The sequence below is a fragment of the Apodemus sylvaticus genome, chromosome 22 (assembly GCF_947179515.1).
Source record: "Apodemus sylvaticus chromosome 22, mApoSyl1.1, whole genome shotgun sequence".
Classification (NCBI taxonomy): domain Eukaryota; kingdom Metazoa; phylum Chordata; class Mammalia; order Rodentia; family Muridae; genus Apodemus; species Apodemus sylvaticus.
Genome location: NC_067493.1, coordinates 5,671,248 through 5,815,426, shown reverse-complemented (window position 1 = coordinate 5,815,426; position 144,179 = coordinate 5,671,248). Strand labels below are relative to the sequence as shown.

Below are 144,179 nucleotides of genomic sequence, written 5' to 3'. Positions count from 1 at the left end.
ATCTCTACCTGGACTGATGTGTTGTGTTCCTTTGGGAAAGGACATGATTTTCCTTGCCTAGACGTGATGCCCCAAGGCTTTGTTGTAGCTAAGGGGGTCTTTCCTGCGAGGTTAAGGGGAGGATGTATGGAGTGGAGTGATTTGGGAAGTTGGGACTGGGAGAAAAGGGGTCGGGGTCAGAGCACCCTGGATGTAAAGTGAAAAAAATATATAAATGAAAGAAATAATAAAAAGTAACATTGGCTATGTTCAGCCATCAAAATGTAACATGGACATATTGTGCTTCTTGGTGTTGTTGGCTTACATAGAATAATTATTTGTGTCCTGCTTTGCCCAGCCTATATGAGAAAGCTGGAAGAAGAACTGACATTACATGCTATTGCTTTCCTTGCTTCTTTTGTAAATGATCTTTAATAGGTTATTTATATTTTCACTGAAGAAAGAATTTAGTTATGATCAATGTTGAATTTTATGTATCAAGGTGATATGTACAGAGCTATTATATTACAGGTGCATATTTGGTGTAGATTTCAGACAAAAATATTAAAAGTACAAAGGTCAAAGATTCTTCTGTGATTGATCTTAGCATGAAAGAGTAATCCGCTATATTTTTGGAAATAATATAGCACATCATATACCTTGAAATTCACAGGATATACTTTATTATTCGTAAAGGTAATCATGAGGAAATACTGGACCTAAAGAAGACCAAAGCCAGCAGAACAATCTCCAAAGTATGCATCTCCATGTCTGATGTCAAAGTGTTCTTAAGGTCTCCAACTCCTTTCTGCTTTGTTCACTGAAGCACAATTCGTTCTCTTTGACTGGTTTTATCCAATTCCTGAGCAGGTATCATATAGTTCTAACATCTCAAAAACTTGGGGTCTCTAAGATAACTTCAATTTCAAAGGTTCTTGTTTCAGTGTCCTGGATCCACACATGATCATCTCTGCTCCTCCAAAGAGATTGGGTCACTTTTCCAGCTCTGCCCTCTGTATCACTTTAAGCTCTGGTTGACTGCATTCTACTGCTCCTGTTGTTCTTGCTGTTCATCCCATGGTACTTCCATCTTCAAGATGCTGGGTTCTTCTGCTAGAACAAGTCTTGACCCATGGCCTCCCTTATGCTTGCTCAACGGTGCCAAGCCTCAGCTGTTCTGCATGACAACTTCATGAATGTCATTGGTGGTACGAAGTCAGTACCACCTGGGTTATTCTTACACATGACCAAGCCCAGCTGCACCATGAGGTCCAACCTTGGTGAGCTCTAGAACACACCTTTTTTGTCACTCAGAAAATACCAGTCAGTTTTCACCACAGTGATGCTGATTTCTTCTTCATCACCTTTAATTACTAGCTAGCCAGCATCAATTGTCTCTGTATTATTACCATTTAAGACTGAGCTGCTGAGTTCTGCTGCTTATTGGGGCTGGAAAACGGCTCCTTCCATTCCATTATCAGCAGCTTTCAATATTTCAAATATATCACTGCCTAATCTTGGCTTTCCTGGAACTTGCTTAGAGATCTACCTTGATCTCAAAGATCTGCGTGACTCTGTCTCGTGAATGGTGGGTTAAAAAGCATGTAACACCATGACATGAACTAAGATTTTCTGTTTATGCTTTAAAATCAGAACCCATAATCCAAATCTATCCCTTGGCAATTTGACACATACTTGTATGTTCATATGTCTACATCAAAACAATAACCATGTAATAATAATTCCTAACATGATACAGTTCACTTTCACACAACTGCAAATACATATGTTTAGCTGAATGTAATCTTGTCCTAATGTAGCCATTCTTTAATTCCATTGAATATACTTGATAACAAGATTAACCTTCATTCAACTTCCTGATGATGCCTTGCATTTTGAAACGTTCTTTTTTTTTCTTTCTTTCTTAGTTTCTATGCTTGTTTAAACCTTTCAGGCCAAATTCTATGCAGTGATTTTACTGTCTTACTTTGTCAATACAACTAATGTAAACAGTTTTACCTTTACCTCAAGGAAACTCTTCAGACAAGGGCAGCAAACTTCTTTGCGAAAACATCAAAAAAAAAAAAACCAAACAAACAAACAAAAAAAAAAACCAAAACAAAAACATCTCCAGAGTGGAAATAATCCCAAGCACCCATGTCTATCATATCCTACTATGATACCCTCCTAACTCCCACTTAATTCATGATCATTTTCATTATGTTTCTCTCCAGCACACAGAATTTGGAGACTTATCACTAGTGAAAACACTTTACCACATTGATTACATTAATAAGTTTTCTGTCCAGTGTGTGTTCTTTTATGATACTGGAGATGACTGGGTCTTGCAAAGGCTTTACCACATTGATTACATTCATAAGGTTTCTCTCCAGTATGTGTTCTTTTATGATGTTGGAGATTACTGGGTTCTGCAAAGGCTTTACCACATTGATTACAGTCATAAGGTTTCTCTCCAGTATGTGTTCTTTTATGTATTTGGAGATACCTGTTCTGTGCAAAGGCTTTACCACATTGAATACATTCATAAGGTTTCTCTCCAGTATGTGTCAATTTATGTCTTCGGAGAGTACTGTGATGTGTAAAGGCTTTACCACATTGACTGCACTCATAAGGTTTCTCTCCAGTATGTGTTTTTTTATGTATTTGGAAATCACTGGGTCTTGCAAAGGCTTTACCGCATTGAATACATTCATAAGGTTTCTCTCCAGTATGTGTTCTTTTATGAATTTGGAGATTACTGTGCCGTGCAAAGGCTTTACCACATTGATTACATTCATAAGGTTTCTCTCCAGTATGTGTTCTTTTATGTCTTTGGAGAACACTGTGATATGCAAAGGCTTTACCACATTGATTACATTCATAAGGCTTATCTCCAGTATGTGTTCTTTTATGAATTTGGAGATGACTGCACCGTGCAAAGTATTTACCACATTGATTACACTCATAAGGTTTCTCTCCCGTGTGTGCTCTTTTATGTCTTTGGAGATAATTGTTATATGCAAAGGCTTTCCCAAATTGACTGCATACATAAGGATTCTCTCCAGTATGTGTTCTTTTATGATATTGAAAATTACTGCACTGTGCAAAGGCTTTACCACATTGATCGCATTCATGAGGTTTCTCTCCTGTATGTGTCATTTTATGTGTTTGGAGATTACTGGATCTTTTAAAGGCTTTACCACATTGATTACATTCATGAGGTTTCTCTCCAGTATGTGTTCTTTTATGATATTGAAAATTACTGCGCTGTGCAAAGGCTTTGCCACATTGATCGCATTCATAAGGTTTCTCTCCAGTATGTGTCATTTTATGTCTTTGGAGAGCACTGGGTCTTGCAAAGGCTTTACCACATTGATTACATTCATGAGGTTTCTCTCCAGTATGTGTTGTTTTATGATATTGGAGATTACTGCATCTTGTAAAGGCTTTACCACATATATTACACTCATAGAGTTTCACTCCAGTATATCTTCTTACATGCCTGCAATGATAGTTAGCACATGTGAAATCTTTACCACATTCATTACTCTGATCAATCATGTAATTAATATGAATTATGTTTACAATTTGTCTAATGGTAAAGAAGCATCAGACCTTAAGGTTTTAGCACTTTATATATTCATGTTGTTCTCCCTCATCATGAGTTGTTCAAGACACCTGTGATGGTTATTACACGGCTCATATTTATAATACCCTCTTTTTATATGATATATTTTAGCTATCTGAATAAAGTTAGAAAAACTCTGATCTGTATAACACTGATTATATTCATATTTTTCCTCTAGTGTGAATTACACCACATGTGACTGGGAACCAGGACACACAGAAGAATTACCAAATTCCTAGTTCCCATAAAGATTTTTTTACACTATGAGATTTGGGATATTCCCTGTAAAGCTAAAAACCCAACTAATTACAAATGTCTTTCATATTCCTAATTTCTTCCAAAGGCAGAATACTACATATCTTCTTGTTTTAGAACAAAAATTTTATGTTTCTTCTTTCCATATCCCTATGCTCACATGATTATTATCCATTGTGACACATGATATACCTAATAAAAAGAATGATAAATGAAAGGTTTAAGCATTGCATTCACACTGTTTGAATTTTTGTTTCTCATAACATGTGCAATATGGACTAATGTATCTCCACAACAATATTCTTGATTCTCATAAAATGCCCTCTCACCAAACTGAACCATATTACTACAAGAATATTAGTATCACCAAATTTTCTATGGACTATTTGCTTATAGAATGTTTTGGATATAAATTTATCACTATTCAATGTGCAATTTCTAAATACTACGAGACTATACAGATTGGCAGATCCACAACACAGGTTTAACGGAGCTACTTATCTAATGGATACACAAATCACATATCGGATCTTGAGGTCCATGGTTTTTTAAAGAATATTTTAATCATATCTACACTTAAAGGACTGTTACTTTACACTCTAGCTTTTTGCTGGAGATTCCATAAGATATTAAAATTTCCTCAGAGACAATTTTGTATCAGCTTGCACAGAAAAATTACCTTTCATGACTTTTATTATTTTGACAATGTTCTTCAAGATGATGCTCTTTGCAATTATAGCCTAAAACACAGTAATAGAACATGAATGATATAGTATTGGAAAATAGGCAAAATTAAAGGTACTGTGAATTTTAACTGCACCATGATAGTTACAGTGAAAATTCAGAGAAACTGAATTATTCAGCTCAATTTTCATACAATTAAAATAATAGAAGTTCATCAATAACCAAGAAACATTTGTTTCCTTCAGAAAAAAATAACAGTCTTACCTATAGCTTTGAGGTTCAGGTAGGTTTCAAACATCACATTTTTGTAGAGACTCTTCTGGGAAGGATCCAGCAAATTCCACTCCTCCTCAGTGAATTTCACATGCACATCATCAAAAGTCACTGCATCCTAAATATCCCATACAAATGTACAACACAAAGCATGATACTAACATCACCGGAAAACAAATATATGCTTTCTCAAATATATATTCACATAATTCTCGTGCTTGCTCTGCTTATTTTCTGACTCATAATTTATAATTACTGTGTCCTTTTAGAAGGAGCTTTAATTATAAGATACACCTCTGTCACTTTTGAACACTTTGAATAGGATATAGCCTTGCCAAAGAAATGCGAATTGAGAGGGAGATGCAGAGGAAACAGATCCACAATACCGAGCACACATCTGAAAAATTGTATGAACAATTACTAACTACAAACATGATGGGCAAGATGGGTGTATTTTCTCATGTCTTTAATCACAGAGGCACAGGCAGGTGTATGTCATTTACCTAGACACTGGCATGGCCTTTGTAATGTGTTCTAGGAGACTAAAATGTATATTTTAAGACCCTCAATCCCTACAAAAAACAACCATGGGAAAAAATGATACTGAACTCAAAGTTCTTTATGAAAGTTCCTACTAAGAAGTATAAATTCACAGAACATCTGTATTCACCTGGCAGATATATGAAGTTTAATCTATAACATTTGGTCAAATTTCAATACTGAAGACATGGATGAAAAAACACACAAAAATATGCTTATATTACAAATATAAGATGTGTGTTTTTTGTGGTTTCTCTACTACTTTAAGGACAGACAAAGCTACACAGCAAAATTTGGTTTGGAAAAGAAAAGCAAAAAATAGAATAAATATAAAAATATAAAACAACTAGACTTGTAAAATAGATTATCACTGAATAGCAAATGTATATATTGTATTTTATATGATTTAAGGGAAGAGATTATAGTGCATATATGGGAGCATGAGAAGAAAGCTGAAGGGTCAGTTTCAACCACAACACAGAACACACCAAGGATACAATGTTTCCCCTCTACAAGAAATGCTGGGTAAAATCTGGAGCAGAGACTGAGAGCATGGCCAATGAAAATTTGCCCCACTTGAGATTGCCATTCTATGGACAGGCACCAATCCATGACATTATTAATGACACTCTGTTATGCTCCCATACTGAATCCTTGAGCAATAGTCCATTGAGAGGATCCACCAAGCAGCTGACTGAAAAAGCTGCAGAGATCCAGAATCAAACATTGCATGGACCTTGGGGACTATTATGGAAGATTTGTTGAAAAGATTGTAATCCCTGAGGAGGATAGGAACTCCATAGAAAGACCAAGAGACTCAAGTAACAAGCACCCTTGGGGACACTCAGAGACTAAGCCACCAACCAAATAGCATACACAGGATGGACTAAGTCCCCTGGCACATATATAGCAGATGTGCAGTGCAGACACTCAGAAGGTCATCCAACAACTGTAGCAAGAGCTTTCCCTATAGCTGTGGGGGGGATATCTTTTGAAACTGTTTCCTTAACTGGGCTGCCATGTCTGGCCTCAGTGAGAGAGGATACACTTAACTCACAAGAGAATTGATGCACCAATTTTCGGGCTACCTGGGGGCCCCACATCCTCTCAAATAAAAACAGAGGAGACTGGGGAGGGACTCTGCCATAGCAAGGGACATATAATTGGGATAGTGATAAGGGTGACAATGAATATATAAATTATTGGAATAGCAAAAAAAGAGAGAAAAAATAAAATTTTCATTCGATAAACACTATCCTGGAAGGTATCTGGAATGGCTCCTACCAGAAACTCTTCCACAAGCTTCGCAAAGAAAGCCAGACAGGTCAGACAAGCAGCCAAAGACATCATCCTATCTAGAAGCTTTTTGTTTAAATCAACTACATACCCTGATCACTATAGGCAAATGTTCATCATGTGATATAAATTCATTCAGTCTTTCTTCAGTGATCCTAGCAGTCTGCAGGAGCTCCTACACTGATCAAATATCTAAAGTCTCCTTGGACACTCAAGGTAAAATCTTGAAAGTCACATCTTTTAACATTTTGGCAGCTTCCTTTCCCTGTATACATCTTTCTATGGCAGATTTAACAATACCTTAGTTATCTCAACAAGTTGTGGTCGCAAAATGCAACTCAAGCATCATCCTCATAATTTCACTGCAATGAACTTCCCTGGGGTGCTGACTGTACAATAGAATGGTGTAATAGTGCCAAACTGAAGCCATACAGGAATAATCCATAATCTTGAAATTTATCTTCTATCAGTTTTCAGAAGACATACCATAGGAATGATCCTCTCAAGTTTGACTTCAAAGTTGATGGACTTTGCATCACTTAAACCACATTTGCAGCAGGTTTTATTCAAAGTTCCTTCTTGCAACTAGGAAACACATTGCCTACTCCTTTTATGAATTTAAGACTTAGCTGGAGGAAGTGTTACACTTAGGATATGTTCTTAGCCGTCTATCCACAAGGGTATGTGCTCCACTAAGTTCATATCTGTTTCATTTATAGCAGATTGAAACTAAGAAAAAAATTAAGATGTACCTCAACCAAAATATGGATACAGAATATATGGATCATTTACAAAATGAATTATATTTAGCCTGTAAAAACAATGACAACATGAATTTTGCAGGCACATTGATACGTCTAGATACCATCATTCTAAGTGAGGTATGCCAGACCCCAAAGGACATACATATATGTAGTCACATACAAATGAATAATAGCCATAATGTAATGGATATCCCTGCTGCCTTTTTTGGCCCTGAAGAAACTAAACAAGAAGGAAGGCTAAGGGGCTGGATAGATGACTCAGCATCTAAGAGCACTGACTGCTCTTTAGAAAGACTTTAGGTCAAATACCAGCAAGCACATGATGGCTAACAACCACAAGTAATGACATCTGAGACCCTCTTCTGGTGTGTCTGAAGACAGCTAAGAGTGTTCATATATATATATATAATAAATCTTTAAAAGGAAGGAAGTCTAAAATGAGCATGGTTGAATCTCACTCAGAAATAGAAATAAAATAGTCATAGGAGACAGATGAAAGAGAAAGAACTGGAAAGGCATGTAGTTAAGAAAGGGGAAGGGGAGGTAACAAAAAGTTGTGGTGAGGAGAAAGGTAGGGCCATAGGGTGAGGAAAATTATTTGAAGTCTGCAGCTGTGAGGGGTCTAAGAGTTTAGGCATCTTTAGAATGTGCCACAGACCACGAAAGTGAGGGCAACAGGGAGTCTACGGGGTTGATTGTAGCTGAGATGCATAGCAGTGTGTTATGGACACTGAAGAGGGCCAGATTCTGCAGCCAGGCTGTGCCGCCAATGCAGTTAATTATACCAACCAAACCAAAAACCTTTCCACCCAAAACTTGTCCTGTCTACAAGAAATGCAGGCACAAAGATGGAGCACAGAATGAAGGAATGTCCTAACAATAGCCTGCCCAAATTGAGACCTATCCCATGGTTAAGCAACAATCCCTGACATTACTGAGGAAATACTTTCTTATACTTAAAGAGAGTAGTTTAGCATACTTCTCCTCTGAGAGTGTCCATCCAGCACCTGACAGAATCAGATGTAAACACCCACAGCCTAACATTTGACAGAGTCCAGGGTTCTTTTGGGGGAAAGGACTGAGGGTCTCCAAAGGAATAGGAAGTCCATAGGAAGAACCTCAATGTCAACTAACCCAGACACTAGGAGGCACTCAGAGACTGAGCCACCAACCAAGAAACATATACAGAATGGACTAAGGTCCCCACAATATATGTAGTTCATGAGCTACTCAGTCTTCATGTGTTTCCACCAACAAATGGAGCAGGAGATTATATCTAATAGCTTCTCGGCCTTTTGACTAAAATCAAGTGTAGGGGATGTCCCTTATGCTCTTGAATGTCTGTGCAAACTGTTCACCTAACTTGGATCCCTTGTCTGACCTCAGTAAGAGAGATAATCCTAACCATCCAGAAATGTGAAATGCCAAGGTGGGTAGATACTCCCGTGGTCCCCGAGCTCCTTAGAGAGATAAAAAGAGTTAGGAATGAAGGACTCTGTAAAGTGGAGTGAAGAGATGGTAGCAGTTCGAATTTAAATAAAATAAATAAATAATAAATAAATAAGTGGGAAATGAACAAACACACACATTAGAATGAAAATATAGAAACCAGCACATCCATTTCAAATTTTACCCCACTAAATATTTCAGGGTGTAAGCCAAGGAGAAAAGATTCTTGTCCAAAATATCACATGAATGACCTCTCTCTTAAAATTTCAGAGTCTATTTTCCACTCAAATGTTATGATCTCGATTTCCTCTGGTTGCATATTGTCAAAACTCCAAACTCACAATCCTATAACAACAACTGATTAAACTTCATGAACAGCTTTCTATGACTTTTGCCATCTAAATTTCTAATAATTTCCATATCCCTCAAAACAGAACCTAGACTCTGTCCAGCAACAAAATCATCTATTGATACCATTTGTTGTTGTTGGTGGTGGTGGTGTTCTAACTTGCAACTATCTTGGTGTGGTAGAATCCTGAAGCAAAAAACATCTCATAAAAACAATAATAAACCTCATAATAAATCGTTGCTGTTAATGTTTCTGGGAGATATCAGTTCACCACTTTGGGAGCTTAGAATAGAACAGAAGCTACAAACAGTAGGCAAAAGCATGGACAAACATCATCTCTTGGCTTGTTCTTCAGATCGGTCTATTTGGCATGCTCAGGAAGTCATCTCATCCATCCTAGGCCCTCTTGATTCTGAATATTGTCACACTCATGATCATCAACACTATCACTCACAGACATAGCAATTGCCATTTTGATGAGGACACATCCACAACTGAGGCTCCTTCAGATGACTGTAGCTCTGAAATGTAGAAATGATGGCAACATCACCTCTCTCCTGACTATGGATCCTTGTGGATTGCTAAGCGTATCTCTTACTGCCCACCTCCTCTCGAAGCTTTTAACATTAGTCAGCATTTCCTCTTCAACATACCAACCAAACAGGTCAGAAAAAGGGGCAACAGTCACCTAACATTTTCTAAAAATCAAGACAGCACACCATAAGCCAGGAGTAAACTCCCACCCAAAAAAGACACCCTGAGAAACCAGTACCTAGAGCCATAATCACCACAAAAGCAGCTGCCCAAACACCAGCATAGGATAATAATGAATACTGTCCAGTAAAATAAATCACCAACCTCAGGTTCTCACTCTCTTCCCTGCCTCTTTTGCAGCAGATCTCTTCCATGTTTTATTTAGTTTGTTTTCTCAGGACATATCAGAGAAGGAAAAGGAGAAGGAGGAGGAGCAGATGAAAAGAAGAAGGAGAAGGTGAATAACAAGAAAGAAGAAGAAGAAGGAGGAGGAGGAGGAGGAGGAGGAGGAGGAGGAGGAGGAGAAGAAGAAGAAGAAGAAGAAGAAGAAGAAGAAGAAGAAGAAGAAGAAGAAGAAGAAGAAGAAGAAGAAGAAGAAGAAGAAGAAGAATCAATCAACATAAAGGTCTAGAAAATATTTAATATTTCAAATGAAATCATGAATGAAAACTCTCTTAAACTAAAGAAGATGCCTGTTAATGAATTGGAAGCATCAAAAATAGAAAAAAAATGGGAAAGAGGTCCTTCATTTGCCACATAACCATCAAAACACTAAACATACATGTTAAAGAAATATAAAAAAAACTACAACAGAAAAAAGTAAGAAACTAAACAAAATAAAAAGTAGTAATGTATGAAATCACAACTATTAGTTTCATATCCATCTTATTTTTATGGAATTAATTCATTACACACACAATGTTCTCCCCGCATGTATTCCTGCAGGCCAGAAGAGGGCACCAGATCCCATTACATTTGGTTGTGAGCCACCATGTGGTTGCTAAGAATTGAACTCATGAACTGTGTAGGAACAGCCACAGCTCTTAACCTCTGAGCCATCTCTCCAGGTCTATTCCTGCTTTCTTCTTGTATTTTATAAAAGACAAAAAGATGCTGCATAGTCTCAGAAGCCACCCATGCTTCTACAAGAAAGCAACTGGTCCAGATGTTTTGGACAGAATTACAATCAACAATGATACTGAAATTATTCATAGGTCATGGCCTGAACTATCAAGTTAGAAGCAACAGTAGAAACCTTACAGGAAGTCACATCTGGATGATCATTCCAATCCAACCCCATAGAGGACACACTGCTCAACCACATGTTCCTCCCCATTGTGGACAGATGTCCTGTACTCACCATGTCTTGATTTCAGAGCTTCCCTGAGGTCCGCTCACAGCACACAACAGCAGAGCTCAGAGCAGGACACAGAGAAGCATTCAAGCTGCACAGCCACAAGGAAAATGCTCAATCAGCATAAATGTCTAGAAAACATTTCCAAATAAAAACATAAATGAAAACTTTCTTAAACTAATGGAGGTGCCTGTTAATGTAAAAGAAGCATCCAAAATATCAAACAGATTGTAGAAAAGAGTCTTTGCTGCACAATAATCAAAACAGCAAACATCAAAGGAAAACAATATAAATAACTACTACATAAATAATTAACAAAACTAAAGAAAAAAAATAGCTTGGGACCTAGCCCCGTCCATCCCACAGCCTTTGACACCAGCCAGCTCCAACCTGATTATTCATGTTCCTTGGGATAGCGCAAGCCCAGACCTCTGTAAACTCTACCAGGTCTTTGTCATTTCACAGCCCAGCCTGTGTCTTTAACAATCAGGATGCAGTTTATTGGCCTGTGAATTCCCTTCCTGTCTCACCAGCTCACAGGCAGAATCCAGGGCCAGGCACACAGCCCAGAGATCCAGGGCGGCCAGGCTCGGCCTTCCATTCCCACAGGAGGGTTGTGCTAGGAGGCCACTGTGCCTTCCTGGAGGAGCACAGAGCGGGTTTGCACTCTGCCCCATTGCAAACTTTCCAGAGCGGGAAGCCTGCGCCTTGCCTGGTCACAGTCCCAGCCTGGAGCACAGAGAGAGTTTGCACTCTGCACCGCTGCAAACTTTCCAGAGCAGAGCGGGAAGCCCGGGCCTTGCCTGGCCATTGTCCCTGCCCAGAGGAGCATAGAGAGAGTTTGCACTCTGCACCGCTGCAAACTTTCCAGAGCAGAGCGGGAAGCCCGCACCTTGCCCATCCACTGTCCCTGCCCAGAGGAGCACAGACAGGGTTTACACTCCGCCCCACTGCAAACTTTCCAGAGCGGGAAGCCTGTGCCTTGCCGAGCCATTGTCCCTGTCTGGAGCACAGAGAGGGTTTGCACTCTGCCTCGCTGCAAACTTTCCAGAGCAGAGCCTGAAGCCCGCGCCTTGCCCGGCCATTGTCCCTGCCCAGAGGATCAGAGAGAGGGTTTGCACTCCGCCCCACTGCAAACTTTCCAGAGCGGGAAGCCCGCGCCTTGCCCGTCCACTGTCCATGCCCAGAGCACAGAGAGGGTTTGCACTCAGCCCCACTGTAAACTTTACACAGCAGGAAGCCCGCGTCTGGCCAGGCCTCTCCAAACTTACAGACTGCTTCTGTGGAGACGACAGGAGGATAGCGCGGGGTGACTTGAGAGCTCACAGACACCCGCAGCATGGAGCACTATCTTCATCCAGATGCACATGTGAATGCGGTCCCGTTCCACAATTCCAGGCCCAGCTGCTCAGAGCAAGGGAAGCTCAGCAATCCCAGCAGTCCCTAAATGCGCGCGCTCACCTCCTTCCCGCCTCTGCCAGACCTCTGACCAATGCGCACATTCAAACTCCCAGCCCACTCTCATTCATAAAATAGAAGACAGGAAATGACATCATTCCAGGAGGCTGGATGCAGGGCGGGCACTGTGGTGAAGTCAGGGGTGGTGCCAGCGGTTCCTGGGTGATGGACAGGGACGCCAACATGGCGCCCACCAGGGGCTGAGATGCATGGTCACGGGGAGGGGGCAGGACGCGGGTGATGTCAGGGGGCGCGGCCAGCGGTTGCTGGGTGACAGTCAGGGAATCCAACATGGCTCCCACCGGGGGCTGAGATAGATGGGCGAGGGGCGGGGTTGGCGTGATGTCAGGCGCAGGGCCAGCCATCGCTGAGTGACTGACAGTGATGCCAATGTGACATTTTCACTGAATTTGAAGAAATATATAAATATATGTGTTAAAATTGAAGAATTTGATGTAAAATAATACACATGAAAGTGTACACATAGATAATACATCAAAACTGATTGACAAACCATGTAAAAAAAATCTAATCAAATTGATGGCTTTCATGGAAAATACTTCTTATACAATTGAAGAAATATACAGAAAATATATTTAAAATTAAGATTTGGCATTGAAAATAAATACACATAAAAAGTTGACAAAGAAAACTAACTGTGTATGCAAGCTCAATTTTAGGAAAAAATTGAAAAATAAAGTGTTAAAATTGAAGAATCTGTTGGAAAATAATAATGGTAAAAGATAAATCATCTTTACTATTTCAAGCACTTACAAACATTTTCTTATTAAATTAATGATTTTCATGGAAAATATTTCTGATAAAATTGAAGCAGTGTATAGAAAAGCAGTGTTAAAATTTTTCATGGGAAATTATTCAGATAGTATTGTGTACATAAAAACATCTCTAAATAATTGAAAAATTAAATAGAAATGTTTTCTGATAAAATTAAAGTTTCTCTTAACTAATATTCAAGTAATATTGAAGAAATATATATAGATATGTGTTAAAATTGAAGAATTAGTTAGAAAATAATAATAGTAAAATAACCTAAACCAAACCTTTATGTTTATGGGATAAAAATATCCATCAAAGCATTTTCAGTGCTTTGCTTTGTTATTAAGCTACATTAACTTAGATAAAGCTTGATGTCAGGAGATTTTCTGTAAAGTTAGTTTTGGTAGGGATGAAAAAATTTTAATAAAAAGTTTTCTAATACTAAAATATAAGTCTTTTTTCGTGAATTACTAGAATAGAAAATATCTTACGGGAATTAAGTTAAAAGTTCTTTAATGTTTTTAGGGTTTGGCATTAAAGTTGGGGGTGGGAGGTTGGAAAATAAATCCATTGATATTAAAAATTTTAATTATAGAAATTAAGTGAAATAAAGTAATATGTCTAAAAAGCATTAAGATATTAACCTTCGATTATTTGGTTATGTGGACTAATGATCCTTCACTTAATGTCCAGCTACATGATAAATTGCCCTTCATGCCTTGACGGCTATGCTGAGTCACAGCATCCTAAAAATAAAAAAATACCAACTGCCCGAGACAGTTATGGAAGTCTTGGCTGATTAGACCCGTACCATCGAGATGTCTTATTTAAGGGGAACATATGGGCGATAACGCAATCAATGGCCCTGAAGTAAGAAGCAGATGTCTGATAAAGTTTCAGTTTAGCTACCCTCAAGTGTTATGGGCCCGGAGCGAGAAGAGGGGCATGGGTGGGTGGGTTGATGATTTCACGGAGGATGGTAGATTAATAGACCAAATGGGGAAGGGGATAGTGATATGGAAGAGAAGAGTTTATGACAGAATGGTGTATGTATGATAATGCAGATATGTCTATTGAGCATTAATTATAAATGTAATTAAATAATATTCATCATATGAAGGGTCTTATGTACGATTAAGATGATTTATGTGCTATTACATTAACTTACTTTACTTGCTTATATGCTAGGGGAATGTAATTTAATGTACTATATACATAAACGTAATAATGTACTAGATAAATTTATGTACTCAAGAAGTAGTTTAACAAGAATATCAGCTTTGGGTGTTGATGGTGGGGAGGCAGTCCTTCTTCTTGATGCCCTAAAAAGATAGTTCTTCATTTTTTGGTTTACAAGACCAAGGTAATTTTTATACTATCAGGACATAGGTTTCATTTTAATATTTTATCTCCAATGATTCCTGAGATAGGTATAAGGATGAGGATAATAGAGAAGTAGCTGATTGAGGCTAGTTGGCCGATGATAATGAATGGATGTTCTACTGGTTGACGTCCAATTCAGGTTAGAACAAGGTTGGCAACTAGGATTCAGTACAGGGTTTGGGTAATTGGGTGAAATATTAGGCTACGTTGTTTGGAGGTGTGAAGAAATGGTAATAGGGCTAGGATTAGAATAGATAAGATTAGAGCTAGAAACCCAACTAGTTTATTAGGGATGGATCCTAGGATTGCGTAGGTGAATAGGAAGTATCATTCTGGTTTGATGTGTGGCGGAGTATTTGGTGGGTTGGCAGGCATGTAGTTGTCTAGATCACCTAGTAGATCTGGAAAAGAAAGGACTAAGGTTATTAGGAATGAGACTATTATGAGCACACCTAGGATGTCTTTAATTGTATACTATGGGTGAAATGGGATTTTATCGGCATCTGAATTAAGGCCTGTTGGAGTATTTGACCCAGTTTCGTGAAGAAATAAAAGGTGGACAACTACTAGGGCGGTAATGATGAATGGAAGAATAAAGTGAAAAGCTAAAAAACGTGTTAGTGTAGCTTTGTCTACTGAGAACCCTCCTCAGATTCATTCTACTAGGGTAGTTCCGATGTATGGGATTGCTGATAGTAAGTTTGTAATTACTGTTGCTCCTCAGAAGGACATTTGTCCTCATGGAAGAACATATCCTATGAATGCTGTGGATATTACTGCAAATAAAAGGATTACAGTGATGTTTCATGCTTCTATGAAAGTATAGGATCCGTAGTATATTCCTCGTCCTACATGTAGAAATAGGCAAATGAAGAATATTGAAGCTCCGTTTGCATGTATATATCGGATCAATCATCCGTAATTTACGTCTCGGCAAATATGAGTTACTGAAGAAAATGTTGTTATTATGTCTGATGTGTAGTGTATTGCTAGAAATAGGCCTGTGAGGATTTGGATTATAAGGCAAATTCCTAGTAGAGAACCAAAGTTTCATCATGATGAGATGTTAGATGGGGCTGGGAGGTTGATGAAAGAGTGGTTAATAATTTTTAGTAGTGGGTGTGTTTTTCGAATGTTTGTCATTAGGTTTCTATAGTTGAATTACAACGATGATTTTTCATGTCATTAGTTGCAGTTAAGTGCTGTGTGGAAATAATGATAGATTATATTTCTGTTTTAAGTTTATTATTTTTGACTGGATGTCTTGGGTTGGCTTTAAAACCTTCTCCTATTTATGGTGGACTTGGATTAATTGTTAGTGGGTTTGTAGGATGCTTAATGGTTTTAGGGTTTGGTGGTTCATTTTTAGGGTTAATAGTGTTTTTAATTTATTTGGGTGGTATAATGGTAGTGTTTGGGTATACCACTGCTATAGCTACTGAGGAATTTCCTGAGACTTGAGGGTCAAATTGAATGGCTTTTAGTATTCTGGTTGTTGGAGTACCAATGGAGTTGTTAATTATGTATATGTTAAGTTATTATAGTGAAGTGGAGTTGGTAAATTTTGATAGTTTAAATGATTGATTAATATACGAGATTGATGATGTAGGTATGATGTTAGAGGGAGGAATTGGTGTTGTGGCTATATATAGTTCTGCTACTTGAATAATAGTAGTTGCTGGGTGGTCTTTATTTGCTGGAATTTTTATCATTATTGAAATTACTCGAGAATAGTAATGTAAATTAAGATTACTAGAAGTAGGGAAATTAAAAATGATAAAAAATATAACTTTGCTAATCATTTTTGATTGGTTAGCAGTTTTGAAATATGGGAGTGGATTGTTGAAGTGGATTTTGGGATAGATTTTTCTAGTCATGATAAATGTAGAAGGTTAAGAGATACTTTAAAACTTGATATTAGAGTACTAGTGGGGATAATTCAGTGAATAATTAGTGGGAAGTATCCTAATGATGTAGAGAATGATGAGTATGGGATTTTTTGTTAATAGAGAGGTTTAGTGTGAGGTTATTAAGATTATTTAGGTTATTTAGGGCTATTAAGAATCCTAAAATGGAGATTGCTAGAGCTGTAGTTTTTAGATATCATGGTATTATGAGAATTGGGATGTTAGTTGGTGGGATGTTATAAGAGATAAAAAATCCGGCTAGACGTTTAATTGGGTTTATGAGGTCTGGATTGTTTTCGTTAATTGAGATTATTGGTGGGAATCGTGGTTTTGATATGACTACAAAGTAAATGATTCGTATGCTGTATATGGCTGTTATTGATGTAGCGATTAGTGTAATTAATAGGGCTCAGGCATTGGTATTACAGGTGTTGATAGCTTCAATAATTAGGTCTTTTGAGTAGAAGCCTGTGAGGAATGGTATTCCTGTTAAGGCTAGGCTGCCGATTGTAAGGCAAGATGATGTGAATGGTATAGTTTTTATTATATTCCCTATTTTTCGGATATCTTGTTCGTCGTTTAGGCTATGAATGATTGATCCTGAGCATATAAAGAGTATAGCTTTAAAGAATGTGTGAGTGCAAATGTGAAGGAAGGCTAAATAGGGTTGGTTAATTCCTAAGGTTGCTATTATTAGTCTTAGTTGATTGGATGTGGAAAATGCTACAAATTTTTTTAATGTCGTTTTGGGTGAGGGCACAGATGTCAGTGAATAGAGGGGTTAGGGCTCCAAGACATAGTGTTATTGTTAGAATGGAAGGGTTGTTTTATGTCAGTGTGTGAAATTGAACTAGTAAGAAGATGCCTGCTACTACTATAGTGCTAGAGTGAAGGAGGGCTGATACTGGTGTTGGTCCTTCTAGGCCGGATGGGAGTCATGGGTGGAGGCCAATTTGGGCTGATTTCCCTGTTGCTGCGATTAGTAGACCTAGAAGGGGGATTATATTATTATCATCTGTAAGCATAATTTGTTGTAGTTCTCAGGAGTTTATATTTAGCCAGAATCATGTTATGGCTAAAATGAATCCGATATCTCCAATTCGATTATATAAAATTGTTTGTAGGGCTGCTGTATTTGCATCTGCTCATCCGAATCATCATCCAATAAGTAGGAATGACATGATTCCAACTCCTTCTCATCTAATGAATAGTTGAAATACGTTGTTAGCTGAGGTTAAAATTAGTATGGTAATAAGGAAGAGTAATAAGTACTTGATAAACCGGTTGATGTTAGGGTCTGAGTGTATATATCATGATGAAAATTGAATAATAGATCATGTAATGAATAATGCTACGGATATAAATATAATTGAGAAATAATCTATTTTGAAGCTCATTGATAGTTCGATAGAATTTATTGTTGTTCAATGTCATGAACTAATTATATATTCTGTATTATAGTAGAATAGTATTATTAGTGGAAGTAAGCTTAGAAAGAATGAGAATTTAATTGATAGCATTGCATGAATGGAAAAGTTAATATATTTAGATATGCTAGTTATAGATATTATGATTGGTATAAGTAGTGTCATAAAATAGATAAAATAGAAGATGTTATGGTGTTTATTACTTTCATTTAGATTTACACTAAGATTTTTGGTTCCTAAGAGCAATGGATTACTTTTGTCCTATAAAAGTAAGAAAGCCATGAATTTAAGCATGGTAGCATGAATTAGCAGTTCTTGCATACGTTCTTGGTAAATAAAGAGGGTTAGTTCTTATTTTTAGATTCACAGTCTAATGTTTTTTTTAAACTATATTTACATATTGTTAGTCCTGTAATAAGTTTTGGGCTGACAGTTAATAGAGTTAGGGGGATAATGTGGAGACTTATGAGTGTAAGTTCTCGTGTATGTGATGGTTAAAGGTTATTTATATGGTTGGTTAGTTTTCCTCGTTGGGTTGTAATAATTATATATATTGAGTATATGCCCGTAATAATAATATTAATTCCTATGAGGATAATAGAGAAATTTGATCAGGAGAAAAGTGATATTGTGATAAATAACTCTCCAATTAGGTTAATTGATGGAGGAAGAGCAAGGTTAGCTAGGCTTGCAATTAGTCATGAGGTTGCTATAAGTGGGAAGATTATTTGCAGGCCTCGGGCTATAATTATGGTTCGGCTGTGGATACGTTCGTAGTTTGAATTTGCTAGACAGAATAATAATGATGTTAATCCGTGTGCGATTATTAATATAGTGGCTCCTATAAAGCTTCATGGGGTTTGAATTATAACAGATGCAATAACTAGGGCTATATGACTGACTGAGGAATATGCAATTAGTGATTTTAGGTGTGTTTGACGTAGGCAGATTGAACTTGTTATAATTATACCTGATAAAGATAGGAGAATAAATGGATAAGCTATATATTTGGTTAGAGGGTCTAGGATAATGGAAATTCGTATTATTCCATAGCTTCCTAATTTAAGTAGGACAGCTGCTAGAATTATAGATCCTGCGAATGGAGCTTCAACGTGAGCTTTTGGGAGTCATAGGTGAACTCCACATAATGGTATTTTAATGAGAAATGCTATCATGCATGGTAGTCATATAATAATATTTGATCATGAGGGGTTAAGGGAGTTAGTAGTTAATGATAAAATTATAATGTTGAGTGTTCCTGTGAAATTTTGAATATGAATTAGAGCAATTAGGAGGGGAATTGAGCCAATTAATGTATAAAATAAGAACTAAAGTCCTGCATTTAAGCGTTCTGTTTGGTTTCCTCGTCGTGTAATAATGATTAATGTGGGAATGAGAGTGGCTTCAAATAGAATATAGAATATGATTAGTTCGGTTGCTGAAAAAGTTATGACTAATAAAATTTGTAGGCTAGTAAGTAAAGAAATGTAGAGTTTTTGATATAATATTTTTTTTATTTTTTTAGGTGATTTTGGCTGCCTGTAAGTATTAGTGGTAATAATGGAGTGGATAATGGATCTGAGGAAAATACAAGTGAGAAATTTAAATAATTTTCATCTGTTTGTCATAAAATTGATAGGCTAATTAGACTAACTAAAAAGCTGTAGGAGGTTACATATGTTCATACTTTTTTGGATTAGAGAGTTAGGTTAATGGAAGAAGTATTAATGATGGAATGATAATTTTTAGCATTGTAGTAAGTTGAGGTTTTGTATGTAATCAGTTCAATATGTGATTGATACTTTTACTAGAAGAGCTAATCCTACTGCTTCTTCGCATGCGGCAAATACTAGAATTGTAATTGGGATTGACATTGATGCTATTGAGTTGGAATTTAAGGTAGCTATAGAGGTTATGATAAATAGGGATACTATTAGGCCTTCTAAGCATAGAAGTGTAGATATAAGGTGAGAGCGGAACATGAGGGTGCCTAAGAGTGATAAAGTAAAGGCTAGTGTGAGGTTAAGGAAGGCAGATGTCATTTTGGTAATTATGAGTATATTCATAATCTAATGAGTCGAAATCATTAATTTTGTTTAAACTAATTACCAGTTACTCAGTTCATTCTAGTCCTTTTTGAGTTTATTCGTAAGCTAATCCTAATGTTAGAATGGTTAGTAAAATTAAAGCTGAGATTATTATTGTTAATGTTTTTGTTGTTTGAATTGCTCATGGAAGGGGAAGGAGTAAGGTTATTTCAAGGTCGAAAAGTAGAAACATAATAGCTACAAGGAAAATTTTTATTGAAAATGGTAGGTGGGCAGAGCTAGTTGGGTCAAATCCGCATTCATATGGGTTTGCTTTTTCTGCATATAAGTTCATTTGAGGAAGTCCAAATGCAATTATAATAAGAATAAAAGATAGAATAGTGTTAATAGAAATAATAATTAATAAATTGATTATTCTTTTCGGAGGGTTTTCAGAATTTACTAATTGGAAGTCAGTTGTATTATTTATACTAAAAGAGTAAGATCCTCATCAATAAATAGACACGTAAAGGAATAATCAGACTACGTCTACAAAGTGTCAGTATCATGCTGCTGCTTCAAACCCGAAATGGTGTTTAGATGTAAAGTGAAATTTTAGTTGTCGAAGAAGGCAGACGATTAGGAATGTAGATCCAATAATTACATGTAGTCCATTAAATCCTGTTGCTATGAAGAATGTAGATCTGTAAATTCCATCTGAGATGGAGAATGAGGTTTCGAAATATTCAGAAGCTTGAAGAATAGTGAAGTAAAGTCCTAGTATAATAGTAATTAGAAGAGCTTGATTTATGTGATTGCGTTTTCCTTCTATCAAGCTGTGATGGGCTCATGTAATTGAAACTCATGATGCTAGAAGAACTGATGTGTTTAGTAGTGGTACTTCTAGTGGATTAAGAGGGGTAATTCCTGTTGGTGGTCAGCATCCTCCAAGGTCGTGTGTAGGTACTAAGCTTGAGTGGTAAAATGCTCAGAAGAAACCGGCGAAGAAAAATACTTCAGATACAATAAATAAGACTATTCCATATCATAATCCTTTTTGGACAATGGGGGTATGACGTCCTTGGTATGTTCCTTCATGAAAGATATCTCATCATCATTGATATATTGTGAGAGTATTAGCTTCGGTGACTGAGATCTTCTGGATTCTTGGACTTTCCATCCTATCCAGTTCTTGTGGAATAAGACAGACTGCATCCTGGAGGTCAATCTAACATATCCCCCTATCAGGAAAGAGAGAGTGAGTGAGAGATCATTTTATGTGATCTTTTGCTCTCGAAAACAGGCACCCCAAATAGACTCGCTGGCCCATGAGCACTTTCCCCATTGCCAGTCTAATCAGTTGCCTATAATGTTTAACTCTAGACAACTGTGTGATGTTGAAATATATTTCCTATCCATTCACATTGAAGTGGTGAGGGGCTAGTGATTAGAAGGGAGTGAGGAGGAGGAGCTAGGGAGTGAGACACAGGGAGATGCATGCAGGAGCCATGAGTGTGAAAGGGTAGAGATACAGCATGCCAAGATGCAATCAGAGGTAAATATATCTAAAAGTTAGACTATTGGGATAGAACTTTTACTATCATAGATGGCTTTGTTATTACCTTATTGACATCTTGAACTTTTTAAAAATATATTTAAATCTAATTGGCAAATTAATTAATTAAGTGTTGAGAGTCTGCTCTTCTGGGCAATTTGAGCCACCTTGGTTGGGGAACCAACAGAACTGGTGTCCCACAGGTAGTGTGACATGTGTGAAACATGGGTCCCCTGCATATGGCAGAGAGAGAACTCAGCTGAGATGCTGAGAAAGCTAGTTGGAAGAGATTGCCTCAGAGGCAAAAGTGAGATCACCTCTGAAGGTGGAGCAGCTGTGGAGACCTGGTAAGTGTCAGGTGAGGCAAGAAGTGGCCTGGACTGCTCTAGAATGTCTGAGGCAGTGACCAGATTCTTGATAGCCTGGCTTGACCCTAACAAAGGGTTAGATTGCTACCCCTTCCAAGGACTTCACTGAGTTTGCTGGTTGTCTCTCCTGTAGTTATGGTGGGTGAGGAATGTATTGGCTCATTTTTTAATTAAATATCATTACAACATCCAGAGAGATATCATCTTATATTGATCAGCTTCACTCCTTTGTTTTTTGTTTTTTGTTTTGTTTTATTCTTTGAGCATAGGCATTCCTGTATAGCCCTGGCTGTCATGAAAGTAGGTCTGACTACCAGGCTGGCCTTGAGATCAGAGATCCACATGCCTCTGATTCTGTTGTTCCAGATGTGCTTCTTTCCCTTAGGTTCTGGGATGACAGGATTTTGCCCTCAGACTGAGCAGAATCTTGCCTTCTTAGGAAATGCAAAAAGATTCGAGGATTGTGGGTTTAATCCCCAGATTCAGACCGTGTAATGGTTGGGAGAAGCCATGGAGTATAGAGTAAAATCCACTAACTAGAGTCTTCTCTGAATCAGAAGGTCAAGGACTTGGCTACTGAGTTCCATAGATAAAGCCAAGGAGATGATGCAGTCCTCTCCCAATTTTGACAAAGATACATTAGATTTTGAAGAACATGCACTGACAAGTGCACCTGTCTTGCCAGCCCTGAGCAAAAGGTGTTCCATGTCTGATCCATGTTGTTTCTGTGGAGAGTCAAGCCACTGCTCTAAGGATGGCTGGTTTGCAGACTAGGATCTCTACTCCTTTTGTGTATTTGCGACCTTGGACTACTTGAGATACGACCAAAGATAGAATTGTGCCATGAAGAAGAGCACAGAGGTCTCCCCTATTAAGAGTCAGAGGGAGACACGTGTGGCTTCAGGAGATGTAAACAACAACAACCAAGACAAAGATATAGAGGAGGTAGACCAACCCTCACCAAGCTTGCTGACGGACAAAGGGCTAGAACTTGAGACCTGTGATGGTGGAGACTGCCCTGACCAGCATCCTGCTTCTGACAGTCCCAGGAACCTAGGATGCTGGGCATGGCTTCAAAAGGCTTTTGGCCAAAAGGAGACAAAGAAGTGAACAAGCCACCCAGAAATCTGTTTGGAGTCCAGGAGCCCTGATGCCTGCTAAGACCTGAAATTAGGGGATCTTTTGTCAGCTCTTCTATTAAAGCAAAGGCACACACAAGGCAATTGTGTCTTTGCAGCCATCTGGTATTTGTTTATCTCATTCATAATAAAAGAGTTAAAAGCTTGAGATTTGTGTTCTTTATAAATGGCCCAAGGGAAAAATGAAGGATGGAGTAGAGACAGATGAGGATATTCTACTTTTTCCTATATTTGGTTACAGGAGTAACCGGTGGTTTGTCTTAAAGGAACTCCTTAGGAGACTTGGACATCCTGGTTTTCATTTGTGCTGGAACACAAAAGAACCAGCACACAGGGAGTAAACCTGAGCACTTTGGGAAACCTCTCTGCTTAATCAACATGGTTGAGGAGTTATCTATCCTGATGCTTCCTTTACAAATTAATCTAGGGGCCACCTGAAACTTCCAATTTACTCCTTCTTCCTTCTGTGTAGACTGGACTAGCCCTGAACTCAGATTTACTTTGCTTTATCTCTCTAGTATGGGGATTAGAGGCCTGTGCCACGACTTCTGCACAGGGGATTCTTTCTATTTTCAGCAATTTCCTTTGGAAATTTCTGCTTCACAAGGGAACTCACCTGCAGAAACTGGACAGGCTAAGTTGGAAGCTCAGGACAGTGCTGGCCCTGACACAGAAAACCCAGCTCCCTGGCCTCGAGAGTGTGTCTTTTAAGTGTTTCCAGTCATGGAAGAGCTTCTCCTCTTACAAGCCTTACTTCTATTGTTGGTCTCCCTAGCAGTTGAATACCTCGGTAGGCTAAGCCGTGTACCAGGCTAAAGAATGATTTCTTACATTTGACTCTCTGAACTTCATTTCTCAGGAAGTGTATGTAGGAAAAAAAAATAGACACTGCACAGAAATGCTGACCAGCATGTTTTCCTCTGAATATTCAATATTTTCTGTAATTCACATCACCTAGAACTTTCAAAAGAGGTGGGAAGACTCAGGTAATACATCTTGGATTCACTGAGAGAATGACTCATCCCTGAGCACCAGAGTGTTCTGTCAGCATTTAGAGGTGCAAGTCAAGTCCTATTGCAGCTTGCTGGGCATAATCTGATTTGGTGTTGAAAATGAAAGCACCAAGAATCAAAATCACAGACACAGTTCGAAATGATTTCAGCTCACACAAGCTAACAGCCAAGAAAAACTTGGCTGTGTGGGAACTTCACAGTTAGTAGAGCCCTGAGCTTCCAAAGATGTGCACTGACCATTAGCATTCCTCTCTGGAGGAAAAGCATCCCCACAGCGACCCCTGCTGTGAAGAAGTAGCAGCACCTGGAGCTCAGAGGCTGAGCTGTGGATCCAGGGAGCTTAGGATCTTCTGGCTCCTTCCTTGGTCCCTGCTCCAGCTGTGGCCTCTATAAGTGTGGACAAGCCAACAGGGCGACTAACTATGGTCCTGCCCTGCCAGGATTGCAAGACTGACACAAAACTCAGGGTTTTTCAGTGAGTCAATCATGGCTGTCCTGTGTTTTCCCTGTCAAGTGGACTCTTGGACCATGGCCCCAAGGCAACAGGGAAACTACAGCTTGATGGAAAGTCCAGCTGAGAAGGAATACCAGTTGAGCACTTGTCTGAGCCATCTGGAAATTCTTATAAGAACAGAAAGGAAAGTAATTGTAAGGAGATTTATGTTTGCACTGAGTTTGTTGCATTGCAAGGGGTGGGGGCTGTGTCGCAAGTCTTAGCACACTTGTAGGGCCAAATGGGTCTTTACCTAAGGTAGACAGTATGAAGTCTGCTTTTCGAAATGTCAGGAGGTTGAGCAGGGCAGAAAACAATCTGAACCCGTGGCATCTGCAATGCATCACCATTCTTGATCAAACGTGCCAGGGGTTTTTGTTAGCCTTTCGGAGCACACCTTCCAGAACCAGAGCTCCTGCAGAATTGCACCTCTGTTCTCCTGGCAGAGCATAATCCTTTCAGCACAGTGAATGTTCGGAGGAACAAAAACACACATGTGGTTTCAAATCACCATCGGAAAACAACTCGGGCCTGCTGACAGCCTAAGGAAGATGGCTTGAGGGACAAGTCATAGCTATTAGAGAAGCAGGTTCACAGGAGTAGCACTGAGGTCCCCATCACCTGGAACTCCAGTGCCGCAGCACCCCCCTGTGGTGAAGAACTTTCTGGACTGCAGCTCTGTAGGACGACTGAGGATCTGCACATGGAGACTTTAGCCTTCTTGCCAGGCCTCATTCCTTGACTCTGGTTCCTGCATTGCCCTCAACCGCCACAACCATCCTGCATGAGAGTGGTTCCTTGGAAGGGACCAAGATAACTCGAATAAAATAAAATAAAATAAAATAGAATAATATAAAATAAAATAAAATAAAATAAAATAAAATAAAATAAAATAAAATAAAATAAAATAAAATAAAATAAAATAAAAACCATAATATAAGTTACACCAGTTCGGCTCCTGTCTGTTATTTTGTAGATCACTAACATTTCCCTAGCACCACAAATCTCTTCTCACCTCGATGGAACTTACTTTTTAGAACAGGCTACTCACAAGTAGCTGTTTCATCCTGTGTGGCCCTGACCCCACACCTTTCTATACAGTCTCACGGGGTCAGGAGAACCCTCCTCAACAAATCTTCTCACGGCATCTGCTTTCTGTACACACCCCGATGGAAACACAAGGTGAGCTCTTGATGAATATTTGTCAGCAGATAGGCCTCAAGAATCACACATCTCATGACTATGAAGTCCCACAGAAAGACTCTGTAGTCAGAATGCTTTGAGTGAAAGCCATTCTGGATACACAATGAACACACAATGGGACTTACTCGTTACACTGTGACCAGGTTCCACTCCTGCAGAAGAAAGGTCCCTGCGGCCACACAGGCTTGACCATTGGCTGACCTTAAAGCACAGTTCAGTCAGCAACACTGCCTGGTCTGTTCCAAGGTGGGAATAGAATGCATTCTAGAACTCATGGCTCCGGCATGATCACTCGGACGTCTCTCAGTCAAGTGCTGCTTTGCTGAGGCTGTGTTCCAAGGTCGTCGCCAACACCTCCAACACCACACACACACACACACACACACACACACACACACACACACACACGTGTTGAGAAGTCCTAGCAGGGCAGAGAGGGGAGGAGATCAGTCCAAGCTGCCGTCATGGTGACAGCCATGTCTGAAACTCCACCAGTTCTGATTGAACGATTGGATGGGATGTCAATCCCTTAAGAAGGCCAACAGTATCAAGTACCCCAGACCCCTGGGAGCTCAGAGACTAAGCCATCAACCTAAAAGCATGGGCTGGCCATGACATATGTAGCAGAGGAAGACATTATCTGTACTCAATGGGACACTATTTGTCTAATCTTGAATAGACAGGTTGTCCCAGGGAAGGAAAATGGGGGAGGTGAGCTGGTGGTGGATGGGAGGATGAGAGGAGTGGAGGTGGGGGTGATGGAGCACACTCTCAAAGGCAAAAGGGAGGGGCAGTATAGTAAAGAACCCTGGGAGGGGGTACTGGGTACTGAGGCTACATATGGAACATAAGTAAATAAAACAATTAAAGAGACAGAGAGACAGACATAGAGCAGAGAGAGAATGTGAGTGAGAGAGAGAGAGAGAGAGAGAGAGAGAGATCTATGAAGGGCTAGCTTCATCCAGCAAGTCTTTCCATGAGACCCTCATAGATGGAGAATGACATAGCTCCTCTTCAAACCCAGGAACATATTTGGCAGAGACAATAACAGCCTGGGGCCTCGCCCTTGGGAGATTTGCTCTGGCTAGGATTTTGAGCACTATATTGAACAGATAGAGAGAGAGCGGACAGCCTTGTCTGGTCCCTGATTTCACTGGGATTGTTTCAAGTTTCTCACCATTTACATTCGATGTAAGTTTTCTATTTTATGAGAAAATATTTCTATTAGAAAATATTTTTAAATATTTCTTAACTTTTGAAATAGTTTTAGAAATGTTTTCTGTGTCTACCATTTTTATGTATTACTTTCCATGAAAATCTTTGCTTTTAATACATTTTCTATAATTCTTCAAATTTATCAGAAATATTTACCATCAAATTCTTCAATATATTAGAAATGTTTTCCTAGGTGTTTGGTCCATTAGTGAAGATATATTTGAAAAAATGGAAAAAAGAGTTAAACTTGCAGAATTTATTGGAAAATTCTAATGGTAAAATAATAAACATTATATATATATATATATATATATATATATACATATACATACACACAACACACACACACACACACACACACACACACACACACACATATATATATATATCATTAGTATCCCTATTAAACAAAGAAATGTCAGGGTTGGGTAAGTCTCAGGATTAGGTTAAAGAATTTGTGTGTTGCTTTTTGTTAACTCAGCTTCTATCTTTTCTCTCATATGCCTTCCCAATGCTCATTTTCATAATATCGAAATCTTCTTTCTTACCTCCAATGAAATAGGTCAGTGAGTTATCCATGAACCTAGAATTCCCAGATGGGAAATATCTTTACATTATTATGGGACCCAGTTCACATACAACAGAAGAATAAATATGACTCACAACATCATTGCTTTTCTGGTGTGTTGGGGTATCCAGGGCTTGCTGTGGTGGGAGAACTAGATTTTGATGATACCAATTTGCCTTGGCTTCTGTTGCTTTTGTTTTTGACCTTTGTGTCTCACTCTCTGGTTGTCTCTGGTGTCAGCTGATCTTTCTGTGACTGAGGTTTCTCTCTCCTGCAAGCCTGTGTGTCAGTACTCCTGAGAACAGTTCTCTCCAGGAGGAATATTGATATGGGGATAATTTGCACATAGTCAGCCAGCTCCTAGGTGGAGCTCCAGAAGGATCCTGTCCCCAGCTGTGACTTGGTTTCTGTGTCCTGATGGCTCTGGGTAGATCCCTCTTGGGCCTGGAATTTTAAGAAGAAGTGGAGTCTTACCTATGTTTGCAAGTGTGGTGTTACTCCTGGGAGATCAGCTCCCTCCCCACAGTATTTGGATATGGAGCACTGTGGCACAGGATCAGCTCTGGGTGCAGGAGGATAGTGGAAGTGTCATGTCCCAGGCTGCTCCTCAGTTTTTGACCTGAGTTCTCTGCGGGGGTCCTTTTGTGCAGATGTGGTAGTCTTAACTCACAGGATTGCCGTCACTCTTGGAAGTCACTCTTGGAAGACCCTCTCTTGGGGATGGAGAACTGTGGTACAGAATTGGCTCTCACATTTAGAGTTTTGATTATATGTGACAAGAGAATTTTATTTTTGTTCTAAATTATTTGGGGTGCTATAGGCTTCTTGGATATTTATGGCCATACTCTTATTTAGGTTTGAGAAGGTTTTTATTTAAATGATTTTATTGAAGATTTTTTTTCTAGTAGTTTGAACTGGGTGTTGAGGGATTGAAACATGCTATTAGAGAGAGAGGGATAGAAGAATAGGATGGGCATTTTTGGGATTGTGTACCAGGAGAGAGGTAAGAACTAGACAAAAATATGAAAGTAATAAAAGAGTTAAAGGTAAAAAAAAAAGACTGAAAGATCTCCCATGTTCAAGGATATAAAGATTTAACAATTTTTGCTGACATTTCAAGGACAAATAATACAGATAACATGAACGAAATTGTTCTAACAGCAGTGTGGATGCAGATCTCAGATTAACAGCTGTGTTGTGCTATTATATCCTTAAAAATGGCTGGTATTGAGTCCAAGGAGGCTGATTCCAAGAATGTCCACAGCTGCGCCTAAATCCGCACCAGAAGGAAGCCATTTTAACTCGCCCTGACTGTGTGCTGTCTCAGGGCTAAGTCAGCACTATAGTCAATTCCTTTATAGTTTCATTTTTATGTCCATGGTTGTGTTGCTTGGGTACATCTCTGTGCAAAACCTGCAAGGCCAAGGAACATCAGATCCCTTGGGACTGTATTTACAGGACTTGATTACTTACCAAGTTGTTTATGGCACTGAACCTTATCTTCCTTCAGTTCACAATCTTCTTCACTAGCATGCTGCCTGTCTACCTGTGATTTTATTGAAACATGATTTGACATTTTAATTAAAGTTTATCTCGTTATACATTGTTCTCTCTCAATGCCATCCCCCCTTCTTCCCTTCAAAGTTATTCATTTTCAGTATGTTTTAGAAAGTATGTACAAATATGAGGATACAATGTGATTAGTGATTTTCTGTTGGCTGTGTGTATGTGATTCAGGGATGAACACTTAGATGAACACATGCATTGGATAAGCAATTTGAAAAGTCTCTCTGCCTCAGGCTAATTCTCCCACTTGAGAGACACTTGCTGTGTTTCCACTTTCATGGTCAACCCATATCCCTCTGGAATAATAAAACAAATTAAACTTTTTTTTACACGTGGCCTTAGACATTATATTTTATCATTACTACGTAAAAGGCACTAGTGCACAGCCATAGTTTTTTACACCTGCAAAAGTTCCTTCATGTAACTTAAGGGAATTGTGACATACAAAAAGGTTTCCTTATTCTTGCCTTCATGTGTCTTTTCTCAATACATGTTTACACGTGCAAATAAAATTAAGGGACTTCATAAAGTCTAAATTGAATCTTGACGCTTGTCAAAGTTTTTTTTTTTTTTTAACAAAAATAAATAATCTTGAGTGAAACAATGTTAAGTGTGTTGCTTCAGATTTTGCCAATTTCTTTGTAGTCACAGATTACATTTGGTATTCTTGATTGTTTTCAAAGACTATTGTTATATGTAAGGGTTTTCGTAGATTGATTGCATACCAAAGAGTTTCCTCTTGTACAAGGACACAAGAAAGTGCAAAGTATTAACCAATCATCTATGTTTATGGGGTTTATGTGAATTATGACTTTTTCTTATGACTTTTTCATAGTCTTTTTTTTAGACTACTGTTACAAGCAGAGGCTTTAACACATTGCTTATGCACAGTGTTTCTCTCCAGGATGTGTTCGTTTATATATTTATAGATAAATGTGCTGTGAAAATGTCTTATCACACTTATTGCATTTGTAAGATGTGTTCTGTTGTGCATTTGATATGATGACTTACATATATATGTATGTGTATATATGACTTACGTATATATGTATGACTATAATATATAAATGTTGGGAAAAAGCAAAAAGAAATTTGTCCTAAGGACTGCCTTTTTCTTATCAACATTCATTTAAAGTAAGTTCAAACTAAATTTAAGTGCCTGGTTATAGTTGACTTTAGTACTTAACAATATCTAGGTAGCTTTCATTATTCATGTTCTGTTCCCCAAAGCCTAACAACAATTCATAACTGTAATTTTCATTACTCCTGTTTTATTCCTCAAAATATAATGCCTGTCCCTATCCACAAAAGAACATATGGCTATGATAGGCAAGAACATAACATCTATATTCTGTATTAGTTGAAATATATTAAGAATAGAAAAATGTAGTGATTGAGGGGAAAATGTAGGTATAACTTGTCACTGGTATTAGTGGATTTCAAGAATTGAAGCTACATAACTTTCAGACTCGGTGTGGATAGGAGGAGAATATTTCAGATAAGCATGGGAGTGTATTTTTCTCGCCCAGATTTATCAGTACTGACTTGGTTACAATAATTTAATATCATTTCCACTCTTCTGATCGTTGAGTTGTGATGGATTTCAATTGACACACAACCTAAATGCTTTACCACATTGCTGTATTTTATTTAATTTCTCTCCAGCATGCATAATTTCATAATGGTAAAGACTACAGATTTTTGCAAAGCCTTCACCATACCAAATATATTCACAAGGATTATCTTCAGTACTAATTCTTACATGATGAAGAAGATTGCAGAATTGTGCAGAAGCTTCACCAATCTAAATTCACTCACTTTATTCTAAATTAAATTTCAATTACTAAGAATAGATGAAATGATCAATGCAACATTTATAAAAGCAGACATTTAATTGGGGTCATCTTTCAGTTTCAGACGTTTAGAACATTTTCTTCATAGGAGGAAACATGGTTCACATACAGGCAAACATAATTCTGGAAAAGGATATGAGAGTTCTGCATCTTGATCCAAAGAAAGTTAGGAAGAGACATCTTCCAGGGTGCTAAAAGGAGGGTTTCTTCAGCATTGGGAGGAACCCCAAACCCACCCCAACACTGTTAAACTTTCTGCAAAAAAGCACACCTGCTATTAGTGCCTCTCCCTCTAGCACATAAATCATAACTACCACATTCCACTGTCTGGCCCCATATGATTGTTCAAACACAAGAGTGTATGAGGTCAGTATCACATTTCTCATATAATCGCACATAGGCACCAGGGATTTTGTCCAGTATTTCCTCCACTCTTTCTGGACTCTAGGTTTTTGCAAAAGATCCTAGTACAGCCTGGAAAAGTCTGGTTCCTTTGGAAAAAACTAAAGCAACTAGAAACAAAATCAACTATGCTGTTTGCAATCAAAGTGTGATTTAGGATCAGACTGCTGACAGCACAGCATCATATCTCCTGCATACTCACATTCTAATGCCAAGCATTTGGTTGGTGTCTAGGCACATGGGGTTTAGATCTTGGGTTCACACACAATCCCACTGTAGCCTGCCCGGCAGTGTCTGATCCCGTCGGTAAAATAAAAGCACAAAATTATGGATGAGGTCTGAAATCACTATCATATTTCAGCGCAGAGGTTGTTGACAGCCTAGTGGAAATTGCATAAGCAGAAATTCTCAAGCACTCAGGGATAGGGCTGACCAGGGGGAACTGTCACAGTGCATTGTTAGCTCCTGAGTGCCCTCCACTGGAAGCAATCACAGGCTTGTGGGAGCCAAGAAACATTCATACTTCTGGCCAGACTTATTCATTGCCCAGTCTCCTTTTCTAGCTACTGCAGGTGTGGCCTTGAGATGCCAAATCTTTTAAGTTCAGCTCCGTTTTAGAGAACCTGACCTATGTTTGAACACATGTAAAGTAACCGGCTGGTACCTAACATTAGTTTCCACATTGCCCCACAGCAAAACTCTGTCTAGAGGCTAATCCCCAACAAGACCGGCATTTCTGGGTTACACCTTCGAAAAGACCTCCATCTCCAGGTCATTCCCCCAACAAGCACACACCCCCAGGTTACAAGCCAACCCCTTGTCTAACCTTCACCAATTCAGAGGAGAACAGAAATTAAGTTTATAACTCCCAGCACCAGGCAACTTATTAAAGGCCACAGAAACTTTCCAGTTAGATACTTACACCTGGACTCGCTGCTTACAGCTTTCTATAAAACTTTGCCATGAGAAACATACATGGTTTCCCTTCCAACACACACACACACACACACACACACACACACACACGCACACACACACACTGTCCTGAGTGAAGGTGCTGCGAGGCAGGGATGACTGCAAGCTAGTTGGAATAAATACCCTGCTGTGAGTTGCATCAATCAGTTCCTGTCTGTGTTTTGGAGATCACTAACATCACCCTGACACTACAGACAAAGGAGTAGGTACATTAATTATGGATTTCACCAGGATCACAAAGCTGGCCCCAAACCCTGCATGTGTGAGTGAGAAGCCATCAGTTAGCATCTTCTGGCATGTTACACACTGGACAAGTGTTCACCAGGACCATAGCCATGGAGTGACTGCAGAAACGAAGCCAAGCTCGAGAAAGTCAGCTCAGAGAGCAGAGCTTTGGTGTCCTGTACAGTGCTGTCCTGGAAAAGCCTCTTCACAAGGAAAGAAATGCAGCTCCAGTTGAGATTCTGGCAGAGAGCAGTTTTGTAGATCTCCAGAGGTGGGCAGCGAGGCCGTGAGGCAGCTGATTCTGTACAAGTGCAGGGCCTAAAGGGCGCCTTTGTCAAAGACAGCTTTACCATGAATTCAACAATGGAAAGAAAGTGGACGAATTTTCAGCATTTGGAAACAACAGGGTGCAAAGATTGTTGTAACTCAACAGACCCCCCAGAGATTGAGCTCAGGTGCACAACCCCTCAGCACACAGCTTGATGAAAGATTGATGCAAGAGCATGAGGTTTATTTTTCCATGTACTTGGGGTCACTCATTCTCGCAGGGAGAGTTCCCCCTGAACACAGAACGCACACATCCACATACCCACTGTAGTTCAGGGAAGCCTGGAGCCCAGCTATCCCAGGAGATCCCTGCCTGCCTTCTGTGCAGACAGAGACTACAGGATGCAAAAGTTATGTTTATTCATCTCAAAGGCAGGACATAAAATGTGAGACAGACAGAGAGGCTGGGTAGTGGGGTGTGGAGAGAAGAGTCTGTGTCCTGAAGCTTCATCTCTACACTTAGCTGTACCTCCTAACCATCTCTCTGCTGGGAATACAGGATTAGCAATTGCTCATGATGCCAGCAAAAGAAAGTAGTCTTAATAGGATTTCCAAGCACATCATGCTGACAGGTTCCTTTAATCTCAGAACCAGGGAGGCAGAGGCAGGAAGATCTTTGATTGGTGGTCACTTTGGTCTACATAGCAATTTTCAGAACAGCCATGGTTACACAGAGAAATACACTCTGTGATCTCTATTCTGTGTTGTCAACTTGATTACATCTTGAATTATGCAAAATCCAAAACTTAAGGACCCAGCTTCAAGGGATTTGCTGTTTAATTTGTAGAAGGTAATCAGGGTCTTTGAAGTAGGAACACTCTAATTCAATGCAGATCTCTTTGAGCTTGAAAGGCACAGGGCTTTAATCTGGATATGGAGCAAGATAGCCACATAACTATGTCATTGTGATTGTTATTGTTTCTATGAGACAGGGTTTGTCTGCAATACCACTGGCTGTATAGGAATTAACTTTATAGACCAGGCTGCTCACAGAGATCCAGCTTCATGATTCACTTCCCATAGTGATTGGATTAAAGGTCTGAGTCACCACACCCGGCAGAAGACACTCACCTTTAATCCAGAGATTGAATCCGGAACACACACCTTTAATTTGGGCCACACCTTCATCTCTAGGCCTATATAAGAACACAGAGGAAGCAAGTTTTCACATTGCCTGCTTGCTCTCTCCTAGCTACCAAGTCATATTGCTTAGCTGGCATTAGACCTTGCTTCTCTGTGATTCCATCTTCTACTGTGGACCAGCTGAGACATCCAGATTCGGGGACTGAGATCGTCTGGATTCTTGGACTTTGCATCCTATCCAGTTCTTGTGGAATAAGACAGACTGCATCCTGTAGTTCAATCTAATATATCACCCTATCAGGAAAGAGAGAGTGAGTGAGAGATCATTTTATGTGATCTTTTGCTCTCGAAAACAGGCACCTCAAATAGACTCCCTGGCCCATGAGCACTTTCCCCATTGCGTGTCTAATCAGTTGCCTATAATGTTTAACTCTAGACAATTGTGTGATGTTGAAAGATTTTTTCTATCCATTCACATTGAGGTGGTGAGAGGCCAGTGATTAGAAGGGAGTGAGGAGGAGGAGCTAGGGAGAGAGATACAGGGAGATACATGCAGGAGCCATGAGTGGGAGAGGGTAGAGATACAGCATGCCAAGATGCAATCAGAGGTAAACATATCTAAAAGTTAGACTATTGGGATTAGAACTTTTACTATAATAGATGGCTTTGTTATTTCGTTATTGTCATCTTTAACTTTTTAAAAATATATTTAAATATAATTGGCAAATTAATTAATTAAGTGTTGAGAGTCTGTTCTTCTGGGTAATTTGAGGCTCCTTGATTGGGGAACAGCAGAACTGGTGTCCCACAGGTAGTGTGACATGTGTGAAATGTGGGTCCCCTGCATATGGCAGAGAGAGAACTCAGCTGAGATGTTGAGAAAGCTAGTTGGAAGAGATTGCCTAAGAGGCAAAAGTGAGAGCACCTCTGAAGGTGGAGCAGCTTTGGAGACCTGGTAATTGTCGGGTGAGGCAAGAAGTGGCCCAGACTGCTCTAGAATATCTGAGGTAGTGACCAGATTCTTGATAGCCTGGCTTGACCCTAACAAAGGGTTAGATTGCTACCCCTTCCAAGGACTTCACTGAGTGGACTGATTGTCTCTCCTGTAGTTATGGTGGGTGAGGAATGTATTGGCTCATTTTTTTTAAATATCATTACAACATCCAGAGAGATATCATCTTATATTGATCAGCTTCACTCCTTTGTTTTTTGTTTTTATGTTTTGTTTTATTCTTTGAGCATAGGCATTCCTGTATAGCCCTGGCTGTCATGAAAGCAGGTCTGACTACCAGGCTGGCCTTGAGATCAGAGATCCACATGCCTCTGATTCTGTGGTTCCAGATGTGCTTCTTTCCCTTAGGTTCTGGGATGACAGGATTTTGCACTCAGACTGAGCAGAATCTTGCCTACTTAGGGAATGCAAACAGATGCTAGCATTGTGGGTTTAATCCCCAGTTTCAGACCGTGTCATGGTTGGGAGAGGCCATGGAGTATAGAGTAAAATCCACTAACCAGAGTCTTCTCTGAATCAGAAGGTCAAGGACTTGGCCACTGAGTTCCATAAATAAAGCCAAGGTGATGGTGCAGTCCTCTCCCAGTTTTGACAGAGATACATCAGATTCTGAAGAACATTCCCTGCCAAGTGCACCTGTCTTGCCTGAGTAAAAGCTGTTCCATGTCTGATCCATGTTGTTTCTGTGGAGAGTCAAGCCACTGCTCTGAGGATGGCTGGTTTGCAGATTGGGATCTATACTCCTTTTGTGTATTTGTGAGTTTGGACTACCTGAGATACGACCAAAGACAGAATTGTGCCATGAAGAAGAGCACAGAGGTCTCCCATATTGAGAGTCAGAGAGAGCCACATGTGGCTTCAGTAGTTGTAAACAATAACAACTAAGGCAAAGGAGGTAGACCAACCCTCACCAAGCTTGCTGAGGGAGAAAGGGCTGGAACTTGAGACCTATGATGGTGGAGACTGCCCTGACCAGCACCCTGCTTCTGACAGTCCCAGTAACCTAGGATGCTGGGCATAGCTTCAAAGGGCTTTTGGACAAAAGAAGAAAAAGAAGTGAATAACTCACGCAGAACTCTGTTTGGAGTCCAGGAGCCCTGATGCCTGCTAAGACCTGAAATTAGAGGATTCTCTGTCAGCTCCTGTTTTAAAGCAAAGGCACACACAAGGTAGTTGTGTCTTTGCAGCCATGTGCTGTTTGTTTGCTTGTTTCTTTAAATCTTTCTTAATAAAGGTGTTAAACAGCTGGAAATCTGTGTTCTTATTGTAATTGCCCAAGGGAAAATATGGGGGCTAGAATAGATCCAGATGAGGATATTTTATTCTTTCCTACCTTTGGTTACAGGAGTAACTGGTGGTTTGTTTGAAAAAAGTCCTTAGGAGACTTTGACATCCTGGTTTTCATGTTTGCAGGGACACAAAAGAACCAGCACACAGGGAGTAACGTTGAGCACTTTGGGAAACCACTCTGCTTAATCAACATGGTTGAGGAGTGATCTACCCAGTGCTTCCTTTACAAATTAATCTAGGGTCACCTGCAACTTCCATTTTACCCCTTCTTCCTTCTGTGTAGACTAGACGAGCCCTGAACTCAGATTTACTTTGCGTTGTCTCTCTAGTACGGGGATTAGAGGCCTGGGCCACCACTTCTGCATTGAAGATTATTTCTATTTTCAGCATTTTCCTTTGGAAATTTCTGTTTCACAAGGGAACTCACCTGCAGAAACAGGACTGGCTAAGTTGGAAGTTCAGGGCAGTGCTAACCCTGACACAGAAAAGACAGCTCTCTGGCCTTGAGAGTGTGTCTTTTATGTGCTTCCTCTCTTGGAAGAGCTTCTTGTTTTACAAGCCTTACTTCTATTGTTGGTCTTCCTTACAGTTTAATCCCTCAGTAGGCTAAGCCGTGTACCAGGCTAAAGAATGATTGCACAGCTCTCAGTGTCAAGAGGACAATTAACTATCATTTCTTACAGTTGACTCTCTGAACATCATTTCTCAGGAATTTTATGTAGTAAGTAAAATAAACACGGCACAGAAATACGACCAGCATGTTATCCTTTGAATATTCAATATTTTCTGTAATTCACATTACCTAGAACTTTCAACAGAAGTGGGAAGACTCAGGTAATACATCTTGGATTCATTGAGAGAATGAGTCATCCCTGGGACCAGGCTGTTCTGTCAGCATTTAGGAGAGCACCTTGGGTTCAAATCAAGTCCCATTGCAGCTTGCTGGGCATAATCTGACTTGGTTGACAAAATAAAAGCACCAAAAGACTAAATCACGGATGCTGTTGGAAATGATTTCAGCTCACGTAAGCCAACAGCCAAGAAGAACTTGTTTGTGTAGGAAATTCACAGTTAATAGAGCCCTGAGCTTCCAAAGATGTGCACAGACCATTGCCATTCCTCTCTGGAGGAAGAGCAGCCCCACAGCGACCCCTGCTGTGAAGAAGTGGAAGTACCTGGAGCTCAGAGATAGAGCTGTGGATCTAAGGATCATTGTAGCTACTGGCTTCTTGGTTCCTACTCCAGCAGTGGCCTCTACAAGTGTAGACAAGCCAGCAGGGGGACTAACTATGGACCTGCCCTGCCAGGATTCCAAGACTCTCCTTAAAACTCGGGGTGTATGAGTGAGTCCACTGGGGTCGTCCTGTGTTTTCCCTGTCTGTCAAGTGTACTCTTTGACCATGGCCCCAAGGCAACAGGGAAACTACAGCTAGATGAAATGACCAGCTGAGACAGAACACCAGTTGAGCACTTGTCTGTGCCATTTGGAAAATCTTAGGCAAACAGAAAGGAAAGCAGCTGCAAGGAGATTTGTGTTTGCATGGAGTTTATTACATTGCATGAGAAGGGGACAGTGTCAGAAGTATTGACACACTTGTAGGGCCGAATGGGTCATTTACCTATGGTAGACAGAATAAAGTCTGCTTTTTGAAATGTCAGGAGGCTGAGCTTTCAGGAAAAAAAAAATCTCTGCACCTGCAATGAATCTCCATCCCCGAACCTGGGCACCATGCGTTTTGGCCAGCCTTTAGGAGCACAAGTTCCAGAACCAGAGCTCTCTGCGTAATTCCACCTCTGCCTGCCTGTCACAATCCAATCCTGTCAGCACAGTGAATGCTCAGAGGAACAAAAACACATATGAGGTATAAAATCACCTTCGAAAAACAACTCAGCTTGGTCTCTTCTAGATAGCAAGACTTAGGACTTCCCTGGCATTATTGCTTACTTGTCTGTGATTCCATCTTCTACTGAAGACCTGCTGAGACATCCAGCCTCAGAGACTGAGAACTTCTGGATTCTTGGACTTTGCTTCCCATCCAGCTGTTGTGGAATAAGGCAGACAGCATCATGTAAGTCATTCTAATATAATCTCCTTTCAGGAAAGATAGAGTGAGAGATCATTCTCTGTGATCTTTTACTCTTTAAAACAAGCACCCCGAGAAGATTTACAGACCCATGAGCACTTCCCCCATTGCCTGTTTCATCAGACCACTATAATTTTAACTTAAGACTATTGCATCCAGAGTGATAGGATCTTAGCTTGAGAAGCTTCATTCCTTTCTTGTTTGCTTGTTTGGATATTTTAGCCTAGGTTTTAATCTGTAGCCCTAGCTGTCTTGAAACTAGGTCTGACTACCAGGTTGGCCTTGAGATCAGAGATCCAACTGCTTCTGCTTCTATGCCCAATCTGCTTCTTTCATATAGGTACTGAGATTAAAGTCTTGCACCACCAGACTGGGCAGAACCTTCCCTCTTTAAGCAATGCAAATAAATGCTAGTATTGTGGGTTTAACACCCAATTTTCCAGAGTGCAATGCTTGAGAGGAGGGTATAATTAACTAACTGGAGATTTCTCCATATCAAAAGGTCAAGGACTTGCCCTCAGTGTTCCATGGATAACCTGAAGGTTCCGAGGGAGTACCTTCTCAGTTTTGTCAAAAACACAGCAGATTCCGAAGAACATAGACTGTTGAGTGCACGTGATTTGTCAGCTGTGAGTTCAAGATCTTCCATGTCTCAGCATCTTTCTTTCTGTGGAGAAACAAACCACAGCTTTGATGATTGCTGGATTGTTGATTGGGATCTATACCCCTTTTACTATGTATTTGAGAGCTTGGACAACCTGAGATACAGCAGCAGATCGAATTGTGCCATGAAGGGCTCAGAGGTCTTTCAGACTGAGAGTCAGAGGGAGCCACAAGTGTCCTCAAGAGATGTGGACAACGACAAAAACAAAAGTATAGATGAGCCCGACCAACCCTCGCCAAGTTTGCTCAGGGAGAAAGGCCTGGAACTTGAGACCTGTGGTTGTGGAGACTGCCCTGACTAAGATCATGCTTTTTACAGTCCCAGGAACCTAGGATGCTGCATGTGGCTTCAAAGGACTTTCAACCAGAAGAAGAAGAAGAAGAAGTGAAAAAAAATTCACCCAGGATTCTGTTTGAGGCCCAGGAACCCTGATGCCTGCTAAGATTTGCAATTAGGAAATCTTCTGTCAGCTCCTGTATCACAAAAAAGAACATACAAAGGCAGCCAGGTTTCTGCAGCCATCTACTTCATGTTTGGTTTTTTACAGCTTTCTTAATAAAAGTGTTGAAATGCTGGAAATTTGTGTCCTTCTTGAAATGGACTTAGGGAAAAGGTGAAGTGTAGAGTGGATACAGATCAGGATACACTGTTCTCTAAACCAGGCACCCCAAATAGATTTGTTGGCCCATTATCCCTTTCCATTTGCCTGTCTATTGAGTCACCTATTATGCTTAGCTCTAGACAGTTGCATTCAGAGTGAGGGGATTTTATTTTGAGAAGTGTCACATCCCATTTTTTCCTGCTTGCTTTTTTTTTATTTTGAGCCTAGGTCAGAGGAATAAATGGTGTTTTGTTTTTGTTTTTGTTTTTTTGTTTGTTTGTTTTTTGTTTTTTAAGAAGTTTTCAGGCAATCTTAGTAAACCTGGTTCTCATGTGTCCTGGGCCATAAGATAACCAGCACACCGGGAGTAAACTTGAGAACTTTGAGAAACTCCTGTGCTGAATCAACGTGGATGACAATTGTTTTTAGAGTATAGAGATCCAACACGGCCCAGAGATACTGAGTAACAATGGCAGCTGAGAGGACCTAAAAACAAAATGAAACTGGGTCGGTATCATATTTCTCATATAATCGCACATAGGTGCCAGGGATTTTGTCCAGTATTTCCTCCACTCTTTCTGGACTCTAGGTTTTTGCAAAAGATCCTAGTACAGCCTGGAAAAGTCTGGTTCCTTTGGAAAACTAAAGCACCTAGAAACAAAATCAACTATGCTGTTTGCAATCAAGGTGTGATTTAGGATCAGACTGCTGACAGCACAGCATCATATCTCCTGCATACTCACACTCTAATGTCAAGCATTTTGGTTGGTGTCTAGGCACATGGTGTCTAGATCTTGGCTTCACACACAATCCCACTGTAGCCTGCCTGGCAGTGTCTGATCCCGTCGGAAAAATAAAAGCACAAAATCATGTATGAGGTCTGAAATCACTATCAGATTTCAGCACAGAGGTTGTTGACAGCCTAATGGAAATTGCATAAGCAGAAATTCTCAAGCACTCAGGGATAGGGCTGACCAGGGAGAACTGTCACAGTGCATTGTTAGCTCCTGAGCGCCCTCCACTGGAAGCAATCACAGGCTTGCAGCTGGGAGCCAAGAAACATTCATACTTCTGGCCAGACTTATTCATTGCCCAGGCTCCTTTTCTAGCTACTGCAGGTGTGGCCTTGAGATGCCAAATCTTTTAAGTTCAGCTCCATTTTAGAGAATCTGACCTATGTTTGAACACAGGTAAAGTAACCGGCTGGTACCTAACATGAGTTTCCACATAGCCTCGAGACAGAATTTTGCTGTGGGTCAAATTCCCAACAAGACCGGCATTTCTGGGTTACACCTTCGAAAAGACCTCCATCTCCAGGTCATTCCCCCAACAAACACACACCACCAGGTTACAAGCCAACCCCTTGCCTAACCTTCACCAATTCAGAGGAGAACAGAAATTAAGTTTATGACTCCCAGCACCAGGCAACTTATTAAAGGCCACAAAAGCTTTCCAATTAGATGTTTACACATGGACTCCCTGCTTACAGCTTTCTATAAAGCCTTGCCCTGATGGACATATGGGGTTAGCCGCCCAATACACACACAAACTGTCCTGAGTGAATGTGGTGTGAGGCAGGGATGAACGTAAGCTAGCTAGAGTAAATACCCTGCTGTGAGTGGCATTGAATGCAAGCGCATCAATTAGCTCCTGTCTGTGTTTTGGAGATCACTAACACCTTCCCTGGCACTGCAGACAAAGGAGTGCAAAGATTAATTATGGACTTAACAAGGATCACAAAGCTGGCCCCAAACCCTCCATGTGTGAGTGAGAAGCCATCAGTTAGCATCTTCTGTCATGTTACACACTGGACAAGTGTTCACCAGGAAGATAGCCATGGAGTGACTGCAGAAGCGAAGCCAAGCTCGACAAAGTCAGCTCAGAGAGCAGAGCTTTGATGTCCTGGACAGTGCTGTCCTGGAAAATCCTCTTCACAAGGAAAGAAATGCAGCTCCAGTTGAGATTCTGGCAGAGAGCAGTTTTGTCGACCTCCAGAGGTGGGCAGTGAGGCCGTGAAGCAGCTGACTCTGTACAAGTGCAGAGCCTAAAGGGTGCCTTTGTCAAAGAGAGCTTTACCATGTATTCAACAATGGAAGGAAAGTGGACAAATTTTCACCATTTAGACACAACAGGGTGCAAAGATTGTTGTAACTCAACAGACCCCCCCAGGGATTGAGCTCAGATGCACAACCCCTCAGCACACAGCTTGATGAAAGATTGATGCAAGAGCATGAGGTTTATTTTTCCATGTACTTGGGGTCACTCACCCCCGCAGGGAGAGTTCCCCCTGAACACAGAAAGCAGACATCCATGTACCCACTGTAGTTCAGGGAAGCCTGGAGCTCAGCTATCCCAGGAGATCCCTGCCTGCCTTCTGTGCAGACAGAGACTCCGGGATGTAAAAGTTATGTTTATTCATTTCAAAGGCAGGACATAAAATGTGAGACAGACAGAGAGGCTGGGTAGTGGGGTGTGGAGAGGAGAGTCTGTGTCCTGAAGCTTCATCTCTACACTTAGCTGGTTCCCCCAACTACCTCTCTGCTGGGAATACAGGATTAGCAACTGCTCATGATGCCAGCAAAAGAAAGTAGTCTTAACAGGACTTCCAGGCAGATCATGTTGACATGTGCCTTTAATCTCAGAAGCAGGGAGGCAGAGGCAGGAAGATCTTTGATTGGTGGTCACTTTGGTCTACAAACCGATTTTCAGAACAGCCATGGTTACACAGAGAGATACACTCTGTGGTCTCTATTCTGTGTTGTCAACTTGATTACATCTGAATTATGCAAAATCCAAAATATAAGGACACACCTTCAATGGATTTGTTGTTTCATTTGTAGAAGGTAATCAGGGTCTTTGAAGTAGGAACACTATCATTAAATGCATGTCTCTGTGACCTTGAAAGACACAGGCCTTTAATCTGGATATGGAGCAAGAAAGCCACATAACTGTGTCATTGTGATTTGTATTGATTCTATGAGCCATGGTTTGTCTGCAATACCACTGGTTGTAAATGAATGCACGTTGTAGACCAGGCTATGCACAGAGATCCAGCTACCTGATTCACTCCCTTAGTGCTTGGATTAAAGGCATGAGTCACCACACCCAGCAGAAGACACTCACCTTTAATCCAGAGATTGAATCTGGAACACACACCTTTAATTTGGACCACACTTTCATCCTGAGGCCTATATAAGGATACAGAGAAAGCAAGTTTTCTCATTGTCTGCTTGCTCTCTCCTAGCTAGCAAGTCTCATTATTTAGCTGGCATTAGAGCTTGCTTCTCTGTGATTCCATCTTCTACTGAGGACCAGCTGAGACATCCAGCTTCGGGGACTGAGATATTCTGGATTCTTGGACTTTGCATCCTATCCAGTTCTTGTGGAATAAGACAGACTGCATCCTGGAGGTCAATCTAATATATCGCCCTATCAGGAAAGAGGGAGTGAGTGACAGATCATTTTATGTGATCTTTTGCTCTCGAAAACAGGCACCCCAAATAGACACCCTGGCCCATGAGCACTTTCCCCATTGCCGGTCTAATCAGTTGCCTATAATGTTTAACTCTAGACAATTGTGTGATGTTGAAAGATTTTTTTCTATCCATTCACATTGAGGTGGTGAGAGGCTAGTGATTAGAAGGGAGTGAGGAGGAGGAGCTAGGGAGAGAGACACAGGGAGATGCATGCAGGAGCCATGAGTGGGAGAGGGTAGAGATACAGCATGCCAAGATGCAATCAGAGGAAAACATATCTAAAAGTTAGACTATTGGGATAGAACTTTTACTATAATAGATGGCTTTGTTTTTACCTTATTGACATCTTTAACTTTTTAAAAATATATTTAAATATAATTGGCAAATTAATTAATTAAGTGTTGAGAGTCTGTTCTCCTGGGTAATTTGAGGCTCCTTGATTGGGGAATAGCAGAGCTGGTGTCCCACAGGTAGTGTGACATGTGTGAAATGTGGGTCCCCTGCATATGGCAGAGAGAGAACTCAGCAGAGATGCTGAGAAAGCTAGTTGGAAGAGATTGCCTCAGAGGCAAAAATGAGAGAACCTCTGAAGGAGACCCTGTGGAGACCTGGTAAGTGTCATGTGAGGCAAGAGTGGCCAAAAATTCTGGGCCCAAAGTGGCCCCGACTGCTCTAGATAGTACATGGCATGGACCAGATTCTTGATAGCCAGGCTTGACCCTACCAAAGAGTTCGATTGCTGCCTCTGCCAAGGACCTCACTGAGCACACTGGCTGTTTCTCCTGCATTTATTGTGGGTGAGGAATGTATTAGCTCATTTTTAAATCAAATACCATTACAGCATCTAGAGTGATAGCATTTTATGTTGAGAAGCTTCACTCCTTTTGTGTTTGCATGTTTTGTTCTTTGAGCCTAGGTTATCCTGTATAGCCCTGGCTGTCCTGAAAGTAGGTCTGAGTACCAGGCTGGCCTTGAGATCAGAGATCCACCTGCCTCTGCTTCTATCCCCAATCTGCTTCATTCCTATAGGTGCTGAGACTAAAGTATTCCATCACCAGACTGGGCAGAATCTTGCCTCCTTAGGCAATGCAAATAAATGTTAGTATTGTGGATTTAACACCCAATTTACCACAGTGCAATGCTTGGGAGGGTGTAATTAACTAACTGGAGACTTCTTTATATGAGAAGGTCAAGGACTTACTCTCAGCATTCCAAGGATAATCTGAAGGTTCTGAGGGAGTACTATTTTAGTTTTGTCAAAAATACAGCAGATTACAGAGAGCATGGACTGCCAAGTGGACGTGACTTGCCAGCCATGAGTACAAGATCTTCCACGTCTCAGCATCTTTCTTTCTGTGGAGAGACAAACCACAGCTTTGATGATGGCTGGATTGTTGATTGGGATCTACACCCCTTTTACTATGTATTTGAGAGCTTGGACAACCTGAGACACATCAGCAGATTGAATTGTGTCATGAAGGGCCCAGAAGTCTTGCAGACTGAGAGTCAGAGGAAGCAATAAGTGTCCTCAAGAGATGTGGACAACATTTAAGACAAAGGTATAGAGGAGCCAGACCAACCCTCAGGAAGCTTGCTCAGGGAGAAAATGCTGGAACTTGCGACCTGTGATGGTGTAGTCTGCCCTGACCAGAATCCTGCTTCTGACCGTCCCAGGAACCTAGGATGCTGGGCATGGCTTCAAAGGGCTTTCAGTTAGAAGAAGAAGTGAAAAAAACTCACCCAGAACTCTGTTTGTAGTCTTGGAACCCTGAAGCCTGCTAAGACTTGTAATTAGGGGATCTTCTGTCAGCCCATGCCAAGGCATCCCTTCCTCCTGTGGTTACCAGACACAAGACAAGGTATAGTACAGAATAGAGTTTATTCAGGGCATGGAGAGGGGAGTCAAGAGGGAAGTAGAGGCAGAGAAAGGCAGAGAGAGGGAGAGAGTAGAGAAGTACAGGCAGCCATGACCATGTGGAGAGATGGGGGAGAGGAGAGGAAGGGAGGGAAGCCTAAGAAGGGGCAAGAGAGAAGCTGAGAGTGAGAGGATAAGAGAGGGGGAGGGGCAGGCAGCCCCTTTTATAGTGCACCAGACCTACCTGGCTGTTGCTAGGTAACAGTGGGGAGGGGCATAGCTGGCTGTTGCCAGGTAACTGTGGGGTGGAGCTTAGACAGAATCCTAACAAAGCGGAGGTTCCTCGGGGCATGGTTGTAAGGGGCAGCCTTGGTTATCTTAACTGGTGTGGGAAGCCCCACCCACTGTGGGCAGCATTATTCCCTGGCTAGGATCCCGGGCAGTGTGTGGAAAGGGGCTGAGCAGCAGCAGACGTTCATTGCTCTTGGCGTCCTGATTATTTACACACCTGATGTGAGTGAGCAGCTGCTTCACACTTCAGAGTGGCATTGCCCACCATGAGGGACTTTACTGTGAACCGTGAGCTGGAATAAACCTGTTCTCCTGACAGAGTGTTTTATCAAAGCAACAGCAGTGATTAAGATACTTGTAAATTGACCTTTATCCATTCAAGGTGGTCACAATGAGAGGTCATGTTGTGATTTGTTTAAAGAATTTTTTATTAGATATTTTCTTATTTACATTTATTTTTTTGTTTTTTTTTTTTTTGAGACAGGGTTTCTCTGTGTAGCCCTGGCTGTCCTGGAACTCACTCTGTAGACGAGGCTGGCCTCAAACTCAGAAATCCACCTGCCTCTGCCTCCCAGAGTGCTTTTTTTGAAAAATAAATATATTTTTAAATTTATTTATATTTTATATATTTTATATTATATATTCATAGCTTTATATTTATATTTTATTTACATTTCAAATGTTGTCCCCTTTCCTCATTTCCCCTCTGAAAACCCTCTATCCTATCCCCCTCCCCATGCTCACTAACCCACCCACTCCTGCTTCCCTGACCTGGTATTCCCCTACCCTGGGGCAATGAGCCTTCATGGGTCCAAGGGCCTCTCCTCTCATGGATGTCCAACCTGTACATCCTCTACTACCCATGTGGCTGGAGACATGGGTCCCTCCATGTGTACTCTTTGGTTGGTGGTTAGGTCCCTGGGAGCTCTGGGGTTACTAATTGGTTAATATTATTGACTCTCCTATGGGGCTGTAAACCCCTTAAATTCCTTGGGTCCTTTCTCTATCTCCTCCATTGTTGACCCTGTGCTCAGTTCAATGGCTGACTGAGAGCGTCCCCCTCTGTGTTTGTCATGCACTGGCAGAGACTCTCAGGACACAGCTATATCCGGCTCCTGTCAGCAAGCACTTGTTGGCATCAACAATAGTGTCTGGGTTTGGTACATGAGCTGGTTACTGGCCCCAATATGCTCGCATTACCCTAACTCACCCAAACTGTTATTGCAACAACACTGAAGGTAAGAGGAGGCCCTTTGTCCACAGTCCAGCTATGCTGGCAGGTCTTGAGGTAGCCACAAGATGGCTCACAAATTTGGCCAGAGTGTATGAAAAAATAAAAGAGAGAAAATAAAACCCCTACACCTTTTTTAGATTGTGTCATGGAGACATTTTTGACAATACACACCCATGGACCCTGAATCACCAGAAGCAAAGGCAGCAGTGGCTTGAGCTTTTGTCAATCAGGGAACACCAGCTATGAAGACAAAGCCCCAGAGGGTGGAGTAGTTAGGACAGAGTTATTTAAGAGATTTGAAGACAGTGGCAAAGAGAGTATTTAATCGAGGACAGACTGCAGAGGAGACGCAGATGAGAGGACAGAAGCAACAGACTGGAGACCTGGGAAAGATCCTGTTGTCAGCCAAGGGCAAATCAGAAGACCATAAGTGATGCCTAAAAAGGAGATAAGGGGGCCCTGAGAATCAAAACTGTCCCCACCACAAGACCAGGGTTACCCTAAAAGTAAAATGGAAACCCATCAGCTTTTGATGAAAAAGTGCAGCATACTGTCTTGCTAAAACCTACAGACAGAGTCTCTCTATCAGTTTATAAATGACTTCCCAGTGGTAACAGAAACAAAGAAATGCAGGACCTCTTAGATGCCTTTAAAAATCCTGACTATTTAAGCCTCTGGGGAAAAAAAGCCTTACTCTGTCAACTTTGGTGGCCTTTATAGACTTGAGAAACGCATACTCAGACCAGGGTTCCTGGCATTAGACAATGGCCAATGTATCACCAATTGGCAGGAACCTGCCCCCTCCCTGTTTACACCTCGGCGCAGCAATGGCCTCCTGGTTAAAGATGATGGCAGAATGACTCATTGTCAGCCTCTCTCCTTGAATGCCCCCAGGACAACTTCTCAGCAGACCTGATACTAGACCTTGACCTCCCTGGATGGGCCTCTGTATGACTCTTCATATAGATGCAGGGGTAACAGTATTCACAAATGGCCACAGCCTCATTCAGGATGGACAGAATTATGCTGGGGTAGTGGTAGTGTCAAATACCAAGATCACATGGGCAGAATCACACCTGTCAGGAATGTCAGCCCAGAAAGCTGAAATAGAAGCTATGAAAACATCACTAGAACTGAGAAAAAACATGAAACAGATGGCTGGTGTGCCATTGCTACCTCTCATATCCATGTGGCCATTTATAAGGAGAGTAGCCTTCTGATGAGAAAGGACTAAACTCCATCCCAGAGAGACAAAACATAAGCCCAGTGGGTGGCCCCAATAAACTGGGCTTTTCATGTACTTGATTGCAACAGGCCCAGGAGACCCCACACTCTAATCAGACAAAACATGTGATATGGGTCAAAAACCTGTTGCTGTCTCAGTGTTGTAAGAGATGAGGGAGGACAGCTAACTGACTACTAACTAATTGTATGAGATAAAATGATTATACACAGAAATGAAGGAAGAAATTAGAGACTTTCTAGAGTTCAATGCAAATGAATATGCAACATGAACAATCTCATGGAAAATAAAGAACATGAAAGTGGAGCTAAGAAGAAAGTTCACAGCACAAAATTCCTACATTGAAAAAAAAACAAGCTTTCATGCTGGTAAATTAATAGCATGATTTAAAGGCTACAACAGAAAGAAGTGAGGAAGCAATGAAAACAGGGAAGAGAAATCAAGAAATTATCGCTATAGAGCTGAAACCAGTAAAATAGAAATAGAAGAAGAAGAATCAATGAAACATGGAGATGGTCTTTTGAGCCTTTTATTACACCAGTTTCATGAACCTTTATTAAAATATAAAGATATCCAAATTAATGAAACCTAAAATGAAATGGGGAGGAAATAACATGCAATGAAGAAATATAGAGAGTGGTAATGACATAGTTTTAAAAAGGGTGAACTCCACCAAGGTGGAAATTATAAAAGAAATGGTTAATTTCCTCAATAGATTCCACTTACCAAAATTAAAATAAACTAAGAAAATCAACTTAAACAGACATAAATTCCTAGGAAAACTGAATTCATTAAAAACATGCCACCAATATGAGCCTATGTCCACGAGTTTTAGGGTAGAATCCTACCAGACATTCAGAGAGGATTTAACAAGAATTCAGTGTATTCAGCAATATAGAAACAAAATAAATATTAGCCAATTTATTTTCTGAACCCATGATTACTCATATATCCAGTCAGGTAAGACTAAGCAATAAAAGCGAATTACAGACCAATTATCCCTAAAACCACAGATGCAAAATTACTAAATAGACAAAATAAATACAATAAAATATAAAACACATCAAAAGATTATTATATTCTTAAATAAATACATTATGATAAAATTCGTAGTGTGATGAAAGATACAAGGGACATGCCTAAACACAAAAATGTCTCTTTACACCAAGCCTATAGCCAACATTAAATTAACTGGAGAGAAATTCAAATTAATTCCACTAATTCCAAAACTAGACAAGGTGGTCAATTCTCTCTATATCTATCTATCCAATATATTATGTAAAAGTTTAGCTAGAGCAATAAGGAAGGTAGAAGGTAATACAAATTACAAAAGCGGAACTAAAATTCTTTTTCTTTGAAGAAGATATGATAGTTTATATAAGTGAGGAAAACTTTACAAAGGCAGTTCCTAGAGCAGATGAGTACTCTCAGCGAAGATGTTGGATTCACGATTAACTAAAAGTGAAAATAAACATTAGTGGCCTTTGTATGTAAAAATGAGATTGCAAGAGCAAATAAAATAGAGAGATAACATAAAATTTGAATTGATTGTTGACACTTGTCACATTTTTTTCTACATAATAAATAACCCAGAGTAACTAAATAAAGGTGTGTTGGCTAAGAACTTACCAAAATCCTTTTAAGCACAGTTTACTTTGGGTATTCTTGAAGGTTCTCAAAAAATACTATGATATTCAAAGGCTTTAATAGATTAATTACATGCTAAAGAGTTTACTCTTGTATAAAGATACTAGAAAGAACAAAACTTCACCACATTGACTATGTTTATGAGGTTTCCCTGCATTACGACATTTTCTCATGGTTTCTAAGACTACTGCGGCATGCAAAGACCATCTTTACCAAATGGAATATTCATAGCATTCTGTCCGGGATGTATTTTTTTTATGCATTCATAGATAACTTTTGTGAAAATATTGTATCACATGATTATAATTATAAGATTTCTCTTCAGTATATGTCCTGTTATATATTTAAAGATGACTATTATATACAAATTTTGGGAACAAGCAAAAGAATCTTGTTCTAAGGACTACCTTTTTGTTGATAATGTACATTTAATCATCAGTTGAAACTAAGGTCAACTCCCAGGTCATAGGGGACCTGCATGCTTAACAATATCTGGCAAGCTTCATGATTTGTTTTGTTCCCTGAAACATAATGACTGTTCCTAATCCTGATTTCTGTTATTCATGGTTTATTCCTCAAAATAAAATTCCTGTTCCTAACTACAAAAGAACTAGTGAGTGTGATAGACTAAAACCTACATTCCGTGTCGTTTCATGTAAAGTAACAACAGAAGAAAATCCTCATTGGTGGGAAATGTAGCTGTATCTTAGCATGGACATTTGTGGTTTTCAGATTTGAAATCTCTGACTCAGGGTGGAGACAGAATGGGGTGATTCAGATAAGCCACTTAATATATTTCTCAAGGATGCATTAATCACTAAAGATTTGACCACAAAATGTTCTTATCATTTGCGTTGTCCTGGTGTTTGAATTGTGTTGGAACTCAGTGAATCTCGTAGCATAAAGGATTTACCACATTGCTAGCATCCATAGAATTTCTCTCCAGTATGAATAATTTCATAATTATGAAGACTAGAGAGGTGTGCAAAGACGTCATTATACTAAACACATTCATGACGTTTCTCTCTAACACATATTCTTTCATGAAAATGAAGACTAGAGAATTGTTCAAAGTCTTTGCCACATTAAAAGAAATCATGTTGTTTCTGTCTAGTCATGTCCATTGCTATGAAAAGTCATAATGAACAAGGCAACTCCTATAAAAGCAACAGTTTATTTGGGGCAGGTTTACAGTTTCAGAGGTTTATTCCATTTTCATCATAGTAGGAATGCAGACAGTCATGATGCTGTAGAAGAAGCTGAGAGTTCTGCATCTTTTTCCAGTGGCAGATAGGATGAGACTGTCTTCCAGGGACCTAATATGGGGGTCTCTTCAGCACTTGTTGGAATTTCAAACTCCATACCACAGTGATGCACTTCCTCCAACAAGGCCACACCATCTCATAATGCCACTCACTTAGCTTAGTATATTTAAACTACCACATTCCACTGCCTGGCCCCCATATGATTCGTCGAACTCATTAGTGTATAGGGATCATACTTAAGCATGCAAAATACTACTTTAAAAGTCTCAATCTTCTATAGCAGTCTCAAAAATGTTAAGAGTCCAAAGTTCAAAGAGTCTTCTGAGATTAAGGCAAAAATGTAATAGTAATCACATATATTTTCAAAAACAAAAACCACATCATGTGTCTTCATATAAAGAGGATACACTTCACCCTTTTTCTAAAGGTCATTGTGAGGAAATCCTGTATCTAAAAAAGATCAAAAGCAGCTGAGCAGTCTCTAAACTTTGGACGTTCTGGTATCATGCCAAAGCATTCTTCTGATCTATAACTCCTTTCTGCATTGTTTACTGAAGCACAATTGTTTCACTTCAAGTGGTTTTATTTCCTTAAAGCAGTTTTCCTGCGCAGATAAAACACAGTTCTAACGTCTCAAAATTTTGGTTTCTCCAATATAATTTCAATATCACAGCTTCTTGTTTCAATTTTTGGGATCCACACATGATCATCTCTGGTCCTCTAAAGAGACTGGGTCACTTTTCCAGCTCTGTCCTCTCTATCACTCTAAGGTCTGGTTGACTCCACTCTCCTGCTCTTGCTGTTCTTGATTCTCATCCCATGGTACTTGCATCTTCAGGATGCTGTGTTCTCCTGCTGCAAAAATGCTTAACCCATAGCCTCCCTATGATCGCTCAATGATGCCAAGCCTCAGCTGCTCTGCATGACAACTTCATGCATTCAAAACCAATACCTCTTGGGTAATTCTTATACATGAACAAGTCCAGCTGCACCACTAGGTCCAACCTTGACTATCTCTGGAACACACCCTCTTTTTCACTCAGAAAACACTACCCAGAAGATGTTACCTCAGTGATGCTTATTTCTTCCCCATCACCTCTAATTCTTGAATTACAGCTATCCAGCATTAATTGTCTCCTTAGTCCCTGCTGTTCTTGCCTCTAAATCCAGAGCCACACAGACAAAGCTGCTGAGTTCTCCCACTTGATGTGGCTGAAACATCGACACTTCTATAATATTATTCCACAATTTTTATTCTTCAAAAATTTCACTGCCTAAACTTGGCAGTCCTGGAATTTGCTCAGTAGAATAACCTTGAACTCAGAGATCTCCAGGGCTCTGTCTCCTGAACTCTGGGATAAAAATCATTTAACACCATGCCTGGACCTAAGCTTTTCCTTTCAGGTAGTAAATTGAAAACGCAGAATAGCAATCAAGTTCCCTTCTCAGTTTGACACATACTTTTATAGTCATATCTCCACATGAAAACAATAACCATATAATAATAATTCCTAATATGATATAGTTCACTTTCATACAACTACAAATCCGTATGTTTAGCTGGATGGAACCTTGCCCTAATGTAACCATTCTTTTAACACCATTGCATATCCTTGATCACAGGATTTAGCTTCCTTCAACATCCTGATGATGCCTTGCATTTTGAACCTTACATTTTGTATTTTTCATTTCTTAGTTTTGTATACTTGTTAAAAACTGTAAGGCCAAATTCTTTGTGGTGATTTTCATGACTTACGTTGTCAAAACAATCTCTTTAACATAGCCTCAAGGAAACTCTTCAGACAAGGTTAAAAGCCAGAAATCTTCTTTGCCAAGGCATCCAAAGAACCATCTCCAGAGTGGAAATAATCCCAACCACCAATGTCTATCATATTCCTAATATGATAGCCCCCTCACTCCCACTTAGTTCATGATTATTTTCAGTAGGTTTCTTTTTAGCACAGAGAATTTGCAGATATCGCCCTTCTGAATATACTTTACCACACTGATTACATTAATGAAATGTCTGTCTTGTATGTGTTCTTTGATCATAGTGGAAATGAATGGGTGTTGCAATGGTTTTACTGCATTGATTATATTTATAAGGTTTCTCTCGAGTGTGTGTTTTCTTATGTCTTTGGAGATTACTGTGACGTGAAAAGGCTTTACCACATAGATTACATTCATAAGGTTTCTCTCCAGTATGTGTTCTTTTATGATATTGGAGATGACTGGGTCTTGCAAAGGCTTTACCACATTGATTACATTCATAAGGTTTCTCTCCAGTATGTGTTCTTTTATGATTTTGGAGATCACTGGGTCTTGCAAAGGCTTTACCACATTGATTACATTCATAAGGTTTCTCTCCAGTATGTATTCTTTTATGATTTTGGAGATGACTGGGTCTTGCAAAGGCTTTACCACATTGGTTACATTCATAAGGTTTCTCTCCAGTATGTGTTCTTTTATGATTTTGGAGATCACTGGGTCTTGCAAAGGCTTTACCACATTGATTACATTCATAAGGTTTCTCTCCAGTATGTATTCTTTTATGATTTTGGAGATGACTGGGTCTTGCAAAGGCTTTACCACATTGGTTACATTCATAATGTTTCTCTCCAGTATGTGTCAGTTTATGTCTTTGGAGATTACTGTGATGTGAAAAGGCTTTAAAACACTGATTACATTCATAAGGTTTCTCTCCAGTATGTGTTCTTTTATGATTTTGGAGATCACTGTGACCTGCAAAGGCTTTACTACATTTGTTACATTCATAAGGTTTCTCTCCAGTATGTGTCAGTTTATGTCTTTGGAGATCACTGTTACGTGAAAAGGCTTTACCACATTGATTACATTGATAAGGTTTCTCTCCAGTATGTGTCAGTTTATGTCTTTGGAGATCACTGTGACGTGAAAAGGCTTTACCACATTGATTACATTGATAAGGTTTCTCTCCAGTATGTGTCAGTTTATGTCTTTGGAGATCACTTGGTCTTGCAAAGGTTTTACTACATTGATTACATTCAAAAGGTTTCTCTCCCGTATGTGTTCTTTTATGTCTTCGGAGATTACTGTGACCTGAAAAGGCTTTACCACGTTGATTACATTTATAAGGTTTCTCTCCAGTACTTGTTCTTTTCTGATATTGCAAAGTATTGCGCTGTGCAAAGGCTTTACCACATTGATTACACTCATAGGGGTTCTCTCCACTATGACTTCTTATGACACTGCAATCATAATTAACAAATGTGAAATCTTTAGTACATTCATTACTATGACCAATCATGTAATCAATATGAATTATGGTTACAATTTGTTCTAATGGTAAGGAAGCATTAGATCTTATGGTTTTAGCACTTTGTATGTTCATGGTGTTCTCCCTCATCATGAATTAATCAAGACACATGTGATGGTTATTACATGGCTCATATTTATAACATCCTCTTTTAATAAGGGATTTTTATATGATGTATTTCAGCTTTCTGAATGAACTTTGAACAACCTTGTTGTTTATAACACTGACTGTATTCATAATTTTAACTGTACTTTGAAATACAACACATTTGACTGTGAACCAGGACACACAGAATTTCCAAATTCCTAGTACCCATCGACTTTTTCTATACTATGAGTTTGGGGATATTCCCCATAAAACTAGAAAAACAATTAATTGCAAATATATATCATATTCCTAATGTCTATCAAAAGCAGAATACTACATATCTACTCCTTGTTTTAGAAAAAAAATGTTTTGCTTCTTATAATATCCCTATGCTCACATGGTTTCTATCCATTGGGACACATGATATACCTAACTGAAAAAAAATGACAAATGAAAGGTTTACACATTGCATTTACACTGTTTGATTTTGTATTCCTCATAACATGTGCCATATAGATTAATGTTTCTCCACAACAACATTCTTGGTTCTCATAAAATGCCCTCTCACCAAACTTAATCATATTTTTATAAGAATATGAGTATCACCAATTTTACTATGGACTATTTGCTTACTAGAATGTTTAGGATATAAATTTATCACTATTTAATATGCAATATCTATGTACTATGGGACTATATAGATTGGCAGGTCCACTGCACAGCTCTACCGTAGCTACTTATTAAAGGGATACACAAATCAGATATTGGATCTTATAATCATAGTTACACTTAAAGGACTGTTATTTCACACTTTTGCTTTTCGCTGGAGATTCTAAAAGATATGAAAAATTCCTTAGAGGCAAATTTGTATCATCTTCCACATGAAAATTACCTTTCAAGTCTTGTACTACTTTGAAAGTGTGCTTCAAGGTGATGGTCTTCCCAATTATAGCCTAAAACACAATATAAAAAATTAAATGATATTCTATTAGAAATTTAAAAAAATTCAAGATACTGTGAATTTTCACTGCACCATATATGTTACAGTGAAAATTTAGTGAAACTGAATTATTCAGCTCGATCTTCATTATTCACAATTAAAATAGTAAAAGACCATCAATAAACAATAAACATTTGTTTCTTTAAAAAAAATAAGTTTTACCGATAGCTTTGAGGTTCAGGTAGGTTTCTAACATCACATCTCTGTAGAGATTCTTCTGAGAAGGATCCAGCAAATTCCACTCTTCCTCAGTGAAGTTCACATGTACATCATCAAAAGTCACTGCATCCTAAATTTCCCATATGTGTACAACACAAAGCATGATACTAACATCAATGTAAAGGAAATACATGCTTTTTTGAAAACATATTCATATAATATTGGCACTTGCTCCACTTATATTCTGACTCAGAATTTACAATCACTGTCATTTTAGAAGGAGCATTAATTATAAGATCTACCTGTGTTCCTTTTGAACACTTTGTATAGGATACAGCCTTGCCAGAGGAATGCCTAATGAGAGGGAGATGCAGGAGAAACAGATCCACAACATTGAGCACACATCTGAAAAATTGTATGAACATTTACTAACTACAAGAGTTATGGGCAAGGTGGATGTATTTGCCCATGACTTCAATCACAGACGTACAAACAGGTGTATGTCTGTGAGGTGGATGGCAGCATGTCATATGTATTATGTTCTAGGAGATCAAAAGTTATATATTAAGACCCTCAATCCCTACCAAAATCCACCAAGGAAATAAAAATGATAGAGAACTCAGAGTTCTTTACTAATACTTCCCACAACGAATTATACATTCACTTGAGATCTGTATCCATCTTGTAGAAGCATGAGGTGCAACAGTTTAAACTATAACATTAATAAAATTTTGCTAAAAGGGAATGAGTGACTAAGGCCCCTGGCACATAAGTAGCAGAAGTTCAGGTTAGTCTCCATGAGGGTCCTCCAACAACTGGAACAGAGTCTGTCCCTAAAGCTGCTGCCTATCTAACTATACTCCAATATCTGGCCTTAGTGGGAGAGGATGCACTTAACCCAGCAGAAACTTGAAGCCCCGCGGTGTGGAGATACCCAGGGGATCCAATCAACTCCATTCTGATCCTGGATGCTATAGGCTCATGTTTATATTGTGATGAAAATGCATTCAGTCTACAGTGAACCTAATAGTCTGCAGGAGCTCCTACACAATTCAAATGTCTAAAGTGTCTTCTGACACTCAAGGTAATATCTTGAAAGTCAAATCTTTTAAACTCAGAAAAAAATCACATCTTTCCAACATACAATGGTACAGAATACCCATTTTTTTGAAATAGACAGGAATGTACACTGCTTTTTCTACCACATGACATGCCTACCAGGAGACAAAGCAGACTTTCCATTAGACTTACCACAGTATGTGTTATCCCACATGCTATTTATACAGCACAGCTGTCCCTAATACTGTACAAACACCAGGGGCAGCTTAACCTCTCTCGTGACTATGTCTCCTGGTGGATTGCTAAGATCATATCTTCCTGCCTGTCACTTCTCCTAGCTTTCAACATTAGCTAGCATTCCCTACTGAACATACCCACCAAACAGGTCAGGAAAAGGGGCGACATTCAGCCAACATTCTCTGAAAATGTAGACAGCAAACAGTACGTCAGGAATAAAATTACCACCCAAACAAGACAAAACCAGAGACAAGTATCTAGACCTATTATCATCACAAACCCAGATGCCTAAACATCATAATAGGAATATAATGAAGATAAACCAGGGAAATATGTCACCAAGCAATTTAAGGTATCCCGTTTTTGAAGGCAGGACCTCAAAAATTAAAACATGCAAGAGTTCTGATACATTAGAGGTTGTTTTGTGGAAATGAAAGGAGTGAGAACCAAGGGAAGGGATAGAGGCACTCAAGAGGACCTGCAGACTGGCACACTTGTAGGGAGCAGAGAGTGTAGGACGAGAGTAGAGAAAGACTATAGAGGGGGCTTGTGTAGAGAACAGAAACAGGGAAGAAATAAAGAGAGCAGCTGAAGCTAGTGCTCCATGTATATAAAGCACCCCCTTACAACAGCAGTAGCTGATAGAGGCAGGTAATGATTTAAGCAGGTGCTAAGTTTCTGAGACCATGCCATTGAAATTGCCTGCATATTGACCACCACAGAGGCAAGGTTCACATACCAAACAGGAAAGGAAAATACATAGAATAAATGGACTTATTGGTCAAAAACTATTTGGAGTGTAAAAGTTTCCTGGCACTAAATAACCAGGAACACTGCAACATATCAAAAGCAAATACTACAACTGACTGTAATAGAAGACGAATATCAGCAAAACGGACAAGAAAGTAGTTTTAATGATATCCTGAATGAATAATTTCTAAACTAAAACTTTGATTCCTATTAAGGTACAAGAAGCATCCAAAACACTAAATGGATTGGAACAAAAAAAAAGGCCCCTTGCCACACAATATTCAAAGAAGTAGGAATAGTGCAAAACAAACAAAACCAGTCACATGTAAAAATAGACCTATTAGATTCATATCAGCCCTATCAGTGTGCAGTGTAAAACACAAAATGTTTTGAAAATGTGCTGCAGTTTAAAAAAAAAAAAAAGCAGCCATGATATTTCTAAAAGCAATCCAATGGTCCAAGTGATTTAGGAAGACTCAGCCTTGATAGGGAAGATATTCAGATGCCACTGCCTGATTTAGCAAGTAAGAAGCACCACTAGAAACCTCACACATAGTCATATCTAACTGATGTTTCCCATCCAACCCCTGATAGTACCCTCCACCCCAGCACCCACTGCTCAGCCACCTGTTCCTCTCCATTGTGGGCAGATATTCTGTGCTTACCATGTCTCAATTTCGGAGCTTCCCTGGGGTCCCCTCACAGCACAGCAAGGAACAGCAGATTTCAGAGCAGGAAACAGTGAACTATCCTGGCCTGTACAGCCACAGGGAACTTGAAGAAAGGTATCAGGAAGATCCTGCCTCTTTCTTTGAATGGTAGGTCTGCCTGGAGGTCTGGATTGGTCAGTAATCCTAACCACTCCTCAAAGTTAAAGTGTGCTTCTAGTCCAGGGCCAAACTTTTTTCTAGACCTTACGAATGGTTTGCATTCCTTTAGCATTTGTGACTACCTTGCAAGAGGACTTTCATACTACCCAGGCCTTGGGGAGAACCCACATTTTCAGTGCAAGCTACTTAGCTGCCTGTTCCTCCTCTCATTAGCTATGACCGTGCACTTAACAGGGCCTAAATTCAAACCTTGCCTGAGCCTTCCTCACAGCACTTGCCTTCCTCTTCCTGTAATCAAGGTGAATAGCTTGCCTAGCTCATTCCTCAGGTGCAGTGGAGGAATCAATCTGACCCACAAGGGGAAGGGTGCCCAGGAAATTAACTTTAAAGAGTGACTTTAGGAAACAGGAGTTTTGTTTTATCACTTCACTCTGGGCTCAGGGAAATTGCAGCTCCCTGTCACCGGAAGATAAGTCCTAGATTTTGAAGATTCTCTTGTCAGACAGTGTCTTCTTTCTACACACACAGAAAAATTCACTCTATGAGATATGTTGATATAGAGAACCTGTGCTAACACAACTGTAGGTTTTCCCCCCACATTGCCATTGGAGAATGGATGGAGAGAAGAAGGTTTATGGGACATAAGGGTAGGGGGGAACTGGGAAAGGGGAAATCATTTGGAATGTAAACAAAGAATATAGAAAATAAAAATATTAAAAAAAAAGATGTGATGACAAATTATAGTGCTCCAATGTTTGTCATCTGTTTCCTGATTTTCTCCCGGGGTTGTTTCATACCTATCATCTGGTGGAAGGGAATTTTAAGAGGCTACAAAGCAAAACATTTGTTTCCTAAAATCCTTTTTTAATGTTAACAGCCTGGGCATCCTTCCACTGATGGAGCAGCTTTATATCACCACTGCAAGTCAAGTAACAGGTTGTCCACCTTGATTTCAGGAAGAAGAAGGGGAAGTGCTGGAGGGAATTCTCAAGCAAGCTATGTAGTCAGGTCATGATGAATGCAGGATCACTGGCCACAAAGGGGAGGAGAAAGCAGCTGAACAGCTTCAGTTGCAATGGTGTGTCCTCCTCCAGTGCTGGGTGGAGTACAGATGGATGAGGTTTTTGGAGGACAGGCACAAATGCTATGTGAGTGCAATCCTGACCTGAGATATGTGAAAGGTCTGGCACAGGACTGGAAGCACACGCTAGCCTTGAGGAGGGGTTTTGTTAATGTTGATGCATTTTAAATCCATTCTGCATCCCATTTTGTGAGGAGAATTGACAGATGTGAAGGATTTAGTACATCTACATGCACGCAATTGTCTTTTTGGAAATGTCATTTTCTAGGAAACACCATAATCAAAGCATTTGGATCCCATTATATCTTCCAGAATTTTTGAGTCAAAAATCTCATTCAGAAGTCCACACCAAGGGCAGACTCTGAGAAAAATTAACTACATTCCTATGTCAGTAGTTTTACCAATCTCTTCCATACATTCATTATAATAGCATGTTCACATATCTACATGTTTATTTTATTCTGTTCTTTTAATTATTTAATCTTTATTATTTAAACTTATGTAGTTATCACCCTCCTCATTTACCCCCTGACTCTTCCTCTTCACATACCTCCTCCCCCATCTCCAAGAGGATATCCACACCTCACAACTCTCAGAGCTTCCCAATTTCTGGGTCTTACCAATTCTCAGGGGGTCAATGTGTCTTCTCCCACTGAGGCCAAACCAGGTCATCTTATGCCATGTGTGTGAGGGCCTCATGTCAGCTGGTTTATGTTGCCTGGTTAGTGGCATAGTGTGTGAGAGATCTTGGTTGTCTGGGGTAGTTGAAATTGTTGGTCTTCCTAAGGGTCACCCTATCCGTCATACTATTCCAGCTATTCCATAATTCAACCACTGGGTTCCACAGCTTCTGCACATTGTTGGATATAATATTTTGTACTTGAGAAAAAGAACTTTTCTGCCTCAGAATACTGTCCAATATATTGAAGAATAGGTGAAAAACAGGCAGTGCACTGTGATATATGTGCTCCTACTGGGAATAAGTAATTGTGATCTGATTTCTTCTTTGTAGATTATTTAGTTAATTTGTTTGTTTGATTTGGGACGTGGTTTCTACTTGTAGCTATGTCTGTTCTGGAAATCACTTTCTCTACAAGGTCATAGGTACAACTGTCTTATCAAATTTTCTTGGAAGTTACCAGGGGAAAAATATCCACAAAAGCAAAATGATCAATAAAAATGTAATAAGGATTTGAGAATTTTATTTCTTCCAGAATAAACAAAGCAACTGAATGAGTTAAGATTTTATGGAGAAAGTTCTCAAGACGGGAAGATATGATACTTCTAGCCATCACTAGAGGAGCCAGTGACAGTGATTTCAAAACTAGATACATGTACTAGATACATTACTATAATCTAATAATTGATAGATATGTGTCAACGTTTGACAGAATTCTTTAAATATTTCTTCAGAAATATGATTTCTCCCCGAGCTTTTGGATAGAATTTCTGTCTGGTCTTATTGAAATGATGTAGATCTTGGGCACAAAGATGCATCCAAGCATCCCTGCACTGGATGCCAAGATGGAGAAGATCTCCACAGCAACCATGACCTTGTCCTTGGTGCTATGGTAGACAGGAAGGAAGGTGACCCAGACACTGCAGAACACTAGCAGGCTGAAGGTCAAGTATTTGGCTTCATTGAATGAGTCAGGCAGATTCCTTGCAAAGAAAGCAACAGTGAAACTTCCAAGGGCTAGGCAGGCCAAGTATCCCAGGACACAGTAGAATGCAGTAACCAAGCCCTTGTTGCAAACAATGATGATGTGGCCATACTCAGAATGTTCATCACTATCAACAAAAGGAGGAGAAACTGCTAGCCATATTGTGCACAGAATACATTGGAATAGGGAACAAATGGAAACAATGTAGTTGGGTGTCCTGAATACTAGAAAGTTTCTCAACCAGCTTCCTGGGTCTGTGTCTTTGAAAGCCAGAACCACAATGGTTGTTTTGGCCAGAACTTTGGAAACAGCCACCGTTAATACAATTACAAATGTGATTTGCTGCATGATACAGGTTGTTATGTTAGGATGGCCAATGAAGAAAAAGGAGCACAGAAAACAGAACATGAGTGAGATGGGTAATATGGAGCTGAGGATTCTGTTATTGGCCCTTACAATAGGAGTGCCATGGTGCTTGACAAAGACACAGAGTACCACAGCTGTGAATGCAGAGAAACAGAAGACTATTAAGGCAAGAGCCATACACAAGGGGTCTTCATAGCTTGGAAACATTACACGTTTGTGAATGCATTTGTTGTGTTCTGTGTTGGCATACTGGTATTTTGTCCTATCACAATGTCCCACTGTCCTATTACAATACCCCACTGTCCTATCACAATGTCCCACTCTCTGATCATAGTGCCCCACTATCCCATCACAATGTCCCACTGTCCCATCACAAATCCCCACTGTCCCATCACAACTATACATTGTCACATGACAATGCCCCATTGTCCCATTACAATGCCCTACTCTTCCATCACAATGACACATGGTCATATCACAATGCCCCAATGTCCCATCACAATCCCCCACTCTCTGATCATAGTACCCCACTATCCCATCACAGTGCCCCACTGTCCTATCACAATGCCTCACTGTCCCATCACAATGACACATTGTCACATCACAATGCCCCATTGACCCATCACAATGCCACACTGTCCCATCACAATGCCCCACTCTCCCATCACAATGTCCCATTGTCCCATCACAATGCCTCACTGTCTCATCACAGTGCCGACTGTCCAATCACAATGATACATTGTCTCATCCCAATGCCCCACTATCCAATCACAATGTTCCACTGTCCCATCACAATGCCCCACTGTCCCATCACAATGTCCCATTGTCCCATCACAATACTCCACTCTCCCATCACAGTGCCCCACTGCCCCATCACAGTGCCCCACTGTGCATCAAAGTGCCCCACTGTCTCATCACAATGCTTTTATTAATCAGGGTTCTTCTGAGTCACAGAACATATCGGTGGTCTCTATATATTTAGGGAGTTTCTCGAGGACTCACAGTCTGCAGTCCAACTCCCCATCCATGGTCAGCAGTAGCTCTAGATGGACGTCCAAGGATCTAGCAGTTGCTCAGTCCCATGAGGCAAGCAGGCAAAGATGAGTGTCTGCCTCCTTCCAATGTCCTTATGTAGGTATCCAGCAGAGGGTGTGGCCCAGATTTAAGGCTGTCAGTCTCCAGAAGGGGGCGTGGCCCAGATTAAAGGCTGTCAGTCTCCAGCAGAGGGTGTGGCCCAGATTAAAGCCATGTGCTACTGTGACTTTAATCGCAGATGATCCTGAACTTGGAGATCTCCTTGTCTTAATCTTCTGGAATTCACAGAAACTATGCTTCAAAATTTCCTCGCCAAGATCCAGGTCAGAAACCTGTATCTCTGAGCCTCCAGATTAGGATCACAGGTGAGCTAATTCTGGATTAATTTTGAGATTGTAATTAGGATTCTTAACATTCAGGGCAAAAAATGTCTTTTCCATGAGAATATGAAATTTATTACTATATGGCCACATAGGGCTTCACAGCTATATCCTTCCCATGCACGGAAGGACTCTAGAGACCAGGCTAGAGATCACTGTCCATTCTCAGGCTTGGTGATCATTATCTCTCTCCAGAAAACACTCATCTCCTGGATAATAGGAGCTGTGATCTGCATAGAGTAATGGGGTGTTGTTAGATCTGAGACATTTAGACCACACTTGGCGGCAGTCAGGTGTGGTATACTATGGTTAATTGTGTTTTAGATAGGTTGGAAGTGACTGAGGGACAGATGAGAGCTGTTTGAGAAAAGGAGGATTTGGACATTTGTTGACAAGTTTGAACACACAAATGTTGGGGAGTGTCTGGTGAGATGAGTCTCTCACAGCCTGACTGACAGAGCAGGGAACACAGAGAATGCACTATACCCTTTGATTTCATCTCTCAGTCACAGTGTCAGATCTGAGTCATCTTGTTTTCCTGATCGCTGTCCGCAGGCATCATCTCCAAGCAAGACCGTCCTGAGAACGTCTCTCCAGTCCTGAATCTCCACATGCTGAAGGTGACCCTGGAGCTGCCTTCTAACAAGTTCATTCGGCCAAAGCCTAGGGAGAAAGTGGACATCTCAAGTCTTCTGCTGCCAACGTGATGGGCTGGCTCTTCTCTCCATCCTGACCCAGGTCTCCACAGCTAACACATTTGGAAATAAAGCACAGCACTTTCCCATTGTTCTGACACTGACAAATCTCAGTGGCTGAGACCTCTGGCTTTTGAAAGGGAGGTGATCAACATTTGTGTCCCAGGAGAGTCTCCCGGGATGGGCCCCTCAGCTTCTGTTCAGTAGAGGAACAGCATTAACAGGAAGGCAAAGCCTGTTCCCCATGACATACACAATCCCTTGTCTGAACATTCTAGTGAATCCGGGAGAGTTCTAGGCATCCCTGTGATGTCACCAGCGATGTCACAACACCCGCTGCTCTCAGGGCTTTCAATTAGTCCCTAGAGAGTTCACCCACATTTATGCCTGCAAGATGGAGGAGGAGTCTACTTGAGAGTGAGAATGGGGAGCTTAGAGAAATGAGAGAGAGGCCAAAGGAAGCTGGCTTTCCATCTCAGTGTAAACCAGCAAGGAAGATGTGGTCCTGGGAAAAGCACAGTGAGTCATGGAACTATGACATAAAAGTTCCTGAAGTAGCCATACTTGAGCCTGGCTTCCCTTGAGTGGATGACAGGAAATGGTTCCACTGTGAAGCTAATGAACTTTCCTGCTTATCATAATTCCTGAATGTCAATTATTCTAGTACATTAATTTGTCTATCACCTAAGAGAGGATCTGGTTATTCCAAAGCTATTCTGCTGTGAATTTTTAAATTTTCCTCTTACTGCCCATTGGAGTGTAATCTGTGGACATAAGGAGACCATAAAGGGTCAGGGAGGAAATATTTTCTAGTTTATATGAGTTCAACACTTTACTCCCAGTTTGTTTTTCTAGGTACAGTGGCTATCAGACTATAGCAACTCAGAGCAAAATATTATTTTGACACCTTACACTCTAACTCCTCCTCTCTCAACCTTATCCATGAAAATGAGACCCTAAACTTCCTGAATCAGCAGATTGTGCATCAGACATATGTTTAATGCAGGCAATCTACTGTCAGAATCAGAGACTGGATACTTTTTCCAGCTCTAGGTTGTTTTAGACTTTCAGTTGGATACTAACAAAGGAAGTAGAAACTTTGATATTCACACAACCCAACTGATAATCAAAGAATTAGTTGCCTACAGACAGATAGACGGGTGTCAGCAGTGAACATTTGTGCTACTCTGTGCTGGATGTCACTGGCAGCTATTTCTGCAGCTAATTTTTCTTTGAGATAAAAAGCTCTTTAGTACTATTCTGCTCTAGACATGTCTGGTTTACTTTCTTTCCTGTCTAACTATATGTTTACTGAAGGACATTATGTGAAATTTTCATTTGACAGTAAAAATTATGGAAAGTGAATTCCAACAAACAATGAACACAAATTCCTGGCTTATTAAAATATGTCCTTTTACTACTTATGTATAGACTGTAAATATGAGATCATGGTTTGTATTTAATATAATGTACCTAATATCAAATGGATTACAAGTAAATTAAACTTGCAAATATGGGCCTATTTCATTTTGTTCCTTATGACATTAAAGTTAAAAATTTATATGAAAAGATGAAAATATATTTAATCAATAAATCCACATAGGTAAAAAAATACAAAATAATAATATGGATCTAAATCTTTCTTTGGAATACATAAGATTATGTTAAAAATTTAATGTATACCTTTAAGGACATGATATTTGTAAATATACAATTCTGGTTCACATGGTATCTCATTAATCCCTATCCTAATCCTACTACATAACACAGTGTGTATCCCTTAAGGTTCTAAATTAATTTTAAATTGGTTACAAAACCTAGACCAGGAGATGTTATTCATATTGGACATAGTACTCACTTATACAAGAAAAACATCTGCTCCTTAAATTATGACATATACGTATCTGTAATTTTATACAGATAAAAACATATTAATTTAAAACTATATTTATCTTTTAAAGTGTTTCTTTCAGTGGTCTCTTTTTGTGAAATTTTCTAGAAAGAATCTGATTTCTGAGACTGACAGTGAATCAGAGAGTCAATGTGTGGGACAAGAGACCTGTGGGATTCCAGATGGGTGCTGTAAAATCATGGATAACAGGAATCTACTGTCACCTGATTTTGTGTGAGTGTGGTGCCAGGTCTTGGCCTACAGAAGCTAAACCATCACTTTTGCCATGCCTCACTTAAATGCCAAAACTTTTCATGCCAGACTTCAGTTTAGAGGACCAGACATTACTTTGAACTCAGGTAAACTCACAGGCAGATACCTAGCACTAGTTTCCATGTTGCCCCCAACAAAGCCTAAAACTAAATCCAGTCTGTAGGTTAATCCTCAACAAGACCAGAGTTTCCAGGTTACAACCTCAACAAGACCAGTGACTCAGGGTATTCCACCTAACAAACCTGCATCCCATGTTGACAGGCCCATCCCTTGCCTAGTGACCATCAATGCAGATGGGAGCAGAAGTTAAGTATATGATATAACTTCCACAGTAGATTTTCTTTTTTTTTCTATTGGTTTTTTCAAGACAGGGCTTCTCTGTATAGCCCTGGCTGTCCTGGAAATCACTCTGTAGACCAGGCTGGCCTTGAACTCAGAAATATGTCTTCCTCTGCCTCCCAGAGTTCTGAGATTACAAGCGTGTGCCACCACCGCCCAGCCACAGTAGATTTTCAATTAGATGCTTGCACATGTACTCCCTGCTTGATGGTTTCTGTAAAGGGTTGCCCATATAGACATTAGGTGCTCTCCCACCATGAAAAACATTATGTGCAATGGTGGTGCACTGGGGGAGGGAGTCCAAGGTAGATCTAATAGAAAATAAAGACCCTGCTTTGAGTTGCATCTAATCAGCTCCTGTATGTGCCTTTTTTTTTGTAATCACTAAAATTCCACTGATTCAACATGCTCAATTTCCAATAATATGGAATAGCAGGCCAAGACCTGCCTTTAAAAGGGAAAATAGTGGAATTGAGATGATAATGGTAGAGTATTGGTCCATTATTCAAAACCAATGGTTCACAAAAAGGGCCTGCCAAAGACTCGAAACAACACTCCTATCTGACCATGAAACTGGTAGAACAGCCTGGACAGCAGCCTGGTCCCATTACGTAGCCTTTTCCTGTTTTTAGACCCCAACAGAAACCTGACATATTTTTGGGCTACTTGGTATACTGGCTATGGTAACAAATCCAAGTGAGGAGTGTGGTGTCTCCAGAATCCTGATGTGCACACTACCTGTTGTGCTTCTTTATTTTTGGTGAGTGTCCAAGTTCAACGTCTTATATTACACCTTGGAAATAATGTTTCTGTGTACCCCACACCAATAGATTCCTAAGCATTTTACTAAATTAGAAGATTATTACATTTTAGTTAGATTTATTTTCGGTCCTCTCATGGCAATATGGATTACCAATGAGTCCAAATTAATTGACACCTTGTGCTCTCTAGGTAATTTCTACATAATGTGCACTTTATATCATTAATATCTTATTTATTGGAAGACACAGATGATCAAGATCCCTTCTACCTTAGTTATGACACAGGGCTGCAATCATAATATATCCTCAATGCAAAACTGTAAAGGTATACTACTGTCAATGCCAAATAAAACAAATTGCTTCTGCTGATGTTAATGGAGATAAATTGGCAAAAAGGCATTTACTAGATTGGTAACTGCACACCATGTTCCACAGATGTGCTCATCTGCTGAAGTAAGGATGGCACTAAGTCACCTTTTTACCTGGCTGCCTCCTCTCTTCACTGTTCATCACACTGCTGACATCTTGGCTATGAACTGCTCTACAGGCTTCTGATTTCTTTCTCATATTCACTTGAGTTTGCTTATTCACTGCTTTCACTTTAATAAGTTTTTCTTGCAAAAAGCAAAGTCAGTGTCTTGTTTTGAAGTGGGCTTTGCTGCTGCTTAATGAGAAATCTAAAAATCTCAGACTGGCCATTATGTGATTTAACTTTTACACTGCAGATTTTCATGGCTTTCCCATACTAGGGACCTGACTGATCCATGTGTGACCTCTGCATCTGGAATAGAAATGTGTATTTAATATTTTTTTAAAGTCCATAGGAATTACAATGAAATTATAACACATTAAAGGCCACACCTGTTGTGTGCACTATTTGTCACAGCTCATGCTTTTGATTAAAATGCACAAGGAATCTATGTTTGATACAGAAAATGATGAAATACAGATAAAAGAGAAAATCCAAAAGGTAAAGTAAACAAATTCCCCCATTGAAATTTATTTTAATATTCTATCATTGATTCCACTTGTTTTCCCAATGCTGTTATACACATATAAAAGCATAAAGTAGAAAGGGATGTGTGTGAATGTATGTATTCATGTGACATTTTTTCTATCCGCACTTGAAGAAAATATTTGAGGTGGAAGTGAGACACGGCTTAATTTAGCTTAGGCTATCATCAGATTCATAAGATAGTTGAGCTGGGTCTTATCCTTATGATCTTCCTGCCTTGTCTGTTGAGTTCTGAGGATCTGGCATGGACCACCACAGGGAGCAGCAGGCGGCCTTTCAAATTCCACATCTAATAATGGGTTACAGAAACAATCCCTCCCCTTTGTCTACTTGAGAAAAAATATGTCTGAAAGCACAATGTGACATTTTCTAGAGAGAACAAGAGCCAGGACTACTGAGCAACCTCTGCCATCTTACTTTGCAATCCATTTCAATCATTTGACAGAAATAATAAATAAAGCCACATTGTTGTAGTAAATATTATATTTATTTATTTTTTAACCACACTTGAATCATAAAGGTACCAGATAAAAGAAACAAAGAACTTGGTATTTATAATAAGATTTAAAGCACTAGAGTTGTACAGACTATTTTGTATAGTTCCTGTTAATAACTGCGAGACAGATCTTGCCATGATCTACCTAGGCTGCTCATGTACCCAGGCCTGTCCAATCCACCTACCCCATGGCACATTCTTCTTTCTTCCTCTTCTCTCTCCTTCATGGTCTCAACCCCAGACACAAAGCCTGTGAACTAAAGGACCATCTACCTTTACTCTCGACAGCATTAAGCTTTAGGCATCTTTATTAGGCAATCATGGAGGGCAGCAAATAAATCATATAATTATAGTATTATACCAAAATGTCTATTGTAAAATGTAACCAGCTTTTTGGCCATGTGTCCACAGTCTACGATCTTGTCCTAGAGCACATAAATTTTACTTATAATTTTTCTCTCAGGTCAACATTTTAAATGTAGAAAATAATACTCATTTAAGATAGGGACACACTATGATACTCAGATTTCATATTTTGTTTATTAATGCCTGAGGTATCTCAACACCTTCTGGTCACAAAATGCAACTTAAGCATCATCCTCACAACTTCAATGCAATGCAATGAAATCTCAGAGGCTTAATTGAGGCTCTAACTCTGCCAAAAGATGGCTGGAATAGTGCCAAAATGAAGTCATAGAGGAAGAATATGTGACCTTGAAATTTTCATCTGTCAGTTTCCAGAACCAGCATAATATGGATGATTCTGCCAAGTTTGGCTTCTATGTTGATGGACCCTGTCTCACTTGGAACACAATTGCAGCAAGTTTTATTTAAAATTCCTTCTTGGACCTAGGAAATAATTTGCCCACTCCTTCAAATAATTTATGACTTAGCAGGAGGAAGAATTTCACTTAGGGTTCCTCCTCAGGCACGCAACCACCAGAGCATTTGCTCCACTAAGTCCATATCTGTTTCATTTATAACAGCTAGAAACTTGAAAAATCCAGATGTCCCCCGACTGAAATATGGATACAGAAAAGGTGTTTCATTTACAAAATTGATTACTATTCAGCTAATAAAAACAAGGACATCATGGATTTTCCAGGCAAATGGATGCAACTAGACACTATTATCTAGACTTAGGTAACTCAGACACAAAAGGACTAGGGTGTATGTTCTCACTTACATGTGAATAATAACCATAAATTCCAGGATATCTACACTCCACTCCATAAACCAAAAGGAGCTATACAAGAAGGAAGACCCAAATGAGAATGCTTGAATCTCACTCAAAATGGGGAATAAAACAGTCATGGGAGGCAATGAAACAGAGAGAACGGGTTAAGAGAGCAGATAAGAAAGGGGAAGGGGGAGAGTAGAGTAAAATGTGTTGTGAGAGACAAGAGAGGACCAAAGAACCAGGACAATAAACTGAAATCTGCAGCAGGTGGGGGTGGAAGGCTGGGATATCTTTAGGATGTGCCAGAGATGACAAATTGGAGGGCACCAAGGAGTCTATGGGGGTAATCTTAGCAGAAATGCATGGAAATGAGATATGGACCCTGAAGAGGGCCACATCCTGCCACCAAGCAGGACCCCCCAGGACCCCACCTGGATCCAAATCATTTCCACCCAAAATCTGTCCTGTCTACAAGAAATTTAGGCAAAATGATGGAGCAGAGACTGAGGGAATGCCCTAACGCTAACCTGCCCAACTTGAGACCCATCCCATGGGCAAGCAACAAACCCTGACTTTACTGAGGATACTGTGTTGTACTTGCAGGCAGTAGCTTAGCATCATTGGCCTCTGAGAGTCTGAATCCAGACCCAGACTATAACAGATGCAGAGACCCACAGCCTAACATTGGACAGGGCTCAGGGTGTCTTTGGGGAGAGGGTTGAAGGCAACTGAAGGAACAGGAAGTCCATACAAAGACCCTCAGAATCATCTTACCTGGAAATTAGGAGACTGAGCCACCAATCAAAGAGAACACACAGGATGGATTGAGAATCCCACCATATATGCCATACATGTGCTATTCCGTCTTCACATGGTTCCCACAAAAGCTAAAGAGGGAGATGTCCCTTATGCTGTTGTCTGTCTGTCCAAACTGTTCCCCTAACTTGGCTACCTTCTCTGAACTCAGTAGGAGAGGATGTGCCTAACAATTCAGAGTCTTGAAATTCTGTGCTTGGTGAATTTTCAAGTGGATGCCACCCTCCTTGGAGGAGTGAGGGATGAATGATTGTTTAAGGTGAATGGAGTGATTGTAGAAATTGGAATTTAAATAAAATAAATAAATGATAATTAAGTGGGGAAAATGAACAAATACGTATTATCAGAATGAAAATATAGAAGTCAGCCCTTTATTTTTAAAATTAACCCCACTCAATATTTCAGGGTGTAAGCCAAGAAAATAAGATTTTTGGCCAAAATATCACACAATGACCTCTCAATAAAGGTTTCTGTGTCTATTCTCATCTGAAATGCCCTGATCTCAATTTCCTCTGGCTGCATACTGTCAATACTCCAATCTCCCAAGTCATATGAGAACAACAGAGTAAGATCCAAGAACAACTTTCTATGACCTTTGCCTCCTCAATTTCTGATAATTTCCACAATCTTTCAAAATTTATCCTAGATCCTGTCCAGCAGAAAAAATCACATGTTAATAATGCTTTTGTGGTTGTTTTTGTTGTTCTAACTTGTTACTCTGCTGCTTTTTTGGAATCCTCTGAACAAAAGAATCTCAGGAAATAAACAGTTGTTGTGAATGGTTCTGTCAGACAGCAGTTCATCAATTTGGAAGCTTAGAGTAGAAACTGAAGCTACAAACTGAAGGTAAAACCATGGACAATCATTGTCTCTTGGCTTGCTCTCTGGCTTGATCAGTGTCCCATGCTCAGGTAGCTCTGTCATGCAACCCAGACCCACTTGTTTATGAATATTGTCACCCTCAGTGGAAGAGCCTTCCCACATCAATCATCAACACTATCTCACACAGATAGAGCAACCAGCCATTATAACAAAAGCACACCCTCAACTGAGGCTCCTTCAGATGACTGTAGCTCTGGAATATTGAAGAGTTGGCAGCTTCACCTCTCTCCTGACTACGTCTTCATGTGCATTGCTAAGATTATGCCTTCCTGCCAACCTCCTCTCCTAGCTTTCAACATTAGCCAGCATTCCATCTTGAACATACCCAACAAACAGAGCATTAAAATAGGCAACACTCAGCCAACACTCTCTGAAATTCTAGACAGCAAACCATAACCCAAGGATAACCTCCCACCCATACTAAACAAACTGAGAAACCTTACTTAGATCAATAATCGCCACAAATTCAGATGCTTAAGTAATCAGCATAGAAATAAAAGGAATATCAGGTTGGAAAATATGTCACAATCCTCACATTCTTAGTACCTTTCCTTGCCCCATACAACCTCTTTTGCATCACATAGTTTATTTTAGTTTCTCAAGACATATTAGGGAAGGAGAAGTAGGAGAATAAGAAGGAGAAAAGGATGAGGAGGAGGAGGAAGAGCAGGAACAGCAGAGGAGGAGGAAGAGCAGGTGCAGAGGAGAAGGAGGAGGAGGAGAGGGAGAGGGAGAGGGAGAGGGAGAGGGAGAGGGAGGGAGAGGGAGAGGGAGAGGGAGAGGGAGAGGGAGAGGGAGAAGGAGGAGGAGGAGGAGAAGAAGAAGAAGAAGAAGAAGAAGAAGAAGAAGAAGAAGAAGAAGAAGAAGAAGAAGAAGAAGCAAAAATCAATCAACATAATTGTATAGAAAAATATTTCCACAGAAATCATAAATGAAAACTTTCCTCAATTAAAAAAGCTGCCTGTTCATATGCAAGAACCATCAAAAATGCCAAACAGATTGAGAAAGAGTCCCTTTGCCACATAAAAATCAAAAGACTAAAAATATAATTTAAAGACATATAAAAAACTACAGCAGAAAAAAATAACAAACTAAACAAAACAAAAACTAGAAATGTATGAAATCAGCACTATTAGATTCATATCCATTTTCTTTTTTAAGATTTAATTCATTACTTAAACAAAGTTCTCCCTGCATGTATTCCTGTGGCCAGAAGAGGGCACCAGATCCCCTTACATACAGTTATGAGCTGCCATGTGGTTGGTGAGAATTGAACTCATGACCTGTGTAGGAAGAGCTAGAGCACGTAACCTCTGAGACATCTCTCCAGGCCAATTCTTGCCTTCTTAATGCATATTTAAAAAGACAAAAAGGTTTGGACACATGTGCTGCATAGTCACAGAAAGCACCCTCACTTCTACAAGAAAGCAACTGGTCCAGATGTTTTGGACAGAACTACAATCAACCATGATTCTGAAGATATTAAGAGGTCATGGCCTGAACTAGCAAGAAGCAAGACTAGAAACCTCACAGGAAGTCACATCTGGCTGATGCTTCCCCTTCAAGCCCATAGAGGACCCACCACCCCACTGCATACAGCTCAGTCACAAGTTCCTCCCCATTGTGGACAGATATCCTGTGCTCACCATGTCTTGATTTCAGAATTTCCCTGAGGTCCATTCACAGCACACAACAGCAGAGCTCAGAGCAGGACACAGAGAAGCATTCAAGCTGCAATGCTACAGAGAACACACAGAAACACATCTGGGAGATCTCGTCTCTTTGTCTGGCTGGCAGGTCTGCCTGGCACCCTGAATTGGCCAGTGAGTCTTAGCCATCCTCAGGATAAAGTGTGCTTCAGGTCTAGGGCCAGACCTTTCCAAGATCTCAGGAGTGGTTTTCACTCCATTAGCATTTGAAATAAGATTCCAAGAGGAATCTCACCTCACCCAGTCTTGGGGGAGGACTCAACATTCCAAGACAGGCTGGTCAGCTGCCTGTTCCTCCTCTCTGTGAGCCAGGACACTGCACTTACCAGGGCCTTACTTCAGACCTTGCCTGAGCTTTCCTCAAAGAACTTGTCTTCTTCCCATAATCACGGTGAACAGCTTGCAAAGCCCACTGCTCAAGGTGCATTGGAGGTATCAGTGTGACCCAGGAATGGATGATCCAGTGGATGACCCAGGCTATTAACATTAAGGATGTATTTTTACTAAAAAGAGTTTTAGCCAGGCAGCAGTGGTGCATGCCTGTAATCCTAGCACTTGGGTGGCAGAAAGAGTGATAAACTGAGTTATAGGCCAGCCTGGTCTACAAAGTGAGTTCCAGGAAAGCCAGGGGTATATAGAGAAAACCTGTCGCAAAACACACACACACACACACACACACACACCCCTCAAAGACTGTGGCACAGTTTTACATAAGGCTATCTGCACTGGGCACAGCCTAAAAAAAACCTTGTGCACTGCAGCAAACCTCAGCAGACACTGCACATAAGGCTATCTGCTTCCCTAGACTCTCGACTTGCCCACAGTGCCTCACCCCGTAGTACAGAGCCTTCCCATAGGCTGCGAGTGGTGGGGAGAGGCGGGACAAGAGGAAGGCTTTACTTACCTGTCACTGTGGTGGGCATGATGGGTATTATGGTCCTTATATTGATCCATGCTAGAAATTGTAGTCTTTGAACCCCTAGTGGCTGGGCGGGTGGTGGGGAGGGGAGAGATGTAGGCATGTTCCTCTGAGCCCGAGGGCTTCTGGGAAGTGTGGTTTGCAGCATGGTTGCTGTTTTACCAGCTACTGTGACTCTGGGCAATTGTAGTGAATGCCTTTAATTCCAGCACTTGGGAGGCAGAGGCAGGCAGATTTCTGAGTTTGAGACCAGCCTGTTTTACAGAGTGAGTTCCAGGGCAGGGCAGCCAGGGCTACACAGAGAAACCCTGTCTCAAAAAACAAAATAAAATAAAATAAAATGAAATGAAATGAAATGAAATGAAATGAAATGAAATGAAATGAAGTAAAAAGAACTGAAATGAAAATATCTAGTACTCACTTTTGATTGATTTATTAAACGGGTAGACAAAGAGATTCATTTCAAATATCCAAAGCATGTCTTGGTGTTTACTTAACCCACTGCAGTATTTAAGCTGCTGTTGTGTAACATCAGTTTGCTTTCTTTCACCATCTCCTTCCTAGAGGCTGGAAGCGTGGGCTTCAAGCCGCACTTTGGATCTGCAGCTTTGGACGCCCTGGGAAAGACCTCGGGTCCGGTGGTGTTCTTGTTATTGCTATGGTTTGACCAATTTGAATTTTTTTTTTGCTTACTTGTTTTGTTTTTTAAGACTCGGTCTCACTCTGGAACTCTGGCTGTCCTAGAACTCACTATGTAGACCAGGCTGGCCTGAAACTCACAGAGATCCACCTGCCTCAGACTCCAAACAGCTGAGTTAAAAGCATGAGCCACCACTCCAGGCCTGTGTTGTTGCTTAAGGCAGATTCTAAAACACTGTGTGAGCTTTGGTCCCCACACAATCTGAGTTGTTGCCCAGTGTGCAGTTTAACATGGATCTTTAGATCTTGAGTTCACTGTCCCAGGTACCCACACCTGCTCCAGTTTCTTTCCTTTTTGCCATCTGCCCCATGTAACAGACCCAGAAAACTGTACTGCATGCCAACTTCTTCCAGGCTTCAGGTGAGTTTGATCCATGGAGGACCCTGAAGAAAACAAAAATGGAGGACCTCTTAGATGCCTTAAAATTGAGGCTATTTAAGCCTCTGCAAAGAAAAAAGCCTTACTCTGCCAACTTCAGGTGACCTTTGTAGACCTGTGGACTGCATACTCAGACCAGGGGTCATGGCGTTAGCCAATGGCCAATATGTAAACAATTGGCACAAGCTAACAACCACTCCATTTAAACCTCAGTCACAATGGCTTCTGGGTAAAAATGATGCCAGAAGGACTCATTACCAGCGACCCTTCTTGAATCTCCCCAGAATATCTACTCAGCTGCCCTGCTGTTGGATCCTGACCTTGCTGGATGGGCCTCTGTATGACAGATCAAATAGAAGTAGGGGTAACGGGGTTCACCAATGGCAACTGCCTCATTCAGGATGGACAGGGGTACGCTGGGGCAGTGGTGGTGTCAAATACCGAGACCCCATGTGGAGGACCACACCTGGCAGGAATGTCAGCCCAGGAAGTTGAACTGGCAGCTCTGAAACGTCATTAGAGCTAAGAAAAGATAAGACACACATGGCTGGTGTGCTATTGTTACCTCTCATAACCATGGGGCCATTTGTAAGGAGAGGACCAATATGATGGGGAAGGACTAAATTGCACCCCAGAGAGCAACAAGAAAGCTCAGTGGGTGGCCCCTAGAAATTGGGTTCCTCATGTGTTTGATTGCACCAGACCCAGGAGTCCCCACACTCTCTGATGAGACAAAATATATGATCTGGGCCAAAAACCTGTTGATGTCTCAGTGTTGTAAGAGATGAGGGAGGACAGCTAACTGACTACAAACTAATGTGTGAGAGAAAGTGGGTCTACACAGAAATAAAGGAAGAAATCAGAGACTATCTAGAGTTCAATGGAAATGAATATGCAACATGCACAATCTCATGGAACACAAAGAAAATGAAAGTGGAGCTAAAAGAAAGTTCACAGCACAAACTGCCTACATGAAATAATTGGAGAACTCCCATGCTGGCAATTTAACAGCATGTTTTAAAGGCTACAACAAAAAGAAGTGAGGGAGCAAAGAAAATGAGGAAGAGGCATCAAGAAAGTTTCATGTTGGGGGATTAAATCAATAAAATAGAAAAAGAAAAATTCAAGGAATTAATGAAACATGGAGTTGGTCTTTTGATCCTTTTATTAGACAAGATAAAAGTCCCTTATTAAAAGATAAATAATATACAAATTAATGAAATCTAAAATGAAATTGGTGATTAAATAACAAACAATGAAGAAATACAGAGAATGGTAAAGATATAGTTTTGAAAAGGGTCTACTCCATCAAATTGGAAACTATAAAAGAAATGTATAATTTCCTCAGTAGATTCCACATACCAAAATTAAACTAAGAAAATCAACTTGAACAGACATAAACATAAAGGACAACAGAATTCCTTAAAAATACGCCACCAATATGAGCCCACGTCCATGAGTTTTAGGGTAGAATCCTACCAGATTTCCAAAGAGGATCTAACAGGAATTCAGTGTATTCAACAATATAGAAACAAAATAAATATTAGTCAATTTATTTTCTGAACCACTGATTACTCATATATTTGGTCAGGAAAGACTGAGCAATTAAAGAGAATTACAGACCAATTATCCTTAAAACCACAGATGTAAAAATACTTAATAGACAAAACAAATAAAATAAAATATAAAACACATCAAAAGATCATCCACCATGATCAATGAGGAAGGCTTCATTCTAGAAATACAGTGATGGTTCAGCATACTGGGATTAAAGTGTAAGAAAAAACAAGAATTGATCATCTCAAGAGATAATCAATTCTCTGAAAATATTCAATACCACTTTTGATAAAATTCATGAAGTGATTAAGGATACAAGAGACATGCCTAAACATAAAAATGTCACTTTACAGAAAGCAGAGAGCCAACATTAAATTAACTGGAGATAAATTCAAATTAATTCCACTAAATACCAAACTAGACAAGGTGGACCATTCTCTCTATAACTATCTATTCAATATATTATGTGAAAGTTTAGCTAGAGCAATAAAACTAAAGGAGTGGAATGTGATATAAATTAGAATGGAGGAAGAAAAATTATCTTTCTTTGGGATGATATGATAGTTTACATATGTGAAACAACATTTCACAAAGGCAGTTCCTAGAGCAGATGAATACTGTCAACAATGTTGTTGGATACATGGTTAACTAAAAAAGAAAATAAAAATTAGTTGCCTTTGTATGTAAAAATGAGTTTGCAAGTACAAATAAAATAGACATTTTAAATTTTTAATTGATTTTTTGACACTTATCACATTTTTTCTACATAATAAATAACATTGACTAACTCAATATAGGTGTGTTGGAAACGAACTTACCAAGATCTTTTTAGTCCCAGATTACTATTGTTATTCTTGAAGGTTCTTAAAAACGACTGTGATATGCATAGGCTTTAATAGATTAATTGCATGCTAAAGAGTTTACTCTTGTATAAAGATATTAGAAAGTAAAAATTTTAACCCATTGCCTATGTTTATGAGGTTTCTCTGTATTATGGCTTTTCCTTATGGTTTCTATGAGAACTGCTGCATGCAAAGTCTTTCTTTACAAATGGCATAGTCATAGCATTTCTCTAGGATGTATTTTTATGCATTCATAGTTAACTATTGTAAAATATTTTATCACATTGATTGTATTTATAAGATTTCTCTTCAATATGTGTTCTGTTATATTTTCAAAGATGACTATGATATACAAATATTGGGAACGAGCAAAAGAAACTTGCTCTAAGGACTGCCTTTTGGTTGCCAACCTCCATTTAATCAAGAGATGTAACCAAGTTCAAGTACCAGGTCATAGGGGACCTGCATACTTAAAACTATTTGGCAAGGTTTCATCATTTGATTTATTCCCCAAAACATAATGACTGTTCTTAGCCATAATTTCTCTTATCGATGATTTATTCCTCAAAATAAAATATGTGTTTCTAACTACAAAAGAACCAGTGGGTGTGATAGGCTAAACCATAAAACTTACATTCTGTATCATTTCACATAGAGTAACAACAGAAGAAAATCCTCATTGGTGGGAAATGCAGCTGTAACTTAGCATGGATGTTTGTGATTTTGAGGTTTGAAATATATATAAGATTCTGGCTCAGGGTGGAGACAGAGGGGGTTGATTCAGATAAGCATCATAATATATTTTTCAAGGATGCATTAATCGGTAAATATTTGACTACAAAAGCTTCTTATCATTTGCATTGTCCTGGTGTTTGAATTGTGCTGGAACTCAGTGAATCTCATAACATAAAGGCTTTACTACACTGCTAACATTCATAGAATTTTTCTCCAGTATGAATACCTTCATAATGATGAGGACTATAGAGGTGTGCAAAGGCTTCATTATACTAAACACATTCATGACGTTTCTCTGTAAAACATATTCTTCCATGGAAATGAAGACTTCAGAATTGTGTGAAGTCTTGACCACATTAAAAGAACTCATGGTGTTTCTGTCTTATCATGTCCATTGCTATGAAAAGTCATAATGAACAAAGCAAATCCTACAAAGCAACCATTTAATTGGGGCTGGCTTACAGTTTATATAAAAGTCATAATGAACAAAGCAAATCCTACAAAGCAACCATTTAATTTGGGGCTGGCTTTAGTCCATTTTCATCAGAGCAGGAAGAATGGCAGGCATGCAGACAGTCATGATGCTGGAGAAGAAGCTGAGAGGTCTGCATCTTTATCCAGTGGCAGCTAGGAAGAGACTGTCTTCCAGGGACCTAATATGGGGTGATCTCTTCAGCACTGGTAGGAATTTCAAAGCCCACCCCACAGTGATGCACTTCTTCCAACAAGGCCACACCAACTCATAATGACCTCCTCTTAGCTTAGCATATATAAATTACCACATTCCACTGCCTGGACCCCATATGATTGATCAAACACATGAGTGTATAGAGTTCATACTTAAACATGCAGAATACATGAGCTCGAATTCCAAATGTCCCTACCCTCTATAGCAGTCTCAAAAATGTTAAGAGTCCAAAGTTCCAAAACTCTTCTGACATTAATGCAGTCATGTAATAGGAATCACATATATTTTCAAAAACTAAAACCATATATTATGTCTTCATATAAACAGGATACACTTCACCAATTCTAAAAGCCATTGTGAGGAAATCCTGTACAGAAAAAAGACTAAAAGCCAGCTGAGAAATCTCTAAGCTTTGCGAGTCCAGGTCTGATGTCAAAGCATTCTTCTGATCTGTAATTCCCTTCTGCATTGTTTACTGAAGCACAATTGTTTCACTTTCAGTGTTTTTATTCCCTTAAAGACATTTTTTCTGAGCAGGTAACACACAGTTCTAACATCTCAAAATCTCTGTTTCTGTCTCCAAGGTAATTTAAATATCACAGCTTCTTGTTTCAATGCCTAGGATCCACACAAGATCAGCTCTGGTCCTCTGAAGAGACTGGGTCACTCTTCCAGCTCTGCCCTCACTATCACTCTAAGGTCTGGTTGATTCCACTCTACTCGTCCTGGAGTTCTTGCTGCTCATCCCATGGTACTTGCATCTTCAGGGTGCTGGGTTCTCCTGCTGCAAATATGCTTAACTACAGCCTCCCTATGATTGCTCAATGATGCCAAGACTAAATGCTCTGCATAACAACTTCATGAATTCAAAGCCAGTACCTCTTGGGTGATTCTTATACATGAACAAGCTGCACCACTAGGTCCAACCTTGACTATCTCTGGAACACACCCTGTTTTTCACTCAGAAAACACTACCCAGAAGATTTTACCTCAGTGATGCTGATTTCTTCTCCATCACCTCTAATTCTTGAACTATAGCTATCCAGCATTAAATGTCTTATTAGTCCCTTCTATTCTTGCCTCTAAATCCAGAACCACATAGACAAAGCTGCTGTGTTCTGCCACTTAATGTGGCTGTAACATGGCCACTTCCATTACATTATCAACATTCTATTTTTCAAAAACTTCACTGCCTAAGCTTGGCGATCCTGGAATTTGCTCTGTAGAATAACCTTGAACTCAGAGATCTCCAGGGCTCTGTCTCCTGAACTCTGGGATAAAAATCATGCAACACCATGCCTGGACCTAAGCTTTTCCTTTTATATGTTAAATTGAAAACCCAGAATAGCAATTAAGATCTGTCCCTTGTCAGACTGAAATAATTGTATTTTCATATCTCCACATGAAAACAAGAACTAGGTAATCATAATTCCTAACATGACACAGTTCAAAATCATACAACTGCAAATCCATATGTTTAGCTGGATGGAATCTTGCCTTAATGTAACCATTCCTTTAAAACCATTGAATATCCTTGATCACAGGATTTATCTTCCTTCAAGTTCCTGATGATGCCTTACATTTTGAACCATATGTTTTGTATTTTTGATTTCTTAGTTTTCTATGCTTTTTAAGAATGTTAAGTACAAATTATATGTGGTGATTTTCATGACTTACTTTGTCAAGGCAATTAATGTAAATCTCTTTAACATAACCTCAAGGAAACTCTTCAGACAAGTGTAAAAGGCAACAATCTTCTTTGCCAAGGCATCAAAAGAACCATCTCCTGAGTGGAAATAATCCCAAGCAGCAATGTCTATAATATTCTGAATATGATAGCACCCTACCTCCCACTTAATTCATGATTATACTCAGTAGGTTTCTTTCTAGCACAGAGAATTTGAAGATTACTCTATTGTGAATATACTTTACCATATTGATTACATTAATAAGATTTCTGTCTGGTATATGTTCTTTGATCATAGTGGAGATGAATGGGCTATTCCACATTGATTATATTCGTAAGGTTTCTTTCGAGTATGTGTTCTCTTATGTCTTTGGAGATTACTGTGACATGAAAACGCTTTACCACATTGTTTACATTCATAAGGTTTCTCTCCAGTATGTGTCAGTTTATGTCTCTTGAGAACACTGTGACCTGCAAAGGCTTTTCCACATTGATTACATTCATAAGGTTTCTCTCCAGTATGTGTTTTTTTATGATATTGGAGATGACTGGGTCTTGCAAAGGCTTTACCACATTGATTACATTCATAAGGTTTCTCTCCAGTATGTGTTCTTTTATGAATTTGGAGATAACTTCGCTGTGCAAAGACTTTACCACATTGGTTACATTCATAAGGTTTCTCTCCAGTATGTGTCAGTGTATGTCTTTTGAGAGTACTGGGACCTGCAAAGGCTTTTCCACACTGATTACATTCATATGGTTTCTCTCCAGTATGTGTTCTTTTATGATATTGGAGATTACTGGGTGCTGCAAAGGCTTTACCACACTGATTACATTCATAAGGTTTCTCCCCAGTGTGTGTCAGTTTATGTCTTTTGAGATAACTGTGATACAAAAAAGCTTTACCACATTGATTACATTTATGAGGTTTCTCTCCAGCATGTGTTCTTTTATGATCTTGGAAAGTACTGTGCTGTGCAAAGGATTTACCCCATTGATTACACTCAGAGGGTTTCTCTCCACAATGACTTCCTACATGCCTGAAATGATAATTAGCAAATGTTAAACCTTTACCACATGCATTACTCTGATCAAACATGTAATCTGTATGAACTATGTTTACAATTTGGTCTAATAGTAAAGAAGCATCAAATCTTATGGGTTTATCATTTTGTATGTTAATGGTGTTATTCCTCATCAGGAGTTGTTCAAGTCACCTGTGATGGTTATTTCATGGCTCATATTTATACAAACTCTTTTTATATGGTATTTTTATGTGACACACTTCAGCTTTCTTAAGAAAGTTTGAACGACTCTAATCATTATAACACTACCTGAATTCATAATTTTAACTGTAGTGGGAATTACAACACATTGGACTGTGAGTCAGGACACACAGAAGTATTTCCAAATTCCTAGTACCCATAAAGCTTTTCTACACTTTGAGTATGTGGATGTCCCCCATAAAAAGAGAAAACCAATTAATCGTAAATGTCTATCATACTCCTAATGTCTAACAAAGACAAAATACTACATATCTTCTCATTGTTTCAGAACAAAATTTTATGTTGCTTCTTTCAATGTCCCTATGCTCACATGGTTTCTATCCATCGGGACACATGATATACCTAATTGAAAAAAATTGACAAATGAAAAGTTTACACATTGCATTTACACTGTTTGATTTTGTATTCCTCATAACATGTGCAATATAGATTAATGTTTCTCCACAACAACATTCTTGGTTCTCATAAAATGCCCTCTCACAAAACTTACTCATATTACTACAAGAATATGAGTATCACCAATTTTACTATGGACTATTTACTTACTAGAATGTTTAGGATATAAATTTATCACTACTCAATATGCAATATCTATGTACTATGGGACAATATAAATTGGTAGGTCCACAGCACAGCTGTACCGTAGCTACTTTTCAAAGGGATACACAAATCAGATATTGGATCTTATAATCATAGTTACACTTAAAGGACTGTTATTTCACACTTTTGCTTTTCGCTGGAGATTCCAAAAGATAGGAAAAATTCCTTAGAGGCAAATTTGTATCATCTTCCACATGAAAATTACCTTTCAAGTCTTGTACTACTTTGAAAATGTTCTTCAAGGTGATGGTCTTCCCAATTATAGCCTAAAACACAATATAAGAAATTAAATGATATTCTATTGGAAATTAGGAAAAATTCAAGGTACTGTGAATTTTCACTGAACCATGTATGTTACAGTGAAAATTTAGTGAAACTGAATTATTCAGCTTGATCTTAATTATTCACAATTAAAATAGTAAAAGACCATCAATAAACAATAAACATTTGTTTCTTTAAAAAAAAAATAAGTTTTACCGATAGCTTTGAGGTTCAGGTAGGTTTCTAACATCACATCTCTGTAGAGATTCTTCTGAGAAGGATCCAGCAAATTCCACTCTTCCTCAGTGAAGTTCACATGCACATCATCAACAGTCACTGCATCCTAAATATCCCATATATGTGTACAACACAAAGCATGATACTAACATCAATGTAAAGGAAATGCATGTCTTTTCAAAAATGTATTCATATAATTTTGTCATTGCTCCACTTATATACTGACTCAGAATTTACAATCACTGTGTCATTTTAGAAGGAGCTTCAATTATAAGATTCACCTGTGTTTCATTTGGACACTTTGAATAGGATACAGCCTTGCAAGAGAAATGCAAATCGAGAGAGAAATGCACGGGAAATTCCATAATACTGAGCATGCATCTGAAAAATTGTAAGAACAATTACTAACTACAAAAGTTGTGGACAAACTGGGTGTATTTGCCCATGTCTGTAATCACAGAGGTACAGGAAGGTGTATGACACAGAACTGGATGCCGGCGTGGCCTATGTAATGTGCTCTAGGAGAGCCAAAGTTATATATTAAGTCCCTCAATCCCTACAAAAATCAACCAAAGAAACAAAAATGATAAAGAACTCACAGTTCTTTGCTAAAAGTTCCCACAGTGATTATACATTAATTTCAGATCCATATTTATCTTTTAGATACATGAAGTGCCACAGTTTAAACTATAACATTAATAAAATTTTACTAAAAGGGAATGCATGCTTAAACAGATACAAAGGAACAGATGAAAATATAGTAATATAAATTTTGATCATAAATAAGCAATGTAAGGCAGGAGAGAGCTCAGCAGTGGAAAGCTCTAGCTGGTCTTCCACATTGTGTTCGTCAATTTCTCACATACACATGGGGGACAACAACTACTAATTACTTCAAGATCAAGAGTTCTGAGGCCACCTTATGACAAGAGTAAAGAAGAGACATAATATACATATTCATACACATAGGCAAAATATTATTTATTCAAACATTTCAGAACAATCACAAGTGTGAGGAAGTACATCATACACCTGGAATCCAAGGACCCTGAAGGCCCAGGTAGTATTGACGTAATGAACATATATCAACTTGAGAAATAGAAGACAACCTATATATTTGGCCAAGTTTCAAAGTGATACATGAGGATTAAAAGTTTCACAAAAGCATATCCTTATTTTGCAAAACCATGTCAGGTGGCTTTTGTGGTTCCTATATCGACTATCAGGAGAGTAAGGATTTCACAGAGAGATTTTGTCTTGAAAAACAAAAACAAAGACATAATATTAAAAAAAAATACTAAACCACTGGGCTTGCAAAATAGCTTAGCATTAAATGCAAATGGGTTTAAAGCATTTTATGTGATTTATGGACAGAGTACAAATGTTGACTGTATGGGTGCATGTGAAGAAACCTGATGGATCAGTTTCAACTACAGCACAGTAGACATATAGAACAATTTTTGTCCCATCTAAAAGAAAAGCAAGGGCACACCTGAAGCACAGAATGAGGGAATGCCCAATGAAAACTCGCCCAACTGATGACCCACCTTATGGGCAATCTCCAATCCTTAACATTATTGTGGATACAATGTTATGCTCCCAGACAGGAATCTTTCATAAGTGATCAATCAGAGGCTTCACCCAGCAGCTGACTGAAATGGATACAGAGAACCACAGTAAAACAGGGGATGGACCTTGGAGATGCTTAAGGAAGAGTTGGGGAAATATTCAATGTCCTGAATATGGTAGGAACTCCACAGGTAGTCTAGCAGACTCAACTAACCTATAACCTTGGGGACACTGAGAGACTGAGCCACCAACCAAATAGCAGACACAGGCTGGACTAAGGCCCCTGGCATATAAGTAGCAGAAGTTCATGTTAATCTTCATGAGGGTCCTCCAACAACTGGAACAGGCAGTGTCCCTAAAGCTGCATATCTTTGGTATCTGTTCCTTTAACTGCACTCCAAAGTCTGGACTCAGTGGGAGAGGATGCACTTAACCCAGCAGAAACTTCAAGCCCCACCCAGGGGACCCAATCAACTCCATTCTGACCCTGGATGCTATAGGCTCATGTTTATCCTGTGATGAAAATGCACTCAATCTACAGTGATCCTAATAGTCTGCAGGAGATCCTACATGGTTCAAATGTCTTAAGTGTCTTCTGACACTCAAGGCGACATCTTGAACTTCAAATCTTTTAAAATCTCAAAGTAAGTCATATCTTTCTGACATACAATGATACAGAATACTCCTTCCTTTTCTAGTAGAAAGGAATATGTACTCCCTTTTCAACGACATGACATTCCTGCCAGGAGATAAAGTAGGCATTCAATGGGTCTACCACACTATTTGTTATCCCACATGCAATTTACACAGCTGTCCCTAACACTGTTCAAACACAAGAGATAGCTTACCCTTTCTCCTGACTATTGCTCTGGGTGGACTGCTAAGATCATATCTGACTGCCTGCCACTTCTCCTAGCTTTCAACATTCGCAAGCATTCCCTCTTGAACATACCCACCCAAAAGGTCAGTAAAAGAGGCAAAACACAGCCAACATTCTCTGAAAACACAGACAGCTAACAGCAATTCAGGAATAAAATTACCACCCAGACAAGACAAACCCAGAGACCAGAATCTAGACCTATTATCACCACAAACCCAGATATGTACACACCAGAATAGGAATATAATGAAGATCAGCCAGGGAAATATGTCACCAAGAAGTTCAAAGTGTCCTGTCACGGCATGTCCTCAAAAATTAAAACATGCAAGAGATCTGATACAAAAGAGGTTGTTTTGTGGAAAGGACAGGAGTGAGAACCTACAAACTGCAATACTTATATGGAGCAAAGAGAACATGATGAGAGTAGAGAAAGACTAAAGACGGGGCGTGTGTAGAGAACAGAAACAGGGAAGAAATATGGAGAGCAGCTGAAGCTAGTGCTCCATGTATCTAAAGCACACCTGACAACAGCAGCAGTTGATGGAGGCAGGTAATGATTTAAGCAGGAGCTAAGTCCCTGAGGGCAGTCCATTGAAATTGCCTGCACGTTGACTACTACAGAGGCAAGGTTCACATACCAAACAAAAAGGAGGATTAAATGAATAAATGGACTTATATCAAAAAATATTTGGAGTCTAAAAGTGTCCTGACACTAAGTAAACAGGAACACTGCAACATATCAAAAGCAAATAGTACAAATGACTGTAATAGAAGATGAATATTATCTCAAAGACAAGGAAGTAGTTTTAATGAAATCCTAAATGAATAATTTCTAAACTAAAACTATGATTCCTATTAATGTATAAGAAGCATCCAAAATACCAAATAGGTTGGAACAAAAAAAAAAGCCCCCTCGCCAAACAATATTCAAAACACTGTACATATAAAGAAATAGGGATAGTGCAAAAAAAGAAGAAAATAATAAAGAAAAGAATACAGAAACCAGTCACATGTAATATAAAGCTATTAGATTCATATCAGCCCTCTCAATAAATAGTGTAAAACAAACAAAAAATGTTTTGGAAACATGCTGCAGAATTAAAAAAAAAAAAAAAAAAAAAAAAAAAAAAAAAAAAAAGCTCAGTTTTCCAAATGATTTAGAAAGATTCAGCCATGATAGGGAAGATATTCAGAGGTCAGTGCCTGATTTGGCAAGTAAGAAACACCACTAGAAACCTCACACATAGTCACATCTAGCTAATGTTTTCCATTCAACCCCTGGTAGGACCCTCCACCCCAGCACCCACTGCTCAACCACCTGTCCTCCCCTTTGTGGGCAGATATACTGTGATTACCATGTCTCGAATTCAGAGCTTCTCTGAGGTCCCCTCACAGCACAGCACGGAACAGCAGATTTCAGAGCAGGAAACAGTGAACTATTCTGGCCTGCGCAGCCACAGTGAACTTGCAGAGAGGTACCCGGAACTACTCAGATGCCTGCTCCTCTCCTTGTAAACAATGACCCTGCACTTACCAGGACCTAAATTCAAATCTTGCCTGAGCTTCCCTCACAGCACTTGCCTTCCTCTTCCTGTAATCAAGGTGATTTGCTTGCATAGTCCATTCCTCAGGTGCAGTGGGGGAGTCAATCTGAACTACAAGGGGATGGGTTCCCAGGCTATTAACTTTAATGGATGACTTTAGGAAACAAATATTTTGTATTCTGGCTTCATGCTGGGCTCTGGAATATTGCTGCTCCTTTTCCCCAGAAGATAAGTTCTTGCTTTTGAAATTTCCCTTGGCAGACAGTCATTATTTGAAGAAGAGGACAACTGTCTCTGGGACATTATACTAAACCTTCTTTCTACATACACAAAAAATTCACTCTCTCTATGAGATATGTTGATCTAGAGAACCTCTGCAAACAAAACTGTTAGTTTTTTCCCCACCTTGCCATTGAGAAAGATTTGCTGAATAATAATAGTGCTCCACAGTGTTTGTCATCTGTTTCCTGGTTTTCTCACAGAGTTGTTTCATATCTACTATCTGGTGGAAGGGAATTTTAAAAGACTACAAAGCAAAACATTTGTTTCCTAAAATCCCTCTTTAACCTTTAAAGCCTGGGAATCCTTCCACTGATGGGGCAGCTTTATATCCCTCATGCAAGTCAAGTAACTGGTTATCCTCCTTGATTTCAGTAAGAAGAAGATGAAGTGCTGTGAGGAATTCTCAAGCAAGCTAGGAAGTCAGGTCATGATGAGTGCAGGATCACTGCTCACAAAGGGGAGGAGAAAACAGCTGACCAGCTTCAGTTGCAATGGTGTGTCCTCCTCCAGTGCTGGGTGGGAGTGTAGATGGATGAGGTCCTTGGAGGACAGACAAGAATGCTATGGGAGTGCAAACCTGATCTGAGATAAATGAAAGGTCTGGCCCAGGACTGGAACCATACTCTAACCTTGAGGAGGGGTAAGGCTCACTGGCCAATCAAGGACACCAGGCAAACATGCCAGTCAGACTAAGAGGAGCGTTTTCCCTGGTGCCTTCTTGAAGTTTGTTTTCGCTTAACAGGCTTGAAAAGTTCTCCGTGCCCTGACTTGAGTGCTGCTCTTGGGTGCTGTGGGTGACTTCAAGTAAGTTCTGTTTTTGAGACATTTTAAGGACAAAGTCTCTACCCATATTGAGGAGAATGTGGATGAGCAGTGGAGGTGTGGTGGTGGGTCCTCCCTGGTGCTGGATGGGAAGCATCAGTCGCATGTAGCCATATGTGGCCACCTGTGAGGTCCCTTGTGGTGCTCCTCATTTGGTACATCAGGTGGTGACCTCTGAATAAATTCACTACCAGGACTGAATCTGCTCAAAACATTTGGACCAGGGGATTGATTGTAGAAATGTCATGGGCAGGATTCCAAACATGGACAGCTCTTCTTTCTCTTGATTCTCATACAAGTTCAGCACTCAGCATTTAACACTTATGTGTAAGATCTACCTGCAGTTAATTTTGTAGAGCTGTTAAAGGCATCTCATATATGGATACAACTAGACTATCATCCAGACGGAGATAATCCAGACACAAATGGAAAAGCATGTATGTATTCACTTACAAGCGAATTATTAAACATAAAGTACAGGATATCGACACTACTCTCCATTGGCCAAAAGAAGCTAAACAAGAAGGAAGAACCAAATAAGCATGGATAAATCTCAAAAGGGGGAAATAAAACAGTCATAAGAAGCAGATGGCAGAGTGAGAACTGCATAGGAGAGCAGATTATAAAGGGCAAGAGGAATCTGGGTGGTGGTGGCACATGCCTTTAATCCCAGTACTTTGTAGGTAGAGACAGGCAGATTGCTGAGTTCGAGGCCAGCCTGGTCTACGGAGTGAGTTCCAAGACAGTCAGGACTATACCCAGAAACCCTGTCTGGAAAAAAAGGGAAGGAAGAGAGAACAGGAACGGGTGTGGTGTGAGAAAAGAGAGGACCAGAAGCCAGGAAAATGTATTGAAATCTGCAGCGGGTGGGAGTAAAAGGGAGGGGTATCTTTAGGTCGTGCCAGAGATGTTAAATTGGGGGCACCAAGGAGTCTATGGAGGTAATCTTAGCATAAATTCATGGTAATGAGATATGGACCCTGAAGAGGCCACATCCTATAGACAAAAAGGACACACAGTGGGGAGTTAAGACAACAACTGAACTAAAAACCTTTCCACCCAAAATTTGGCCTGTTTACTAGAAATGCAGTTGAAAAGATGGAGCATAGAATGAGGGAATGGCCTAACAATACCCTGCCCAACTTGAGACCCATTCCATGGGCAAGCACCAATCCCTGACATTACTGAGGATATATTTTCTTATAATTCCAGAGAGTAGCTTAGCATAATTGTCCTCTGAGAGTCTCCACCCGGCACCTGACTGAAACAGATGCAGAGACCCACAGTCTAACATTGGAAAGAACACAGGGGGTCTTTTGTCAGAGTTGGGGATAGGATTGAGAGCCTCTTAAGTAACAGGAAGTCCATAAGAAGACCCTCAGTGTCAACTAACGTGGACACTAGGAGACTGTCAGGGACTGAACCACCAACTAAAGAGCATGTACAGGATGGACCGAGTCTCCTACCATGAATGTTTTACACAGTTTCCAAAATTTATATTTCTCTCTCTATATATATTTATGTATGCAAATAGTGACACGTCATTAATAATTAATGGGACAAGAGGCCACATGCAATTTAGAAGTACATGGAGTGGTACAAAGGGTATTTTGGAGACAGGAAATATAAACAAAAAAAATTGAATGACAATTTCAAAAATACACTATCAAATAATATTTAAAAATAAACAACAAACAGTTCATTGAGAGACAAATGACACTGACCTTCATCACCTGATGTATAGAAATAATAATGTGCATGTGTTTATACATACATATTTGTGTGTGTAATAGTAAAGTGAAATTATCTTTAGCACACATATATTGATAACATTTCTGATGAGACCTTTCATCTAGAGTGATTTATAAGTTCATCAAATTCACCAATGTAATTGTTGTAAAGGTTTTGTGTGTGACATTACCACTAGTGATTTTACTTGCTTAAAGAAAAACTTTCATTTTATAATGAAAGTGTCTTTTGCATAAATTGACAGTCTTATATTTCAGGCATGATCTGAACCCCATTGACCTTTCCATAAAATGTTCCCTTCTTTGTATAATATCTGACATTTTTAACAACTTCCTAGTATATTTGAAAGCTATTCCAAAGTTCAGCAATTCTGTGTTTTCATATGTGATACTGTCACATTGCTTCACACTCTGATAACTTGTTTTTCTTTTCAAATAAGTACATTTACTTGCGTGAGGAATCTATGATATTGCAAATCCACACAAAGGCATTTTACTACTAAAGTGATGACTTAGATTTTGCTGCTGTAAAAGAACACCATGATCATGTATTTGTATTATTCGGAGGATATATCAATAAATATTTTTTAGAGCATCTCATCCATTCATACTTGCTGCAGGGACCACTGAATTAAGATTGCTCTCTGTTAACCTATGTCTTGTGATTAAATAAAACACCATGATAGATAATGAAATTGAAAAATATGCATTAAAATCAAGAAAAAAAACATTAATTATAATATGCATGATCTCATATTTTTTTTCATTCTTCAAACCATAAATTCACTATTCACAGACAAGTGTAGTGTGAATATATAGTTATTGATCTCAGTTGAAGAAATGCATTATGTACTTTTTTTGCTTTTTCTGTGTGCTATTTTTCTGTATCTCTTATAGAAACCAGAACATATAATTTCTCATACAGGTACTGTTTGCAAAAGGAATATTTTCATTCTTGATTCTCTATGCCTCATAGTTTGTCCTGCATAGTAAAAATCAGTGAGTAGCATATTTTCAGAGAAAAATTTATTGTTTATAGAAGATACTGCAAGTTATGTGCTAGGTCTGAAAGAAGTTGACATTACTTAACTGATTAAGTTCTGAAACATGGAGATTTTAGAACTTCAGTTTCCATGTAGGCCATATCATAGTTCCAGTTTGGAAAGAGAAGGATTCAAATTCAGCATTTCTTTCTGCATGCAAGCTGGTACCTGTGTCGTTGGAAACTTCATTTTCTGAGCACTGAACACAATCAAAGCAGCAGTCTGGTGTTTCTTTCTGATGAATTTTCCTAAATCCAGCAGTACATGGCACACTACACAAGGGGGACGGAACCTGAGAGAATATATAATTATTATGTAATGTGTGTGAGAGTGTGTGTGTGTGTGTGTGTGTGTGTGTGTGTGTGTGTGTGGTTCATTTATACATAATATGTATAATAACCCATAGATTTTTATATGGGACATTAACAGTTATGGCTATAAACATTCCTCTGTTTACCAGTATTTCTTAACAATTTCAGGCACACAATTATTTTGTAATTCCCTGCAGTGCACCAAATGTCGTACGATATTTTTTTACATCATGTAATATTATATATGTAACTTTCAGGTTGTAGCAATTTAAAACTTTTGCTTCCTAAACTGATAAACCCAAAAGGAGTGCTTCTGTGGCATCAGTTTTCTTTTTATCATAATATATAACTTAAAAAATTCAGAATACTGAGGTTTGTGGAGAAAGAATGTAGGGTAAATCAAGAAAAAGTTCTTTGATTAATCTGTGTTATATAAGACTGTCATAAAATTAAAGAAGTTTAAAACAATAACTTGACAATAAGAATCTCTTATCCCTCCCCCCCCCCTTTCCCTGCATTTATGAGACTCCTGCCTCCTCACTCTAGCATACCCATATCCTGGGGCATTGAGCCTGCACAGGAGCAAGAGGCTCCCATTCAACTGAGGCCAGATAAGGCACTCCCCCACAGAAGAGAGGACACCGGGAAGTAGGATAACATGTGAAATGTAAGTAAATAAAGTAACCAATAAAATATACAAAAATAAAAAAGGAAATCTTGAATCTGGAGAAAGATTTCTGTTAATGAATACATGCTTTATTTAATTAGGCTATAAATATGTTGTTAAAGAAAACAAAGAGGAGACATCAAGAAATATTCAAGTTGGGGGTTGAAATTAAGAAAATAGAAAGAGAACAATACAAAACATTGATGAAACAATAGTGGGTTTTTTGAGCCTTTATTAGACAAGATAAACCATCCTTTATTAAAAGATAAAGAATATACAAATTAATGAAATATAAAATGAAATGGGGGATTAAATAACAGGCAATGAAGAAATCCAGGGAGTGGTAAAGAAATAGTTTTGAAAAGGGTGCACTCCACCAAACTGGAAATTCTAAAAGAAATGAATAATTACCTCCATATATTGCAGATACCAAAATTAAACTAGAGAAAACCAATTAAACAGACATAATACTAACGAAAACAGAATTCATTAAAAATATGCAACCACATCCATGAGATTTAGGGTAGAGTCCTACCAGACTTTCAATGAGGATTTAAAAAGAATTCAGTGTATTCAACAATATAGAAACAAAAGAAATATTAGCCAATTTATTTTCTGAACCCCTGATTACTCATAAATCCAGTCAGAAAAGGCTGAGGGATAATAGAGACTAACAGACCAATTATCCTTAAAACCACAGATATAAAAATACTTAATAGACAAAACAAAAAATGTATAAAATACATCAAAAGATCATCCACCATTATCCACGAGGAAGGCTTCATTCTACAAGCACAGTGATGGTTCTCCGTAATGTGAGGTTTGAAATCATTATGGAATTTCAGCTTGGAGTTGTTGACAGCCTTGTGGAATTTAGCTGAGCTGCAAGTCTCAAATTGAAGTAGTTATTGGCTTGCATCTCACAGCCAAGAAACATTCAACCTTCTGGCCAGACTCATTTCCTGGCCAGGCTCCTTCTCTGGTGAGAAGAATAGAGATCACAGAGTGTATTTCTTTGTGTAACCATGGCTGTTCTGAAAATCGCTTTTACTTGATTACATCACGAATTATGCAAAATCCAAAACTTAAGGACACAACTTCAAGGGATTTGCTGTTTAATTTGTAGAAGGTAATCAGGTTCTTTGAAGTAGGAATACTCCAATTCAATGCAAATCTCTTTGAGCTTGAAAGACAGAGGCCTTTAATCTGGATATAGAGCAAGAAAGCCACTTAACTGTGTCATTGTGATTTTTATTGATTCTACGAGCCAGGGTTTGTCTGCAATACCTCTGACTGAATAGGAACACACTTTGTAGACCAGGCTACTCACAGAGATCCAGCTTCCTTATTCACTCCCTTAGTTCTTGGATTAAAGTCATGTGTCACCACACCTGGCAGAAGACACTCACCTTTAATCCAAAGATTGTATCTGTAACACACACGTTTAATTTGGGCCACACTTTCATCTTGAGGCCTATATAAGGACACAGAGAAAGCAAGTTTTCTCATTGCCTGCTTGCTCTCTCCTAGCTAGCAAGTCATATTGCTTAGCTGGCATTAGACCTTGCTTGACTGTGATTCCATCTTCTACCGAGGTCCAGCTGAGACATCCAGCTTCGGTGACTGAGATCTTCTGGATTCTTGGACTTTGCATCCTATCCAGCTCTTGTGGAATAAGACAGACTGCATCCTGGAGGTCAATCTAATATATTGCCCTATCAGGAAAGAGAGATTGAGTGACAGATCATTTTATGTGATCTTTTGCTCTCAAAAAAAGGTACCCCAAATAGACTCCCTGGCCTATGAGCACTTTCCCCATTGCCGGTATAATCAGTTGCCTATAATGTTTAACTCTAGACAATTGTGTGATGTTGAAAGATTTTTTTCTATCCATTCACATTGAGGTGGTGAGAGGCTAGTGATTAGAAGGGAGTGAGGAAGAGGAGCTAGGGAGAGAGACACAGGGAGATGCATGCAGGAGTCATAAGTGGGAGAGGGTAGAGATACAGCATGCCAAGACGCAATCAGAGGTAAACATATCTAAAAGTTAGACTATTGGGATAGAACTTTTACTATAATAGATGGCTTTGTTATTACCTTATTGACATCTTGAACTTTTTAAAAATATACTTAAATATAATTGGCAAATTAATTAATTAAGTGTTGAGAGTCTGTTCTCCTGGGTAATTTGAGGCTCCTTGATTGGGGAATAGCAGAGCTGGTGTCCCACAGGTAGTGTGACATGTGTGAAATGTGGGTCCCCTGCATATGGCAGAGAGAGAATTCAGCTGAGATGCTGAGAAAGGTAGTTGGAAGAGATTGCTTCAGAGGCAAAAATGAGAGCACCTCTGAAGGAGACACTGTGGAGACACAGTAAGTGTCATATGATGCAAGAGTGGCCAAAAAGTCTGGGCCCAAAGTGGCCCAGACTGCTCTAGAGAGTCCGAGGCAGTGACCAGATTCTTGATAGCCTGGCTTGACCCTCCCAAAGAGCTAGATTGCTGCCTCTGCCAAGGACCTCACTGAGCAGACTGGCTGTTTCTCCTGCAGTTATTGTGGGTGAGGAATGTATTGGCTCATTTTTAAATCAAATACCATTACAGCATCCAGAGTGATAGCATTTTATGTTGAGAAGCTTCACTCCTTTTGTGTTTGCATGTTTTGTTCTTTGAGCCTAGGTTATCCTGTATAGCCCTGGCTGTCCTGAAAGTAGGTCTGACTACCAGGCTAGCCTTGAGATCAGAGATCCAACTGCCTCTGCTTCTATCCCCAATCTGCTTCATTCCTATAGGTGCTGAGATTAAATTCTTGCACCACCAGACTGGGCAGAATTTTGCCTCCTCAGGCAATGCAAATAAATGTTAGTATTGTGGGTTTAACACCCAATTTACCAGAGTGCAATGCTTGGGAGGGTGTAATTAACTAACTGGAGACTTCTTTATATGAGAAGGTCAAGGACTTACCCTCAGCATTCCATGGATAACCTGAAGGTTCTGAGGGAGTACTGTCTTAGTTTTGTCAAAAATACAGCAGATTACAGAGAGCATGGACTACCAAGTGGATGTGACTTGCCAGCCATGAGTTCAGGATCTTCCACATCTCAGCATCTTTCTTTCTGTGGAGAGAAAAACCACAGCTTTGATGATGGCTGGACTGTTGATTGGGATCTACACCCCTTTTACTATGTATTTGAGAGCTTGGACAACCTGAGATACAGCAGCAGATTGAATTGTGTCATGAAGGGCACAGAGGTCTTGCAGACTGAGTGTCAGCGGAAGCAATAAGTGTCCCCAAGAGATGTGGACAACATTTAAGACAAAGGTATAGAGGTTCTAGACCAACTCTCAGCAAGTTTGCTCAGGGAGAAAATGCTGGAACTTGCGACCTGTGATGGTGGAGGCTGCCCTGACCAGAATCCTGCTTCTGACCGTCCCAGGAACCTAGGATGCTGGGCATGGCTTCAAAGGGCTTTCAGTTAGAAGAAGAAGTGAAAAAAACTCACCCAGAACTCTGTTTGTAGTCTTGGAACCCTGAAGCCTGCTAAGACTTGCAATTAGGGGATCTTCTGTCAGCCCACGCCAAGGCATCCCTTCCTCCTGAGGTTACCAGACACAAGACGGTATAGTACAGAATAGAGTTTATTCAGGGCATGGAGAGGGAGGTTAAGAGGGAAGTAGAGGCAGAGAAAGGCAGAGAGAGGGAGAGAGTAGAGAAGCAGAGGCGGCCATGACCATGTGGAAAGAGGGGGAGGGGAGAAGAAGGGAGGGGAGCCCAAGAAGGGCAAGAGAGAAGCTGAGAGTGAGAGAATGAGAGAGGGGGAGGGGTAGGCAGCCCCTTTTATAGTGCACCAGACCTACCTGGCTGTTGCTAGGTAGCAGTGGGGAGGGGCATAACTGGCTGTTGCCAGGTAACTGGGGGTGGAGCTTAGACAGAATCCTAACAAGGGGGAGGTTCCTCGGGGCATGGCTGTAAGGGACGGCCTTGGTTGTCTTAACTGGTGTGGGAAGCCCCACCCACTGTGGGCGGCACCATTCCCTGGCTAGGATCCAGGGCAGTGTGTGGAAAGGGGCTGAGCAGCAGCAGGCGTCCATTGCTCTTGGCGTCCTGATTATTTACACACCTGATGTGAGTGAGCAGCTGCTTCACACTTCAGAGTGGCATTGTCCAGCATGAGGGACTTTACTGTGAACCGTGAGCTGGAATAAACCTGTTCTCTTGACAGAGTATTTTATCAAAGCAGCAGCACTGATTAAGATTCTTGTGAATTGACCTTTATCCTTTCAAGGTGGTCACAATGAGAGGTAATGTTGTGTTTTTTTTAAAGAATTTTTTATTAGATATTTTCTTATTTACATTTATTTTTTTGTTTTTGTTTTTTGAGACAGGGTTTCTCTGTGTAGCCCTGGCTGTCCTGGAACTCACTCTGTAGATCAGGCTGGCCTCAAATTCAGAAATCCGCCTGCCTCTGCTTCCCAAGTCCTTTTTTTTTTTTTTTACATTTTTTTTGATTTTTATATTTATTTATATCTTATACATTTTTATATTATATATTCATATGTATATATGTATATTTTATATACATTTCAAATGTTGTCCCCTTTCCTCATTTCCCCTCTATAAACCCTCTATCACATCTCCCTCCCGTACTCACTAACCCACCCACTCCTGCTTCCCTGACCTGGTATTCCCCTACCCTGGGGCAATGAGCCTTCATGGGTCCAAGGGCCTCTCCTCTCATGGATGTCCGACCAGGCCATCCTCTGCTACCCATGTGGCTGAAGCCATGGGTCCCTCTATGAGTACTCTTTTGTTGGTGGTTAGGTCCCTGGGAGCTCTGGGGCACTGGTTGGTTCATATTGTTGTTTCTCCTATGGGGCTGCAAACACCTTCAGCTCCTTGGGTCCTTTCTCTGGCTCCTCCATGGGGGACCCTGTGCTCAGTTCAATGGCTGGCTGAGAGCGTCCCCCTGTGTTTGTCAGGCACTGGCAGGGCCTCTCAGGTGACAACTATATCAGGATCCTGTCAGCAAACACTTGTTGGCATCCACAATAGTGTCTGGGTTTGGTATATGAGCTGGTTACAGGCCCCGGTATGCTTGCATTACCCTAACTCACCCAAACTGTTATTGCAACAACACTGAAGGTAAGAGGAGGCCTTTTGTCCAGAGTCCATCTATGCTGGCAGGTCTCAAGGTGGCCACAAGATGGTTTGAAAGTTTGGCCAGAGTGAATAAGTCGTAGAGAAAATAAAAGCCATACAGCTTTTTTATACAGGGTCATGGAGACATTTTTGACAATCCATGCCCATGGGACTCTGAATCACCAGAAGAAAAGGCAGCAGTGGCTTGAGCTTTTGTCAGTCAGGGAACACCAGCTATGAAGACAAAGCCCCAGAGGGTGGAGTATTTAGGAAAGAGTTGTCTAAGAGATTTGAGGACAGTGGCAAAGAGAGTATTTAATGGAGGACAGACTGCAGAGGAGACGCAGATGGGAGGACAGAAGCAACAGACTGGAGACCTGGGAAAGATCCTGTTGTCAGCCAAGGCCAAATCAGAAGACCATGAGTGATGCCTAAAAAGGATGTAAGGGGGCCCTGAGAATCAAAAGTGCCCCCACCACAAGACCAGGGTTACCCTTAAAGTGAAATGGAAACCCACCAGTTTTTGTTGATAAAGTTCAACATTCCATTTTGCTAAAACATAGACAGTCTCTTCACCAGTTTACAAATAACTTCCCAATGGCTACAGAAACAAAACAATCATGGAGGACTTCTTAGATGACTTAAAAATTCAGAGTATTTAAGACTTTGCTAAAAAAAAAAAAAAAAAAGAAGCCTTAATCAGCCAACTTCAGGTGACCTTTGTAGACTTTGTAGTTTGCATACTCAGACCAGGGGATCCTGGCATTAGCCAATGGCCAATGTGTCACCAATTGGCAGAAGCTAACCACCACTCTGCTTACACCCCAGTGCAGCAATGGCCTCCTGGTTACAAATGACGACAGAATGACTCATTACCAGCCTCTCTTCTTGAGTCCCTGCCCCCAGGATAAATTCTTAGCTGACCTGTTGCTGGACCCTGACCTCACTGGATGGGCCTCTGTATGACTGCTCACATAGATGTAGCAGTAATGGGGTTTACCAGTGGCAACTGCCTCATTCAGGATGGACAGAGGTACGCTGGGGCTGCGGTGGTGTCAAATACCGAGAACACATGTGGAGGACCACACCTGGCAGGAATGTCAGCACAGGAAGCTGAATTGGCAGCTCTGAAATGTCATTAGAGCTGAGAAAAGACAAGACACAGATGGCTGGTGTGCTATTGTTACCTCTCATAACCATGGGGCCATTTGTAAGGAGAGGAGCCTTCTGATGGGGAGAAGCAACAAGAAAGCCCAGTGGGTGGCCCCCAGAAATTGGGTTACTCATGTCCTTGATTGCACCAGACCCAGGAGACCACACACTCTCTGATGAGAAAAAATATTTGATCTGGGCCAAAAACCTGTTGATGTCTCAGTGTTGTAAGAGATGAGGAAGGACAGATAACAGACTACAAACTAATGTGTGAGAGAAAATGGGTCTACACAGAAATAAAGGAAAAAATGAGAGACTTTCTAGAGTTCATTGGAAATGAATATGCAACATGCACAATCTCATGGAACACAAAGAAAATGAAAGTGGAGCTAAAAGAAAGTTCACAGCACAAAATGCCTACGTGAAAAAATTGGAGAACTCCCATGCTGGCAATTTAACAACACGTTTTAAAATCTCCAACAAAAAGAAGTGAGGGAGCAAAGAAAATGAGGAAGAGACATCAAGAAATTTTCAAGTGGGGGGTGAAATTGATAAAATAGGAAGAGAACAATTCAAAGAATTAATGAAACATGGAGTTGGCCTTTTGATCCTTTAATTAGACAAGATAAACAAACCCCTATTAAAAGATAAAGAATTTACAAAACAATGAAATCTAAATAGAAATGGGGGATTAATTAACAGGTAATGAAGAAATCCAGACAGTCGTAAAGACATAGTTTAAAAGGTTGCATTCCACCAACTTGGAAATTCTAAAAGAAATAGCTAACTTCCTCAATAGATTCCACATCCCCAAATTAAACTAGAGAAAAACAACTTAAACTGACATAAACATGAAGGAAAACAGAATTCATTAAAAATATGTCCCCAATATGAGCCCACGTCTATGAGTTTTAGGGTAGAGTCCTACCAGACTTTCAAAGAGGATTTAACAAGAATTCAGTGTATTCAACAATATAGAAACAAAACAAATATTAGTCAATTTATTTTCTGAACCCCTGATTACTCATATATCCAGTCAGGAAAGACTGAGCAATTAAAGAGAATTACAGACCAATTATCCCTAAAACCACAGATTCAAAAATACTTAAAAGATAAAACAAATAAAATAAAATATGAAACACAACAAAAGATCGTCCACCATTAACAATGAGGAAGGCTTCATTCTAGAAAGAGTGATGGTTCAACAAAATGGGATTAAAGTGTAAGAAAAACCAAGAACTGATCATCTCATGAGGTAATGTAAAATTCTCTGACAATATTCAACACCACTTCATGATAAAATTCTCAGAGTTCTGGTGCTTACTGCGGCTGGAACGTGGCTCCTTCTATTCCATTATCAGCAGCTTTCAATATTTCAAATATATCACGGCCTAATCTTGGCTTTCCTGGAACTTGCTTAGAGATCTACCTTGATCTCAAAGATCTGCATGACTCTGTCTCGTGAATGGTGGGTTAAAAAGTATGTAAAACCATGCCTGGAACTAAGCCTTTCTGCTTATATTTTAAAATCAGAACCCAGAATCCAAATCTATCTCTTGGCAATTTGACATATAATTGTATCTTCATGTGTCTACATCAAAACAGTATCCAGGTAATAATAATTCCTAACATGATACAGTTCACTGCAACTGCAAATTCATATGTTTAGCTGAATGTAATCTTGTCCTAATGTAACTATTCCTTTAATGCCATTGAATATCCTTGATCACAAGATTAAACGTCATTCAAGTTCCTGATGATGCCTTGTATTTTGAACGTTTCTTTTTTTTTTTTTTTATTTTTCCTTTCTTAGTTTCTATCTTTGTTAAAAATTTTCATGCCAAATTCTATGCGGTGATTTTCGTGACTTACTTTGTCAATACAATTAATGTAAACATCTTTACATTAACCTCAAAGAAATTCTTCAGACGAGGGCAGCAAACTTCTTTGCAAAAGCATAAAAAAAAAAAAAAATCTCCAGAATGGAAATAATCCCAAGCACCCAGATCTATCATATCCTACAATGATACCCTCCTAATTCCCACTTAATTCATGATCGTTTTCATTATGTTTCTCTCCAGCACACAGAATTTGGAGACTTATCCCTGGTGAAAACACTTTACTACATTGATTACATTAATAAGTTTTCTGTCCGGTGTGTGTTCTTTTATGATACTGGACATAACTGTGTCTTGCAAAGGATTTACCACATTGATTACATTCATAAGGCTTCTCTCCGGTATGCGTTCTTTTATGATATTGGAGAGAACTGCAATGTGCAAAGGCTTTATCACATTGATGGCACTCATAAGGTTTCTCTCCAGTATGTGTTCTTTTATGTCTTTGGAGATCACTGTGACATGCAAAGGCTTTACCACATTGATTACATTCATAAGGTTTCTCTCCAGTATGTGTTCTTTTATGATATTGGAGATGACTGCACTGTGCAAAGGCTTTACCACATTGATTACATTCATAAGGTTTCTCTCCAGTATGTGTTCTTTTATGATATTGGAGAGCACTGTGCTGTGCAAAGGCTTTACCACATTGATGGCACTCATAAGGTTTCTCTCCAGTATGTGTTCTTTTATGTATTTGGAGAGTAATGTGTTGTGCAAAGGCTTTACCACATTGATTACATTCATAAGGTTTCTCTCCAGTATGTGTTCTTTTATGTATTTGGAGAGCAATGTACTGTGCAAAGGCTTTACCACATTGATCGCATTCATAAGGTTTCTCTCCAGTATGTGTCATTTTATGTCTTTGGAGATAAATGGGTGTTGCAAAGGCTTTACCACATTGATTACATTCATGAGGTTTCTCTCCAGTATGTGTTCTTTTATGATACTGGAGATTACTGCATCTTGTAAAAGCTTTACCACATATATTACACTCGTAGGGTTTCACTCCAGTATATCTTCTTACATGCCTGCAATGATAATTAGCACATGTGAAATCTTTACCACATTCATTACTCTGATCAATCATGTAATTAATATGAATTATGTTTACAATTTGTCTAATGGTAAAGAAGCAGCAGATCTTAAGGTTTTAGCACTTTATATATTCATGTTTTTCTCCCTCATCATGAGTTGTTCAAGACACCTGTGATGGTTATTACATGGCTCATATACATAGTACCCTCTTTTTATATGATGTATTGTAGCTATCTGAAGAAAGTTAGAAAAACTCTGATCTGTATAACACTGATTGTATTCATACTTTTCCTCTGGTGTGAATTATAACACATGTGACTGGGAACCAGGACATAAAGAAGAATTTCCAAATTCCTAGTACCCATAAAGATTTTTTTACACTATGAGTTTTGGGATATTCCCTGTAAAGCTAAAAACCCAACTAATTACAAATGTCTTTCATATTCCTAATTTCTTCCAAAGGCAGAATAATACATGTCTTCTTGTTTTAGAACAAAAATTTTATGTTTCTTCTTTCCATATCCCTATGCTCACATGATTATTATCCATTGTGACACATGATATATCTAATAAAAAGAATGATAAATGAAAGGTTTACGCATTGCATTCACACTGTTTGAATTTTTGTTTCTCATAACATGTGCAATATGGACTAATGTTTGTTCACAACAATATTCTTGATTCTCATAAAATGCCCTCTCACCAAACTGAACCATATTACTACAAGAATATTAGTATCACCAAATTTTCTATGGACTATTTTCTTATTAGAATGGTTTGGATATAAATTTATCACTATTCAATGTACAATTTCTAAATACTATGAGACTATACAGATTGGCAGATCCACAGCACAGGTCTAATGGAACTACCTATCAAATGGATACACAAATCAGATACCGGATCTTGAGGTACATGGTTTTGTAAGAATATTATAATCATATCTACACTTAAATGACTGCCTTTTTACACTCTTGCTTTTTGCTGGAGATTCCATAAAATACTAAAATTTTCTCAGAGACAAATTTGTATCAGCTTGAACATGAAAATTACCTTTCATGACTTCTATTATTTCGATAATGTTCTTCAAGATGATGCTCTTCCCAATTATAGCCTAAAACACAGTACCAGAAAATGAATGATATAGTATTTGAAAATAGCCAAATTTAAAGGTGCCGTGAATTTTAACTGCACCGTGATAGTTACAGTGAAAATTCAGTGAAAATCAATTATTCAGCTCAATTTTCATACAAGTAAAATAATAGAAGATCATAAATAACCAAGAAATATTTGTTTCCTTCTGAAAGAAAAATAACAATCTTACCTATAGCTTTGAGGTTCAGGTAGGTTTCCTCCATCACATTTTTGTAGAGACTCTTCTGGGAAGGATCCAGCAAATTCCACTCATCCTCGGTGAAGTTCACATACACATCATCAAATGTCACTGTATCCTAAATATTCCATACATGTGTACAACACAAAACATGAAACTATCATCACTGTAAAGGAAATATATGCTTCCTCAAAAACATATTCATATAATTTTGGTACTTGCTTCACTTGATCTCTGACTCAGAAGTTATAATCAATGTTTCATTTTAGAAGGACCTTGAATTATATGATTCAACTGTGTCACGTTTAAACACTTTGAATAGGATACAGACTCGCCAGAGAATTACAAATTGAGAGGGAGATGCAGAAGAAACAGATTCACAATACCGAGCACACTTCTGAAAAATTGTATGAACAATTACTAACTACAAACATGATGGGCAAGCTGGGTATATTTTCTCATGTCTTTAATCACAGAAGCACAGCCAGGTTATGCCATTTACCTAGACACTGGCATGGCCTTTGTAATGTGTTCTAGGAGACTAAAATTTATATTTTAAGACCCTCAATCCCTACAAAAAACAACCATGGGAGAAATGATACTGAACTCAAAGTTCTTTATGAAAGTTCCTACAAAGAAATAAATTCACAGAACATCTGTACTCCCCTGGCAGAAATATGAAGTTTAATCTATAACATTTGGTCAAATTTCAATACTAAAGATATGGATGAAAAACCACACAAAAATATGCTTATATTACAAATATAAGACATGTGTTTTTTTGTGGTTTCTCTACTACTTTAAGGACAGACAAAGCTACACAGCAATATTTGGTTTGGAAAGAAAAGCAAAAAATAAAATAAATATAAATATATAAAACAACTAGACTTGTAAAATAGATTATCACTGAATAGCAAATGTACATATTGCATTTTATATGATTTAAGGAAAGAGATTATAGTGCATATATGGGAGCATGAGAAGAAAGTTGAAGGGTCAGTTTCAACCACAACACAGTACACACCAAGGATACAATGTTTCCCCTCTAAAAGAAATGCTGGGAAAATTCTGGAGCAGAGACTGAGGGCATGGCCAATGAAAATCTGCCCCACTTGAGAGTGCCATCCTATGGACAGACGCCAATCCATGATATTATTAACGACACTCTGTTATGCTCCCACACCGAAGCCTGGATTAATTGTCTATTGAGAGGATCCACCCACCAGCTGACTGAAAAAGCTGCACAGATCCAGAGTCAAACATTGCATGGACCTCGGCGAATCTTGGGGAAGAGTTGGCAGGAAGATTGAAACCCCTGAGGAGGATAGGAACTCCACAGGAAGACCAAGAGACTCAAGTAACAAGCAACTTTGAGGACACTCAGAGACGAAGCCACAAACCAAATAGCATACACAGAATGGACTAAGGCCCCTGGCACATATATAGCAAATGTGCAGCGCAGAGGTTCAGAAGGTCATCTAACAACTCTACAAAGGGCTTTCCCTATAGCTGTGGGGATGGGATATCTTTTTGAATCTGTTTCCTTAACTGGGCTGCCATGTCTGGCCTCAGTGAGAGAGGATGTGCTTAACTCACAAGAGAATTGATGCATCAATTTTAGGAATACTTGGGGGCCCCACAACCTCTCAAAGAAAAACAGAGGAGACTGGGGGAGGGACTCTACCATAGAAAGGGACATATAATGGGGATAGTGATAAGGGTGACAATGAATATATAAATTATTGGAAAAGCAAAAAAAGAGAGAAAAAATAAAATTTTCATTCTATAAACACTATCCTGGAAGGTATCTGGAATGGGTCCTACCAGAAGATCTTCCACAATCTTCACAAAGAAAGTCAGACAGGACAGACAAGCAGCCAAAGACATCATTCTATCTAGAAGCTTTTTGTTTAAATCAACTGCATCCTGACCTTTGACACTATGGGCAAATATTCATCCAGTGATGAAAATGCATTCAGTCTTTCTTCAGGGATCCTAACAGTCTGTAGTAACTCCTACACTGTTCAAACATCGAAAGTCTCTTCTGACACACAAGGCAAAATCTTGAAGGTCACCTCTTGTAACAGTTTTGGTACATCCTCTCCTTGTATACATCTCTCCATGGAAGATTTACCTATGCTTTAGTTATATCAACAAGCTGTGGTCGCAAAATGCAACTCAAGAATCATCCTCATAATTACACTGCAATGAACTCTCATGGAGTCTTCCCATGGCTCTGACTCTGCCAAAAGATGGCTGGAATCGTGCCAAATTGAAACCATATAGGAAAAATCCAGGAACTCAAATTTATCATCTATCAGTTTTCAGAAGCCACACCATATAAAAGATCCTCTTAAGTTTGGCTTCTAAGGGGATGGACTCTGCCTCACTTGGTCCATATTTGCAGCAGGTTTTATTTAAAGTTCCTTCTTGGGACTAGGAAACACATTGCCTAGTCCTTCCATGAATTTAAGATTTTGCAGGAGGATATGTTACACTTAGGATATGTTCTTAGGACATCGACCCACTAAAGTATGTTTCCCACTAAGTTCATATCTGTTTTACTTATAACAGCTGGAAACTGAAAAAAATCAATAAGGCCGCCAACCAAAATTTGGATACAGAATACATATACAAAATGGAATACTATTCAGCTAGTAAAAACAAGAACAATATGAATCTTGCAGGCAAATGGATGCAACTAGATACTATCATCCGAAGAGAAGTATCCCAGACCCAAAAGGACATGCATGTATGTACTCACTTACAAATGGATAATAACCATAAAGTACAGGATATATGCATGATATTTCTTGGACCTGAAGAAGCTAAACAAGAAAGAATGCTCAGGGGCTAGATAGATGGCTCAGTTGGCAAAAGCACTGATTGCTCTTGTGAAGGTCCTGAGTTCATATCCCAGTACCGACATGGTGGCTCACAACCACCAGTAATGAGATCTGATGCCCTCCTCTGGTGTGTCTGAATGCAGATACAGGGTTGTTACATATAAAAAATAAATATATTTTTAAAAAGAAAGAAGGCTAAAATGAGTATGGTTGAATCACACTCTGAAGTGGAAATAAAACAGTCAAAGGAGGCAGATGAAAGAGAGAGAGAACTGGAAGGGCCAGTAGTTAAGAAAGGGGAAGGGGAGGTAAGGAACAGCTGTGGTGAGAGAAAAGGAAGGGCCATAGGACAAGGAAAATGAATTGAAATCTCCAGCTGACAGGGATCTAAGAGTTTAGGCATCTTTAGGATCTGCTACAGACCATGAAAGGGAGGGCAACAGGCAGTCTATGGGGGGATATAATAGCTGAAATACATAGCAGTGAGATTTGGACACTGAAGAGGGCCACACCCTAAAGACAGGCAGAACTCCCAGTGGAAAGATAACTACACCAACCAAACCCAAAACCTTTCCAAGCAAAATTTAGCTTGTCTACAAGAAACACAGGCAAAAATATGGAGTAAAGAATGAGGGACTCACCAAACTATACCCTGCTCAAATTGAGACCCATCCCATGGGCAATCACCAATCCCTGACTATACTGAGGATATACGTTTTTGTACTTCCAGAGAGTAGCTTAGCATAATTGTTCTCTGAGAGTCTCCATCCAGCACCTGACTGAAACAGATGCAGAGCCCACAGCCTAACATTGCACAGAACACAGGGGATCTTTGGAAGAGTTGGGGAAAGAAATGAGGGCCTCCAAAGAAAAAGAAACCCATAAGAAGTCCCTCAGTGTCAACCAATCTGGGCACTAGGAAACTCTCAGAGACTGAGCCACCAGCCATCCTTCAGACGACTGTAGCTCTGAAAGGTTGAAATGCTATCAACTTCACCTCTCTCCTGATTATGTTTCCTTATGGATTGCTAGGATTTTCTTACCCGGCCCACCTCCTCTCCTAGCTTCCAACATCAACAAGCAATCTCTCTTGAACATAACAAACAGGTCAGTAAAAGAGCCTGCACTCAGCCAACACTCTAAAAATCTACAAAGAAATCTGTAACACAGAAATAACACTCCCACAAAAACAAGACAAACTGAGAAACTAGTACCTAGGCCAATAATCACCAAAAATGCAAATACCTAGGACCAGCATAGAAAGATATGTAATACCAGCCAGGAAAATAAGTCACCATCCTCAGGCTCTCACTCCTCTCCTTTTCCACAAACAACCTCTTTTGTATCAGAGCTCTTGTGTGTTTTACTTTCTCAATATATGTTAGAAAAAGAGGAGAAAGAGGAGGAACAGGAGAGGGAAGAGGAGGAGGAGGAGGAGGAGGAGGAGGAGGAGGAGGAGGAGAAGAAGAAGAAGAAGAAGAAGAAGAAGAAGAAGAAGAAGAAGAAGAAGAAGAAGAAGAAGAAGAAGAAGAAGAAGAAGAAGAAGAAGAAGAAGGAGGAAATTAGCATGAAGAAAATATTTCCACGAAAACCACAAATGAACGAATTGATCCATCCTTGTCTCCTTGTACTAAGCTCAAATCCAAATGGATCAAGGACCTCCACATAAAGCTAGACATTCTGAAGCTAATAGAAAAGAAACTGGGGAAGACCCTTGAGGACATCGGTATAGGGAGAAAGTTTCTGAACAGAACACCAATAGCGTATGCTCTAAGAGCAAGAATTGACAAATGGGACCTCATAAGGTTACAGAGTTTCTGTAAGGTAAAGGAAACCATCAAGAGGACAGATCGGCAACCAACAAATTGGGAAAAGATCTTCACCAATCCTACATCAGATAGAGGGCTAATATCCAATATATATATATATATATATATATATATATATATATATATATATATATATATATATATATATATATATATAAAGAACTCAAGAAGTTAGACTCCAGAAAACCGAACAACCCTATTAAAAATGGGGTACAGAGTTAAACAAAGAATCCTCACCTGAAGAACTTCGGATGGCGGAGAAGCATCTTAAAAAAATGCTCAACTTCATTAGTCATTAGGGAAATGCAAATCAAAATAACCCTAAGATTTCATCTTACACCAGTCAGAATGGCTAAGATTAAAATTTCAGGAGACAGCAGGAGTTGGAGAGGGTGTGGAGAAAGAGGAACACTCCTCCACTGCTGGTGGGGTGGCAAATTGGTACAACCACTCTGGAAATCAGTCTGGCAGTTCCTCAGAAAACTGGGCACCTCACTTCCAGAAGATCCTGCTATACCACTCCTGGGCATATACCCAGAGGATTCCCCACCATGTAATAAGGATACATGCTCTACTATGTTCATAGCAGCCCTATTTATAATTGCCAGATGCTGGAAAGAACCCAGGTATCCCTCAACAGAAGAGTGGATGCAAAAAATGTGGTATATCTACACAATGGAGTACTATTCAGCCATTAATAACAATGAATTCATGAAATTCTTAGGCAAATGGATGGAGCTAGAGAACATCATACTAAGTTAGGTAACCCAGTCTCAAAAGGTGATTCATGGTATGCACTCACTAATAAGTGGATATTAACCTAGAAACCTGGAATACCCAAAACATAATCCACACATCAAATGAGGTAAAAGAAGAAAGGAGGAGTGGCCCCTTGTTCTGGAAATACTCTGTGAAACAGTATTCGGCAAAACCAGAACGGGGAAGTGGGAAGGGGTGGGTGGGAGGACAGGGGAAGAGAAGGGGGCTTCCGGGACTTTCGGGGAGTGGGGGGCTAGAAAAGGGAAAATCATTTGAAATGTAAATAAATTATATCGAATAACAAAAAGGGCAAAAAAAAAAAAAAAAAAAAAAGAAAGCTTTCATTGACTAAAGGAAGGTGCCTGTTAATGTACAAGAAGCATCAAAAATACCAAACAGATTGGGAAAGAGACTTTTGCCACATCATAATCAAAACACTAAACATGTTAGTTAAAAAAAACAACAAAACATTACAGCAGAAAAAAATTAACAAACCAATCAAAACAAAAACTAGTAATGTTTGAAATTAGAACTATTAGATTCATATCTGTGTTCTTTTTTTTAAGGAATAAATTCATTACTTATATTATATTCTCCCTGCATGTATTACTGCAGTCCAGTAGAGGGCACCAGGTCCCATTACATATGGTCATGAGACCATGTGGTTGCTAAGAATTGAACTCATGGCCTGTGTAAGAACAACCAGAAGTCTGAACCTCTGAGCCATCACTGCAGGCCTAATCCTGTCTTCTTAATGTATATTGTAAAAGACAAAAAGCTTTGGACACAGGCACTGCATAGTCACAGAACCCACCCATGCTTCTACAAGAATGCAACTGGTCCAGATATTTTGGGCAGAATTACAATCATCCGTGATACTGAAGTTATTAAGGGGTCATGTCCTGAACTATCAAGTAAGAAGCAATACTAGAAACCTCACAGAAAGTCACATCTGACTGAAGCTTCCCATCCAACCCCATAGAGGACTCACCACCCCAGTGCGTACAGCTCAGCTGCATGTTCCTCCCCATTGTGGGCAGTGATCCTGTGCTCACCATGTCGCGATTTCAGAGGTTCCCTGAGGTCCCCTCACAGCAAACAACAGCAGAGCTCAGAGCAGGACACAGAGAATCATTCAAGCTGCACAGCCACAGGGAACCCACCAAAAGGCACCCGGAAGGTCCCGCCTCTTTGTCTGACTGGCAGGTCTGCCTCACGCCCTTGATTGGCCAGTAACTCTTAGCCTTCCTCAGGTTAAAGTGAGCTTCCTATCTAGGGCAACACCTTTTCAACATCTCAGGAGTGGTTTGCACTCCATTAACATTTGAAATAAGATTCCAAGAGGTATCTCACCCCACCCAGCTCTTTGGGAGGAACAACATTCCAGCCCAGGCTGGTCAGCTGCCTGTTCCTTCCCTCTCTGAGCCAGGACTCTACACGTACCAGTATCTGTGCCTGAGATTTCCTCAAAGCACTTGCCTTTTTCCCATAATCATGATAAATAGTTTGCCTATGCCATTACTGAAGGTGCATTGGGCATATCAATCTGACCCAGGGATTGATGACCAAATGTATCACCCAGGTTACTAACATTAAATATTGATATTTAGAAACAACAGTTTTAGCCAGGTACATGCCTGTAATCCTTGCACTTGGGTGGCAGGCAGATGAGTCTTTGAGTTCGAGGCTAGCCTGATCTACAGAGTGAGTTCCAGGTCAGCCTCTGCTATACAGAGAAACACTGTCTCAAAAAAAGAAAGAAAGGAAGAAAGAAAGAAAAAAAGAAAGAAAAACTAACAAAAACAAACTCAGTGTTTTGTTTTTGTCTAAATCCTGGGCTCAGGGAAACTGAAGCTCCCTTCTCAAACAACCTCATAAGAAAAGCTAGAAACATAATGGAAACACTGTTGAGCACTATTACTAGTCAACACATTTTCGACAGTGGCAAATTAAAAAACAAAATACAGTTGGATTAGTACAGATTGTCTAAATAAGCCTATCTCAAATAATAGAGAAAATGAATCTTTCTATGTATATAGAAAGGGTAGTTAACAGAATGTCCTGATAAAGGCTATCAGCCCAGGGAAATTAGAAAAATCAAGGACTGGTGGATTTCATGTAGCAGGATATTGTAGATGATCTTCAGTATATACCAGTATATTTAAGAAACAAGTACTTCTGAATGCCAGTTTAAAAAAACAAACAAACAAACAAATCACCTTTGTTTTATAAAATAAAATAGTACAAATACCAAAACAAAAGAACTGCTTTTTCATGACACTTCTATAGGTAGGTTGCAAAAAACACATATAGCCTAGATCAAAGGTGGATCAGAAAATCTCAAAAGATCAAGATTAAGAAAGGGTTTCTCACTTCAAAAGGTATAATTAAGAAATATCCCTCACAGTAAACAGGGCTATAGTTATGGTTAGGGGAGTAGAGATTATGGTAAGATCAGTATAAGGGTTTTTAGGATTAGGATGCTTAGGAAATTAAGGGGTTTAGATAGCATTAGAGATTTAGAGGAAGTCCCAGGGTTAGGGTCATGTTTAAGGTTAAGATGGCCACCATTATTCTTGATGGTCCCACTGAATCAATAGTATCCCTGTTACACAATGAAAAAATGTCAGGGATTGTGTCAGTCTCAGGATTAAGTCAAAGGATTTGTTTGTTGTGCTGTTTGAAATCAGCTTCTATTTCTTTGTTCATCTGCCTTCCTAGTCCTCTTTTTCATAATATCAAAATATTCTTTTCTGCCCCATTGAAAGGGGAAAGTGAGTTATCCACGAACCTAGAATTTCCAAATGGGAACTATCTTTACATTATTATGAGACCCAGATCACATACAACAGAACAGTAAATATGACTCACAACATCAGTTTTCCAAATCTCACAAACACACTACACCTAAAGAAATTCTTAAGTTTATTAAAGAATGGCAGGAAAATGTCCTTGTTATCATTTAGTACTTGCTGAACAATTTATTGCCTACTCTGAGGTCAGGACACACCTCATCCCTCCCCAGGATCTGAGGAGCTTCTTTAAAAGCATAAGGCTAGCCAGGTGAGGCACACATACACTGCTACCACAACACTCACATCACTGGGCACTTGTAAACCAGGAGACTGCAGTGAGCTCCAGTCAACCTAGAAGACACAGTGAGTTCTATGGCAGCCCTAGACTACACAGCAAGATCCTCTCTCAAATACTCAAGTTAATAAACATCACATACTCCATGTATCCTACTCAAAGATCTTCAGTTTGAGAACAAAGGGTGCAGGTGACATTTAAAAAGTACAGCAAGTTACTTCAATGCAGCAACCTCTGGATCCTGGGCTTGGACTCCATTCTCAGAGAGAATATTAAATGACACTGGCTGAGCTTTACAGTGATAACCGCACACACAATAACAAAAAATGGGTCAAACATTTCACCACTGAGCTAAAGGCTTGGCTGCTGAAGTTAACCACCCTTCTAAACCTCTCTCTTATCTCTACTGGTTCAACTAAACAATAGGACAGCAAGAACAGGTTTTGCACTTAGCAGTTACCATGTGATCTCAGGGCTCAGGTTTCTCTCACTGTTAGCCTATATCCTCCCATTTTTAAAAGGAACCTGGTCAGCAAAATATTGGTGGTACACACCCTTAATCCCAGCCCTTGGCAGGCAGAGGCAGGTGGATTTCGTGTGTGTTTGAGGCCAGCCTGGTCCACAGAACAAGATCTAGGGATAGTTTTGGCTAATGATGAAACACTGTCTCAAAGAAAAGAAAAACCTAACCAAATAAACAAACAAAAATCCTTGACAAGCATGCAAAATGTCCCACCAGTCTCAAACATGCTCCAAGTTCATCCCCTTACCCATCCATTGAGGACCCATCCATATCATCTTCCCCCACAGCCTCATCTCACCCTGACAAGTCAACAGCTCTTTAATTCCCTGAAGCTCACTGCCGGATGCCTTAAGACTGAGCATCAGGAGTCACACTTCTGCATTTGATAGCAAGGTGATTCCAAGTGTGTTTGATTTTTTAATAAAAAAAGATTTTAAGATTTTAGTTTTTGAATCACATCTTATTCATAGCATGTCTATTATGGAGGCCTTTGAGGTGGAAAAAAGACATCTGGGACATTTACACATTATTATTTATGTTAGTTCTTAAAGTGAAGAGGACAATCTGTCCTATTTCCTGTAAGAAATTTAATTTTAGGGTCTGTCAAAATTTTAAATGCACTGTTGTTATTTTTAAAATATATGCATGCATATTTGAATAAGGGTCAGCCTAAGCTTTCCATATAACCGTTCCCTGGTCACTCAATAACTGATTAGATACCAGGCTCCCTGCCTAACACATCAACTCCACTATCTCATTTGTTGAACAAATAAACTCTCATCATATGTGCAACACCAGGCAAGGCATAAGAATCAGCCACGACAATTTTCAAAGTGATTTCTGTACCAGATACTGGTGCTGTGAGGGATCCCTAATGCCTAACACACACGTGTTATCCAGCTCAGCCCATGTTGCTGTCAGCACGGTCTCCATCAGCAATGCTGCGGGAGCTGCAGCATCTGCCATCTGTGGTAGCACAACAGGGAAAGCCATGATTAAGTGATGTCAACTCACATTCCTTTCTACAGGTAGAAGAAAATTATGTTAACCAACCAGATACTTAATTCCCATCATAACTGTACATTAAATCTCCCCAAACATGATGATCTGCATGTCGCAAAACAGTGAAATTCCCTTCTCCTGAACTCTTAAGCCTGGTGGTGGTAGTGCACACCTTTAGTCCCCGAACGTTGTAGGCAGAGGCAGACAGATCTCCTGTGAGTTCAAGGCCAGCTTGGTCTACAAAGCAAGTTCCAGAACAGCCAGGGTCACACACACACACACACACACACACACACACACACACACACACACACACTATCTTGAAAATGCAAAATAACAATAATAATGATGATAAATGCTGATAGAAAGTTTTTGCACTGTTTTGAATTCCAGACTCAACAGATGGGCAATTCTAGTTTTGTTTTGTTTTGTTTTTAAAGGAAAGTAACAAAGTTGCTTTCCGATAAGATTTACCATCGCTGTTCCAATCACAAAACTGTATTTCCAAGTTTCTCCAAAAGCAATTAAAGGATGGAAAGGAAGAATACACGCGGATATAAAGAATGGTAAACCTCCACAATAAGATAATAGAAAACAAACAAACAAGCAAACAAAAACAGGTAACTGGATCAGGAGTAGCATGTCCCCCCAATACACACACACACACACAGACACACACAGACACACACACACACACACACACACACACACACAGACACACACAGCTCTGCAAGACGCAGCTTCATTTCAAAATCTCTTCAGTCCTGAATCTTCAACTGCCCCTGTGTCTTCACCTCTCCACCAATCTTTCCTGGCCTCTCATACTGCTACTCATTTTAATGACCCTTGTCTTAGTCAGAGTTTCTATTCCTGCACAAACATCTTGACCAAGAAGCAAGTTCAGGAGGAAAGGGTTTATTCAGCTTAAACTTCCACGTTGCTGTGTATCACAAAAGGTAGTCAGGACTGGAAATCAAGCAGGTCAGGAAGCAGGAGCTGATGCAGAGGCCATGGAGGGATGTTTCTTACTGACTTGCTTCCCCTGGCTTGCTCAGTCTGCTCTCTTATATAAACTAAGAATAGCAGTCCAGGGGTGGTCCCAATCCACAAGAAACCCTCCCTCTTAATCACCATTTGAAAAACATGGCCCACAGTTGGATCTCTTGGAGGAACTTCCCCAACCTAAGCTCATTTCTCTGTGATAACTCCAGCCTGTGTCAAGTTGACACACAAATCCAGCCAGTACATTTGACCCCTTCACAACTTGACACACCAACATATCACTATTAATCCTATACCCCTACTTTCTTATTCATCTCTAAGATCTAAATAACTTTACAAGTCCCATACTCTTTACATATTAAAAATTCCATTCCTTTAAAAGGTCCAATATCTATTAAAATTCAAAGTATTTTAAAAATTCAAATTCTCTTAACTGTGGGCTCCACTAAAATACTTTCTTCCTTCAAGAGGGAAAAATATCAGGGCATAGTCACAATCAAAAGCAAAACTCAAACTTAAATGCTTCAATGTCTGTAATCCAACTCAAGACGTTCCAGGCTCCTCTGAGGGCTGGGGTCATTTCTCCCACTCTGCCCTTTGTAGCACACAACTTTTCTTCTAGGGTCCAGCTGCCTGTACTCCACTGCTGCTGCTGTTCTTGGTGGTCATCTCATGGCACTGGCATCTCCAAAACACTGCTGTTTTCTGCCATAACTAGGCTTCACATATAGCCTCTCATAGTCACTTTTCCTGGTGCCAAGCCTCAGCTTCTATGCATGACACCCTTAAGTCCTGGGCTTTCAATTGCAACTGAGATTGCACATTCACCAAAGGGCTTACATGGCCGGCCTCTCACAGTGCTGCGCTTCAGCTGTTCTTCTTGGCACCTTCACACCTTCAAACTAGTACTGTTTGTGTTACACATATACACATTATCAATTCCAACCACAGCACAAATTCCAACCACAACCATAACAGTTGTGGTTATCTCTGGAACACAGCCTCTGTACTCACAGAAAACACTTCCCAGAAGATTTCAGCTCAGTGGTGCTGGGCTCTTCTTAATCACTGCTAATTTCTTAGTTCCAGCGAAGGAGCCATCAATAGTCCCAGTAATGCAAAAGGTTTTGCTTTAATAGTTCTAGTATCTTGTTAATCTCAGCTGATTCTTAAGCCTCAGCTAACCAAAATCACAGAATCTTCACAATCAAAACAGCAACATCCCTGAAAAGAATCTTAAATTTTCCTTCTGAGATTTCACGAGCCAGGCCATCATTTTCTGAACTGTTCTCAATATTATCAGACAAGCTCCTACAGAAAATTCCACAGAGCTCTTAACAACCAATGGCTCTTCTAACCCAAAGTTCCAAAATCTTTGCACAGTCCTGCCCAAAACAATGGCCCAGTTTGTCACCGGGATACCTCACTACGCTGGTACAAATTTCTCTTAGTCATGGTTTCTATTCCTGCACAAACATCACGGCGACGAAGCAAGTTGGGGAGGAAAGGGTTTATTGAGTGCATTCTTCCATACATCTGTTCATTACCAAAGGAGGTCAGGATTGGAACTCAAGCAGGTCAGGATGCAGGAGCTGATGCAGAGGCCATGGAAGGATGTTTCTTAGTGGCTTGCTTCCCCTGGCTTCCTCAGCCTGCTCTCTTATATAACCTAAGACTACCAGCCCAGGGATGGCACCACCCAAAATGTGGTGCCATCTCCCCATGATCACTAATTGAGAAAATGCCCCACAGTTGGATTTCATGGAGGCACTTCCCCAACTGAAGCACCTTTCTCTGTGATAACTCCAATATGAGTCAAGTTGACACACAAAACCAGCCAGTACACTCTTCAACTCACTTGGCTGCCTTGTCTAAATTCAGTAAGAGAGCTATACCTAACCATGCAGAGAGTTGAAATTTCATAGGTGTTTGATACGCCAGTGGTGCTCATGCTTCTTAAGAGATAAAGGAGTTAGGGATGAAAGCCTGTGTAAGGTGGAAAAGAGAGATGGGAGAAAGTGGGATTTAAATCAAATGAATAAATAATAAATAAATAAATAAATAAATAAATAAATTAGTGGGGAAGTGACAATCAAATACATATAAATAGAATGAAAATTAAGAAATCAGCCCATTATTTTTAAAATTTACCCCACTCTATATTCATGTATAAGACAAGGAAAAAGGATTTTTGGCAAAATATCACACAAATGACCTCTCACTAAAATTTACAGTTTCTGTAATTTTAGTTCCCTGTTTAGTTTTAGCCAGAGAACATAGATATGCTATGTTCTCAATTTTCTCTGGCTGCATGCTGTCAAGACTTCCATCTTCCAGGTCCTATGAGAAAAAAATTATTAAATACCATCTACAGATTTCTATGACTTTCACTATCTCAATTTCTGATATATTCCATATTCCTTCAAAAGAGAACATAGATTCTGTCCAGCAGCAAAATCATATATTGATACCATTTGTTGTTGCTGTTCTAACTTGCTATTCTGCTTCTGTGCTGGAATCCTGTGTGCAAAAGGATCTCAGGTAATAAATGGTTGTTGTGAATGCTTCTGTCAGACCACAGTTCACCACTTTGGGAGCTTAGTGTAGAAAGTGAAGCTACAAACTGAAGGTCAAAGCATGGACAAACATTTTCTCCTGGCTTGCTGTCCTGCTTGGTCAGTGTCCCATGCGCAGGTAGCTCTCTCATGCATCCCAGACCCACTTGTTTATGAATATTGTCACCCTCAGTGGAAGAGCCTTCCCACATCAATCATCAAAACTATTTCACACAGATAGAGCAACCAGCAATTATGACAAAGACACACCTTCAACTGAGGCCCGTTCAGATGACTGTAGCTCTGGAATATTGAAATGTTGGCAGCTTCACCTCTCTCCTGACTACATCTCTATGTGGATTGCTAAGATTATGTCGTCCTGCCAACCTCCTATCCTAGCTTTCAACATTGGCCAGCATTCCCTCTTGAACATATCCAACAAACAGAGCAGTAAAAGGGGCAACACTCAGTCAACACTATCTAAAAATGTAGACAGCAAACTATAACCAAGTAATAACTTCCCATCCAAACTAGACAAACTGAGAAACCTTACCTAACCTAAAATAACAACACATGCTGATGCCTAGACACCAGCACAGAAAGATAAGTTATTCCAGCCAGGAAAATAATTCAACATCCTCCGATTTTTAATACTCTGCCTCGCTTCATACAACCTCTTTTGCATCATTTAGTTTAGTTTAGTTTCTCAAGAAATATTAGGGAAGGAGGAGGAGAAAGAGAAGGAGAAAGGAGATGAGGAGGAGTAGAAGGAGGAAGGGAAGAAGAAGAAGAAGAAGAAGAAGAAGAAGAAGAAGAAGAAGAAGAAGAAGAAGAAGAAGAAGAAGAAGAAGAAGAAGAAGATCAATAAACATAAAGGTCTAGAAAATATTTCCACAAAAAATAATAAATGAAAACTTTCCTAAACTAAAGAAGATGACTGTTAATGTACAAGAAGCATCGAAAATACCAAACAGATTGGGAACGTGTCTCTTTGCAACAATCAAAACACTAAAGATAATTTAAAGACATATAAAAAAAAATAAAACTACAGGAGTAAAAATAAAAAACTAAACAAAATAAAAATAATTAATGTATGAAATCAGAACTATTAGATTCATATCAATCTTCTTTTTTTAAGGATTGAATTCATTATTTATACAAAGTTGTCAGTACATGTATTCCTGCAGGCCAGAAGAGGCCACCAGACCCCATTACATATAGTTATAAGCCACCATGTGGTTGGTAAGAATTGAACTCATGGCCTGTGTAAGAATAGCCAGAGCACTTAACCTTTGCGCCATCTCTCCAGGCCTAACCCTGCCTTCTTAATGTATATTATAAAAGACAGAAAGCTTTGGACCCAGGTGCTGCATAGTCACAGAAACCACCCAAGCTGCTACAGGAAAGCAACTAGTCCAGATGTTCTGGACAGAATTACAATCAACCATGAAACTTAAGGTATTTAGATTTCATGGCCTGAATTAGCAGCTAAGAAGCAGCAATAGAAACCTCACAGGAAGTCACATCTTAATGATGCTTCCGATCCAACCCCATAGAGGACCCACAACCCCAGCACCCACTGCTCAGCTGCATGTTCCTTCCCATTGTGGGCAGATATTGTGTACTCACCATGTCTTGATTTCAGAGCTTCCCTGAGGTCCCCTCACAGCACACAACAGCAGAACTCAGAGCAGGACACAGAGAAGCATTCAAGCTGCACAGCCACAGGGAACACCTCAGAAGGAGAAGGTGAGGGCGAGAGTGAAGAAGATCAATCAGCATAAATGTCTACAAAACATTTCCAATAAAATCCTAAATGAAAATTTCCTAAACTAAAGAAGGTGCTTGTGTAAGAATAGCCAGAGTTATTATAAATATATAGGCAGAGTTGATGTAAAAGCATGCAAAATACCAAAGAGATTGGGGAAAAGTCCCTTTACTGCACAATAATTGAAACACTAAGCAACTAAAGTAAAGCAATAAAAAAATACTACTACAGAAATAATTAACAAAACTAAAAAAAAAAAAAAGTTACCCTGGGAACTAGCCACGCTCATCCTACAGCCCTTCACCCCAGCCAGCTCCAACTTGATCATTAATGTTACTTGGGAAAGCGCCAGCCCAGACCTCTGTAAACTCTACCAGGTCTTTGTCGTTTCACAGCCCAGCCTGTGTCATTAAGGATCAGGATGCAGTTTATTGGCCTGTGAATTCCCTACCTGTCTCACCACCTCACAGCCAGAAGCCAGGGCCGGGCGCACAGCCCAGAGATCCAGGGCGGCCAGGCTCAGCTTCTCTTCCCACAGGAGGGTCGTGCTAGTAGGCCACTGTGCCCGCCTGGAGGAGCACAGAGAGGGTTTGTACTCTGCCCCACTGCAAACTTTCCAGAGCGGGAAACCTGCGTCTTTCCCAGCCACTGTCCCTGCCTGGAGGAGCACAGAGAGGGTTTGCTCTCTGCCCTGCTGCAAACTTTCCAGAGCGGGAAGCCTGCGCCTTGCCCGGCCATTGTCCCTGTCTGGAGGAACACAGAGAGGGTTTGCACTCCGCCCCTGCTGCAAACTTTCCAGAGCAGAGCCGGAAGCCCACGCCTTGCCCGGCCACTGTCTCTGCCCACAGCACAGAGAGGGTTTGCACTCTGCTCCGCTGCAAACTTTCCAGAGTGGGAAGCCTGCGCCTTGCCTGTACAGTGTCCACACCTGGAGCACAGAGAGAGTTTGCACTCTGCCCCGCTGCAAACTTTCCAGAGCAGAGCAGGAAGCTTGCTCCTTGCCCAGCCATTGTCCCTGCTTGGAGGAGCACAGAGAGGGTTTGCACTCGGCCCCGCTGCAAACTTTCCAGAGCGGGAAGCCCGCGCCTTGCCCGTCCACTGTCCCTGCCCATAGCACAGAGAGGGTTTGGACTCCGCCCCACTGTAAACTTTACAGAGCAGGAAGCCCGCGTCTTGCCCGGCCTCTCCAAACTTACAGACTGCTTCTGTGGAGACAACAGGAGGATAGTGAGGTGTAACTTTAGAGCTCACAGACACCCACAGCACGGAGAACTATCTTCATCCGGATGCGCACGCGAAAGCGGTCCCGTTCCACAATTCCAGGCCTGGCTGCTCAGAGCCTGGGAAGCTCAGCAATCGCAGCAGCTGTAAATGCGCGTGCTCACCTCCTTCCTGCCTCTGCCAGACCTCTGACCAATGCGCACATTCAAACTCCCAGCCCACTTTCATTCATAAAAATTAAAGACAGGAAATGATGACATTCCAGGAGGCTGGATGCAGGGCGGGCGCTGCGGTGACGTCAGGGGTGGTGCCACCGGTTGCCAGGTGACGGACAGGGACGCCAACATGGCGCCCGCCAGGGGCTGAGGTGCAAGGTCATTGGGAGGGGGCGGGGCTCGGGGGACGTCAGGGGCGTGGCCAGCGGTTGCTGGGTGTCAGTCAGGGAATCCAACACGGTTCCTGCCCGGGCTGAGTTAGATGGGCGAGGGGCGGGGTTGGCATGATATCAGGGACAAGGCCAGCCTTCTCTGCTTGACTGACAGTGATGCCAATGTGACATTTTCACTGAATTTGAAGAAATATATAAGTATGTGTGTTAAAATTGAAGAATTTGATTACAATAATACACATGAAAGTGTACACATAGATAATACTTCAAAACTGCTTGACAAACCATGTAAAAAATTTCTAATCAAATTGATGGCTTTCATGGAAAATACTTCTTATAAACTTGAAGAAATATACAGAAAATTTATTTAAAATTAAGGTTTGGCATTGAAAATAAATACATATAAAAAGTTGACAAACAAAATTAAATGTGTAGGCAAACTCGATTTTAGGAATAAATTGAAAAATAATGTGTTAAAATTGAAAAATCTGTTGGAAAATAATAATGGTAAAAAGATAAATTATCTTTACTAGATCAAACACCTAGAAACATTTTCTCATAAAATTCATGATTTTCAAAGAAATTTTTTTCTGATATAATTGAAACAATATATAGAAAAGTAGTGTTAAATTGAAGATTTTCACTGGAAATTATTCAGATAATTTTGTGTACATAAAAACATCTCTAAATAATTGAAATATTAAATAGAAATATTTTCTGATAAAATTAAAGTTTATCTTAACTAATATCAGTAGTGATATTGAAGATATGTGTGTTCAAATTGAAGAATTAATTGGAAAATAATAATAGTAAAATTGTAAACATAGAAAATATACCTAGAACATTGTCCAATAACTTAGAAAAAATTTTTGATAAAATTGAAGATTATGATGGAAAATATTTCTAATACAATTGAAGTAATATACAGGAAATGTATTACAATTGAAGATATCAGAAAAGATAATACAGATGAAATATTATTAGACATATAAACTATTTCTAAACTAATGGAAAAAGGTAGTAGAAACATTCACTGAAAATATTTGTGGAAAAAAATGAAGTGGAACTTGAAATAGTGAAGGTTTTAATTGATAAATAATACAGACAAACAGTAGACATAAAAAGTTCCTAAAATGATTGTAAAATAAACTAGAATCATTTTCTGATAAAATTGAGGGTTTACATGTAAAACATTCCCGAGAAAATTAAAGTAATATATAGAAAAATGTGTTAAAAATGAAGAATTTGTTGAAAAATAATGTTAAAAAATGTAGATAATTTTGATTTTACTGAATGACCAAGGACATAGAAAAATTTGGGATGAAAGGGAAGATTTTCATGAAATATGTTCCTGATTAAATTGAAGAAATACATAGAAAAAAAGTGTGAAAGTTGAAGATTTACAAGGAAAGGGATGCTTCTAAAATGATACAAATAAAAATATTTCTAAATTAAATAATGAGAGAATTAGAAAATTTTGATAAAATTAGAGATTTACATGGAAAATAATCCAAGCACTGGGCCTTTTTCTAGTTTCATTTAGCTTTGAATTTCATAATTTATTCATGTAAATGTCTATAGTAAGCTCCATTTTTGAGGTATGTTGACCACAGAGTCACTGCCCATAGTGAGGAGGAGCAGACATATGAGCAGTGGGAGCAGTGGTGGTTGGTCCTCGCTAGAGCTGCATGGGAAGCGTCGGCCAGGTGTAGCCAGATGTTTGCACCTGTGAGGTCCCTTGTGGTGCTCCTCCCTTGCTAGATCAGGTCGTGACCTCTGAATAACTTCACTATCAGGGCTGAATCTGCTCAAAATACTTGGACCAGGGGTTTGCTTGAAGAAATGCGATGGGCAGGATGTCAAACTTGGGCAGCCCTAGTCTGTGTTTTGCTTGCTTGATTAAGCACGGCCACATTCTCTGTGACAATTATTTTTCCTTTTAAAGGTGCTTTTGGTAGTTCAATCATAAATACAAACTTACAATCACAAAAGAGATTTTTATGAACCATACCTCAAAGTTTGTCTGTTTAATCATTAATAATTTAGACATGAATTGTAACATGTCACTATTTTTCATTTGTCTGGTGGGCATTAGTTTTTAGGAAATGATTTCTACATACAGGATGCTATCCTGGAGGATTTCATGAAGGGATTGATGCCGAGTTATGGTGTTGCCCTTAATGTCACAGAGCATTTTATTTGATTCATCACAGGAAAGGAGTGGTACAATGTTCATTGATGGTCTTCTCTTTTATCTCTCATTTTTCTATTAATGAACATAGATATCTTTCATACACTATATTCTAATTACCTTTTTCCTCACCCAACTATTTCAAGATTTCCATATCCCATGACATTTGTTCAAATCCCTACTCTTCCTTTCTTTCCCCTGTTAATAAACTAAACATCTAAACTATTCTATTATTATTATTATTAATTATAAAAAACAAAACCTCTAATAAAATAAAATGAAAAATATACAGATGAAAAGATAAATAAAAGAACTAAGAAACCTCAACATACACAAACTAATATTCATAAAATGAAATTACATAAAAACACAAGTATAAACCACAATACACTTAAATAGGAAGGAACTTTGTGGCATAAAAAACAAAAACAAACAAACAAACAAAAACAAAAAAAAAAAAAACCCAAAGACATGTTGAGCATAGGGTCACTGAAGAAGAAGAGGAGCAAAAACAAAGTAATTACATTTCAATTAAAAATGCCATGATTTCAAAACTCAATCTTTTAAATTCAGAGTAAATCAGTGTGTGTGTGTGTGTGTGTTTGTGTGTGTGTGTGTATGTCTGTGTGTGTGTGTGTGTGTGTGTATGTCTGTGTGTGTGTTTCTGTCAGTTTCCTTCTCTTTCACCAGCCCCTCCTCCCTTGCCACACTCTCTGACCAATCTGGCCTTGAATTCAAATTGATCTGCCTGACTCTGCATCCTGAGTACTGGGATGTAAGGTTTGATTTCCCACAGCTGGCTCAGAGTAACTCTTTAAGTAAAGTGAGTTCTTTAAGTAAACGGTAGGTGATCTTCTTAAATGGGTTCATTGTTACAAGAGTCAGCTCTTTTGAGTAAAAAATCCAGCTAATAAACAAAATTCTATCATTACCCCCCTAATTTCATTGTTCAATTATGCATATCCTTTCAATAAACTATCGTTTTCATACAACATTTGCCTTTTGATAGTAGTCCATGTTGTGAAGAAAAGCGACTCTAAGAATGTCATACTAGGCTTATAATCCTTGACAAAATCTCCAGTCTGAATTTATTTGGCAAGCACAAAGGTGTCCTGGAATCTGATCAAGTTCTTGCTGCTTCACGCTTAGTTTTCCATGCTTTCCCTGAAATAGAGCTACGCTAGCCAAAGGCAACATTTCTATTTGTTCTGAAACTGCCGAAATTAAACCATGCCAGCAATATTTATTTAGCCTAGTACTTTCCCTTTGCAGAATGGACCACTGAGCCCTGCACAGCAAGGAGGCAGCCAGAGCTGGCTTCTGGACTTCTCTGGGTGTTTATTCCAGGGACCTAGCTATAGAGGAGAGGAACTAGGGTCCCTAAATCCAGATCAGCCCTGGGCCAATAGGAGGCCAGCATCACTGGGCAGCAGTCTCAGTCCTTTCCACAGCCTTCCTTAGCGTGTACCATTCTAGGTGCTTTTGGGTTCGTAGAGCTCAGCTTTGCCTTTCCTTTCCTTGGTTGACAGGATCACTGATTCCTCATTCAGGGCCAAGCTTCATTTCTTTTTTTTGTAACAATATAAATTATGCCGTTATCTTTGTGCTCTTTGCGAAAATTTGTTTATCCTCCTCTTAGCTGATGGGCTCCCTGTTTCCTTTTTGAGGCCAATTTTGTTTTCTGTAAAGACATAAAAATTATATCGGTTTTTTTTTTTCTCTAAGAGTTCATCTCTGCACTTGGCTGTTGCCCCCAACCATCTCTCTGCTTGGAACAGAGGATTAGCATCTGCTCAGGTGTCCAGCTAAAGAAATGACACTTAACAGGATTTACAAGCAGGACACTGTGACAGGTGTCTTTAATCTCAGTATGAAGGAGGCAGAGGCAGGGAGATCTTTGACTTGGTGGTCCACAAAGTGACTTTCAAAACAGCCAGGGTTACAGAGAGTAAGACTCTGTGGTTGCTATTCTGTGTTGTTAACTTGATTAAATCTTGAATTAAGCAAAATCCAAAGCATGAGGACACCCCATCAAAGGGATTTTTGCTTACTTTGTAAAAAGCAATCAATGTCTTTGAGGTAGGAATGCTCCACTTTAATTCAGACTGTTTGAGCTTGAAAGATCCATGCCTTTAATCTGTATATGGAGTAAGGAAGCCAACTAACTTTGTTATTGTGATTGTTGTTGTTGTTAATATTCTGAGCCAGGGTTTATCTGTAATACCTCTGACTGTCCTGGAACTCACTTTGTAGACCCGGCTACTCACAAAGTCCCACCTGATTCAATTCCATACTGCTTGTATTAAAGGTCTGAATTGCCACACTTAGTAGTACACACTCATCCAGGGGCTTTAATCCAGGTTTTAATCCAGAGATTATATCTGGAACACACACCTTTATTTTGGGCTACACCTTCATCTTGAGGCCTATATAAGAACACAGAGGAAGAAAGTTTTCACATTACCTGCTTGCTCTCTCCTAGCTAGCAAGTCTTATGACTTCCCTGACATTAGAGTCCACTTGTCTGTGATTCCATCTTCTATTGAAGACCTGCTGTGACATCTAGCCTTGGGGACTGAGAACTTCTGGATTCTTGGACTTTGCTTCCTATCCAGCTGTTGTGGAATAAGGCAGACTGCATCCTGTTACTCTTTCTAATTTATCCCCTTTCAGGACAGAGATAGGGAGTGAGATATCATTCTATGTGATCTTTTATTCTCTGAAACAAGAACCTCAAGTAGACTTGCTGGCCCATGAGCACTTTCCCCATTGCCTGTCTAATCAGTTGCCTACAATGTTTAACTCTAGACAATTACATGTCTTTGCAAGGTATTTCTCATGCATACACATTGAGGTGGTGAGAGGCTAGTGATTAGAAGGGAGTGAGGAGGAGGACTTGGGAGAGAGACACAGGGAGGTGCTTGCAGGAGCCACAAGTGGGAGACGGGAGAGAGGCATAGCATACTAAGATGGAATCAGAGGTAAATATATCTAAAGGTTAGAATATTGGGATAGAACTTTTAATATAATAGATTTGGTTTCTTATTACCTTAGTGGCATCTTGCACTTGTGTTTTAAATATATTTAAATGTAATAGGCAAATTAACTACGTGTTGAGAGTCTGTTCTTCTGGGTAATTTGGGGCACCTTGGTTGAGGAACCAAAGGGACTGGTGGCCCTGGGGTTGTGTGACATTTGTGAAATGTGGGTCTGCTGCCAATGGTGGAGAGAGAACTCATTGAAATGCTGAGAAGCTGGAAGAGTTTCTCTGAAGCAACAGTGAGAGCCCAGCTGATTGAGACTCTGTAGAGACCTGGTGAGTGTCAGGTGAGGCAGAAGAGATGTTAAGAGTGGCACAGACTGCTCTAGAAAGTCTGAGGCAGTGACCGGATTCTTGAGAGCATGGCTTGACCCTACCCAAGGGTTAGATTGCTGCCTCTGCCAAGGACATCACTGAGAGGGATGGTTACTTCTCTTGCAGTTATAGTGGATGAGGAACATGTTGGCTGATTTTTTTAATTAAATATTATTACAGCAGCCAGAGTAATAGTATCTTATGTTGAGAAGCCTCACTTCTTTTTTGTTTGCATGTTTTGTTCTTTGAGCCTAGATTGTCCTGTATAGCCTTGCTGTCCTGAAACTAGGTCTGACTACCAGGCTGGCCTTGAGGTCAAAGATCCCTTTGCCTCTGATTCTGTTGTTCCAGATCTGCTTCTTTCCCTTGGGTTCTGGGATGAAAGGATGTTGCCACAAGACTGGGCAGAATCTTGCCTACTTAGGCAATGCAAACAGATGCTAGGATTGTGGGCTTAAATCCAGCTACCCACAGTGTAATGGTTGGGAAGGGCCATGAAGTATAGAGTATAATCCACTAACTAGAGTCTTCTCTGAATCAAAGGTCAAGGACTTACCCACAGAGTTCTATGCATAAAGCCAAGAAGATGATGGAGTCCTCTCCCAAGTTTGTCAAAGATACATCAGATTCTCAAGAAGATGCCCTGCTAAGTGCACGTGTCTCGCCAGCCCTGAGAACAAGGTGTTCCATGCTTGAGCCACATTGTTTCTGTGGAGATTCAAGCCACTGCTCTGAGGATGCCTGGTTTGCTGACTGGGACCTATATTCCTTTTGTGTATTTGAGATCTTGGACTACCTGAGATAGTACCAAAGATTGAATTTTGCCATGAAAAAGGGCAGAGAGGTCTCCCAGAGTGAGAGTCAGAGGGAGCCACCAGTGTCTCCAGGAAATGTGGATGACAACAAAGACAAAGGTAAAGAAGATTCAGACAAACGCTCACCAAGCTTGTTCAGAGAAAAACGACTGGAACTTGAGACCTGTGATGGTGGAGACTGCACTGACCAGCATCCTGCTTCTGAGAGTTCCAGGAACTTAGGATGCTGTGCATGGCTTCAAAAGACTTTTGGCGAAAAGAAGACAAAGAAGTGAACAAGCCACCCAGAACTCTGTTTGGGGACCAGGAGCCCTGATGCCTGCTAAGACCTGATATTAGGGGATTCTCTGTCAGCTCCTCTATTACAGCAAATGCACACACAAGGCAATTGTGTCTTTGCAGCCATCTGGTGTTTGTTTGTTTATCTCATTCTTAATAAAAGAGTTAAAAGCTGGAGATTTGTGTTCCTTTAGAAATGGCCCAAGGGAAAAATGAAGGATGGAGTAGAGACAGATGAGGATAGTCTACTTTTTCCTACATTTGGTTACAGGAGTAACTGGTGGTTTGCCTTAAAGGAAGTCCTTAGGAGAATTTGGCATCCTGGTTTTCATGGGTGTTGGGAGACAAAAGAACTAAAACACAGGGAGTAGCCTTGAGCACTTTTGGAAACTTCTCTGTTTAATCAACATGGTTGAGAAGTGATCTGCCCACGTGCTTCCTTTACAAATTAATCTGGGCGCCATCTGCAACTTCCATTTTACCCCTTTTTCCTTCTGTGTAGACTAGACTATCCTTGAACTCAGATTTACTTTGCCTTGTCTCTCTAGTATGGGGATTATTGGCCTGTGCCATCACTTCTGCAGAGGAGAATCTGTATTTTCAGCAATTTTCTTTGGAAATTTCTGCTTCACAATGGAGCTCACCTGGAGAAGCAGTTGGACTAAGTTGGAAGGTCAGGGCTTTGCTGGCCCTGACACAGAAAAGCCAGCTCACTGGTCTTGAGAGGGTGTCTTTTAAGTGCTTCCACTCTTGGAAGAACTTCACGTTTTACAAGCCTTACTTCTACTGTTGGTCTTCCTTACAGTTGAATCCCTCAGTAGATTAAGACATGTACCAGGCTAAAGAATGATTGCACAGCTCTCAGTGTCAAAAGGTCAATTATATATCATTTCTTACATTTAGCTCTCTGAACTTCACTTCTCAGGAAGTGTATGTAGGAAATAAAATAAACACTGCACAGAAATACTGAGCAGCATGTTTTCCTTTGAATATTCAATATTTTCTTTCATTCACATCACCTAGAACGTACAACAGAGGTGGGAAATCTCAGGTAATACACCTTGAATTCACGGAAAGAATGACTCATCCTGGGTTACCAGGCTGTTCTGTCAGCATTAGTAGCTCACCCTGGGTTCGAGTCAAGTCCCATTGCAGCTTGCTGGGCAAATTCTGATTTGGTGGTGAAAATGAAAGCACCAAGAAACAAAATCACAGACACAGTTCGAAATGATTTCAGCTCACACAAGCTAACAGAGAAGAAAAACTTGGTTACGTGGGAAATTCGCAGTTCGTAGAGCCCTGAGCTTCCAAAGATGTGCACTGACCATTAGCATTCCTCTCTGGAGGAAGAGCAGCCCCACAGCGACCCCTGCTGTGAAGAAGTGGCAGCGACTGGAGCTCAGAGTCACAGCTGTGGATCCAGGGAGCTTAGGATCTTCTGGCTCCTTCCTTGGTTCCTGCTCCAGCCGTGGCCTCTATAAGTGTGGACAAGCAAACAGGGCGACTAACTATGGTCCTGCCCTGCCAGGATTGCAAGACTCAAACAAAACTCAGGGTTTTTGAGTGAGTCAATAGTGGCTGTCCTGTGTTTTCCCTGTCAAGTGGACTCTTGGGCCATGGCCCCAAGGCAACAGGGAAACTACAGCTTGATGGATAGTCCAGCTGAGAAGGATACCAATTGAGTACTTTTCTGAGCCATCTGGAAAATCTTAGAAGAACAGAAAGGAAACCAGCTGCATGGAGATTTTTGTTTGCACTGAGTTTGTTGCATTGCACGGGGCGGGGGCTGTGTCACAAGTCTTAGCACACTTGTAGAGCCAAATGGGTCTTTACCTAAGGTAGACAGTATGAAGTCTGGTTTTCGAAATGTCAGGAGGTTGACCAGGGCAGAAAACAATCTGAACCCGTGGCACCTGCAATGCATCACCATTCTTGATCAAACGTGCCAGGGGTTTTTGTTAGCCTTTTGGAGCACACCTTCCAGAACCAGAGCTCCTGCAAAATTGCACCTCTGTTCTCCTGGCAGAGCATAATCCTGTCAGCACAGCGAATGTTCGCAGGAACAAAAACACACATGCGGTTTCAAATCACCTTCGGAAAACAACTCGGGCCTGCTGACAGCCTAAGGAAGATAGCTTGAGGGACAAGTCATAGCTATTAGAGAAGCGGGTTCACAGGAGGAGCACTGAGGTCCCCATCACCTGGAACTCCAGTGCCGCAGCACCCCCTGTGGTGAAGAAGTTTCTGGACTGCAGCTCTGTAGGAGGACTGAGGGTCTGCACATGGAGACTTTAGCATTCTTGCCAGGTCTCATTCCTTGACTCTGGTTCCTGCATTGCCCTCAACCACCACAACCATCCTTCATGAGAGTGGTTCCTTGGAAGGGACCAAGATAACTCGAATAAAATAAAATGAAATAAAATAAAATAAAATAAAATAAAATAAATAACAACCATAATATAAGTTACACCAGTTTGGCTCCTGTCTGTTATTTTGTAGATCACTAACATTTCCCTAGCACCACAAATCTCTTCTCACCTCGATGGAACTCACTTTGTAGAACAGGCTACTCACAAATAGCTGTTTCTTCCTGTGTGGCCCTGACCCCACACCTTTCTAAACAGTCTCATGGGGTCAGGAGAACCCTCCTCAGCAAATCTTCTCACGGCATCTGCTTTCTGTACACACCCCGATGGAAACACAAGGTGAGATCTTGATGAATATTTGTCAGCAGAGAGGCCTCAAGAATCACACATCTCATGAGTGTGAAGTCCCACAGAAAGACTCTGTGGTCAGAATGCTTTGAGTGAAAGCTATTCTGGATACACAATGAACACACAATGGGACTTACTCATTACATTGTGACCAGGTTCCCCTCCTGCAGAAGAAAGGTCCCTGCTGCCACACAGGCTTGACCATTGACTGACCTTAAAGCACAGTTCAGTCAGCAACACTGCCTGGTCTGTTCCAAGGTGGGAATAGAGTGCATTCTAGAACTCATGGCCGTGGCATGATACGTTGGCTGGCTTTCAGTCCAGAGCTACTTTTCTGAGGCTGTGTTCCAAAGCCATTGCCAACACCTCCACACCAACCACACCTGTTGAAAAGTCCTAGCAGGGCAGAGAGGGGCGAAGACCAGTCCAAGCTGCCGTCATGGTGACAGCATGTTTGAAATTCCACCAGTTCCGATTGAACGATTGGATGGGATGTCAATCCCTTAAGAAGGCCAACAGTATCAAGTGTCCCAGACCCCTGGGAGGTCTCCCAGCAGCCTCACAGAGGCCTGGCTCTGTGGACAGACATCTTGGCTGTCTAGAACTCTGGGGCGTGAATTCTGTTGTTTCAGGTGTTAGGTGATGTTTCTATTGTTGTGATAAAACACCACAACCATGACAACTCATACACAGTGAAGCATCTAATGGGTATTGCTGTCCATTTTCTGCAGTTTGGAATATCACTTTCTGTCAAACGATGGTGGGTGTGGTGCCCCATATTCTCGGGCAAATGAATTCTTAGATGGCTGGACCCCAAGTCCTCTCAGTGACTGTCCTATGTGAAGTTTGTCAACCAGGGGTGCCCTGGATTTTGCTCTGAGAACAAGACGTTGTGAGTGTGTGGTTCTATGCCAGGGCACCCCTTCAGTGACATTTGCATTTGGGCAAGATGAGGACACAGAGGACTTCGACTGTGAACGGTGCCTTCTGATGGTCCTCACCCCCTTCCCTCTTCCCAAGACCTTAGCGGTCTGAGGCTGGTCTCCTGCAGCTTGGGTCCTGCCTTGCACAGCTCGAGGGCACCTTGTAGCGCTGTGCCTCTCCTCACACATCCACTTCCTTCCTGAGGTTCTCTCTGTGCCCTTTCATGAGCACGGGCAGCCCGGGGCAGCCCGGAGCATCCTGTGCTGTGTGGCGCGTAGACACTCTGGGCTCAGGGCCTCTGGTCACACTCTCCTCCAGGCTGCGCGTGGCTCCAGGTGCTCCTGTCATGACTACACTAACTCATCCTTCCACGATGCCACGATTCCGTCCAGCGTGGGTCACCTGACAGTTCGTTTACTTGGAAGAAGTGGCCTTTTAATGTCAGCTTGTATTCACTCGTAGATTTGATTGAGCACTTCTGCAGGAAAGAGGCAATGGTTTACCTCAAAGATGGTCTACTTGGTTGGTATGTGTTGCCTTTATACCGGGGGGGGGGGGGGAGGGAGGCGGGGCAGAGGAACAGCCACGTCAGCATATTTTGTTGCCTTTGGGGTAGAAGATTCAAAACTATGTAAGGGGAAGGTGAGACCTTTTTTTTGTTTTCTTTTTAAAATTTTTTATTTTCTATATTCTTTGTTTAAATTCCAAATGATTTTCTGATTCCCAGTTCCCCCCTCCCCAGAAGTCCCATAAGCCCTCTTCCCTCTGCCCATTCTCTGATCAAACCCCCTCCTACTTCCCTGTCCTGGTACTCCCCTACAATGCTGCATCAAGCCTTTCCAGGACCAGGGACCTCTCCTTCCTTCTTCTTGGGAATCATTTGATATGTGAATTGTGTCTTGGGTATTCAGAGCTTCTGAGCTAATATCCACTTATCAGTGATTGCATTCCATTTCTGTTCTTTTGTGAATGTCAGCCCAGGAAGCTGAACTGGCAGCTCTGAAAATGTCATTAGATATAAGAAAAGACATTAAAGTCATTAGAGCCACTTCCTGTGGTGTAACAACACTTCCTTTTATGTTACAGTCACTTCGTATCAAGCCTCAGCCACTTCCAGTGACAGTGACGTTCACTTCCGGTCATAGAATGGGCACTTTCTCTAAAACCTGAGACAATTCCTGTGATATACACTCTTTTGCTTAGGGCCAGTCCCTTCCTGTGGCATCACAACCACTTCTGGGTGTGGCATGGACACTTCCTGTTCTTGAAATTGTCACTTCCAGTGCTGATGTGCCTGCTTCCTGTGGTTTCATAGACCTAGGTGTGCCTACCTCACTGTGGTAAGGTTATCTTTTCCCCAGGGTCAAGACACAGAGGGCTGGTGTGGCATTGCTACCTCTCATTTCCATGGGACCATTTATAAGCAGAGGACCCTTTTGAGGGTGAAGGACTAAATTGCACCCCAGAGAGCAACAAGGAAGTCCAGAGGGTGGCCCCTAGAAATTGGGCTCCTCATATCCTTGATTGCACCAGACCCAGGAGTCCCCACACTTCCTGATGAGAAAAAATGGGTCTACACAGAAATAAAGGAAGAAATGAGAGACTTTCTAGAGTTCATTGTAAATGAATATGCAACATGCACAACCTCATGGAACACAAAGAAAATGTAAGTGCAGCTAAAAGAAAGTTCACAGCACAAAATGCCTACATGAAAAAATTGGAGAACTCCCATGCTGGCAATTTAACAGCATGTTTTAAAGGATACAACAAAAAGAAGTGAGGGAGCAAAGAAAACGAGGAGGAGACATCAAGAAATTTTCAAGTTGGGGGATGAAATTGATAAAATAGAAAGAGAACAATTCAAAGAATTAATGAAACATGGAGTTGGTCTTTTGATCCTTTTATTAGACAAGATAAATAAACCCCTATTAAAAGATAAAGAATATACAAATTAATGAAATCTAAAATGAAATGGGGGATTAATTAACAGGTAATGAAGAAATCCAGGGAGTAGTAAAGACATAGTTTAAAAAGGGTGCATTCCACCAACTTGGAAATTCTAAAAGAAATAGCTAACTTCCTCAATAGATTCCACATCCCAAAATTAAACTAGAGAAAAACAACTTAAACTGACATAAACATGAAGGAAATCAGAATTCATTAAAAATATGTCCCCAATATGAGCCCACATCTATGAGTTTTAAGGTAGAGTCCTACCAGACTTTCAAAGAGGATTTAACAAGAATTCAGTGTATTCAACAATATAGAAACAAAATAAATATTAGTCAATTTATTTTCTGAACCCCTGATTACTCATATATCCAGTCAGGAAAGACTGAGCAATTAAAGAGAATTACAGACCAATTATCCCTAAAATCACAGTTTCAAAAATACTTAAAAGATAAAACAAATAAAATAAAATATAAAACACATCAAAAGATCGTCCACCATTAACAATGAGGAAGGCTTCATTCTAGAAACAGTGACGGTTCAACAAAATTGGATTAAAGTATAAGAAAAACCAAGAATTGATCATCTCATGAGGTAATGTAAAATTCTCTGACAATATTCAACACCACTTCATGATAAAATTCTCGGAGTTCTGGTGCTTACTGGGGCTGGAACACGGCTCCTTCTATTCCATTATCAGCAGCTTTCAATATTTCAAATATATCACTGCCTAATCTTGGCTTTCCTGGAACTTGCTTAGAGATCTACCTTGATCTCAAAGATCTGCATAACTCTGTCTCATGAATGGTGGGTTAAAAAGCATGTAACACCATGCCTGGAACTAAGCTTTTCTGTTTATATTTTAAATTCAGAACCCAGAATCCAAATCTATCTCTTGGCAATTTGACACATAATTGTATCTTCATGTGTCTACATCAAAACAGTATCCAGGTAATAATAATTCCTAACATGATACAGTTCTCTTTCATACAACTGCAAATCCATATGTTTAGCTGAATGTAAGCTTGTCCTAATGTAGCCATTCCTTTAATGGAATTGAATATCCTTGATCACAAGATTAAACTTCATTCAACTTCCTGATAAAGCCTTGTATTTTTAACCTTTCTTTTTTTATTTTTCCTTTCTTAGTTTCTATGTTTGTTAAAAACTTTCCAGCCAAATTCTATGCGGTGATTTTCATGACTTACTTTGTCAATACAATTAATGTAAACATCTTTACCTTAACCTCAAAGAAACTCTTCAGACAAGGGCAGCAAACTTCTTTGCAAAAACATAAAAAAAAAATCTGCAGATGGAAATAAACCCAAGCACCCATGTCTATCATATCCTACTATGATACCCTCCTAATTCCCACTTAATTCATGATCATATTCATTATGTTTCACTCCAGCACACAGAATTTGGACACTTATCCCTAGTGAAAACACTTTACCACATTGATTACATTAATAAGTTTTCTGTCCGGTGTGTGTTCTTTTATGATACTGGAGATGACTTGGTCTTGTAAAGGATTTACCACATTGATTACATTCATAAGGTTTCTCTAAAGTATGTGTTCTTTTATGATATTGGAGATGACTATGCTGTGCAAAGGCTTTACCACATTGATTACATTCATAAGGTTTCTCTCCAGTATGTGTTCTTTTATGATATTGGAGATGACTATGCTGTGCAAAGGCTTTACCACATGGGTTGCACTCATAACGTTTCTCTCCAGTATGTGTTCTTTTATGTCTTTGAAGAGCACTGAGCTGTGTAAAGGCTTTACCGCATTGATTGCATTCATAAAGTTTCTCTCCAGTATGTGTTCTTTTATGTCTTTGGAGAGCGCTGAGCTGTGTAAAGGCTTTACCACATTGATTGCATTCATAAGGTTTCTCTCCAGTATGTGTTTTTTTATGTGTTTGTAGATTACTATGACATGCAAAGGCTTTACCACATTGATTACATTCATAAGGTTTCTCTCCATTATGTGTTCTTTTATGTCTTTGGAGAGCGCTGAGCTGTGTAAAGGCTTTACCACATTGATTGCATTCATAAGGTTTCTCTCCAGTATGTGTTCTTTTATGATATTGGAGATGACTGCGCTGTGCAAAGGTTTTACCACATTGATGGCACTCATAAGGTTTCTCTCCAGTATGTGATCTTTTCTGTCTTTGTAGATAACTGTGAGCTGCAAAGGCTTTATCACATTGATTACATTCATAAGGTTTCTCTCCAGTATGTGTTCTTTTATGATATTGGAGATTACTGCATCTTGTAAAAGCTTTACCACATATATTACACTCATAGAGTTTCACTCCAGTATATCTTCTTATATGCCTGCAACGATAATTAGCACATGTGAAATCTTTACCACATTCATTACTCTGATGAATCATGTAATTAATATGAATTAAGTTTACAATTTCTCTAATGGTAAAGAAGCAGCAGATCTTAAGGTTTTAGCAATTTATATGTTCATGGTGTTCTCCCTCATCATGAGTACTTCAAGACCCCTGTGATAGTTATTACATGGCTCATATTTATAACACCCTCTTTTAATATGATGCATTTTAGCTATCTGAAGAAAGATCAACTCTGATCTGTATAACACTGATTGTATTCATATTTTCTCCTCTCGTGTGAATTACAAAACTTTTGACTATTAACCAGGACACACAGAAGAATTTTCACATTCTAAATACCCATAAAGGTTTTCTAAACTATGAGTTTTGGGATATTCCCTGTAAAACTAGAAAACCAACTAATTTCAAGTATCTTTCACATTCCTAATTTCTATCAAAGTCAGAATACTATGTATCTTCTTGTTTTAGAATAAAAAAATTTATGTTTCCTCTTTCAATATCCCTATGCTCACATTATTTTTATCCATTGTGACACACGATATACCTAATAAAAAAGAATGATAAATGAGAGTTTTACACATTGCATTCACACTGTTTGATTTTTGCTTCTCATACCATGTGCAATGTAGTCTAATATTTCTCCACAACAACATTCTTGATACTCATAAAATGGTCTCTAACCAAACTTAACCATATTATTACAAGAATATGAGTATCACCAAACTTTCTATGGACTAACTGCTTATTAGAATGTTTTGGATATAGATTTATCATTATTCATTACGCCATTTCTAAATACTTTGAGGCTATACAGATTGTCAGGTCCACAGCATAGTTCTAATGGAGCTATTTATCAAATGGATACACAAACCAGATATTGGATCTTGAGGTGCATGGTTTTGTAAGAATATTATAATCATAGCTACACCTAAAGGACTGTTATTTTATAGTCTTGCTCTTTTTTTTTCTTTTTTTTATTCGATATAATTTATTTACATTTCAAATGATTTCCCCTTTTCTAGCCCCCCACTCCCCGAAAGTCTCGTAAGCCCCCTTCTCTTCCCCTGTCCTCCCATCCACCCCTTCCCACTTCCCCGTTCTGGTATTGCTGAATACTGTTTCACTGAGTCTTTCCAGAACCAGGGGCCACTCCTCCTTTCTTCTTGTACCTCATTTGATGTGTGGATTATGTTTTGGGTATTCCAGTTTTCTAGGTTAATATCCACTTATTAGTGAGTGCATACCATGATTCACCTTTTGAGTCTGGGTTACCTCACTTAGCATGATATAATCTTGCTCTTAACTGGAGATTCCATAAGATATTAAAATTTCCTCAGAGACAATTTTGTATAAGCTTGCACATGAAAATTACCTTTCAAGTTTTCTACTACTTTGACAATGTCCTTCAAGATGATGGTCTTCCCAATTATAGCCTAAAACACAGTACAAGAAAATGAATGATACACTATTGGAAAATAGGCAAAATTAAAGATACTGTGAATTTTAACTGTACTGTGAAAGTTACAGTGAAAATTCAGTGAAACTGAATTATTCAGCTCAATTTTCATACATTTAAAATAATTGAAGGTCATCAATAACCAAGAAACATTTCTTTCCTTCTGAAAAAAAAATATAACAGTCTTACCTACAGCTTTGAGGTTCAGGTAGTTTTCCAACATCACATTTTTGTAGAGACTCTTCTGTGAAGGATCCAGCAAAATCCACTCTTCCTCCGTGAATTTCACATGAACATCATCAAAAGTCACTGCATCCTAAATATCCCATACATGTACAACACAAAGCATGATACTAACATCACCAGAAAATAAATATGTGCTTTCTCAAATATATACTCATATAATTCTCGTGTTTACTCTGCTTATTTTCTGACTCAGAATTTATAATCACTGTGTCATTTTAGAAGGAGCTTTAATTATAAGTTACACCTCTGTCATTTTTGAACACTTGAATAGGACACAGCCTTGCTAGAGAAATGCCAATTGAGAGGGACATGCAGGGGAAATAGATCCACAGTACTGAGAACACACCTGAAAAATTGTATGAACAATTACTAGCTACAAATATGATGGGCAAGCTGGGTGTATTTGCTCATGTCTTTAATCACAGAGGCACAGGCGGATGTATGTCCAACAGTTTAACACTGGCATGGCCTTTGTAATTTGTTCTAGGAGACCAATAGTTATCTTTTAAGACCCTCAATCCATACAAAAGTAAACCAAGGAAACAAAAATGATAGAGAACTCACAGTTCATTACTAAAGTTTCTACAAAGAATTATAAATTCACTGCACATCTGTATTCATTTGGCAGAAACATGAAGTGTAACAGTTTAAACTATAACATTAATAAAACTTTACTAACAGAATATATGCTTAAATTGTTATAAATGGACAGATGAAAATAATATCAATATAAATGTTTATTATTATAAGAAACATAGGGCAGGGGAGAGAGCTGAGCAATGGAAAACTCTTGCTAGTCTTCCGCATAATTGTGGTCAATTTCTCGCATACACATGGGGACCAACAACTACTCATTACTTCCAGATCAGGAGTTCTGAGGCCATCTTCTGACAACAGTAAAGATGAGACACACATGCTATTCTTACTCATGCACACAGGCAAATTATTCCTAGTTATTCAATCATTTCATAACAAACACAAGACTGAGGCAGAATTTAATATACCTGGCACACAATGACACTAAAACCTCAGATAATATTGATATCATGAACATATGCTATCCTGAGAAATAGAATATAATCTATATAGTTGTCCAAAATTCAAAACTACAGATGTGGATGTAAAACATGTTTATTTAAAAAATCCAGACAAATGGATACAACTGGATATTATCATCCTGAGTGAGGTATCTGAGACCTAAATAGACATACATGTATGTAATCATTTACAAATGAATAATAACCATAAAGTACAGGATAGCCATACTACATGTCTTGACCCTGAAGAAGATAAACAAGAAGGAAGGCTAAGGGGCTGAATCTATGGCTCAGCTGATAAGATCACTGACTGCTCTTATGAAAGTCCAGAGTTCAAATCCCAGCACCCACATGATGGTTAAGAACTACCCATAATGAGATCCGACATCCTAGTCTGGTGTGTCTGAAGACAGCTACAGTGTGCTTAAATATAATAAATAAATAAATTTTTAAAAAGAAGAAGGAAGACTAAAATAAACCTGGTTGAATCTCATTCAGAAGTAGAAATAAAACAGTCATTTGAGGCAGATGAAAGAGAGAGAACTGGAAGGACCAGTAGATAAGAAAGGGGAAGAGAGGTAAGGAACAGGTGTGGTGAGAGAAATGGAAGGGCCATAGCGTGAGGAATATTAATTGAAGTCTGCAGCTGTCAGGGGTGGAAGGGTGCAGGCAATGTTATGATATGACACAGTCCAGAAAAGGGAGGGCAACAGGAGTCAGTGGGGGTGATCATAGCTGAGATGCATAGCAGTGAGAATTGGACCCTGAAGAGGGACACATCCTAAAGCCAGGCAGGACCACCAGTGGAGAGTTTATTACACAAATTATACCAAAAACCTTCCCACCCCAAAGTTGTCCTTTCTACAAAAAAATGTAGGCACATAGATGGAGCAGAGAATGGGGGATTGGACAAATTGTACTCTGCCCAACTTGAGACCCACCCCACGGGCAAGAAACAATCCCTGACATTACTGAGGGTATACTTTGTTATACTTCCAGAGAGTAGCTTATCGTAATCGTCCTCTGACAGTATCTATCCAGGACCTGGCTGAAACAGATGCAGAAACCCACAGCCTAAAATTGGACAGAGCCTAGGGGATCTTTTGGAAGACTTGTGGAAAGGATTGAGGACCCCCAAAGGAACAGGAAGTCTATAAGAAGACCCTCAGGGTCAATTAACCTGGACACTAGGAGACTCCCAGAGACTGAATCACCAAGTTCAGAGCATGCAAAGGATGGGCTGAGTACCCCATCATATATGTAGTATGCTAGGTACTCAGTCTTCATGCTGTTTCCCAACAAATGGAGCGGGAGATGTCCCTTATGCTGTTGCCTGTCTGTCCAAATGGTTCCCCTAACTTAATTGCTTTGTCTGACTTCAGTAAGAGAGGATGTGCCGAACCATGCAGACACTTGAAATGTCATGGTTGGTGAATACTCAAGTGGACCGCCACCCTCCTTGAAGAGATAAAAGCAGTTATGGGTGAAGGTCTGTATAAGGTATAATGGAGAGATGGTAGCAACTGGAGTTTAAATTAAATAATTAAATGGACGTTAAACAAATAATTCAAAAGAAATGAACAAATACATATTAATAGAATGAAAATATGGAAATCAGCCCATTATTTTAAAATTTTATCTCACTCAATATTTCAGGTAATAAGCTAAGCAATATTTCAGGTAATAAGCTAAGTAGGAAAGATGTTTGGCCAAAATGTAACACGAATGACATCTTGACAAAGGTTACACAGATAGTAATTTGCATGGTTATATAGTTTAAAATATATATAGTTTAAAATATATGGTTTAAAATGCATGGTTAAATAGTTACAAATTGACTGATGAAAATAGTAGTAATATAAATGTTGATCATAAATAAGCAATGTAGGGTAGGAGAGAGAGCTCAGCAGTAGAAAGCTATTGCTGGTCTTTCACATAATGTTGGTCAATTTCTTGCAAACACATGGGGGCCAACAACTGCACTTATTTCAAGATCAGGAGTTCTAAGGCCATCTTCTGGCAGCAGGAAAGATTAGACACACATGATAGTCATATTAGTTCATACAGGCAAAATATTCCTGTTTATTCAAACATTTCAGAACAAGCACAAGACTGAGGTAGAATGCCATATATATAGCACTCAATGACGCTGAAACCTCAGATAATATTGATGTCATGAACATACGCCATCCTGAGATATAGAATATAACCTATATATTTGGAAAATTTTCAAAACTAAAGATGTGGACCTATAACAGCATAAAAACATATGCTTAAATTGCAGGCAAGTGGATACAACTAGATACTATCATCCTGAATGAGATATCGTAGACCTAAAAGGACATGCATGCATGTACTCATTTACAAATGAATCATAACAACATAGTACAAGATATCTACAATGCATTTCTTGGCCCTGAAGAAGATAAACAAGAAGGAAGGCTAAGGGTCTGAAAAGATGTCTCAGCTGGTAACAGCACGGACTGCTCTTTTAAAACTCTAGAGTTCAACTTCCAGCACACATGTGGTGGCTCACAACCACCAATAATGAGATCTGACACCCTCTTCTGGTGTGTCTGAAGACAGCTACAGTGTGCTTATATATAATAAATAAATAAATCTTTAAAAAGAAGAAGGAAGGCTAAAATGAGCATGGGTGAATGTCACTCATGAATGGAAATGAAAAGTCATTTGAGGCAGATGAAAGAGAGAGTACCAGAAGGACCAGTAGTTAAGAAAGAGGAAGGGGAGGTAAGGAACAGGTGTGGTGAGAGACATGGGAGGGCCATTGGGTCAGAAAAATGAATTAAATCTGCAGCTGTCAGGGGCGGAAGGGTGTAGACATCTTTAGGATGTGCCAAAGACCTCGAAAGGGGGATAGAAGGGACTCTATGGTGCTGATCATAACTGAAAGGCATAGCAGTGAGAATTGGACACTGAACAGGCCACATCCTAAGGCTAGGCAGCACCCACAGTGGAGAGTTAATTACACCAACCAAACCAAAAATTGTTCCGCACAAAATTTTTCCTGTCTACAAGAAATTCAGACAAAATTATGGAGCATAGAATGAGGGAAGACTACACCCTGCCCAACTTGATACCCAACCCGTGGGCAAGCACCAATTCCTGATATTACTGAGGATATGTGTTGTTATACTTCCAGAGAGTAGCTAAGGATAATTGTCCTCTGAGAGTCTCCACCCAGCACCTGACTTAAACAGATGTAGACAACCACAGCCTAACTTTGAACAGAGCACATGGGATATAATGGAAGAGTTTGGAAAAGGATTGAGGGTCTCCAAACAAACAGGAAGTATATTAAGAAGACACTCAGAGTCAACTAACCTGGACAATAGGAGATTCTCAGAGACTGGGCCACCATCCAAAGAGCAGACACAAGATGGACTGTGCTTACCATGTCTCGATTTCAGAGTTTCCCTAAGGTCCCCTCACATAAAACAAAGCAGAGTTCAGAGCTGGATGCAGAGAACCATTCAAGCTGCACAGCTACAGTGAACACACAGGAAGGAACCTGGAAGATCCTGCCTCTTTGTCTGACTGGCAGGTCTGCCTGGAGGCCTAGATTAGCCAGTGAGTCATCATTCCTAAAGGTTAATGTGTGCTTCCTGTCCAGAGTCATACCCTTTCCAGATCTCAGGACTGGTTTACACTCAATTAGCATTTAGTTCCACCCTCCAGGAGGAATCTCACCACACACAACCCAGGGGGAGGACTTACCATTAAGGCAGTCCACTCCTCCAATCTGTTAGCAATAATCTTGACTTTAGACATTTAGACTGGTCCTGAAATTTAGACCTTTCCTGAAATTTCCCCACAGCACTTCCCTGCTTCTTCCAGAAATCAAGGTAAACAGCTTGCATAGCCCATTGTTCAAGGTGTAGTGCAGCTACCAATCTGACTCCAGAGAGGAACAATTCCCAGGCTATTAGCATTAAAGAGGGATTTTAGGAATCAAGAATTTTGTTTATTGCCTTCATGCTGGGCTCAAGGAAATTGCAGCTCCCTTTCACCAAATGATAGGTATCAAGCAAACCTGGGGGGAAAGCCAGAAACATAAGAGAAACCCAGTTGAGCAATATTATTAGCCAGCACATCTTCATCATGGGCTACATGGAGAAAAAAACACAGTTGGATTAGTAAAGTTTCTCTAGATAAAAATATCTCAAATCATAAAGAAAATAAATATCTCTATGTATAAAGAAACGGTGGTTAATAGTATGTTCCAATAATAGCTATCAGCAATGGGAAGTCAGAAAAATTAAGGACAAGTTGATTTCATGATGCAGGATATTACAAAAGATTATCAGTATATACTAGAATTTTCAATAAATAAGTACATACATAATGCCAGTATCAAAAACAAACAAACAAAAAACAAAGCAATACAGAACAAAACAAAATAAAAAAAGAAATCAACTATTTGTGTTAAAAAAATATAGGGTCAGAACCAAAAAATAAAAAATAAAACAACAACAACAAAACAAAACAAAGCAAAAAACCAAAACACTGCGTTCAATATACTTTATATATGTAGGTTGCCAAGAGAATCTATACCCTAGATCAAAGGTGGATCTAAACATCTCCAAAGATCAATATTAAGAAAGGGTTTCTTACTCCAAAAGGTATAATTAAGAAATATCTCATCAGTAAGGATGGCTCGCATAAGGGTTACATCATTAAAGGATTATAGTTAGGGCTAGGATAAGGTTTATAGGGTTAGTGTGGTTAGGAAATTAAGGGGTTAAGATAGGGTTAGAACTTTAGGGTAAGTCCCAGGGTAAGGGTCAGTGTTAGCATTAAGGTGGCCACCATTGTTCTTGATGGTCTCACTGTGTCAATAGTATGCATATTACACAAAGAAGAAATATCAGGGTTAGGGTTTGGCTCAGGGTTAGAGCAAAGGATTATTTGTGCTTTGTGAAATCAACTTCTATCTTTTCTCTCATCTGCCTTCCTAGTCCTCATTTTCATAATTCAGTATCTCTTTGCCTGCCCCAAGGAAAGTGGAAAGTAGGTTATCAAAGAATCTGGGATTTTCTGATGGGAAATGTCTTTATTACCATGGGGCCCAGGTCACAAAGCACAGAAAACCAGTATTGCTTTGGTTGCTCTAAATTTCACTTAGGGATCCTCCCTCATAAGATGGTAGCAATCATGAAAATTGGTGTTCATTTTTGTTAATGCTATCATAAATATTACATGGGCCATGCATCTTTACCACAGATTTAGTTAATATAACCACATGGTACAAGACAAAATGGTGGCCAACATGATTCCTGATAGTACAACTGAGTCAATAGGACCCCTATTACACAAAGTAGACATATCAGGCATACAAATGATTCATTTTATAACTTACTATTTTGTTTTGTTCTTATTCTTATAAAAACTACCTTACATGTTTAATAGTTTCTCAAAAAAGCCTAAAAGTTTTTGCCATATACTTCCAAAGCAAGCATACTAAGAAAGGAAGCAAAGAGATTGATAGTCACAAAACCCAACAGACAATCAAAGGATAAGTTGCCAAGAGCCAGACAGACTGCTACCAGCACAGAACATTTATGCTGTCCTGTGCTGTGTCTCACAGTTAGTTATTTCTGCAGCTTATTTTTTTCTGATATAAAATGCCCATCAGTTTTCTGTTGGTCTTTACATGTCTGGTATAATTCCTGCCCAAACTAAAAATATATTTACTAAGGATATCTATGTGCAGTTTTAACTTGATAATGAAAGATGTGAAAAAGGAATCCCAGACAAGAAATATACTCCAATTTAGTTGTTATTAAAATTTGCCCTTAATTACTTATATATAGAATATACACATGGTTTCTTATTCATATCATTTACATAATAGTGAATTTATTAGAAGTAAAGAAAACTGGTTAACTTAGTCTAAATTTATTTTATTCAAAATAAATAAAACAAAAATTAATATGAAAATTTAAAAATATATTTAATCACTATATCCACACAGGGAACATGAATGTAAAATGACAACATGGGTCTGAATCTTTCTTTGAAATATGTAACATGATAATATATGTTTAAATATTAATGTCTATTTATAAGAACATGATATATGTAATCATATAATTATGGTCAAAGTTATATCTCAGAAAGAAAGAAAAAAGAAATAACTAAAAAAAGAGAGAGAAGTAAAGAAAGAAAGGAAGGAAGGATTGAAGGAAAAAAGGAGGAAAGAAAGAAATTTATTGAGTCTATGAACATTATTATCTCCCCCCAAAGGAATATGGACAGGCTCCTCCTACAAAAGCTTCCACAAGCTTCATTAAGAACATCAGACAGGACAGTCAAGCATTCAAAGATATCATCCTATCTAAAAGCTTTTGTTTTAATCAATTGCATTCTGACCCTGGTCACTCTAGGCTCATGTTCATCCTGTGACGAAAATGCATTCAATCTACACTGATCCCAATAGTCTGTAGGAGATTCTACACTGTTTAAATTTCTAAAGTGTCTATGACAGTCAAGGAAATATCTTGAAGCCACATTATGTAAAATCACAAAGCAAGTTCTATCTTTCCACCATACAACTGCACAGAATAACCCACCCCATGCCAACAGATAGGAATGTGCACATAGGGAGAGAAGATTGGACCAGGGCAAGATACACAACAGGACAAAACCAAATCCTATAGCTTTGTTTCAAACACATTGGACTTCACTTTTAAAGGCTTGGATGTCACTATGACTGTAAGTTCCCATCTATCTCTCAGTTGGGTACTTCCTCTCCCTGTATGCATCTTTCCCTGGCAGATTAATCAATGCTTTAGGTCTCTCACACCTTGTGGTCACAAAGTGCAATGCAAGCACCCTCTGCACAACTTTAATGCAATGAACTCTCACAGAGTCTTCCGTGGAGCTCTTACTCTGCCAAAAGATGGCTGGAACTGTCCCAAACTGAAACCATAGAGGAAGAATTCATGACCTTGATAGTTCATCTTTCAGTTCCCAGAGGCAGCACAATATGGATGGTCCTGCCAAGTTTGCCTTCTAAGTTGATGGACCCTGCCACACTTGGACAGCATTTGAAGCAGGTTTTATTTAAGCTCCCTTCCTTGGACTAGGAAATGCTTTCCCTACTCCTTCCATTAATATTAGAACAAAGCAGGAGAAACTATTACTCTTAGGATACCTCCTTAGGCATATACCCACAAGGACATGTGTTCCACTAAGTTAATATCTGTTTAATTTATTACAGCAAGAACCTTGAAAAAGTCCAGATGTGCCTCAAGTGAAATATGAATATAGAAATATGCTTCATTTAAAAATAGTATACTCTTCAGCTATTAAAAACAAGGACATCATAAATTTTTCAGGCAAATGCATGCAACTAGAAATGATCATCCTGAGTGAGGAAACGCAGAACCAAAGGGACATGCATGTATGTTCTAACTTACAAGTGAATAATAACCATAAAGTACAGGATATCTACACTACATTTCATAGAACCAGAGAAGCTAAACAAGAAGGAATGCCCAAGTGAGAATGATTGCATCTCACTCAAAAGGGGGAATAAAAGGGATAGGAAGAAAATGAAAGAGAGAGAACTGGATTAGAGAGTTGATAGCAAAAGGGGAAAGAGTCAAGAGACAAGAGACGTGTGTGGTGAGAGATAAGAGAGGTCCATAGGGACAAGTAAATGAATTGAAATAAAAAGCTGCTGGTGGGGAAAGGTTGAAGCCATCTTTAGGATGTCCTAGAGACCAAAAATTGGAGAGAAATAAGAAGTCTATGGGGGTCATCTTAGCTAAGATTCATAGCAGCAGAT

The 144,179-nt window shown here is 39.7% G+C and overlaps 3 protein-coding genes and 2 pseudogenes across 3 annotated transcripts in view; 1 reads left to right on the top strand and 4 right to left on the bottom strand.

The window, feature by feature from the left end:
- The window catches only part of LOC127673232 (zinc finger protein 14-like), a 44,411-nt pseudogene extending 39,480 nt beyond the window's left edge, over positions 1-4,931 (bottom strand).
- Positions 4,932-20,673: 15,742 nt separating this feature from the next.
- On the top strand, positions 20,674-23,117 carry LOC127673231 (uncharacterized; annotated as a pseudogene).
- A 16,915-nt stretch (positions 23,118-40,032) lies between these two features.
- LOC127673230 (zinc finger protein 120-like) lies at positions 40,033-73,654 on the bottom strand. Its single transcript, XM_052168829.1, has 6 exons — positions 73,636-73,654; positions 73,069-73,208; positions 55,276-55,390; positions 55,006-55,066; positions 52,854-53,790; positions 40,033-40,206 (listed from the first exon to the last, which is right to left on the bottom strand). The coding sequence occupies exons 1-6, from the start codon at positions 73,652-73,654 to the stop codon at positions 40,033-40,035; spliced, it is 1,446 nt and encodes a 481-aa protein (XP_052024789.1).
- A 6,875-nt stretch (positions 73,655-80,529) lies between these two features.
- Positions 80,530-100,511, bottom strand: LOC127673229 (zinc finger protein 431-like; the record flags this gene model as incomplete). Its single annotated transcript, XM_052168828.1, has 2 exons — positions 80,530-81,044; positions 99,965-100,511. Coding segments are annotated over 2 exons (1,062 nt in total), but the record flags the coding sequence as incomplete, so codon positions are not given.
- Positions 100,512-132,820: 32,309 nt separating this feature from the next.
- LOC127673228 (zinc finger protein 120-like) overlaps positions 132,821-144,179 on the bottom strand; it is a gene marked incomplete at its 3' end in the record, with an annotated part of 16,841 nt that continues 5,482 nt past the window's right edge. Inside the window, exons 2-4 of the mRNA XM_052168826.1 lie at positions 135,273-135,399; positions 135,000-135,060; positions 132,821-133,601 (exon numbers count right to left, since the gene is read on the bottom strand). Of these exons, the coding sequence (XP_052024786.1) occupies positions 132,821-133,601; positions 135,000-135,060; positions 135,273-135,399 (969 nt within the window). The remainder of the gene's footprint in view (positions 133,602-134,999; positions 135,061-135,272; positions 135,400-144,179) is intronic.

What these genes read in the sequence shown, in the direction of transcription:
- LOC127673230 (XM_052168829.1), bottom strand. An exon ending in AGTAGTACAAGACTTGAAAG is followed by an intron (nt 53,791 to 55,005) that starts GTAATTTTCATG and finishes TAATCTCCGAAG; the next exon opens with ACATAAAAGAACACATACGG. An exon ending in TCCAAAGACATAAGAAAACA is followed by an intron (nt 40,207 to 52,853) that starts CACACTCGAGAG and finishes TTTTGTTTTTAG; the next exon opens with GTCCTCTCAGCTGCCATTGT.